Source organism: Marmota flaviventris, chromosome 6, assembly GCF_047511675.1.
Source record: "Marmota flaviventris isolate mMarFla1 chromosome 6, mMarFla1.hap1, whole genome shotgun sequence".
In the NCBI taxonomy this organism is placed as follows: Eukaryota; Metazoa; Chordata; class Mammalia; order Rodentia; family Sciuridae; genus Marmota; species Marmota flaviventris.
The window spans coordinates 99114775-99258953 of record NC_092503.1 but is presented as its reverse complement, the minus strand read 5'-3'; the positions used below and the strand labels follow the sequence as shown (position 1 = coordinate 99258953).

The 144179-nt window shown below is 33.7% G+C and overlaps 1 protein-coding gene and 1 pseudogene across 1 annotated transcript; both read left to right on the top strand.

Annotated features, from left to right (window-relative positions):
- Positions 1-45868: 45868 nt before the first annotated feature.
- Hcrtr2 (hypocretin receptor 2) lies at positions 45869-140779 on the top strand. The gene is made up of 8 exons (XM_027938267.2): positions 45869-46091; positions 109065-109243; positions 114394-114637; positions 120991-121106; positions 134594-134814; positions 136912-137033; positions 138467-138692; positions 140725-140779. Exons 1-8 carry the CDS (start codon positions 45869-45871, stop codon positions 140777-140779), a joined length of 1386 nt encoding a protein of 461 aa, XP_027794068.1.
- On the top strand, positions 76652-94325 carry LOC139706066 (lymphocyte cytosolic protein 2 pseudogene; annotated as a pseudogene).
- Positions 140780-144179: the final 3400 nt, after the last annotated feature.

Genomic DNA, 144179 nt, shown 5'->3' with positions numbered 1-144179 from the left:
GAGGCATAATGGCATCATCATATGTTCTTATTAGATTCTTTCTAATAATTTACATTACCTTTTAAATATAGCTCCAACTCTTGGGACATATCATTTTTATAGAGTAAGGGAGATTGCTCCTTATTTCGATACTCTCCCCCAAGTCTGGGACTGGTCAAACAGGAAGACAAGCACCAGTAATACTTCTGCCAGCAGCAGGGATTCTTAATCTTCTCCTTCAAGAGACATGAGACTATTGCTACTAGTGAAGAATGCATATTAATGAAAATTTCCTTGAAGTTTTAAATGTCATCACCAAACCTGGGATATCTTGTAATATATAATATAATATAATATAATATAATATAATATAATATAAGTACTTCATTATTAACAAATTATTGTCTTAAATTGTTTCCCATCAGAAAGAAAAAAGAGTTTTCTACCAATTTTAAGGGTTATAGAGTCAGATTTTTCGGGATTCACAGGGGTTAGAATAGGGAGTCAAACTTCCTGGACTCAAGTTTGATTTCACACTTACCACCTAGGGCAAGCTACTTTTTTAGTCAGAAATAAAAAGAGTATACCTTACCCAGGGTTATTCTTCTTACATAATTGGGAGCAAAGTAGCTTTACATTTACAAAACTACTCTAAGATTTCATCTCATTGCTCTTAAGTTTCACTGTAGTGTAACATGCAAAATACTTAGCATAATCCCTAGCAAAATATTGAACTCCCTGTAATAGGATCAGGCAAGATTTCATGCACACTTCAGGTAACTCAGCCACCATCAGGTATTATAAGCTGCCTCTTGGAAATTCCTCGTATCTGCCTTGGTATCATAATATGTTAAGAATTATGATGCCTGCATGTTGGATTTGGTCCTGACTTCCTTAACCAGACTCCTCAGTGCAAGAAATAAAATCAAGGATTAATAAATGAGATGGATTCAAACTAAAAAGCTTCTTCTCAGCAAAGGAAACGATCAATAATATGAAGTGAGAGCCCACAGAATGGGAGAACATCTTCACTGCATGCACATCAGATAGAGCACTAATTTCCAGAATATATAAAGAACTCAAAAAACACCAAAAAATAAATTCCCAATCAGTAAATGGGCCAAGGAACTGAACAGACACTTCTCAGAAGAAGATATACAGTTGATTAACAAATATATGAAAAAATGTTCAACTTCTCTAGTAATTAGAGAAATAAAATCAAAACTACTCTAAGATTTCATCTCATGCCAGTCAGAATGGCAGTTATCAAGAATACAAGCAATAATAAATGTTGGCGAGGATGTGGGGGAAAAGAAACATTCATTATTGACAGTGGCATTGCAAATTTGTGTAACCACTATAGAAAGCAGTGTGCAGAATCCTTAGAAAACTTGGAATGTACTCACCATTTGCCCTAACTATTCCACTCCTCAGTCTTTACCAAAAGGCTTAAAATCAGCATGCTATAGTAACACAGTCACACCAACTTTTATAGAAGCTGAATTCAAAAGAGCTAAACTGTGGAAGGAACCTAGATGTCCTTCAATAGATGGGCATATACACATACTGTGTTACATATACACAATGGAATACTACTCATCATTAAAAGAGAATAAGATTATGGCATAAATGGATAGAGTTAGAAAATATCAAGTTAAGTGAAATAAGCCAATCCCCCCAAAACCAAAGGTCAAATGTTCTCTCTGATAAGTGGATGCTGATCTATAATGGAGGTGGAGGGCATGGGAAGAAATGGAGGAATTTTGGTTGGGCAAAGGAGAAGGAGGGGAAGAGAGGGGGCATGGAGGCTGAAAAGATGATGGAATGAGATGAACACAATTGTCCTAGGTACACATATGACTGCACACATATGTGATGTGTGACTCTACATCCCATACAGAGAAATGAAAAGTTGTGCTCCATTTGGTACAATGAATCAAAATGCATTCTGCTGTCATATATAATTAATTAGAATAAATAAATAAATTTAAAAAAAAATTCTGATGCCTATAAATGCATAAATACAAATTATATTTTTCAATGATAAATGAATATAACAGTAAACATTACAGAGAAGTATTCATAATGGCATCTACCAAAGGATGGGTAAATCAATATTTTTAGGTTACTGTTGAAAAGTTCATTAAAAATATCTTCCCACTGATAGTGCACTCACACATACATGACATAGTAAAATGGTTTTTGAGCAGTCAAGAAATCTTTTCTTTTTTTTATTAGTTGCTCATGACATTACAATGATCTTGACATATCATACATTTGAATCGAATCTTTTCTATTGATCCAAGGAAATCACAAGCCAAATATATTCCTCAATCAAGTTAGATTACAAATTATGCTGGTGTTTATAATGTGTGAAATATAAACATTTATAAATATTTATATCATCACAAAGAACATTCTAGATATATCTAGACCTTTATTTTTATTAGAGTGATTTTATCAGGTGTAGTTTTAAAAAAATTATTATAATGCCTTGTAGGGCTAAGTAGAAAATATTTTGGAAAAATTCTACTGAATTTGTCCATTGTGGGCCACTTTTAATATTTAAAATGCTTAAGAGTTAGTCATTTCATACTGCTCTGACCCCTTTGTGCAAACTATTTTCCCATAAGAAAACAGATAATAATTCAACTTTGAGTTTTAAAACTTGCCAGCACCTTCCCCTGCTAACCCATCAAGTCAGAGTGAGACTTCAAGGTTACTCTTCACCTAATTACAAAGAGATCTCATTAAATATAATAAAAGTTAATGCTTAAAACATTTCTTTTGACTCAATGAAAAAAAAATAAGAGATGAACATACTGAATAAAGTACAGCATTCTCCATAAATGATACCATCTGAACATTTAGGGTACATACTTTCACTGATTTGCTTTGTTTTAATTCCTATTTATTTAAAAGTCAACTTCACAAATACTTATTGAGTCACTGTATTTTAGAAGTTATCTTAAGTAATATTTTGGTTTATTAAATATTTTGACACAACTTTAGAAATTTTTAACCAGCAAATATTTTGCAAGTTCAGTTTTCTCAGACTTCATCATGACAAAAAATCAAGCTAGATCTACAAAACCCTGGAGTAAATTCAGCCTATCTACTGTTATTTCACGCCATGTGGGCAGGTCTGGAAGCCCCCAGGTCTGGATGCCCCCTGGTATCCCTCATTAAGGCAACAAAGTTTCCTGCATTTAGTTTGGCTTTAGGAAAGATACCCAGCTTATTAATCTCAAGCAATATGACATTATCTGTAGTTTAGAGAGTTATCAAAGTACTTTCAATGATGAGAGGTTTTCCTTGCAAGGTGATTCAAAATAACTACAGAGGGCCCATAAGCAAATTGCTTCTTTATAGTTTGTTTTTACTTCTTTATAGTTTGCTTTTGGTACAAATGTTTTCTTTGTAAGAATACAAAATTTTCTTATAATTTTTTCTTCAAAATATATGTTGATAATTTGTTGATAATTTATGTGGTTGATTTCTTATCATTATTTGAAATTGGTATATTTGCAAATAATTTTTAAATATTATAAAAGCACATTTGGTAAAAAAAAAAAATCTTCTTCCTACCCTAAATTTTTGTAGCCCAGTTCTTTGCTCCCCAAACCAACTATTGCTACCAATTTCTTTATTTCAAAAATAATCAATATTATTATGAATTTATAGGTGTCTTTCTCCCTGCCTTAACTTATTTCTCTTTAAATATATAAAAGAATAGATATAAGTGGATAGATACACATACTCATAAATTACATGAATATATATTACTCCCTTTTCCCCAAGAGGTGCCATAGCTTATATACTATAATTTTTTTCCTTCTTGGAGTTTTTTCCTTATAAGTATATCTTAAAAGGCCTAATTTTAAAGTAAATGTATATATATTAATATTGTTTTTTTTTTTTTTTTTTTCCTATATTAATATTGTTGAGAGAAGGATAGTTTTGCAAAATGCTTTCTTTACTTCAGGTTTCTTTCTCAAGAAATCACATTTTATGTATATTTAAACTTCACAGAATTGAAGCCGATATTTTAAGTGTGCAGTCTGGTTTTTCATTAACTTTATAAACTTAACATTCATTTTTCAGCCATATACTACTTATTGTGGTCCAGTTAGTGATTCTCCCCCGCTTTTTTTTTTAAATTTTGCATAGGGTTGGCCTATGGAAAAATATCATGGCAGTTGAAATATTTCATGAGTTTTTCTAATTATCCCTCACAATTTTGTGCATTTTCATTGATCTCAAATATATGCTTATAATTTCTTCTTTTAAACCCCAACCTATACTTTTAGTTGCAAATATAATTTTAAACATTTTACCTGAGATGTAAATTCTAAAACACACTGAAACCAAAAGGGAAAATAAAGATCAATGTTGATATGTTATTATTATCAATAAATTAATGATAATGAAAGGTGAAACTAAATGTAATCACACTTTTAAAATGGTTTGAGAATAATTTGTACATGAAATCAGACTGCTTTATGATAGTAGTGTTTTATTCTGAAGGCAATATTTTTGTTGCTTCAGAAGGTGATGAACTTATTTTACATTTTAATAAATCGAGACAAAACAAAACAACTATGTGTGTTTCAAAGACACCCTCTATGATTTAGAAAGACTTTACTTTCTTCCTCATGACTTAGTTTTAGTCATGTTCACCAACACTCTTAACAGTAATCCTCCTCTAGTGCTCCTGTTTACTTTGACCTGATCACAGCTCAAATGACAGTGCTTCCACCAAACTCCAGTAATGGGAATTATTCAACCATTTAACTTATTCAAACATTTAAAGGTACTCAAACATTCTACTCTCTGAGCTGGGCAATATTACCACTCCTTAGGCAACCTGTGGTTGCCCACTCTTGGGAGATCACTGTGTTAATCCATAACTTGGTGCACACATCTTATTCATCAGCATAGTGCACATAGCCCGGAAATCCTGGGATCAAATAGTCCTCCTTCTCAGCCTCCCAAGCAGGTGAGACTACAGACTTGCACCACTGAGCCTGGCAATATTCTACACACTATCCTTGCAACATTCACCTCTCTAGTACAAAAAGAGAATATTGACATGGGAAAGGAAAAATGCTACTAGTTTTGTTATCCATAAAATAAAAATTTTAATTTCTTAAAAACTTATATTTCCATATCTTCAAATAACAATGATAAAGTGGTGATTCTATGAGGAATATTCCACATTTTTACAATGAGTGTTACCATCTTTACACTTTGACTTATAGAATATTTGGGCTGGTTGTCTAATACAGAATCACAGAGCCTACCCTAAGGGAGTGGAATATACTTATTCCAGAGGAAGAACAGAGAGCACTAAATTCAAGTTGATGATTAATGGGTAAATGGGGCAAGTCAGTCTATTTCTGCCCAAAGCCCTTCTTTTTCTAGAGGCAACTCTGCATTTCTCAGAGATGTGTAGACAGAGAAATTAGAAATGAGCAAACCAAGGTATTAGGATTGCAGCCAAGTGGCAGAGAGAAGAGCTGTGAGGGATAGTGCTCCCGTAGTATATGTAGAACTAAGGAGTTCTATACTAGTATAGCTAGTATTGTCCTTGGATTATTTCCTTCTCTCTTCTCTCTCTGTACTTTATCATAGAAACATTGTCATATTGCATTTGTCTATGAATATTCTATTGGTTTTATTGGTTATGAGTCCTTCCACCTTTCTGTTCAATTTTGACTGTGAGTGGCTTAAACTCATAATCTGGTTGCTTATCATTTCTATATTCTTAACTGCTAATATGAAATACTGGGATTTTGTTCAAAACAGTAATCAAATCAGTCAAATTCAAATCCCACAACTGCTTTAAGAGTTGTATAAAATTGGAAAATTTAATCAATTTATTTAAACTTCAGCTCAGTCACCTGTGGGATAAAAATATGTGTTGCTGAAAGTTGTGTGTATGTGTGTGTGTGTGTGTGTGTGTAGTACACAAAGTACTTGATATAGTGCCAGGAATGGTCTCTAAAATGGTAGCTACTATTTTGGTCATTATAATTATTCAATAATCTTTGTTAAATCAAATGGAAAAGAAGTGACATGTCAACCTACTTTCTATCTAGATTTAATGGATCTAGCATTATTATTATATTAATTATTATTATATATTATTATATTAATAATAGCACTAGCTATTATTAATCTGAAAATAATAATATCTGAGACAAGAGAAGATAGTCATAAAAATACATATATGTTGACTCAAAATATTACTCTAAATTCAGATATAAATATAAAATTTACATTTTTATGTCTCTATGTTTCTCCATGGGTGGGCAGTGTATTAAATTATCTATGCATGTGTTTTCATAAAGCTTCAAAATGTTTCAGAGATTGAAGAGTTTTCAATCTAAATCTATTTGTTAATGTAGCATATAATTTTATGCTGAGATCTTTTATAATTACTTTTTAACTTTCAGAAAATATTGTTGATATGTTTGTTTGTGTTGTGGTAATAGAAATTTACTGATTCCAAAGAGAAATGGGATTCTGTATGGTGTTTGGTAAATTGTCCTCCTCTATGATCTTTGGTTTGAATGCAGAGGTTCTTTATATAATGGCCAGCTAAACAAATGGAATATGTCACACAATTCACTAGTATATGTAAGATGCAATTATTTTATTAATTCAAATTATTTGTGAGTTTATTAATTTTGATTGCAAAATCTTGAAAATATTTTGATGTGTTCGGATTTAATTAGTTTTACACTCTATTATTTTTTTAAAAAATTAAGGGGCTGGGTATATAGCTGAGTGTAGAATACCTGGTTAATATGTGCAAGGGTCTAGGTTCAGATCACAGCAGACAGATGTAAAAGCCATGAACATTAAAAGAGGTTAAATACCTTTGGGAGCAGAGGTAAAAAAGGAGAGAGACATGGTGAAGGAAGATAAGAAAAAGTGAAGAGGAGGAGGAAGAGACAAGAGGAGGGAGAAAAGAGAAATGAAGAGAGAAAAGAACCACAGATTTTGGTTCTAATTGAAATTATTTCTTGAAATAACCAGAATACAATTGATATAAAAGGATCTGTAGTTGATGTATTCAGTTAAACATGGACATCATCTTCCAAATGATTGTATAAAATACGTAATTAGTCTGAATAGTACTGTAAAATGCGAGTCCATCTCTAAGGGCACCAACTCAGAAACTACTACTCTAATGCCATAATTATTAGAGGGACTAGCGGTGTAAATAATATGAGTTCCAAGTAATGAATTTGATTCACAAACCTCTCAGAAGTATAATAATATGGAAAAAGGAAAGTGTGAAGAAGTTAAAGGCCTCAGAGAGCACAATTCCATCATTGCTATATGGGTTTTCTTTGCTCAATAGATATTGAGCTTTAAATAAAACATCTAACAAAGTCTATGGAGTTGTATAGAAAGGATACGTAGAATCAAAGAAGACAACTATATTGGCAGCATGATGTCAGTTGACAGAATAATAATTTCACTAAATGTACTGAGAGAAGCTGAGCATGATAATTATCTGAGCTTTGACATTATTCCAATAAATCATGGGAGATGAATTCATTTTATAAAATTATGAAAGATTATAAACCAAGAGTAATGTAAATATGAGTAATACTTAAGCACAAATTTATGTTCTTTAAAATCAGGAAAGTATTATGGTAGACATTTCTTCCCACACACAGGATAAAGTAAATGCTCAAAGAGGTTGAGTTGAGCAGAACTCAAGTAATGAATGGAATTACAACCAGATCTCTGAATCTCGAATAAGTCTTATTTTTTAATGATAGAACAAATGAGCTTATTATAATTATTCTTCCCGAACTCTCCATCCACAGGAGGGTCACTTCCTGTTTCTTCAAAACTGGAGTTTCTTTTAAGAGTTCAGCCCCCAGGCTGCTCTGCCACTCTGACAAGCACCTGTCCTTGGAATAAAGCCTCAAAATAGTAGCACAGGAAAACTCCCTTGACAGTTGCTGCTTCAGATTTTGATTCCTTTGCACAATCTTTCTGTTTTTCACAGTGTTCAAATAGTTGGGGTTTAGAAATGTTTTCACATTAAAAAAATAAATAAATTGTAATCACCAAGACGGACAGTGTGTAGTTGGTTTACAATACTATAGCACACTAGAACTTCTTACTGTTGATTTAAGAGAATAATATTATTGTAAAATAATCGGAAATACCCCAAAATAACAGGAATAGATGCAAATGTCCCACACACCACACTTCCAAATCCAATGCTTATTTTCTGCTTCTAATACTGTAGAACTCTCATTTCCAGAAATTTTGGGTTTCCTATGGTTCTCTTCAACAATTATAATCTTTGGTTTATTTTATTTTTATTTTGACCATGTCTTTCTCAGTCTAAAGCTTAAAATGCATGTTTCCTAGTAAAATGTGTTTGGCCCACTACTTTGTTTAAGCTAATTACATGATTCTATCAATTTTTCTTCTTTTGACTGTTGCATACAAGTATGTATTTTGTGAGCTGAGCCTAATTTGCTCTCTCTCTGCTTTTTGATGCCATGTTCTCAGAGCTGCTTTCCTTCACCAAGTACGTCTTCCATGATATTCTGCTTCATCTCTACACCTGAGGAATGGAGTTGGCCATGTGTGGACCAAAACCTCTGAAACCGTGAGCCCCATAATTAACTTTTGCTTCTCTAAAATTGTTGTTGTCAGGTCTTTTGGTCACAGCAAAAAAAAAAAAAAAAAAAAAAAAAAAAACTGACAAAAACACACAATATCTTCATTTGATTAACTGTTTCTAAAATTCCAAGACCTATTTAGATATTTCATCTGGGTTAGACTTCCTCTGGTAAGTTAATCTTCTATTTGTCCATCCAGTACTTTTACCCTCATCCATGACTAAGACATCAATTGAAACCCAGTGGCTTACACATTTTGATCTCTAATCTAATATCACTCAAAGTTATAGACGTCTGTGTATTTCCTACGTGATCTAGTCACCTTTGAATCTCAAAGGCAGCACAGATTCACCGTGACCAACAGAGAAGTTGTGATCTTTGCTCTCACTGCTGCTCTTCTCCCATTGTTCCCCATGGGGTGAATGACATCACTATGTCGCAACTAGTACTAGCTGGAGAGCTGGGGATCTTCTCATTTTTCTCTATTTTATTCCCCAAAAGTAACCCTGCATCAGTCTCTATAAATTATACTTTCAATATATTTCTGGAATCATTTCTATATCTTTCAATGTAATGATCATTTGCCATGTGGGCATAGGGTCCTCTTCATCCTCTTCATCTTTATGCCCTTCTATTCATTTCCCAGGTTGCAGTCAAGGATGACACTTTGAAAATGAAGATAATGGTGTCAATCCTCTGCTTACAATATTTTTATAACACCTCATTAGTCTTAAAGACAACTGAGGTGTAATAAATATATTACCCTTTATTAGTATTTTTATTTTGACCATGTCTTTCTCCTCATAAAGCTTAAAATCCATGCCTCCTGTTACACTTTATTATTAACAGAGCCTGAAAAGCATAGTCTGGCTTTTAAATCCCAGGCTCATTTTGAAGACCCAGTATTTCCTCACACCCCAGGGCTTTCTTCTGTGCTCTGTGGTTTCCTTCTGTTTTATTGCTTCCCCTCCCAACAAACAGACACAGAAATGGCTTGTGAACGCCCATTTATCAGGCCAATTATTTCCTCAAAGACCACATGTCTGACTTGGACAAAACTTTGTGTACCAAAGGAAAGACCTTGGGTACGCAAGTCATTTATATATATATTTAAGAGTGGGCTAAACAATTTTACATTCATTATTAGTGATTGTAAATAAATGGTAATATTCCTTTTACAAGATTCTAACTTTTTGGACATTTCTTGTTGTGGAATTTATATAGACTATGAAGAGATTTGTGAATGTAATTTATCTTTAAAACCATTTATGTAAAAAAAAATTAAATTTCAGATGATTCTCCAAAGGTACAAGGAAGACTTGGTTTTTTTTGGAATGGATTTGAACTCCTTCAAAGATGTTTGCAAGTCAACAATTTTGTATGAGTATTAAAATCTTTAAAGTCTCCAAAATCCAGATAATTACTTTTATGACTTTAAGAATTATGAATATCAAAAAATTTCATCAATAGTGTTAAGAGTATAACACTTTGGTCAGTTAATTTCATACTTAAACAAGGAATAAAAGGGGGTATATATATATATACATATATATATATTTTTTTTCAGTTTAGGCAAAGTGTGATTTTATTTATTTTATTTTTTGGTTATTCAAAACATTACAAAACTCTTGACATATCATATTTCATACATTCGATTCAAGTGGGTTATGAACTCCCATTTTTCCCCAAATACAGATTGCAGAATCACATCAATTACACATCCACATTTTTACATAATGCCATATTAGTAACTGTTGTATTCTGCTACCTTTCCTATCCTCTACTATCCCCCCTCCCCTCCCCTCCCATCTTCTCTCTGTACCCCATCTGTTGTAATTTAATTCTTTCTCTTGTTTTTTTCCCTTCCCCCTCAAATTCTCTTATATGTAATTTTGTATATCAATGAGGGTCTCCTTCCATTTCCATGCAATTTCCCTTTTCTCTCCCTTTCCCTCCCACCTCATGTCTCTGTTTAAAGTTGATCTTTTCCTCCTGCTCTTCCTCCCTGCTCTGTTCTTAGTTGTTCTCATTATATCAAAGAAGACATTTGGCATTTGTTTTTTAGGGATTGGCTAGCTTCACTTAGCATAATCTGCTCTGATGCCATCCATTTCCCCGCAAATTCCATGATTTTGTCATTTTTTAGTGCTGTGTAATACTCCATTGTGTATAAATGCCACATTTTTTTTATCCATTCATCTATTGAAGGGCATCTGGGTTGGTTCCACAGTCTAGCTATTGTGAATTGTGCTGCTATGAACATCGTTGTGGCAGTATCCCTGTAGTACGCTCTTTTAAGATCTTCAGGGAATAGTCCGAGAAGGGCAATAGCTGGGTCAAATGGTGGTTCCATTCCCAGCTTTCCCAGGAATCTCCATACTGCTTTCCAAATTGGCTGCACCAATTTGCAGTCCCACCAGCAATGTACAAGTGTACCCTTTTCCCCACATCCTCTCCAGCACTTGTTGTTGTTTGCCTTCATAATGGCTGCTAATCTTACTGGAGTGAGATGGTATCTTAGAGTGGTTTTGATTTGCATTTCTCTGACTGCTAGAGATGGTGAGCATAAAAGGGTATATATTAAAGGACAAAATAAATGTAGAAATAGTCCTTATACAAAATTTAACTAGGAAAATACAATTAAAATGTTTTGGTAGCATTAAGAATAGAATTAATTCCATGAGAACAGAGTAATATAAGAGTGCTTGTTATAAAATAAAATATTTTATTTATGTGATGAGTTATTTATTCTATTAACAGTTGTCATGGATTACTATGTGAAGAATTCTGAATATGGTGCTAAGGATGCAAAGAGTAATTAGGCTTTCCCACTTCCACAAAGCTCGTAAATGAAACAAGCAATTACAAAAAGAAGATGTGGCAAGCATGATAATCAAATATTATAATCAAGTTATGGATCTTGGGAGCATAAAGAAAAGAATAATGCCTTAAATCTCTACTCTCAGAAAGATTTTATGTAGACTAGATAAATAACACAACTCACCCATGTGTTAGCGGCCAATTTAAAATACATTTAGATCTCTTTTTAATTAATATAATTAACAATCTTTGAATAATATCTTTGTTTCAGAGAAATTTTAGCAAAGATATATAAAAGTTAATGACTATAGCGAGGAAGCCTGTTACTATATACATGCATATATATTCATATTTAATTTAATAACAAGTAATCATAATAAAATAAAAGATCAATCCTGAATGTCTTTATTAAAATGCACAAATTCTAAATAAAAAAGTGTAAACTAGGTATGGCAAGTAGATTTTAGACTGAACTGACTCCTGAAGACTATCAAAAGTGCAATAGTGATAAAGATTCTAACGATGTCTTAACAAAGTAGAAAAAAATTCACTATTGATTATTATATGTGCTTTGGCCACAAGAGAGGAGAATATTGACACCCTGTGTTTGCCATCATTGGAATAAGTTGACAGCATAGATATTAAATGATTAGCCTCAAGAACAGGGAAATAGAAGGCTATAGAACATTAAAATTGAATGTTGTTGGCTGAAATAAAAATATGAACAAGTATTCAAAGATGGGCTAGTCCAGTAGGACACTCTTTTCAGACTAGAGACAGTTTTTAGGCTTAAAGTAAGGAAGAAATCATTAAGGGTCAATGGAAATGGACCATGGTGCCCTGCTACAGAACAGCTCTATCATTTACCTCTCATTTATATTCATCCTGCAAATGGTAAAAGGAAACAGAAAAACAAAATATTTGGAAGTGTTATTGCTTTCTGTTAGGTTGGGATTGATTTCCATGAGTCATTCTTTGGAAGCTGGGGGAGCAAGCAAATAACTTTTTACCTGGATACCTCAGATGCATGATGACCAGAGCTTTTAAGTTACAGGAGACTTTTTAATAAATAATAGGGGACAAAATAATGTTTCATGCAGTTATATTCACACAATCCTTTAAAACTGGCATATGTAATATTCACAGGTTAACAGACTTGAAATGCTGAGTTTCACTGAGAAACAATAGTTTTTGCTTGATAGAATATCAATCTAGACTTAATTACTGACGGACGTAACACATCCATGTTGAGTATAAAATCCAATTAATGTCAGTAGGTTTAATGGTAGGACTTTTTTAGAGTCATTTCCTCTCCTTGGCATAATCAATCCAGCTTGACATTGCTGTCTCTTTGCTCTGACATTTTCAGTCCCTTCTTTTCTCATGCCTTTTTATTTATACAGAATTGAAGCTGTCAGGCATATTTCTCCCACTGGTTTTCTTTCCATAAGAGTGTGTGTACTTGTGTGTGTGTGTGTGTGTACGTGCATGCGTACACACACAGTGTAAGTTTCTTATAAAATTCAGAAAGCATATGCATTGAGTTAGAAATAACAAATGCCCAAAGTAAAATTATGATATCCATTTCAAAGCTTTCCTCAATTACAGGATAGTGATCTGAGATTCAGGAATGAATTATTGGATCTGAATTCATGGCTAACATCCATTTTCATGCTAGTATGAATATCTACTGGTGATGATGAGTCATTGTATCTTCTAAGAAAGAAGGGATATCTATCTGTCTGTCAATTCTTTGAAACTCAAACCTAGCTTATTGTATTACAAATAAAACTACCACTTGGCTACTTCAAATATTTCCTTCCTAAATACTATAATAATTTTAGTGGGAGAAGTAGACCCAAATAGCTGTTTTCCCTTTTAAAAAATCTCCTTAATTTTATTCCCTTACCACAGACATAGCAGAAAATTCAGTGATTCCTTTATTCAGCAAACAAGAAAAATTCTAGTTTAGTTAATTGGCCTAAGGTCTCTGAGTAAATGTGATTATCCTAATGAAAATCTAAACCCCTTGTTTTGTTTCTAGGATCCTATCACTTTTTATACAATTCCTTATTTCTCTATCAGAATTACAGCAGAAAAAAATTATTTTATTTTGATAGGTATTCAATGAATTTCACAAGTTGGACAGCAGATATTTTGGAGTGAGATTGATTATACTGCTATTTTTTTTTCTTTTTTTTAAATATCCATCCTGTCCTTGTCAGTTCTGTGCAATATTAAGAAACACCATAGCAAGTATTTTATTTATTTTTTTTTTTGAGTTTATTGTGAATGGGAGTAGTTTTTCTAATTTCTCTTCCAGAGGATTCATCACTGATATATAGAAATGCATTTGATTTATGTGTGTTGATTTTATATCTTGATACTTTGTGGAATTCACTAATTATAGAAGTTTTCTGGTGGAATTTTTTGGATTCTTTAAGTATAGAATCATGTCATTAGCAAATAGTGATAGTTTGTGCTCTTCTTTTCCTATCCATATCCCTTTAATTTTTTTTTTTCATTTAATTGTTCTGGTTAGAGTTTCAAGAACTAGTTGAATAGAAGTAGCGAAAGAGGGCATCCCTGTATTGTTCCAGTTTTTAGAGAGAATGCTTCCATTTTTTTCTCCATTTACAATGATGTTGGCCTTGGGTTTAGCATAGATAGCTTTTACAAAGTTGAGGTATGTTCCTATTTTCCCAAGAACAGTAAAGAAAGAAATTAAAGAAGACTTTAGAAGATGGAAAGATCTCCCATGCTCTTGGATAGGTAAAATTAATATTGCCAAAATGGCCATACTACCCAAAGTGCTATACAGATGTAATGCAATTCGAATTAAAATCTCAATGTTATTCTTTAAGAAATAGAAAAAGCAATCATGAAATTCATTTGTAAAAGTAAGAGACCCAGAATAGCCAAAGCAATCCTTAGCAAGAACAGTGAAGCAGGAGGCAGACCTTAAACTATACTACAGAGCTATGTTAACCAAAATGGCATTGTGTTGGCACCAAATTAGACATGTAGACCAAGGGTACAGAATAGAAGACACAGAGACAAAACCACATAAATACAGTTATCTCATAATAAACAAGGGTGCCTAAAGCATACAGTGGAGAAAAGATAGTCTCTTCAACAAATGGTGCTGGGAAAACTGGAAATCCATGTGCAACAAAATGAAAATAAACCCCCATCGTTCACCATGCACAAAACTCAACACAAAGTGGATCAAGGATGTAGGAATTAGTCCAGAGACCCTGAACCTAATAGAGGAAAAAATAGGCCCAAATCTTCATCATGTCAGATTAGGCCCCAACTTCCTTAACAAGACTTCTAAAGCACAAGAAATAAAATCAAGAATTAATAAATGGGATGAACTGAAACTAAAAAGATTCTTCTCAGCAAAAGAAACAATCAATGAGGTGAACAAGGAGCCTACATTTTGGGAGCAAATTTTTGCCACACAGAAGACAGAAAAAGCACTAATCTCCAGGATATATAAAGAATTCAAAAAACTTTCACCTCAAAACAACCAACCCAATCAATAATGGCTAAGAAGCTGAACAGACACTTCTCAGAAGATATACATTTGATCAACAAATATATGAAAAAAAATGTTCAACTTCTCTGGTAATTAGAGAAATGCAAATCAAAACTACTCTAAGATTTTATCTCACACCAGTCAGAATGGCAGTTTTCAAGAATACAGACAACAATAAATGTTAGCGAGGATGTGGGGAGAAAAGGCACACTCATAAATTGCTGGTGGGACTGCAAATTAGTGCAACCACTATGGAAAGCAGAATAGAGATTCCTTAGAGAATTTGGAATGGAACCACCATTTGACCCTGCTATCCCACTCCTCAGTCTATACCCACAGGACTTAAAATCAGCGTGCTATAGTAATGCAGTCACATCAATGTTCATAGCAGTTCAATTCACAATAGCTAAACTGTGGAAGCAACCTAAATGCCTTTCAATAGATGAATGGATAAAGAAACTTTGGTATATATACATAATGGAATATTAATCAGTATTAAAAGAGAATATAATTATGGCATCTTCAGGTAAATGGATGGAGTTGGAGAATATCATGCTAAGTGAAGTAAGCTAATCCCCCCAAACCAAAGGCAAAATGTTTTCTCTGATAAGTGGATGCTGTTCCATAATGGGGAAGGAGGAGACATTAAAAAAATGGTGGAACTTTGAATAGGCAAAGAGGAGGGAGGGTACGGAGGGTGCATGGGGGCAGGAAAAATGGTAGAATGAGATGGACATCATTACATATTGTGTGATGGTACATAATGTACAACCATATAAACGTAAAGTTGTGCTGCAATTGTGTATAATGAATCAAGACGTCTTCTGCTGTCATATATACCTAATTAAAATATATTAATTAATTTAATAAACCACCATACCAGAAGTGGGGCTTTCCATATGTAGAAAGTATGTGTTTACAAAAAATATTTAAATCTCTTTGAAGACATTTGCGTATTTTGTATTTTAATTAATTTGACAACCAATTTATATGTCTCTAGTAGCCAATAGTTATCCTGTGGATCACAATTCCACATCCACACAATTTTCTTTCTTCACCTAATTGGAGCCAAATTCATTACTATCTTCAATGAAGGACATAAAGGTTCATCAATGTCAGTAATATAACTTATTTTTAATTTTCTGGTCATCAAAATATACTTCCTGTAACTAAGAAAGGTAATAGATTGCAAATACATGCAAAAAATTCTATTTTCTCCATCTCATGATAACTTTTTGATTGAAAATGATACCATGTGCCTTTTTGCCCATATATGAGAAATGAGAATTATAACTTATACTATGATACACATTTCACAGTTTCTGGATATAAATGCATGTTTTATGACATTTTAATTCAATTCACATAGTTTTCTGACAAAGTTTATCAAGCAAAACTTAACCAGATGTTACACAAATTTTGATAAAAGTTAGGATACTGCATTTTCAATGAAATATCAGTAGGACTTTGACAAGCAACCTTATGTTCGTCATTGTTTTTTAAAAACCTTTTACATACTTTTCCAGTTGCACTGAGTTGTAAAGATAAAAATTGTATATGTTAAGGTGTACATTGTGATGATTTGAAGTATATGTACACTGTGAAATGATTATCATGATAAAATTAACACATCACCTCACATAGTCACCATTTTTGTGTATGGGAAGAGCAATAACACAACAAATTTATATATTCTCAGCAAATTTCACAAAACAGAATGAAGTATTATTATTAACTCGTCATTATTTTGTATATTCAATCCTCAGAACTAATTTGTCTTATAACTGAAAGTTTGATTCTTTTGATCAACATCTCCATCCCCTGCAATCCTCCCCTGATCTAGACTCTAATAACCAATGTCTATGGATTCAATATTTTTAACTTCCAAAACATAAATGAAGTCATACAGTATTTGTATTTCTATGTCTAGCTTCTTTGACTTAGAATAATGTGTGCTAGCTTCCTCCAGCTATTGCAAAGGGCATATTTTTTCTTCTTTATGACTAATAGTCCATTGGGTGTGTATGTGTGTGAGGGGAGTTGTCATAGTTCAGATATGAGTTATTACCCAAAAGCCCATGTTTAAGACAATGTAAGAATGTTCAGAGGTGAAATGTTTAGATTATGAGAGTCATAACCTAATGAATGGATGAATCCATTGATATAGATTAACTGGTGGTAACTGGAGGCATAAGTGAGCCTCACTGGTAGGAAAGAATGTGAAGAACAATCCCAAAGCAATAAGACAGTAGGAAGATGAGGGATTTGTGAAATGGCCACAGAGAAGGAATGGCGAAAACTACTAAGAAAATTTGATTAGTTTTGGTCACTGGTTGAGTTTGAAAGATGGATGCATGCAGGAATAAAAATGGCACTGAGGTCTTATACTGCAATGGCCAAAAAAACACTTAAGAGTTTTGTCAAAAATACTAAGAGACAAGATTTTAGTTTAGTCATAAAACACATTTTTTTCTTCTAAATGTGGTCTTCACAAAACACACACACACGCAAGCACACAGAAATCTGGGCCCCAAAGCAATAAAGTCTTAAGATCTCTAGTCAGTAATAAAGTTAAGATCTTTACTCAGCTGCTATCACTTCAACATGTTCATGAAACCAGTTCAGCCACTCATTTCTCTTTCCTCCCACCAACTCCTCCATTTTATAGAGCACAAGTTCCCTCAGCTTTGTTATAATAGCTTGGAGTTTGATTAAAAGGAGAAAATACTAAGCCTAACAGTGCTTAATATATCTTAGTCCTTTGGAACATTTTATATGCTTGAATGCCTTTCTTTTCTAAAAAAAAAAAAAAAAACTGTTTTAAGTTATTTGCTATTATTGTACCTACTTATAGAAAGAAAACAGGCATAGAGAAATTTGATGCTTAAGGTAATTCAGTAAGTGGTGGGGCAGGAATTCATTTGGCCTTGAAGTGTCCACATTTAACCACTGATTGAGTGTCTCTCTAATGACTGCACTGTTTCTTCTTCAGTGGAGAGAGAATTTGCCTGTCAGCTTAAGGAATCACATCACATCCCCTGCATCTCTGGGTTGGAAGAAGATAAGACATGTTTACTTACCAAGACCCTAAAAGGTAGAATGTTAATTATATGTCTGTTTCCTTCATAGTTGTGCTGATTCAATTAACAATGGATATCCAGTGATTGCCCCAGCTTTGCTGGCCATTTTTTACCTGCTGAACTGGGGAATCCAGACTAAGAGTCCCAGAAGTAATAGAAAGGATGTCATGCTCTCTTAACACATAGTTAACTTTGTTCTTCACACTATATAGAAACAAATATAAGAAACGTCTTGATTCTCTGAGGCTCAAAGCCAGTAAGAGGAAAAATACATTGGTGAATTTGAAACAGCTGGTTGTCATGGAACCGAACTTGACTCTGGAAAGCCTGATCTAAGAAATCTTGAATTTAATTAATAGAGCCACAGTATGATCATAATAACGGGTCAAAACAAATGAACTAAGAACAAAATTCTGTGCGCTCACACAATCTAACTTCAGTATTAGTATCTATTTAGTCTGTGGAGATAGAGTTTAAGACATTGGGAAGAGGAATTCACTCAATCAGGAAGTCATAATTACAAAGAAATAAAAAAAATATGTCACCACATGAACAGATATAAATTGCAAGGTAACTCAGCTTACACTATGTAATTTGATTTTTATAATCACTTTTTTGAAAACAGAGAGATTATTTTAATCACCTCTATTCTAGAAAGGAAGAAATGAAACTCATCAAATAAGTGACTTACCCAAGTTGATGAACCTATTAAGTTGCAAATTATCCATATTTTCTAAACTTGATTCTTGTGTCCCTTAGGACTTTTAATTGGCATAGGCAGGAACAAAATAACTCCCAAATCTCAGTAGTTTATGCCAATAAAGCTCCTTTCTGATTCATGCTTACAGGGTTGGCAGGGTGTCCTACTCCACATGGGGACCCTATCTGATGAATCTTTTTCTCTTGCAGATACACCATCTGGAAGGTGATGTTTCCTCAGTTGCTGAGTCAGGGGAAGAGAGCACCAAAGGGTCTCATTCCAGTAATTGAATACTTCATCATTTCTTCTCACAAACCATTAGCCAGAGATAGTCACATAGTGGAAAATCTCACCCTTCTTTGAGCCCAGAATTGGAGGAAAATTGGATGTGGGTAATCAGTAGGTGAGTTTTCAGTCATTATGACCATGGATGACTAATAATCAAAGGTATACAAATGAGCACTAAAAACATTAAGTAATTCTCCATAGCTTGGCTTTCTGAAATTCATTTCTGTTCTGATTACAGAAATGACAGAAGGAATAATAAAAATAAAAATCCTTTAGATTAAATCCAAAACCCATCAAGCCACATTTAAAGTGCCAATGGCCTGAAAGGCAGTCAACAAAACCCTTACTTATACCCTGAAAATGTCAGCCTGTATTGCTGAGATGACTAAAAGGTCTTCTTTAGAGACTGAGCTTTTAGGTGCATCAGAGAGAAGAACTGATGTCCTTGATATGAGAACAGAGAGAAGGAATAAACATAGCAACAAATTTGCTTATTAATTAACTAATTAAGTATCTACTCTAAGAGTGAGGCATTAAAAAATTCCCAAGATCTATCATGATAATTTGGACAGGTAGAACAATGATTTTTAAAAGATTTTTTAAAAAATATTTTGTAATTAGAAATTGTCGACAAGGATAAGAAGGATTATCATTCAGTATTGCCCTGAATTCAGGAAACTTGACGGAGTAGCTAGTTAAATGGCCTAAACAATTTTATATCTTGGAAATCAATGAGACAGAATAATTTAATGGGAAAAGGCTGAGCTCCAGAGTCAAGTGTCCTTGATCTGGATCTTGATAAGCCTCAGGCAGATTAACTATGAAACAACACAAATATTAACACATGTTTTAGTGGGTAATCATGAAGAACCAATGGGATAATTTTTAGTGAAAGCACTCTTTAAACAGTAAAGCACCAATATTAAAAACATAGGGGTTATCATAAATTTTTTGGATTGATATGAAGGAAAAGATGGACCAAATCCTATAACATGTAAGAACCAGGGTATTACCATTAGAAATGTGATCAGAGGAACTTCTACCCTTAAGTTTCCTCATTTCCAGTGTCTTATTGATAGCATTTATTTTAAATGTGTTATATTCCATTCTTCCTTCCTTGATACAGGTACAAGAAACTTAAAAAGTTATTTTATGTCTAGGAGTTAATCACACTTAGAAATATTTTTCCTAAATGTATTTTCGATGATCAATGAAAATACCATGTATGAAGAAAAAAAAGGAAACAAAAAAGATGTTTTAGGTTTTCAATCATGCTGAAAAGGTGGAATGGTTATATATATATATATATATATATATATATATATATATATATATATTGGTCCTGAAAGATTTGTCTGTAAACACATTCCAAATGATCCATATGATGATAATTCATCCATTTTAAGGAAGAAGTAATTTATATATCCACCTCCAGCATGTGACATGAGCTCCTTTGTATAAAAGGCTGTGCTTTTGTGAGATTCTATAATTTTAACTGCTAAATTGAACTTGGTCAAATAAATAACTTATTAAAATAAATGAAGACTAATAGTTGTTGAATTTGTACCTGTATTACATACGTGGCCAGGGTTGCAAAACAGCATGCTTATGCTACCTGGTATGGAGCTGGACTTTCAGTTGAATTTATTCAGGGGGTTGAGAAACAGGTGTTGAAAAAACTCTTTTGGGAGGCAGGGGATGTTATCATGGCTGCTTTACGTGAACTAACTCCTTCTGGAATATAGCTTTCATCTTGTAATTATAGTTACAGCCAAAATTTTAACATGCGCCTATGAAAACCACAAATTTAGAAATTTCCTGGAAAGTCAGTGCTTGCAAAAGCAAGCAGTTACTCTCATCTCCACATTCCCATAAGGATAGACTCACATGGGGGAAAAAAAAAAAGAAACCAAACACTTTACTCGTTTTTTATTCTCAACTGGACTCATCCAATTATTTGTTTATGCAACATATATTTGTTGAGAACTACCTTTGCTAGGCATTTTTCTAGGAGCCAGGCATATGGTAGGGTAAGAAGACAGAATGTATGAGTTCAAAGGATTCTTTACATAGTGAGGGTCTCACTGAGTATTTGATAGCAAGCAGAGACCTATCTCAATCAGCCTTACAGAATTGGAAGCACATATTTGGTAATACAAATTGCATTTGCATATGGAGGAAGAATTTTCCAGTCACAAACCCAAATGCCCAAGGTAAGAGTGTTCTTGGTATGTGTGAGAAAGACGCAAATGTGGCTACCTTGGGATGAGAACATGAAAGAAACAGACTAGAAGGTAGCTCCTGGAGGGTTTCATAGGTCAGAATGAGAATTATGGATTCGCTTTTGTGATGGTAGCCATTGGAGATTTTGGAATTAGGGGAAAGAAACAGAGCTGAGCATTGCCCCGACTGAATGCTGGAGACTACAAAGAATTAGTATGCAAGCAGAGGCCAATTATGAGGTAAGTGCAGCTCGCCTCCATGCACTAAAGACATTCTGTGATTGTTATTTAAGGGGAAAATTAATATCCTAAAATAACTAAAGACTGGAACTTAAGAAGCCCATTTTATTTGACTGAACTTTGTGACTAAGTTTGGTTGTTTACTGCTTCTCCAAGAAGTTGATAAATTTCATAATCATTAAAAATCTCAGTTTTACTTGTCAGTGCAATCCTGACACCTGTTCTTTCCTTCCACATGTAATGGTGATGGGATCAAAGCTAGAAGGATTATACATTATAATGTGCAATAAAAGTACTGTGTAAACCATAAGCTTCAAATCATCGTGCTGTTCAAACGGAAGGCGTGATTATGCCTGATTATTGCTGATCTGGTTTTCAGCAAAAAGCTATTTTCTTTAGATTGGTCAAAAAAGAACCAAGCAACATTCCAAACCACAAGAAATCATGCCTGGTACTCCAAGTAAAGTAGGTAGAATCTGAAGATAAATCATTTATTCTTTAGAAAGGGATTTTTGCCTTGAAATTCAGGAAGCATAAAATTGACTAATTTGAAATACTTACAGATGTTGGAGTAACTTTAAAAAAATGTCTCCATAAAATATCACTGTTATAGTTATGAAAGTAAGCCATAGTGATTTGTCTGACTTCATTGAAGATTACAGTCATATTTCAGGACATTGACACACCTGTCTATGCCTGGTTACCTTGACCTCCTGTTGGGACAAACCAAAAAGTGAAATGAAATGGTGCTTCTGATTTTGTAGAATTTAATCTAATCCTATCTGAGTGAATAGAAAACCCAACAGGGTGCCTCCACTGATGTCCCCAACTTTACTTCTCACTGTTCGGTCTCTTCTTTTCCCCCTCTCGTTATATTGAAAACACAACAGCCTGTGGTTGACATGACTGGTTAGGGAGATCCAAACTGCTTTTGAAGAACTTTATCCCATTAAGGGTCCTCTGCTTTGTCATTAACTATTTTTTTCCTTAGTTCTTCAAGCTCCTTACTTAGTTGTTGTCAAGGTATCTTGAAGGTTAGTGCACAACATTTCTTTTTAAGAGCAGATAGAGGTGAGGAAGGCAGGAAAGAGAAAATAACTTTTAAAATTTTTCCCTTTGCTTGTTACAGTGGAAGGCACCTGCAGTTCCAGCTATTCTGGAAACTAAGGCAGAATGATCCTTGAGCCCAGGATTTTGAGACCAGCATGAACAAGGTAGCAAGGACCCTATTTAAAAAAAAAAAGTTGCTCATCAAATATTTTTGGCTAAAATTTTTAAAAAAACATTATTTATAATCCCAGAATTTATAGATATTTAAATTTTATAAAATTCTTTTTAATATTTATCTTTCAAAACATAGACATACACATACATATACACGCTGTGAAAGATCTCCCATTATTTTGTGATGCAGAAACAGAGATGTACAAAGGAAATTTGTTGACATTGAAATAACTTTTCAACTTTACTTTTATTTTCTTCTACAGATTCATAACTGCCTAGGAAAGTTTGTTAGACAGTCTTGTGAATGTATACTCATAAGTTATTTAATATTTTATATACAGGCATATCTTCCTGTAAGGAGATTAGGAACTTAGTGGAATGGGGAGTTTTAGAAGGTGGCTGTGCCTAGGTTGGAATTCCTGCTCTTTCACCTAATAACTTTTCAACAAGTGCCATTTATCCAAAAATATGTATTGATCACATATCAGGTGACAGATGCTGTGCTAGAAACTAGTACCAGCAATAGCTAAGATTCTCATTTTCTATATGAGAGAACCAGGAAAGAGAAGCAAATGACCTAATTTTATAGAGGAGTCAGAAGGTGAAGGAGGTCCTAAATCCCACTTAAAATACTCTCTCCATTGTCATGCTGTGCTCCTATGCCTAATGCATGCACTGTTTTTTATTGGTTTTAAGAACACTACTTTTACAAAATATTATTTATGGTGAGAAACTTTTAATTTCTTTAAAGGAAGTTGTATCTCAAATGGATAAAACTGGTCATAGAAGCTTTGAATCCAGCTGTTGGATGTTTAAGGATCCATAATATCAATTCCCAAAGAAGCATAGTGAACAAATATCCACGGGAAGACAAAATAGGTAGAAAATAACAAAATTTTTTAATGAATAACATATTAGTTATGACTCAATTTGCATGAACACATTCAGAACATTGTAACTATGAAATGTGTAAAAAGAAATTGGTACTAAAGAGAATAAAGGCTACTAAAGTTCATGTAAAATACATGTAAGATTTTTTTCCTAATTTAAAGGACACAGAACACCAAGAAATGGAGAATATACTGTAAAATTTATGTCAGTGAAATATTTCACATTAAAATCATAAAAGAAAGGCAGAAAAATCCAATATGGTTAATCAGATAGTAAAATCAAGATGTGATAGATGTCAAAAGAGTACATAAAGTAAATTAAATATTGAGATTTATCTTCACATAAATTTAAACAATTTAATAAAGAAAATTAACTAAAGAGTCCTTAACACAAATGATGGCATTTTGTAGAGTGCATTTCAATTGAACATTTCATATTTTAAAGTTATATTAATAGCATGTCTAGTTTCCTTGGATACACACCTGTGTGTTAAGTACTTTTAAACATTAATATGTAAGTACATATAATTAGTTTACAGAAAATGTTATTTTTCTGTTTTTATAGCATAGTTCTACAATTACTTGATTTAATATTTTTAAAACAAAGTATTAGAGATAAAATGCACACACCAAGATATAATAATAATGTAATATTTTCAAGCTGTGTATGTTACTAGGTCCATAATTCTGAGTCATTCACACTATTTCTATTGAAGGAAACGCCTACTACTCAAGTCCATTAAATGTGGTCAACAGATAGAATGAATACCTTGGGGCAAGGAGATGATATTTTTGAAATGCATGTACTTCTATTTACATCACATTTCAAAATTTAGGGATGATAAACAGATGGATAAACAGATGGACAGAGGTAGATTGTGATTGATAGAATGGCTCTTACAGTATACATAAATATTATTTGTAAAAATGACTATTTCTAGATAATTAAAAGCAGTTTTAAACTATTGGACAAATTATGACAATTATAAATATACAGATATTTTTAAGCTACTATAATGTCAGTTTCCAATATTTATAAGCTATCACATTGTTAAATATTATTCTGAGTACCTTGAAAGGTCAGTCCTCAAATTCTCTTGACTTTTACATATGTTCTAGATATTTGGCTTTTTAGTTTAGAGACTCTGTCACACTTATTTACAATGTCTTCTAATATTTTTCCCCTAGAAATCAGAATAAAATGCTTTCTTCCAATTATTTCAGTATAATAGACCCCACACCCACTATTTGGGTCTTGCTATGAAAAATTTTCATTCCAAATACCTCTCCTTTTCTTGAGGGAGGGCAGAGCAGGAGGTCAAACCTTGCACATCGTAAACAAGCATCTGCCACTGAGTTATGTCCCCATCTATTTTTAAGGCAAGTTTAAAAAAATAGTAGTTCTGAAGGAGAATTTTCCTAAGACCAGAAACTTGCTGACTTACTTAGAAAATGCTTCCTATTTCTTTTTTTAAGTGGTGTCTTATTGGAATTGTGGGTGTGACCCATATAACCTTACAGGATCTAAGCCAAATTAAAAAAATTATTATAATAATAGTTAACATTTATTTAGAGTTGTTCTTTGGGCCAACTGTTTCCAAACCTTTGACCTTTAGCATTTCATTTAATTCACACAATAATTCTATGGCAAGGGAATAACAGTGAGTTTCATTTAATACATGGTGAAACAAGATATACAGAAGAAAATTACCATGTTCAGGATCACTTATGTTCTGTGAGATGACAAAGAATCCAAGTAGCCTAGTGCCAGGATCTTCTTGCCTAACAGTCACACTCCAATTGTTTAGCAATAAGGGTTAAAGCCAAGTTTTAAGATGCATGGAGATAGTCATTATCAGCTTTTTTTCCTCATATCTAGGTTTTTGTATTGGTTTTAAGTAATCCTCAGACCATTCACAAAGCAATTAAATTTGCATATTAGTCATGTGTTACATTTGAGAAAACTGAACCACAATGGACATTTACAGGCACACATTTTATCTCAGTTCTCTTATAAAAATTGGCATAAATCACCACACTTTCTTGTCCTGCTTACACCCCACCACAGTTCTTTCTCAAAGTCATTTGCAGAGTTATCGTCCATGTACCTTTAAAACATTACTGGTCTACAGGATTTAAACTGAAAATCTTTCTCCAACAATTTCCAAGTGATGTGGATCACTTAGCCTCAACAACAACCTGTGTCCTTTCGGGACTTCAAATTTTTTTTTTGTCCAGACTGTGCTTATCTTGTCTGGATTAGAATATATCATTGTCTCTTTAAAAGCTATGCTACAGTCTTCCACAGGGATAGAATGACAGAATTATACTTACCAATGTTCTCCAAATTGCCTTTTCTCCCTATATCTTGGCCTCACCCTAGCATATTACCACAAAGAAAACTATCTGTATACTTTGTTGTCTCATTCTCCTGTGCCTGATATTTTTCAAGTCATCAAGCTCTATAGACTTTTTCTCCTTGTATTACTGATGTACTTTACCTTCTTGTATTCTGAAATGTAGACTATTGCAACAGATCCTTAATTGGTCTTTTTTTTTTTTTTTTTACATTTTCTTTCAACCTATTCTTTGTTCTACTTCAATATCAGCTGCCCCCTTCTGAAGCAATCAAACAAGCAAGTAAACAAACAAAAATGATTTTCCTGATGTTGCTTATATGTCACCATCTAACAACTCCACACACCCATGGAAAATGCTGTGGTTTTCTGATGTGGCATATAAAGTTATCTCATAATAATTTTGACCAAACTTTTTTCTCACCTTCTTTATCCTTTTCCTCCCATAAATACAGTAACCTTCTTTCTCTTGCAATGCCATAATGACATCACACATCTTTTTTGTTGTTGTTTGTTTTCATTTACCAGTGCGAGGATCAAATCTAATGCCTCAAAAAGTGCTAGGCAAGTGCTCCATCACTGAGCTTATTATATCCTCAACTTATTTTTTGTTTTATTAAAAACTTCTCTCTAATCTCTCAAAACACTCTTTTCATTTACTTAAAACAGAATCATCCTCTATTTTCATTCATCATATAAATCATAAACTCTTCACAGAAGAGTGGCCAGTACTAGGAAAATTATTCACTCTTTTTTTTTTTGTCTAATAGCATTTTGTTTTGTATCTACAATTGCTATTAGGAATTCCTAATTAATTAATTAATTAATTAATTAATTAATTTGTACTGGGGATTAAACTCAGGGGCACTGAACCACTGAGCCACACCCCAGCTCTATTTTGTATTTGATTTAGAGACAGGGTCTCACTGAGTTGCTTAGGGCTTCCCTAAGTTGCTGAGGCTGGTTTTGAATCCATGATCCTCCTGCCTCAGCCTCCCAAGCCTCCCTACTGGGATTACAGGCATGCACTACTGTGCCCTGCTCCAATTTTACTTTTAATTATTTATTTTTCCAACCCTTTATTAAAATTGAATGAGGTATGATATGAGTTGTACAGACTTTGTAAAACCTTCCTCTGTGAAACTGTTTTGTACATAGTGGATATGCAGCAAATATTACCACAGTCATAAATGGTCAAATAGTGGAGAATAGTTATTTGTATGGAATTGGCATATGTTCTATGTTGATCTAGTTTGAATTCCATAAAACCTGAATAAAGTACATTGGCACTAATGCAAAAGTAATAATCTATTCATATGATAGCATTGTTATAAAATTCTTATTACTGTACTGAAAAAGACTTGTGAACATTAATTTTCACAGTACCGATCTATAACAAAACTGACATTTCAAGGTCAAAAATGCTAATTGAGTCTTGGGAAATGCAAGATGCTTTACTGGAATGAAGCTAGAATAATTAACATTGCAGATAAAATACCTTATGTTTGATTAATAAAATCAGAAATCAGTTTAAGGCAAAGGTTAGTGGAAAACACAAAAGCTTTTCTTTTCTCTTTAATATTACTGTTAAGCCACTTTTGATGCCAATAGATTTGCCAAAACTAGTTTCTATATATTATTCTGTTTAGGGGTTTTGTTTAATTTCTCTTTCAGGTGTCAGACAAAGTTTTTATAACTTCATCATGAATATGAATCTGTTGGGAATCTTGCTAATAATATAGACTCAGATTTAGTAGTTCTGGGTTAGGCCACTGTTTCTGCATTTTTAGTTGCTCCCTGATGAATCCTGTGCTTTTGGTCTGTACACCACACATTGAATAAAGTGGGTTCAGAGAAATTATTCCTAATTCTGCTGAGTATTATAATAACTAGGGAATCTTTAAACAGACACTAATTTTACTGGCTCACACAGCCACACATTCTGATTTAACTGGTGTGGGATGTTGCTTGAGCATTAGCATTTTAAAAAACTCCCAGATGTTTCTAGTGTACAGAAAACTTAGGAAACTAAATGTTTAGGGGATACTTAAAACTAATATATTACAAACTGTTAATATTTTATTTTGTGCACTTTCCTAGCATGTGGGAAGTTCCAGATTTAATATCCATCGCTGAAACAAGGATAAGAAAAAAATATTTTATTTTGCTGATTTTCATTAGTTATATATGAATGAATAAAATATATACTTATTAGTTAAATCTGCAGTTAATCTGTGAATCAGTATTTGTGTAAAAGTATAGAATGTGAGGTTATTGATGAAATGTCACCAAAATCCATATATAATAGATAAAAATAAATATGTACTATATTGTGATTTTCTTTTAGTGAATATATAGGGGACATAAATGCCAGCAAAACAGAGGTTTAGTAAGACTCCCATAAGTTTGCATATACATACATACACTTACATATTTATTAATATATATATATATATATATATATATATATATATATATATACATACATGTATCAAGTAATGTGTTAAGTGCTTTACATATAAATTAATACAATCTTATGATATAGGTACTATTATTATCCCCATTTTTGAGATTGAAACAGGGACACAGAGAAGTTATTTACTTTTCCTGGGTGACATAATTAGCTAGAAGCAAAACTAAGATTTTTTAACCCAGGAGTCTCTCAGAGTAAATAGTCTCTATATTATGCTATTTTTTAATAATTCATTTTGAGACTCTGTCTAGTAAGTTTGATACTTTCTCACTTTAACAGAGCATCTCTCTGAAATTAGTGCCTAAAAATGATGATACACATTTATGTTGCAATAAGAAAAGAGCTGATTGTATTTTGCATGACTTTGTACCTGATCTGGTGGTAATCAGTTGAGCTTCTGGCAAAGGTGTTTGACTAAAACTATGAGGGTACTAGAATGAATCTATAGGTCATGGAAATGGCATTGTTAGACATCTTTGTTAGACAGCATTCACTTTTTAATGGAAATAAATCATTAATGTTTCCAACAGTGAGATAAACCACAGTTTATAGTATTTTTATTTAAAGTAGCAAAATCCTCTAATATTATAGAACTGATTTAAAATGGCAGCAAATGGTTTGATGTGTAGCTCAGTGGTAGATTGCTTACCTAGAATTTACCAGGCCCTGAGTTTAATCCCCCACACATAAATTTAGCAACAAAAGACAAAATTAACTTCAAATATGAAGGTACTCAAAAGAAAAATCTTTGTTTGGTCTTTTTAATGATTAGTCTTCTTTTGTATTTATCCATCTATCAATAATCATTTATTTTTTGAGGAATGCAAAATAAATCACTTTTAAACATAAATACTGACCGAAAGAATCCTGGGAGACCTGTTCTGGTGAACCATAAAAAATATTCTTAATTTCTGTCTTTCAAAACATAAAATGAAAGCAACCACTGAAGATCATAGAAATTTGCCATATCTTCAACTTCTATAGCACCTGTCTTCAGGAGAACTCATTCTTCCTACACTATTTATTCAAGGCTCTGAAATATCAGTTATTAATTGAAAATTATAGAGGTGGGCATTCTTTGCTTTTCTATGAATTCACTGTCAGGAAGTGACAGCCTCCCCTGTCCTTCATTCTCTTCTATGATTGCTTACTTCAAACTTGAATGTAATGTTTATTCCAAAAGCAAGTGGCCGGTATAATCTATAGGTTGCTGGAAAAACCACTCTGGGATATTATAAAAAGACAGTCCCCTCCTCTTATGAAATTTTATGAATTCTCCTTAATTTATGACACAAAAATCCTGTATCTCTGAGAGGCTTCTAATTGCATGTCTACAGACTGAAAATATGAAATTATGTTTTGAGCAACTAATAATAAATAAATAAATAAATACGTAAATAATTTTTCAAAAAAAAGTTTTTGGATATATTTCAAATAGAACATGCATTTGTTTATTTGAACATTTCAATGGGGATAGATTCCACTGCATTGCATTAAATGCCTGAACACATGTGGGAACTACCAAAGTTTAAGAACCACCACTTAGAGGAATAACTGAATTGCAATGCAATTTTACAAAGTACTTAAATGGTAAGAAAGTAAAATGGACACTGCTGGTAGATACATTTCTTTTCCCTGCTATTTTATGCTTTAATTGTAAATCTAGATATTTTCATGAAGTAGGGAAAGTTAATATCTTCCAATGAAAAAACTTGCATGGATACCTATAACCTTAGGGCAATTGTCTGGTTGATTACTCTAGTGTGATCATAGCCAGAGGACCTCATAAAGGAAATTTCACTATCAAATCTTTCATTCCTTGTCATTTTTTAGGTTTGTAATTCTTCTAAAATTATTATTTGTTTTATTTCAAACAAACACAATCTTATTTTGTGAGAAAAGTTTTATGTTAATGCTATTTCTTCAAAATTTGTTAGCTCATAATTGTTACTGTATTTAAAAGAAATCAGCAATGCTTGTAATATTTTGGACCAGGATGAACTCCCAACAGACTTTAATATTACACAGCAGGAATTTTCTCTGAGACAGTGCAGATGTGACCACTCATTTTCAAGATCTTATCACAAGTGCAAGTGGACAGAATTATGGGTAAATTGTGAGATGAGTAAATCGCTATTATGATTAAGTTAGCTGTGCTTTCTGTTCTCTTCGTTCTGTCAAGCACGAACACAAGAAAGGCCAATTGAGGATATATCAAAACATCTTGGCAAAGGCAAACAGGTTATCATCTAAAAAAGAACAGCAAATTAAAAGTAAAATGTAAGCTTTTTAATGCAGGATTTAAATAGTGTAACAAGTAACATTTATATCCTATACTAACATTCTGAAATCAGTGCTTCAACTATATAAAATTTTTAGATGTATTCCAATAATAAATTTTTAAGTATGTTTAACTTATGAATTTAAACATACTTAAATATGTTTTAAGTAAGGGGGAATATACCTATCTCCAATTTCTACTTATTCTTAATTCTATCTACATAAAATTCAGAGTCCTATTTTCAGAAAATGTTTGGAATATATTATTTAAACAAGACAGATGTGTTTGACTTTCAGAACTTCTGATTGGAAATCATTTAGAATATCTGATAAGGTTAAACAACATCAATGTTGCACTTCACTAAACTTAAAATTTGATTAACTTTAAAAAATTGTACATATATAATGTATTTTACTTGATGAGTTTGAAGATAAATATATATCTATAAAACCAACACCACAATCAATGCCATAAGCATAGCCATCAACTCCTAAACTTTCCACCTGATCTCTTTATCATTATGATCATTATTCTATGTGGTAAGAACATTTCCAAAAGAGCTAGCTTCTTGGCAAAATTTTAAGTATACAATACAATATTATTTATTTTTTATCAGTGCATTATAATTATTCATATTAGTGGGATTAATTTTGTCATGTATACACACACATTTCCCAGTATTGTTAACTTTAAGTACTATGCTATAAAGTATATCTTCAGAACTTTTTCTAACTAAAACTTTTTGCCCTTTAACTACACCTCCCATGTTTATCTCCCCCACAAACCAAACTCTCAGATTCTAGCATCCACAGTTCTTTTCTTTGCTTATGAGTCTTCCTATTTTTGAGTTGCTCATATTAATGCTATTATGTGGTATTTGTCCTTCTGTCTTTTCTGTCTTTCCAACTTATTTCACTTAGCATACTCCAGACTCATTCAGATCCATTCATTATAGCAAATGGCAGCATTTTGTTTTAAGGCTGAATAATATTCCATTGTATTTACAGACCACATTTTCTTTATCTATTCATCTGACGATGGACATATAGGTTCCTTCAATATCTTGGTTATTGTGAATAATGCTGCAATGAACATAGACTGCAGATGTCTCTGCAAGATCCTCATTTGAATTCCTTTGGATATATAGCCATAATTAGAATTGCTGGATCATAGTTTTATTTCAAATTTTTAATAGTATGGGAGAATTTATACTATTTTCCATAGTATAAATTCTATAATAATAACCACACTGGTTTATATTTCAAATGATAGTGTACAAAATATTTCTTTTCTCGACAGTCTCACCAACATTTGTTATCTTCTGGGTTTTTATTTGTCAGTTTTTTTGTTTGTTTTTGTTTTTGTTTAGAATAGCTGTCTTAACTGCACGAGGTGATATTTTATTGTGGTTTTGATTTGCATTTTCCTAGTTATTAGTGATATTAAACATCATTTCATATTCTTGTTTGTCACTTGTGTATCTTCTTGGCAAATTGTGTATTTAGGTCTTTTGTTCATTTTTTAATTAAACTTGTTTTGGGGGGAAGAAAGTTGTAATATTGCCATATATACTTTGAATAATAATTCCTTATCTAAAGTATGGTGTCTCAGTAAACATTTGTTGTTATAACAAAATACAATAGACTTGGTGGATTATAATCAACAGAGATGTGTCTTTCACAGTTCTGGCAGGAAACTTGGCATTAGAATGCCAATATAGGCAATTCTGATGAGGATACTCTTCTGGGTCATATCTTCACCATTAAGGAAAGGGTTGGTAAGATAACTCTTTGTGGACCCTTTCTAAACAAACTAATCAAATTCATGAGAACATCATCCATATGACCTATTACTTCCAAACGGCCTGTTTTCAATACTATTACTCTGTAGTACAGCATTTTAACAAGTTAATTTTGAGGACACATAAACATTTACATATGGCTTGAAAATATTTTCTTGTATTTCATAGGTTAGTTTTTCATTTCCTTGATTCTTTTCTTTGCTGTTTAGAGTTTTTGTTTTTTGGTGATACTGAAGATTGAATCCAGGGCCTCCTGTGTGCTAAGCAAGCACTGTTCCAATAAGCCACATTTCCAACCTATATATTTTAGTTCTATATAATCTTACTTGTCTGTTTTTATTCTTGTTACCTGTGCTTTTGGTCTTACATTCCAGAAATCATCTCCAAAGTCAATGCTAAGGTTTTTCCCTGTTTTCTTCTAGAAATTTGATGGTTTCCTGTCTTAAGTAGACTTAAGTCTGATCCATTTTGAGCTGAATTTTTTTGTATGGTTTAAGATTAGGATATAATTTAATTCTTTGCACTTGGATATCCTGTTTTTCTGACAGTATTTGTCAAAGGGATTCTCATTTCCCCTTGTCTAGTCTTTGCACCCCAGTTAAGGATCAGCTGACTATAAATGCACAAATTTATGTTTGGATTGTCTGTGTTGTTCCATTGGTTTGTATATCTTGTGCTTAACTGAAGTGCCATACTGTTTTGTTAGTATACCTTTGTGTATATTTAAAGTCAAGAAATGTGATGCTTCCAGCTTTATTCTTCCGACTCAAAATTTGCTTTAGTTATTGAGTATCCATTCTAATGGACTCTAGTGGCTCCATACTAGGAGAGTAAAAAGAAAAATAAATAAACTAAGGCCAAGTTAGCAGAAAAAAGGTAATAGTAAACATTAAAGAAAAATTTAATGGTATAGAGAACAAAAAAACACTGGAAATATTACAAAGCTGAAAGTTGTTTTTTTTTGAAATGATAAAATTAACAAACCTATAGCTTGACTAAGAAAAAGAGAAAAGACTAAAATAAATAAAGCCAGGAAAATAACTCATTGAAATGGATGCTTCAAAATTAAAAAAAATCATAAATTACTATAATGAACAATTATATACCAAAAATTAAACAACCTAGAAGTAGGCCAATTCAAAATATTTTAAACATGCCAGATTGAAACAAGAAGAAACATAAATCTTGAAGAAATCAGGAACAAGTAAGGAAATAGAATTAATAACCAAAAAAAAAAAAAAATTCCAACAGAGAAAACCCAGTGCAATATGGCTTCGTGGGTTTACTCTACCAAATATTTGAAAAATTAACAACAACCTTTCTTAAAATTTCAACAGTAGAAGAGGGAACACTTTCAAACTCATTTTAAAAGGCTAGCATTACCCTGATATTAAAAGAAAAGACACTAGTAGAAAAGAAAACCACAAACCAATACGTCTAATGAGTATACATGTAAAAATCCACAATAAGATACTAGCAAATTGGATTCAACAGCACATTTCAAGAATCATATCCAAGATGAAATAGAATTCATCACTGAGGTGCAAAGAAAGCTCACCATATCAAAATCAATGTGGCACCACACATCAAAAGAGCAAAGCAAAAAAAAAAAAAAAACAACATTTGATTTTCTCAACAAACACATAAAAATATTTGACAACAGTCAATATCATTTCAGGATATAAACTCTGAAAATTTAAGCCTAGAAGGAACTTACTTCAATGCCCTTAAATACACATATTTAAAGTCCACAGCTAAAGTCACTCTCAATGGGGGAAAACAGGTTTTTCTCTAAGGTCAATAACAATCTTGACATGTCTATCCAATAGTGTATCTGAAGTCCTAGACAGAGCAATTAGGCAAGAGGAAAAAAAATGTTAGCCAAATTGGAAAAGAAGAAATAAAACAACCTATTTACAGACAATAACATCTTATACGTAGAAAACTAAAGTCTCCACAAAAAAATTGATACAATTAAAAAAATAAATTCAATAAAGTTGCAGGATACAAAATCAACATGCAGAAATTAGTTGCATTCCTATATAATAAAAACAAACTGAAAAGATAATTAAGAAAACAATACCATCAAAAATAACAAAGTCTTTTCTTAAACAAGAATAGACTTTAGCAGAGTATGAAAGACTTGCCTACTGATGAAAGAAATTAAAGATGCACATAAACAGAAAGACATCCAAGTTCACAGATTGGAAGAACTAATATTGTTAAAATGTGTATACTTCCAAAAAAAGTCTTCCTATTCAATATAATTTCTATCAAAATACCAACAATTTTCATGCAAAAAAAAAGGATTTTTACAGAAATAGAAAACACAATCCTAACACTGTATGTTTAAACCAATTAAACCAATCCATGGTTTTACAGTCAGATTATAATGGGTTTCCTTTTATGTTTCTGAATTTGCCTCTGAGATCAAAAGTTGGTCCCTAATTGTGCTTTAAGTATCAACTACCAAAAGCAATTAATGAGTTCTTAGCTATTTACAAGAGCTAAATGTATTTAAGTAATACTTTGTGGGAGCACAGAAAATAGCCAAGGATTTCTAAATCAGCCCCCAATTCATATTCTTACTAGCAATCTAAACAATCAGATAAACTTTGTTTCTGTCTCTCAGGGAAGACATTCAGCCATTACTCATAATGTTTTTTATAAGTGCATGGTGCTTTATTCCAGAAACACTTGTCTGGATTGCCAAGGCCTGGGTGCTATTCATTGAAGAGGTATGCGGGGGTGGTGGTTAGACATTGTCAACATGCACACTGTTGATTCATTCAGGCATTAAAGGAAAAAAAGTTTTTTAAAGAAGTTAATTTCAAGGTGATAGAAAAAAGATATATTGATTCATTCTTATTTTAATTTAATTGCATTGATTATATAAGGAAATGTGGATGATTTCTGAAAAATATATGAACAAAGTTTGACTCATCTACATAAATATGTGAGGAATTTCTGGATATGAGTGAAAAATGACTAATTTTGTGAATATTACTATGTCATATAATTAGCTGGTTCTTTGAAACTTCTAAGTTGTGTAACCTGGGAAAAGTCACCCAAACTTCACTTGCCATCTTCACTTAGAAAATGCAGGATGATATCAGCACTTTCATTATAGTGCTGTGGACATAAAATAAGTTCATAGATATCAAGTGCTTGAGCCCTGTGCACTCAGTATATATAATATTGAAAATATCCATTATATCATAAAATTTGCATTATTACCAGAGTTATTGTAACACAACTGGAATGGTTGTGACTAATTTCATAGATGCTATAATGGGGAACAAGGAAAATTAAGTATAATAATTTGAGTGAAGGGACAGCTGTTTTTTCTCTTTGTTATTTGCTGCTGTTAGTACTTCCACCCACACCAATCCTTCTCATAATTTGATATAAATTCTGCAATTTAAAGTTGATGAAGCATACATGATAATATTATCTAATCATTAACACAATTTGTATGGAGATATTAATCCAGAAATGAAGAATATAAAGTTCTAACTTATTAAGTGACTGTTCCTTACTAAAATATCTAGTGAATAGTAAACTGTAATCAACGCCAGAGAGTCCTTCTATGAGGCTAGTGTTACCCTGATGCCAAAACCAAACAAAGGTATTATAAGAAAGGCAAACTACTGACCAACATCTCTTATGAATATAGATGCAAAACAAGTGAAAAAAGTTACTAGTAAACTGAATCTATCAGTATACTAAAAAGATTATACAGCAAGGACAAATGGAATTTATCTCAGGAAGACAAGACTGGTTAAAGTTAAAAAAAAAAAACAACTAACGTAGTATACCAAAATAAAGGGAGAAAAAAGCACCCAAGATTATTCCATGGAGAAAAATATTGACAAAGTTTAATACCTTTTTACAATAAAAACATTCCACAAACCAGGAATAGAAGGAAACTTTCTTGATATGACAAAAGACATTTACAAAAATCCCATAGCTAACATCATACTTTGTGATGAAAGCTTTCCCCTAAGATCAGGACAAGATAAGCAGGCCCACAAATAGCACTCAACACTACACAGGAGTTCAAGCCAATTAGGCATGATAAAGTAGTTTAAAAGGTATCCAGATGAGAAAGGAAGAAGTAAAATTATCTCTGGCAGATGCCATATTATATTTAAAAAACTAAAGATCACTCTCTCTCACACACACATACACACAAAAAAAACTATTGGAGTTGATAAATGAGTTCTGCACAGTTACACGATGTAAGATCAATACACAAAGACACTTGCATTTCTATATACTAGCAATGAACAATCTGAAAATAAAAATAGTAAAATAACACCATTTAAATAGTATGACAGACTAAAATGATTAATAATTCATTTAATCAAAATTTACACCTGTAGACTCTGAAAAATATATTGTTGAAATTCCCTGAATAAATCAAAAGCTTTCTTATGTTTGTGGATTAGAAGATTTATTGTTGTTAAGATAGAAATATGCTGCACATTGATCTACAAATTCAAAGCAATCCTTACAAAGTCTAGAGCTGCCTTTTTTTTGCAGATATGGACAAGCTGATCCTAGAATTCATATGGAATTGAAAGAAATTCTGAATAGCTAAAAAATCTTAAAAAGGAAAACTGAATTTGCAAACATTTGTACTGATCATAAAACAATCAACAAAGACACAATAATTAAAACATTGTGGTACTGACATAAAGACAGACAAGGGTCCACAGAATAGAATTTAAAGGACAGAAATAAACCCATACATCTTCAGTTAATTCATTTTCAACAAGGGTGCCAAGATCATTAATGAGAAATTCAGAGTTCTTTCCATAAATGGTGTTTGAACATCTTGACAAGAAAGTCAATGAATTTGAAACCCTTTCTCACACCATATGCAAATATTAACCCCAAATAAGTCAAATACCTAAAGAGTTGAAGCTATAAACTTTAGGAAAGAAACAGACATACATCTTTCTGACTTTATATTAAGTGGGAATTTATTAAAAATGACCCCAAAACAAAAAGCAATAGGTAACACGTGGAGATATGGACCTCATAAAAATGAAAAACTGATTTATCCCAGAGGATGTTATAAAGGGTATGGAAAGATAACCCACAGAATGGTAGACAATATTTGCAAATTATTTATTTAATAAGGAGGGCCAAGTGTTCAGATTATAGAAGAACTCTTAGAACTCAACAATAAAAAGGAAGATGAATAATCTGATTTTTTAAAACAGGCAAGGAATTTGGATAGTTATTTCTCCAACATGGATACACAAATGATAAATAAGCCTATGAAAAGATACAGTATCTATAGTCAGTAGGGAAGTGAAAATTAAAATCTCAACAAAACACTCCTTTACACTCACTAGGATAATTATAATAAAAGAGGAAAGTAACAAGTTTTGAAAAGAATGTAGAGAAATTCATATCTTCATACATTGCTTGTAAAAGCATATAACTAAACTACCACAAAGAGTAGTTCATTGAACATAGTTAAACATAGTTATTCCCTGACATAGTAAATCCAATCCTAGATATATACCCAAGCAAATTGAAAACATAAGTTTGCACAAAACTTGAATATGAATATCCATGTCAATATTATGTATACTAGACAAAAGTGGAAATATCTAAAAAGTTTGTTGAGCTATGAAAAAAGTGTGCTATACCAATGTGATGGAATATTATTCAGCCACAAAACTGAAATACTGATACATACTAAAACACGGATGAATCCTGAAAATGCTGTGCTAAGAGAAAGACACCTGGCACAAAACCCAACATGGGCTATATTCCTATTTATAAAAATTCCTCAGAGTAGTTAAGTCCATAGAAGCAGAATGAGAGGAGAAGGGAAAGAGCAGTTATGGGGTTTCTGGAACTAGATAGCTCCGACAGTGGCACAATGTTGTGAATACATACAAACTGTTAAATTGTACCCTTCAAAATGTACAAAAGTATACCTTATGTGAATGTTACCTAAATTAGAAAATAAAAAATAAAACAAACATAATCAACAACAGAGGTTCCCAGACAGCATGTGGTCCACAATGCATCCAAATGCAATTCAATTATTTCATTTGTATCTGAGTAACAACGTGTCACCTTGATTTTAATATTAGAATTCAATACATAATTCGTCTTCACTATAACTATTTGGAATACCCAGCATGTATACTTGTTAAAATAGAATTAAGGTGAATTTCATGGACACAATAAAATGGATTATTTTTAATATGAAAAATTGGAGCATGTGCCTTAATGTTTACACGCTGAACCTGCTGCTTGCCTAACAAGGCCAAATATTATTATTTTTAAGCAAGAGAAGGTCAGAGACATGACAAGAAAAAAACAATATATATTGAAAGAACATAGAAGTATTTCAAGGTGCAAGTCTCTGGCAGAGTCTCCTGGGTCCCAGGGATGGTACTTGGAAACGCAGGGCTCCTGCTCACAGTCCCACCATCACAGGAGCCCCACCTTCAGATTGCAGAGGTCCAGGGGGGCTGATTTAAGGGTGCTTCAAATGACTCCCCTGAAGGGAGTCTGCACTCCAGGAATACTTTAAAACACACTCTGTTTCTACTTGCTATTATAATTTTTAAATAATAATAATGTCATTAAAATGTTTTAAAATAAACATTTGTCACAGTAAATAGGAAGAACAAACTTTAAATTACTGCAAGAGAAAAGAAATTAATAGAGTAGCATTTAGAAGAGAAAGATGGCTAAGTCCTTTCAAGGGAGAAAATTCAACAACAGGCAGCAATACAGCAATTTCCTTGGCGTTATGTAAACCAAGGTTACACATTTGTAACGTCTTACGAAATATTTCCCTTTTGAAAAAGGGATTCCTCCCTTCAGTTTCAAGCCTGGTCAAAAAGAAGTGACTGAACAATAGCTTCTTGGAAAGTGCTGTTCTGAATTTGAGGATATAAAGATGAATGAGACAACATTTAAGACCTTCAGTATATAATGCTCTGAAAAATAAACATTCATATCCAAGTGAACATAGAAGAAGATTGATTTGCTTTAGGAGAGACATCATCTTAAAGAGTGTAACAATTTCCCCTACAATTCCATACTCCAATACTAAAGTGTAGGGGTATTTAAAAATATAAAAACATATAACTTTATAAATGTGTTTGGTAAGAATAAAAATCTTTTATTGTTGTTGTTGTTGTTATCATTATTATTATACTGGAAATAGTACTTATACTGAAAACCTTTTGGTTCTTTACTGTGGAAACTGAACAGGGTAATGGCAAAAAGCTGATTTCTGAAATTGGACCTTAACAAGTTTTCTCAAAAACTCTGCAACTTTCTAGTTGTGTGACTTTAAGCAAGTAACTTAATTTCTCTGTGTCTCAAAGTCTTCATCTGCAAACTTGGAATAAAAATTCATAAGATCTACCTCCTGGAGTTATGAAGGTCAATTGAGTTAATAGATATATTGTCCTTGGCACTGAACTTGGCCTGCATAGTGACTTGATGAACATTCACTCTTCTGGTTATTACAGACAACTCACTTCCTCCCATTTGGCACCCACAGCCTCCTCCCATCCCTTCCATAATCTGGTTACCACTACCCATTCTCAGTTTAACAATATGTCCTTCAGGTAGCCTTCTCCATCCCACAATGGAGGAATAGATGTCTCTTCCATTTGCATTTTCAGACTTTTTAGGGTGTACTTCTAAAGATATTAGTTTTGCTGAATGAAGTTATTTTCCTGTTCCTCTATGCTTTTCATACAATAAAGATTGAAAAACAGGAACAGTGTCTGTATGCTCAACATAGAAAGATAGTGGGATATTCATCAATCATGAGGGGAAATCATCAGGCCTGATAATGCAGAATCAGGATGTAGGAAAGAGAAGAGGGAAAATTGCTTGAGATGAGACACAATTAAAAGAGTGTGGGGGAAGAATGACAGACAGAAATGTTTTGTAGCAATTTGCAACAAGTGGCTTTGATGGTTTAAGGCCTCATCTTTTAAGGCATGCCTTAGTATAATTCTCAGTAACATACCAATAGTAACCCTTGGAATCAGGAGTCTGCTTCTCCCTCTACATTGCTTTCTAGACCTGCTGTAATTTAGGACTTTTCCAGAATGATTTAGCTCAAGGTCATCCTGTAAGAAAACATGGTGTTTGAAGCCTAGAGATGTCAGATAACTTCCTGTGAGAGGAATACAGTTATTTAGGAACACACACTGCCAGTACAGTCATTACCAAGAGTTCTCAGGCTTGGTTTTGTTTTCATTGCAACAGGGAACAAGGAAGGAAAGTGACTTCTTTGAATTTCCAGGAAGTCAACCTTTGGACACATCTCTGCTCCTTTCCTCAGAGTATAGCCTCACAGAAGTAGAGAGTAGAGGAGTGATTTCCAGAGGCTGGAGAGGGCAGAGGGCAGGAGAGGACAAGGAGAGATTGATTAAAAAGTTCCTGTGAGATAAGAGATAGGAGGAATGATTTCCAGGCTTCAAAGCACAGCACAGTGGCCATAGCTCACCAGAATCATTGTACATTTCAAAATAGCTAGAAAATGGGCGGGGTGGGGGCTGTGGCTCAGAGGTAGAGAGCTTGCCCAGCACATGTGAGGCACTGGGTTCTATCCTCGGCACCACATAAAATTAATTAATTAATTAATTAGGCATTAAAAAAAACCCTAGCTTAAAAAAATAGCTAGAAAAGAGGATTTCGAATTCTCTTGCCACAAAGATATGATGAATATTTGAGATGATGAATCTGCTCCTAATCCTGATGTGATCGTTAGAGATTATATACATTTATCAAAACCTCACAGTATAATTCATGAATAGGAAAAATTTCCATGTGTCAATTAAAAATTAAAACTGCAGTCATAAAAATTACAAAGAGAAAACAGAAACAAGCTTCAAGTACCCTATTACCATGAGGTCAGTCTTCCTTAAGGAAGTATTAATAAGACTCCTGTCTTCTGGAGGATGTCTGTCCAGATCCTTAGACTTGTGACTAAGGCCCAACTCCACCCTGTCCCCATAATCACAGCCATTCTTTTGACAGTAGGATCATTCTACTGGTTTCTCAGTGGTTATCTCACCTCCGTCTTGATATAATGCACTCTCCATGCTTCTGCTAGAGATTGTTCTAAAACTTGACCTTGCTTCACTGCACCTTGCTTTTTTTTTGCTCCATGTTTTCTCCTGCTGCCAAGTCTTCACAAAGTGCAGTTGCCTCTGATTGAATGCTTCCTCTCCTTAACCACTCAGGAACCTCCTTCTTCTCCCTGAGGAGTCAGCCTGAGCAACTCTCCCTGTCCATTCTCAATTTCTCCACACTGAATAAGAACTCATTCATGATTTCATGATACTTTGTGCATCTCTCAATCCTAAAGATTCGGATTTATTGGAAAATCATAACATTTCTAATTTACCAGAGGACTAAATTATCATTGAAGCTACACTTATTGATCTTTGTGTCCCCAGTTCCTACCTAAACTCCTGGGTATATAGTAGACACTCAGAAATATTTATTGAAATTGATCTAGAAAGTTATAAGAGATCCACAAAAAAGAATGATCTTTCACTAGGAATAAGAAAATAAAGTCTGGCATGGTATATGCTATCTGAGATCTCTGAACAACCTAACTACAACCCCTAAGAAAAGAAATTTGGATTTTGGTTGTTTATTCATTCTTTCTTTCTTTCTTCCTCCCCCCCCTTTTTATTTTGTTTTTCACTTCACACATGCACACTCATTTTTAATATATTCAGGTTAGTAGGAGAAATAAAAGTTAGAGGATTATTTTCCCCAGTACTTGAAATTGAACTTTATCACTGACTGATTTTTATTTTTATTTTTTTTTAATTTTGTGACAGGGTCTTCTTAAATTGCTCAAGCTGGCCTTGAACTGTGATCCTCCTGCCTCAGACTCCCAAGTAGCTGGGATTACTGGCATGCATCATTGTGCCTGACAGTTACAGGAAACAAGCTATGTAGTTCAACCAAATCATTCAGAATATTTAAGCTATTTTTTTAAAAAGTATTAACATAGAAACTTATCATGTATAGCAATAATGTTCATAAAACATGAATGTTAAAGCATTACTTATTAAAGATTTCAGATTACTTTCTATGTACAGGGAACTGTTTTAAAAATATCTATTCATTTATTTGTCATAACAACTTTAAGAGGAGATCATGGAGCAAATTTAAATCTCTCTTTAGTGTTTTGGGATAGTGGGTTGACTTCTTTTCCTTATATAATGCATAAAGATTTTGAATTAATAATACCTAATAACAACAAATTATTTTAAAATATTTTGAAAGATTAAAGTATTTAAGAAAGAACCTATTAGTGAAGAGTATTGCAGTATTTATCATCTCTATTGTGCTTGCAAAAAGAAAGAGACTAATTGAATATTTGGGGGGAATTTTGTCTGACATTGGAATATCGACATTAAGTAGAGCACCTGATTTATCATGGATAGATACTGTAATATTTTGTAGGCTCAAGATAAATCCAGGTTTGTCACAACATAAAGCAGATATCAGAATAAAATCTTGAAAATATTCTTATTTCTCCTCATTTGTAACTTTAATAAACAGTGATGATTAATTGCAGTAGGAGATTTCAAAAGAGAAGATTAAACTCTAGATAAGTTGAAATGTCAAAAGTGAAAGCTAATGCCACTGACTACTCAGAAAATAGCAGACTGGGTTCACATGTGGATCATTAATGACAAAAAAATCTGCAGACATTAATGAATACAGATCTAAACTAAGCTGCAACAAGCTTTCCTATTTTTAAAGAAATCATCAGTGTAAAAGAAAAATACAAGTATTCAAAAGTCAGGAGAAGACATAATACCACAGCAGAAAGCTATCAGGATTTTATCAATGAACAACATGTCTGGAGGAATGGCTAAGATCTCTGATAATGACATTAGCATCTAAGAATATCTGTTCAAATCTCAGATTAACAAAACCAAATTAATATATGCATATGTCAATTGAGTTTCCTGCTTATATGTCACCTCTCCATAGAGGCCTTTTGACGACTCATTTCTAATGTAACCTTTGGGATTCTCCATTTTCCATTACTTCATCCTGTTTGGTTTTTATCATAGCATTTATTCCATCCTAGTATTTTCTTTATATATATTTATTGGTTGATTTGTTTCTTCACTAGCTTCACAGTACAATAAAATACATGCAAATAGCAAACTATTTGATTTATATCACTGAGTGGGATAAAATCATTTGGTGAAAAATAAATGTTCATTTATGCCTTTCTCTTTAAAAATAAATTTCAACAGTACAGATTGAAAAAAAGTATTTCATGTGAAATATAATATATGTACATTATTTAATCACTGGGTCAGAATTTGCTGCTAGTCAATCACTTGATCTTTAGTAAATCACTTGTTTTTTTCAGAAACAGTTTCCTCATTTGTCAAGCACTCATAATCATAGTCCAACCTCTCAAGAATTTTAAAATAATTCATAGGAAAGAATTTTTAACTATAAAATACAAAACAATTATGAAAAATTATGACAGATAGTAGAACCAAGGGCAGTTGACCAAAACCTCAGTGTAAACTGTTAGTGTCTCATGATAACTTTAAAAAATAGATACAATGTTGCATCCAAAGAAAAGAATAATTTTTGTACTGGTTGGACTCAAACCAGGTTATTGTATTTCCTCCCAGTTGCATATTTCAAGATATTGTCAATTGTGTACAAGTAGACCAAATACTTCTACAAGTGTGGAAATAGTGAAATTTGAAAAACAGTGAAGAAATTTGAGGGGGGGTATGACCATAAGGAACATGGAAAGGAAAGTGGAGGCTGTGATGCTTATTTTGAAAATGTGAATAATTTTAATTAGAAGATATATTATGTATAGTACCAAGATGCAAATGAGGAGTTGGAGGGAAATTAAAAAGTCAAATAGAGGTTTGACTCTTTTAAGGTCTTACTTGGTGAATGTAAGGAACAACCTACTAACTATAGCAATTTTATAGTGGTGGAGGTAGAGAAATGGGTAATCACACCCAAGGTAAAAAGGGGACTTGTCAGCAATGTTACCAAGAGTTTCAACTAGCTGAAGTTGAGGCTAGGTGATTTCAAGGTTCTTCCCAATTCCCATATTGTAATTAAATGCCATATTCCTAACATAAGTATTAAGAATGAAAGGATCATGAACTAATGTGCTGAAAATAATCCAAGAATATTTATTCTTACAGATAAACCCAATTCATGAGAGAATGGCAGATGACATCAGCCCTAAATCAATAAGAAGACCAATGGGGTGTGGTACTCAGCCAGAGAGATCACTGCTGCTTGTATTGGTCATCCTACTGAGACTCTCTTTAATATCCTTTAGTATTGTTACAGTTGTTTGTTGACAACTGTAAATGGTCATATTTATGAAACTTGATATCCATCAAGGATTCAGCTGTTGTATTTTGTAGGAAACTTGCTGTTGCCAATACAGATTCCTGCTAAATATACCCTTCAATTAAAAAATGGTCTCTCTCATCCTCCAGTCTTGAGGATGAGGAGGAGGAGGGAGATGCCTTAAAGACTCAGCTAGTGCCAATTTGGCAAATGATAAGTGTTAAAATATGTTTTTATGAAATGTTAAAATATTTGCCTTAAATGACTTTTGAATTGTGGGGCTTGAGGACCACAGTGGCTCCTCCTCATTACTTTTATGTTTGCATTACAAAGACAAATCTATCAACACCTCCTGTATTAACCATGTGATGACCTTTTCCTCATGTCCCTGTACCTACATCTCTATTTTGAGAAAAAATGCATGAGAGAGAGAGAGAGAGAGAGAGAGAGAGAGAGAGAGAGAGAGAGAGAGAGAGAGAGAGAAAGGGTAGAAAACAAGGACATTTAACCCACAGAGAAGCAGGTTAAAATTTCATTACTTTTTTTTTTTTTTTTTCCTATTTCAGCTCAAAGCAGGAGGAGGCTGGAGGCTGCGGACTCAGTGCTGGAATGAGGAGTAATTGAGCTTGTGCTGAGCTGGAGGTAGCTTTCTCCTCCCGGTGTCATTGCTGCAGCCTCCACTCCCGGGTCCCTAGTTCTTCAGCTGCCTCTCTTCCTGGTGTAAAATCGCCTACAAAGACAGGAAAGCCGCCGCAGAAGTTGCCCGGCGTAAGACTACGGAGGTATTGGCTCAGTAACTTTTCACGTCATTTTCTGCTCTGGATCCCCTTCTCGCCTCTCCACGCAGCTTTTCCCACCGCAAATCACCAGTGCTCATGGGGCAGGCGAAGAGGAGCTTGCAGCACTGAGCTGAACCGGACTCGAGCCCGTGATGTCCGGCACCAAATTGGAGGACTCCCTCCCTCGTCGCAACTGGTCATCTGCTTCGGAACTGAATGAAACTCAAGAGCCGTTTTTAAATCCCACCGACTATGACGACGAGGAATTCCTGCGGTACCTGTGGAGGGAATACCTACACCCGAAAGAATATGAGTGGGTCCTGATCGCCGGGTACATCATCGTGTTTGTGGTGGCTCTCATTGGGAACGTCCTGGGTGAGTCTCCTCTAGGGCAGACCTCCAAAGGGCTGTCACCTCCCCCCCTGCCCCAGGCTGCAAAAGACTCTGAAGACCCCTCCCTTCCCTTGGGATGCAAACAAAGAGGTTGCTGCTCTCCGTGAGGTTTTTGATACAAAGAAAAAAATTTTAAAAGTTTTCTGATTTTACTAATCAGGACTAAGGGTGATTATTTCTCTTTCTGCAAGGGGAGAAAAGAAACCGTGGATTGTTTTTGTTTTCCTCTGAGCACCTAGGTTACAAATACAGGGAGAGGGACAGTGACAGGCATCTCCAGGTGGATTTTGTGGAGTGTAAGGGAATCAGTCATGCTTTTGTGTAACCTGGCTAGGTGTTTTAGGAGCTTTGGGGGCAGACAGAGCTTGCAGAATGCAATGCTTGCGACCCTAGGGAGTAAGCTCTCTTTGGCTGTTGAAGTCACAAAGCATATTGTGAGCTAGGTAGCATGCCCTCTGGCAAGGAGGCTTAGGCTCCGATCAAGAAATGGTAATGAAAGGGCCGAGAGCAGAGACAGAAGCAAAGCAGGGAAGCACACTCATTCTCCAAAACTGAATTAAACAGGAATCATGCAGGCAGCAAGGAGGAGCATCCAAGAAAAGTACCACGGAGACCTTAATCGTTCACCCATCCATTCACTCATTCATTCATTCATCCATTCAACCAATATGTTTTTTCTTTCCTCTCCAGAGGGCGCTTGTTGCCATGTTCATGAAAATATTTGTACGAACTGATTTTTTTTTTTTTCAAAGATGATGGTAAGCTTAATACTAGACTCCCCCTACTTGTCCCTAGGTAGGTTTGTATGCAAACACAAATTTTCTTGTTCCCCCCATCACCCTCCCCACTATAATTTATGAGGGATGTGGAGGGGGGTTAGGTGACCTTATGAGGCTGTGGTTATGCAGTTTGCTAGGGCAAGAGGGGAATCTACTTCAAGAAAAGGAGCTTTGAAAGGAAAGGGCGATTTAAAATAAATTGTGAATGGAAGGAGCATGCACCTTAATGAATGGAGGTGGGAGGCTAGGAGGCATTTCAAATGCAGAGGGCAGTGTGGAGGAAGTCTGGGCTGAAAAATCACAGGAGGAGGAGGGGGAGGCTAGGACAAAATACTCCTGATTTTCAGTTATAAAAAGGGGAGAAGGTGAGTGAGATGAAATGGGATGGGAGGCTTGGAAGTTAAAAGCAAAAGATCTGTGGCTGCAGCAGAGGAAGATAAGGAACTTATCAGGCTTTGAGCACTCACCTGATTTTTACCTTTTCTCCCAAGTGTGTTAGTATGGGTAGGAAGCATCGAAAATACTCTCTCACCAATTCAGCAGGCAGAGTAGCTGACAGTTTGAGACTGAGAAGGATTCTCTGGAGAGTTAGTAGGATATTATTTGATGAGATAAGAACACTCTGAGAACTTTAGTTTGCTCTTTCTATATAATTTTTGGACAGTTTTGCTTTTGTTGATTTCTGTTAAAGGTAAAATAAAGGGGATCATCTTGGGATTCAGACAAAGTGGATAAAAGTATAAATATGCAGAGTTAAGGATCTTTTATAAGGATTTCTTTAATAAAAATGCCTTTATTGCTTTTCTTCTTGTAATCCATCATTAGATTAAAATTATTAATACACATGGCTACCAGCATAGCAACATTTTACTGCATTATGCCAACACTTACTGAAAGGTGGGTAATCAAAAATGAACATATATTGAGTACCTACTGTGTGCCAGAGCCATTCACTTGTGCTGTCACTTAAAATGCAAAATAGCCCACATTAGAGGGAAAACCAAGACTTAGAGGTATTAAGTGACTTATTAAAGGTCATGATTGAGATTCAGTTCCATTTCTTCTGACCTCAGACTCAGAATTCTCCATTGTTATTCCATGCTAGATCTAGAAAGCATATAGAGAATGGAATCTGAATTCCTGATTGTCTGCAAGCTGATTGGATGGGTTTCTTCTCGACTTCATCTATGTCCTCAGCCAATAAAGTACCACAAGAGGTTAATGGCACTGTCATTCCTTCCACCAAAAACCTGTCTAGGAGGAATGTGATTTCTGTGCAGTACAAAATGACATTTTTTTCCCTGCAGGAATAACTACAAACCATAACCATTTCCCTTACTTATTTTTATTTCAGGCTTAATCTTTGTGATAAAATGAACTCTGCTTTGATGCTATTTCATTTTTTTTTTCATTGCACATACTTTGTATTCCATGGTCTTCATATCCTAATTGCATAGTTTAGGGATATATGTTTACTAGCCTGAGGAATTTTAATTTCTAAAAGGAAACACCTCTACAGTAAAAGCTACCTGTTTCATAACATCAAGGAAAAGAGCACTGTCCACAGCCCCAAGTGCTGAAAGAGCCAATTTCATTCAGCTTAAAAAGAAATATTTACTCAAAGCACTTTGCTCTGAAAATACTGACAGCTATTTTCCTCAGGATTGAGTAACGCTGAAACCCTCTGCAGCTGAACTGAAACTCATTCCTTACTGCCATATCCCTGAAAGTTGATGAGGTTCAGGTTTGACATTTACACAAATGAGCAGTGTCATTACTCACAGTCAACTTCTTGCTCTTTGATGTCACTGTCAAATATACAAAATGGATTAGATTTAGAAATGCCTTTTTGCCCCTCTGACATAACTAATTTTACAGAGAATACCAGGACAAGAAGTCACATTATTCATGCAAGATAAAGAGACAATGGGAGGTATGAAGGTGAAATAACAGTGTAGGCAGCAGATGTAAACACTGACCCATTGGGTCCACTCACTATTTGAGCTTTCATGTAACTGCTTGGAAAATATCAATCTTGTTGAACTTACACATATAATGCCACCAGTTAGAAGTAATTTCTCCCACTGTGTCCTTTGGTGAAATGACGTAACAAGATACTCTGTGCAGAATAATGAAGTCTTGGTCACCACCCTCCCCCCCACCACACACACACACACACACACACACACACACACACACACAGAGTCTCTCTCTATCCTTATGTCTACTCTTCATTATCAGATGCTAATTCCAGAGATAGAAAGCTGTTTCTGGGAAAAATGACCAAGTCATTCACATGAAGAAACAAATTACTGTAAATAGAATGGCATGAAAATTTGTATTTAGGAAAAAGCCATATGTGTGTCTAATTGCAGATTTTTAGGAAGGAGCATAGGTAAAAGCTCTTTGGGGAAGGAGTATTTTTCTGTTATCTGCAAACTGATGACACATAACCTATTCATAAATTTATCTGGTATGATGATCAAGTACATATACCCAATTATTTAATCAATATATTCTGGGCATTGTTATTTATTTATTTATTTATTTTTGTTTTGTTTTGATTTTTTGAGGCAGGGACTTGCTGAGCTGCTTAGGTCCTTGTTAAGTTGCTGAAATTGGCTTCAAATTGCTATCCTCCTGCCTTAGCCTCTCAAGCTGCTGGGATTATAGGTATGAGCCACTGTGCCCAGTTCAATGTTTGGTTTTTAAAATTAATGTGTATGTGAGTGAGGACTCCTGGGGAAACTTGAAGAAATATATTTGATATAAATTTTACCTCTAATTCCTTGAATGGAAATGAGGGGGATAGGGAGAGAGAAAGAGAGAAGAAAGGTTTCTAGTCATTTCAAACATTAAACACCTAGAGAAAATAATCAATATACTGCCTCTCTTTTGTATTCAGATATCCTAACATCCACGTGGTATGCTTCTATATTAGTTATTACTGTCTCCCATATGAAAAATGATAAAAAAATTCAAGAAATATAGACATCAGTCCAGTGATGTGTTTCTTGTTTCTTGTGTGACCATTAGCAAGTTTTAAATTGTTCAGGTCTATTTTTTTCTAATTAAAAATTAGAATTGATAATGCTTGCCTTATAGAAATTATATCAGAATATAATGTATAGATATCCTCTGTGGATGTATATAGAGGAATACACACTCACATACACACGCGCGCGCGCACACACACACACACACTTTCTTTGAAATATAGTAAACACTATTGATTTATGTCAATCTTTATCCCTTTTTTCCCACTACTGTAATCTCTCCTCAGTGTGGATTGTAGCCATCTTCTGCCTTTATGGCCAATCTGAATCTCTCTAGCTCTTTATGGCCTCTGCCCTCACCTTTTTCTCAATAATGTAAGTAAGCTGGAGTTGGCGCACTACTCTTCTTTTCCTTCCTAGCTCCATCCATCCACCCTCCTCTTACTGACTGCTCAATATTCCCTTCTCTCTCTCTCTGAAGGTCATTCCTAATGACTGGATTATTTTTCTTTTTCTCTCAGTTTAAGTTGCCAGCACTGGGTATCTTTCACTTAAAGTTCATTTGTTGCTGTTGTTGCTATCATTTTATCTATCACTACCAATGTTTTAAATAACATATATACAATATGTTGATTTAATTCAGTTTAAGTACATTGTAAATTAAAGAATTTATCAGGTAAAAGTTAGGATAATTTGTATATGTGGGGGGTGGGAATCTGTAATAGTGCTGTTTTCTACAGAATTTCTACAGAGTCAGGTTTATGCCCTGAAAGGGGAAGTAGCAGAGGTGACCACTGGCACTCCTAAGCCTAGGAGACAGTGCTCTTCTGCTTCTCTTCCTATCCAGTTCAGCAGCATGGATGTCTGTAAACCCATCCTTTCCTACACAAAAAGAAGAGGAGGATTAGGTACACTACTCAAGTTTGCCAAGAATCAGTAGAAATCAGGAATCATGAAGGTAAATGGTGATATAAGCCATTACATTCTAAACCTGTTGTGTGTTTTTAGTAATAGATTTTCAAAAAATGCTTATCTAAATAAGAGTTGAACCAACCCATACATCTGCGTTTTAGCTAAAACCATAGCCATTTAGTTTTAATTGGTAAAAATACATTATGTCTGACTTGAATAGAACTCAATGATAACTTTTCAAATGGCTACTTCATAGATAACAGGACATTTATCATGAGCAGATAATAATGAGAGTAACATGGTACTGATAATTTGAATGTAACAGATTCATTGCATATTTGAAAGTGAAATAATGGAAGAAAAAGCATTGTTAAAAGAGGAAAAATATGAAAATCAAATTCAAGTGTAATTCTTTAGTTTTTAAAATTTTGTTCTCATTTTAGTAGGGCGCACATACTACAATGCATCATGTATCTGTATGAGTTTTCATTATTTTGTATTGTATTTTAATTATATTTGAAAAATCTCATGTGCTGTGGCTATGTTATTATTCCAAAGTTTCTGAATTCTCATCGAACTCCTCAAATTTTAGAAATATCCATTGTTGATATTAGTTCACTAGTGAAAGAAGATCCCTCCACCTTCCTTCCTGTGGAATCTTGATGTTTCCCACAGGGAGGGATGCTCTCTTTGTTGATTAATGGCTCACTGGCATCATTCAGGCAGTGACAAGTGAGAGGTAAAACTGAGGGTGTTCAAATCCACTTCTTCTTCTCACTGCAAAAGAAAATAAAGAACTCAATAGAGTTCCATATGTCAAGTCCTATATGCCAGACTTCACTTATATGTGTTTAGTTGGTGTTTCACAGCAAACTTACTGTGAGATTACTAACTTTGTCTTATAAGTGAAAAAAATGAAATGCAAAGAATAATTTTAACATATTCCCAAGATCAGTCAGATAGTAAGTAGCAGCACTAAGATTCAAACACCCATTTATCAGATTCCATGTTCCATGCTTGCTTTATTACTTCATTCTTCCTCTTTCTCCAGCTTCTAACCCTAACTGGAGGCACACAGGAGAAAGGATGGAGAAAGTAATGCTCTGATGTGCCCTCTAGACGATTTACAGTTTTTCTGGCATGTTGCCCTGCTGTTTTTCTGGTAGACTACAGTTCAGCTCTGAGGATGAGCTCATTTGATAAGCTAATCAAGGTCATTCTAGGGTTATTGTACAAGAGAAAAATCTAAGGTAAAATAGGTGCTGCCAAAAATGCTTTTGCTTTTCTGGGGGTGGGGGTGACTCACTGGAAAAAAAAGAAAGACAGCTGTGGCCAGGAATTATTTTGTTATCAAAAGTGCTTTTGTTAGACATAAATGAAGACAAAGACCTAAGCACTTACAACCTCACATAATCTATAGATCTTTTTTTCTTGTGTTTAAAAAAATTATTAAATTGTCTTTAAATGTATTTGCTTAAATAAATCATAAGTTTATATTCCTTTTGTTAAATAGGTCAATCTTTATATCACATAATAGTGTTCCTAGACCAGAATGTTTTTTACATATGTACAAAGAGGTGTCACGTATTACACCATACATGAAATAAACTTAAGACACTGACTGTAGAAAGTCTGAGATGCAATGGAATGAAATGCCTGATGTGTATGGACAGTCCATCAAATAGCTGACTATGATGACTATATTTGTTCACTTTGTCTTTGTTCTCAAGGACAGGTGATTTTTTTTTAACCAAATAGATGTGTAGGATAGGTATTAAAATTACACTAAATCATTTGCCAGTGGAATTGTTTTCTCATAAAACTCCCAAAATGCTTAAAATAAGTGACTACTTTATTTCTAAAATGTATTCCTAATATATATTAGAAATTATTATCACTGTGTTTTTACTAGTAATTTACTTTCAACATTGGAAACATAGAAACGATGCTTAATATTTCTATAGTATTTTAACCTTCAGGTGATATTGTTGCGGGTTTTATTTTGGCGGGGGGTCTCAATTGTTCCTCACAATGACCTTATGAGGTGGACATTTATATATATATATATATATATATATATATATATATATATAATTTTTAGTTGTAGTTGGACACAATAATTTTATTTTATTTATTCATTATTATGTGGTGCTGATGGAACCCGGGGTCTCTCATATGTGCTAGGCGAGTGCTCTACTACTGAGCCACAACCTCAGGCAATGAAGCTGACGTTCTATGAAAACTCAAGTAGTTGAAGTGATTTAAAGTCACAATGAATGAAAAGCATGAGTACACAGAAATGTCAGGTGTTTAGTGTGGGAAATCTTGCTGATTTTCTTGTATTTCAAGAGCACAGGAAAAAGGGGATATAATGACCTTTGTCGCCTTCAGTTAGTTCATCTTTGCTACTTAATTTTATTAGTATTCAGGGAATGATTCACATTAATCAAAGTCACTAACTTGTCAAAATAAAACAAACTAATGATTCTAATAATTAAATTTATGGTAAAAAGTAACTTATAATCCCAGGTTTCTCAATGTCCTTTTAGCCATCAGTCTTTTTCTGTACAGAAGCTGCATATCTCCCAGATTCAATTGCAGTTAGGTTGATATGACATGATTGGATTTGACCAAATGATTATCAGCATGACTGACACATGTGTCACATGTCATATGTGTCACTGATATATGAAGACTATTGGTCTGAAGAGCTAGGCTGTTCTATTGTAGCATTAACCCTGAATTGTCATCAGGTTAATACCACAGAGGTTTATTGCTTGCTCATTTAACATTTAGTGTGAGCTGGAGTCTGTTTCACCTAATGATGTATGTGGACCATTCTGCATGTTTTATGTACCCCTTCACCACATGAACTCTGGTAACCAGCTTCCAAGAAAACTTTTAGTGATACCCCTTGCAGGCTTTCTGATATTCATACCATTGTTTGTTGCCTTTCTATATTATTTCAGAATTGGTCTGGGTGACAACAGCGTACAGAAAATGTAAGAGGATTTCTTTTCCAAGAATACATTATAAAAGATCATAACATCTGGCTTTAGTGTCCACTCTTTGTCTTGCTCTTAAATGTATTCCTCTAGACAAGGTATTGAACTCTTCAGCCAAAGTCATAGAGGAAATGCAGTCTGTTAACAACTTCATGTGTGAGTTTACAAGCAAATTCCACAGTTCAGGTTGAGTCTTGAGATGACTACAAGAGCACCCCCAACCTCACTAATCCCTAGATTGAGAGCAACTTAATGGCAGACTGTGAGTCAAAGCATCCAGCTAAGCTTCTCGTAGTTTCTTGACCATTCTCTCAGTGCATTTTTTGTTGTTTTAAGCTGTTAAATTTTGGAATAAGTTGATGTACAGATTCTAAAGTTGTCATTGCAGAGGAGTGAACTGGAATACATATTGGCTCTTAACTAATTTTTTCCAAAATATAATGTGTCAGTAATGCTCATAAAAAAAAAAAAAAAAAAAAAACAGATGTCAGTCATGCTCATTTCATTTGGCCAAACCCAATCATATTATATCAACCTAACAGGAAGGGAAGCTGGGAGACGTGCAATCTCTATCACAGAAATCAAAAGAGTTAAAAGTATTCTTAATTTTCATAAACTCAGAACAAGGAATCAAGGAATTCCATACCTTATGGTATACCACTAAGATAAACTGATGGATACTTCATTCACATTTTGGATCTCTGAAAATAGAAATAACTGATAACATTGAGGGATTTTGTCCTTTTAGCCATCAGTCTTTTTCTGTACAGAAGCTGCATATCTCTTAGATTCCCTTGCAGTAAGGTTGATATGACATGATTGGATTTGGCCAGATGATTATCAGCATGACTGACACATAGGTCACATGACATACATGTCACTGACACATGAAGACCATTGGTCTGAAGAGCCAGGCTGCGCCATAGTAGCATTAACCCTGAATTGTCATCAGCCAATTGTGCCAATTACTGTGCTGATCTGAGAATGCTAGCTAATAGAATCCAAGGGACCTGCTGTCCAGTTGAAGAGACAATCATGTAAACAGATAATCTCAATATAATGTGTCCTTTGCTGTGATAGAGGGGCCCCACAAAATGTAGTGGAAGCATATAAGGACACTTAGCTCCATCTGGGGGATTAGAGAAAATACAGGAAGAAATGACACCTAAACTGAGTTTTAATGGATGCATTCAAGTTCCCCAAGTGAAGAAAATTGGGTAAGGATGTTCTAAGCAGAGGAAACAACATGAGCAAAATCAAAAAGGCATGAAATTGCAGGAACTATAAAGAGAATATTAAACAATTGGGTAACTCCAGTGTGAGTAGAGAAGAGGAAAGTCTGGAGATAAGTTTGGACCATGAATAGTCTTGTGTACCATGCTCAAAACAGAGACTTGGACACTGGCTTAAGAGGAAGCCATTAAAGGATTTTAAAGAAAGTGAGTTCATTAGTTTGCATTTCCCATGAGAGCATTCTGAAGAAGATGTAGAGAATAAATCCAAATAAAGAAAGACAAGTGAAAGTTTTCATACTGAGATTTGTGTCTTATTTTGGCTCCTCTAATTAATCAAGAGAGCTTTAATGACAAAGAAAAGAAAAAAAAAAAAACACCTGACAGTAGTGGTCATAATATAAATTCCCTAGATAATTATTTCTGGGAGGCCTTCTACATGATTCATAAGGAATAAAGAAAGGAGATAGAAAATGGAATAAGAATAAGAAATACAGAAGGAAAGAAAAAATGTAATTTTGAAAAGTAATTTATCTATGAAATAATTATCTATAATTTATTTTTGAATATATGCTTATGAATCTTACATGGCATAGCTTTATTAATACTTTTCAATATTTTATATAGGTTCTCACTAACACATTTTGTAATAACTTAACTCTTTGGGTTGTTGTGTGTTACTATACTCTTAGCAATTCCTTATTTTGGCCTTTAATTCAAGTTTGGGCCTCACACTGAAAGATAAAAGATTAAAATATTGAAATCCAATCAATATTTTTTCACACTTTTTATCAATTAAATTTCAGGGTTTTTTTCTTCATTACCTACAACTTTCTAGGGGCTGTGGATATGGTTACTTGTAGAATGCTTACTAAGTTTGGGCAACTCCCTGGTTTTGATTCCCAGGACCACAAGGAAAATTTTCATTTGAAAATTGATTTTAATTGATATTTATACCATTTAAATTATAATTAAAGATGTTTAATTGATCCCAATCAATTGTTAAGGAATTTCAGTGAATTCCTTAAGAATTGGCATGAGAACATGCTTCAAAAATTTTAAAAATAGTTTAAAAACTTTCATTTGTTATTCCTCATTCACAATGAGAAGACAACAGTGATTAAAAGCTGTAGTATCCTTTTCTAGATTCTCAATGGTCTTTTAACCCTACTTAGTGACTCTAAAATGAAATTATAAAGCACATGGTTTGTAACCTTGTGAGGACTTGAGCTTACTACACTACTACAAATGGGGTCAGTAAAAACACTGGCAATAATAGTTTATTTCATCAATTTGGAAAGAATTTGATGAGTCATCCACTTTGGTGGGCAACTAAAATGCTTACAAATACCATTTTGAAGGAAATCCATCTTTCTGGAAAAGGAAAGATTGTGCTAATCTTTCTGGAACAGGAGTAAGGATGTAGGGCTAAGTGCTTATGCAAGCATATTATTATTATGCGAGACTGAGTCAGCTTTTCATTATGAAAAAATAGCTAAAAATGTAATATTTTCAATTATAGTATTTTATACAAAAGTTATCAATGGTGGAAAGCCTGGAAGCAAACGTATTTATAAATTTTATAAGCCAATATAGAAAAACATCTTAATGATTAGAATAATTATGTGCATGGGCTTGATTTATACTTTGGACAAAAGAAAGCCTAGAAAGTCATTGTTCTTTGAAGTCATTGGAAAGGATTTTGGTGACTCAGAGATTTCTGAAATATTACTAGATTACTTTACATTGCCTTTATTTTATAAATTTATGTTTTTTCCCCAAGACATAGTAAAATTTGTGACTAGTCACTGACAGGAAACCAAACCATTTTAGAGAAAAGGGGAAATTAAAAATTTAAGAATTTAAAAATGCAAACACAAAAAATATGTTCACACATCTTACACATAAATACAAATTTGGGAGATTTAATAATATGAATAATATGATTAATAGGCTCTAGTATTTTTTCAATGCAGGATTAAGAAGCTATTTTTCAAATATTAAATATGCCAAAAACTGGACTTAAAGCCTTGATCTTCCCAAAATCAAAGGGAACTATCCACTGTGTAAATGAACTATAGACTTTAGGGTAGTAGAAAAGTTAAATACACTGGAGATGAATAAGTCCTTGAATTAATATTCAAAGAAGGAGCATTCCCTGAGTGATTAGTCATTGTAACATCATTTCTTCTCCTCAACAGACTCCATATATTTGTGCTTTAGGGTCTTCTCAGCTGCTACCCACTCTGATGCTCCCACGCTGCCTTCCTTTCATGTGTCACATTTTCACAGAAAGTCTCTCAGACTTCAAAGTCTGCATCGCTACCCCTTCCTGTACAAGAAGAGTTGAAGACACCCCCCCACCTTTTTTTTTCAATAAAAGGACTTATTACTTTTTAAAATTATATTGTTGTTTTGTTTGTTCTTTTTTTTTTGCCATCTCACTTAAGTAAAGGGTATGTTCCTTAAAAGTGGTTTCTTTAATTTCCTCGTTTGCAGATATGTCCTTGGGGCCTAGAACAGTGCCAGGAATACAGAACGTTTTAAAACTACCAAATTAATGGCTAGACTTCCACTAGGAGAAATATCTTAGACGTAAATATATTTTTAAAATTAGGTATTGTGGGCTTTAAGATTCTGTATAAATATTTAAAATAAACTTTCAATGATTTGCATTATATTGGTGATTATCTTGGTCTATATCTTTATTTAGTTATTTATTTATTGGTCCTGTGGATTGAATTTAGGGACTTTTACATATTAGGCCCATGCTCTCTCGCTGAGCTATATTTGAGACCCATTTTGGTCTGTTTTTTAAGGACCAACCATGTATGTTAAAATAAGAGTTTTAAGTTATTAAAATAATGATTGTGAGATATGACTTCCAAAATTCCTCAACAGTTCTGTGATCTCTTTGACATTACTTAGTGACTTACAGCATGAAACTATTTGCTTTTCATGGAAAGCAAATGTGATTTATAAACTGTAATAGTATTGCTTTTTGTTTTTTCAAGGAAAGTACACCAAGAACCTTCCAAATAATGTACTGTATTTCTGCCATAATGGAGAAGAACACGTAATGTGCAAAAACTTCTACTTTAACTGTTTGTTTCAAAATAATCCCCAGCCACTTTCATAAAAGTCTAAGGAAACACTTGACCATTAATGTCCTAAATGATGTAAGAGCTGTGACCAAGTGTCACCACGATTCTATGTATTTTTTTCAGTAAAAAGAGTTGCATAGGGATCAGGCATGCCCCCAAAAGGCTCCGATTAAGGATTCCTCTGTCATTTTCTTACTTTACCAGTGATTTATACCAATTCTTTGACTCTGGCTCTGGACTGTGTAGACAGTTGAAAAAAAAAATAAGGCTGGGAATATAATATAGTTCAGTGTTAGAGTACTTGCCTAGCATGGACAAGGTCCTACATTTTTTTTTTTTGATCCCCAGCACTGTCGAGAAAAATAAATAAAATAATCATACTTCAGGCAGAGTTCAAGAGCAATGTAGATCAAAGCTGAATAATTGTAAAAATTTATGTTAATAGTGAATAAAGAAAACAATAACCCTCTGACTGACTCTGGCCCTCAGTTTCCTGAAATGTCAATCAAATTATAAATTTTTAAAAATCCAAAGAGCAATCGTACTCAGAGAAGGGTGGCACTGAGAATTTTGGCAGACCTTGGAACAATCAAACCAAGATTATCAGTATTTGTTGTTACTATAAGTCAGTGAATTGCAGTAGAATTTACAGAGTAAACACATCAACAAAAGTCTTCATCATAGGCTGTATTAGTTAATTCTCCCGTCACTATTATTTACTCCTTTTCGCAGGTAGTGAAATTTTATATTAATAGAGAGTTGCTATTGTGTTGGTTGTCTGTATCGCTTTACTTGTATCAGTTGGCATTACTATTCTTTTATTATTATTATTATTATTATCATTATTATTGAATTATAGATATACATGGAAGGTAGGTCCATTTTGAAAAGATAAGACATGGAATTTGATTTCAATCCTGGTTGCCTACCCTTTTCCACCACTCTTCCTCCCCTTATTATCCTTCCTCTACTAATCTTCCTTTTGCTCTTCTATTTATTTTTCATTGATACTTTGTACATATACATAAAAGTTAAATTTATAAATGCATATAACATAATTTTGTTAAATTCATAAAATATTTCCTCCTCTTTCCCATCCCTCCTTTTTCCACCTCAATCTTCGGATTCTACTACAATAATTTTCCCTATATCTTTATAATATCTGATCCCCCGATCTTCTTTTATTTTGAGCTAGCTTACACATTGGAGAGAAAACATTCAATCCTTGATTTCCTGCACCTGGTTTATTTCACTTCCCATGATATTCTCAATTTCCATTCATTCACAGGCAAATGCTAGTATTTCATTTTTCTTTATGGATGAGTAAAAAAACTCCATTGTGTATATATACCATATTTTCTTGATCCATTCATCTTTTGGTGGGAAACTGGGCTGATTCCACAATTTTGCTATTGTGAATTGTGCTGCTAGAAACATTGAAAAGGTTGTATCACTATAGTATGCTGACTTTTCTCCATTTGGATAAATATCAGAGTGAGATAGCTGGGTCATAGAGTTGTTCCTTTTTTTTTTTTTCTTTTTTCTTTGAGGAATCTACATACTGCTTTCCAAAGTGATTGTACTAAATTGCAGTCCCATCAAAATTGTATGAATGTACCTTTTCCCCACATCCTCGCCAACATGTATTCTTTGTGTTCTTGATAATTGCCATTCTGACCAGATGAAATGAAATCTTAGTGTAGTTTTGAATTCCATTTCCTTGATGGTGAGAGATGTTGAACATTTTTCATATATTTATGAGCCGTTTATGTTTATTCTTGGGAGAGATATCTGCTTAGTTCTTTTGCCCACTTACTGATTGGGTAATTTACTTTTTTGGTGTTTTTCAAGTTCTTTATATATTCTGGACATTAATCCCCTGTCAGAGTAGCAGCTGACAAAAGATTTCTCTCCCATCCTTAGGCTCTCTCTCCATGTTCTTAATCATTCCCTTTCCTGTGCTGAAGCTTTTTAATTTGATGGCATTTCACTTCATTTATTCCTGGTATTATTTCTTGAACTTCTGGGGTCTCATTGAGGAAGTTGGTACAGGAGTAATGGAGGGGTAACATTTTTTTTCTTCTAGCAGTTACTACAATTTTTAATTCCTAAGTATTTGATTCATTTTGCTTTGATTTTTATGAAGGGTGAGAAAGAGGGATCTAGTTTCATTCTTCTACATAGAGACATTCATTTTTCTCAGCACCTTTTGTTAAAAAGACTATCTTTTCTCCAACATATATTTTTGGCACCTTTGTCACATAACAAATGGCTATAAGTATGTGAGTTTGTATCTGTGTGAACTGTTCTATTCTTTGGTCTTCATGTCTATTTTGATGCCATGCTGTTTTGGTTACTATAGATATATTGTGTAATTTGAGATATTGTGATGACTCTAGCATTGCTTTTCTTGCTCAGGAATGCTTTGGCTATTCTAGGTAATTTTTGTTGTTGTTGTTCTTCTTCTTAGATATACATGAAAGTAGAGTGTATTTTGACATATTATATTTATATGGAGTATAACTTATTCTAATTAGAATCCCATTCTTATAGATGTACATGATATGGAGTTTCACTTATATGAACATAACAAAGTTATGTCTGACTCATCCCACTTTTTTTTTATTCCTATCTGATCTCCCTTCCCTTCATTCTCCATTGTCTAATCCACTGAACTTCTGTCTTCCCCTCCCCTCCCTTGTTGTGTGTTAGCATCCACATATCAGAATATTTGACCTTTGGTTTGGGAGGATTGGCTTATTTTGCTTATAATTAGAGTCTCCAGATCCATGCATTTACTGGAAAAAGTCATAAAGTCATTCTTTTTTGTAGTTGAGTAATATTCCATTGTGTGTATATATCACAATTTCTTTATTCACTCATCTGTTGAAGAGCACCTAGTTTGGTTCATAGCTTAGCTATTATGAATTGAGCTGTTATAAACATTGGATGGGTCTGTGTCACTGTAGTATGTTGATTTTAAGTCCTTTAAGAATATACTGAGGAGTGGGATAAGTGGGTCAAATGGTGATTCCACTCCAAGTTTTCTGAGGAACCTCCATACTGCTTTCCAGAGTGATTGTGCCAATTTACAGTCCCACCAGCAATACATGGGTATACTTTTCCCCTACATCTTCCACATTTATTATTACTTGTATTCTTGATAATTGCTATTCTGACTGTAATGATAGGGAACCTCAATGTAGTTTTAATTTGCATTTCTCTAGTTGCTAGAGATGTTGAAATTTTTTCATATATTTGTTGACCATTTGTATTTCTTCTTCTGTGAAGTACCTGCTCAGTTCTTTTGCCCACTTATAAAAACTATATGTGTTAAACCCAATGCTAACATCATTCTAAATGGAGAAAAATTGAAAGTGTTCCCTCTAAAAACTGGAACAAGACAGGGCTGCCCTCTTTCACCACTCCTATTCAAATTAGTCCTCAAAAAAAAAAAACCCTAGTCAGAGCAATCAGACAGAAAAAAAAATTCAAATACAAAAGAAGAGCTCAAACTATTCCTATTTGCTGACAACATGATTTATATTTAGAAGACCCCAAAAAAATCCACCAGAAAACTTCTAGAACTCATAAATGAATTGAACAGAATAGCAGGATATACAGTAAACACTGATAAATCAATTGTATTCCTATACATTCATGATGAATCAGCTGAAAGAGAAATTAGGAAAATTATCTCATTCACAATAGCCTAAAAATAAATAAATAAAATATTTGGGAATCAACCTAACAAAAGAGGTCAGAAACCTCTACAATGGTAACTACAGAACTGTAAAGAAAGTAATTGAAAAAGACATTAGAAGATGGCAAGGTCACCCATGCTCTTGAATAGGCAGAATAAATATTATCAATAAATATTGGCCATAAATATTGTCAATAAATATTGGCCACACTACCAAAAAATGCTGTACAAACCTAATGCAATTCCTATAGGATCCCAATAATGCTATTCATAGAAATTTTTAAAAAGCAGTCATGAAATTCATTTGAAAAAGCAAAATGCCCAGAATAGCCAAAGCAATCCTCAGCAAGAAAAGTGAAGCAGTAGGCATCACAATACAAGACCTTAAATAATACTACAGATCTATTGTATTAAAAAACAGCATGGTATTGAAAGAAAAACAGACATGAAGATCAATGGTACAGAATAAAAGATATATATATATATATATATATATATATATATATATATAGAGAGAGAGAGAGAGAGAGAGAGAGAGAGAGAGAGAGAGAGAGATTATACTAGACAAAGCTGCCATAAATATCTATCATTATTCTAATAAATGGTGCTGGGAAAATTGGAAATCTGTATGTAGTAGAATGAAATTTAACCCCTATCTGCACAAAACTCAAAAGGGATTAAGAACCTAGACATTAGATCTGAGACCCTGCACCTATTAAAAGGAAATGTATGCCCAACTTTTATCATATCAGCTTGAGAACCAACTTCCTCATAATACTTCTAAAGTGCAAGAAGTAAAATCGAGAATCAGTAAATGGAATGGTATCAAACTAAAAAGCTTCTTCACAGCAAAGGAAACAATCAAGAATGTGAAGAGAGGGGAAAAAATCTTTGCCACCTACTTCTCAACTAGAACATTTATCTATAGGATATACAAAGGACTCAAAAAACTTAACACCCCACCCCCCCCAAAAAAAAAACCCCAAAACAAATAATACAATCAATAAATGAGAAAAGGAACTGAGCAGGCACTTCACAGAAGAAGAAATACTCCAGGTCTTTTAATCTTTCAAGTGAATTTAAGGACTGTTTTTTCTAGTTCTGTGAAGAATATCATTGATATTTTGATGGGAATTGCATTGAATGAATATATTGCTTTTGGTATATGACCGTTTTGACAATATTAATTCTGCCTATCCAAGAACATGGGGATCTTTCCATTTTTTAAGTGTCATCTTCAATTTCTTTCTTCAGCGTTCTATAATTTTCATTTTAGAGATCTTTCACCTCCTTAGATTAATTCCCAAATACTTTAATTTTTTGAGGTTATTATTAAAGGGATGGTTTGCCTCATTTCTTTCTCAGAAGATTTGCTGTTGGAGTTTAGGAAAGCTATTGATTTATGAGTGTTGATCTTGTATCCTGCTACTTTGCTGAAATCATTTATCAGCTTTCGAAATCTTCTGGTGGAGTTTTTTGCATCTTCTAGTTTTGGATCCTGTCATCAGCAAGCAGAGGCTGACTTATTCTTTTCCTATTTGTATTCCTTTAATTTTCTTCTCTTGCCTGACTGCTCTGACCAGATTTTTAATAATAAATACAAGTAGTAGTAATGGATATCTTTGTTTTATTCCTGATTTTTAAAAAAACAATCTTTCAGTTTTTCTCCATTTAGTATGATGTTGGCTTTAGGTTTGTCATATAAAACCTTTATAATTTTGAATTGGGTTCCTTTTAACACTAGTTTCTCCAATATTTTTAACATGAATGGCTGCTGGATTATATCAAAGGCCTTTTCTGCATCTATTAAGATGATGATATGATTTTTGTTCTTAATTATATTCAAGTGGTGAATTACATTTATTGATTTGCTTATGCTTAACTAACTTTGTATCCCTTGGATAAAACCTATTTGATCATGCTGTACTATCTTCTTGAGGTGTTTTTGAATGTGGTTTGCTAATTTATTACGGATTTTTACATCTATGTTCATTAGGGATATTGGTGTGTTGTTCTCTTTCCTTGAGGTATCTTTTTCGTCATTTTGGAGTCAGGATTATACTGAACTCATAGAATGTATTTAAGAGTGTTTTCTCTCTTTCAATTTCATGAAATAATTTGAGAAAGACTGCTGCTAATTCTTCTTTAAGTATCTGGCAGAACTGAGCTGAAAATCCATCTAATCCTGAGCTTTTCTTTGTTGGAAGACTTTTATTTTATTTTATTTTTTTTTATTGGTTGTTCAAAACATTATAAAGCTCTTGACATATCATATTTCATACATTAATTGCTGTTTCAATTTCATTATTTGATATTGATCTGTTTATATTTTCTATATATCATCCTGGTTTATTTGGGGGCAGGTCATCTGTATATATAAATTTGTCAATGTCTTCTAGATTTTCTAATTTATAGAAGTGTAAACTTTCAACATAGTTTCTAATGATTCTCTGAATTTTGGAAGTCTCTGTAGCGATACCTCCTTTTTCATCTCTAATTTTATGTATTTATGTTCTCTCTCTCTCTCTCTTTCTCTTACACACACACACATACACACACACACACACACACACAAACACACCCTCTCTCTCCCTCCCCCACTTTGGTTAGTTTGGCTAAGGGTTTATTTATCTTATTTATCTTTTCAAAGAACCAAATCTTTGTTGCATTGATCCTGTGTATTGTATTTTTATTCTTAATTTATTAAATTCAACTCTGATCTTAACTGTCTCTCATACTAATTTTGGAATCAGTTTGTTGTTCCTTTTCTATAGCCTTGAGGTGGATCAAAAGCTTATTTATTTATCAGTTTTACCATTCTTAAACAGTGGAAAATTTAATGCTCTGTTTCCCATTTCCATTCTTCTTTTGATGGTATATCTATGCTAGTCTGTATAACGAGTTAAAAATATAACCTGGGAAATTGTAGGAAAACACAAATTCTCCTGCATATTTTCCAGTAAACTCAACTGAAAGTCACTTGAGTTCCCTGATTAATCACCACTGCCTCAGTGATCTATGTATCTCATTGCAGGTAGCTGGTCACAGGTATTAGAAGCAGTGAAGAGTGAGGAATTCAAGAGCAAGGGTCAAGTCAAGCACAGATGTTTTTCACTTGGTAAATAGGACTTAATAATATTGGCTCTGATTGCTTAGTTACCTTCAGCAACAATGGATCTATGTGAAAATTGTGGTTTGAAGGTATGCAAACTCCTCTTTCTCATATAAATGGAGGCAAAAGCAACAGAATCACAGAGGGCACAGTTTTGCTATAACAGTAAAAGAAATGAGGAGAAATAAAACATCTTGAGCCAACACATTGACTTTCTTGGGCTTATCCAATTTGGAGCCATTTCCTTTTCTTATTTCATTCAGAAAATATTTATTGAACACCCACAACATGTAATCTGTTCTATTGCATTCTGTGGAGGAAATACAGAAGTGAATGAGACATGGTCCTTACCTACAAGGAATTTCTAATCTTGTGAGGGTGACTAACATGTGAACAATAGGCAATGGTATAGAGGTTATTGAAGAGGCATATGTTAAGTACTAGAACATCAAATTATGAGCTAGATCTGACATGGGGTAAGAAGTATTCCTTCATTGAGGAAGTAACATTTGAGGTTGCATTTGCTGACATGTGAATATAATTTTGAAAAGTTCCAGAGAGTGAAAATAGTTTCCACCAAAGTTGATGAAGTATCAAATTTATGATAGCTTGAAAATATAGAAATAGTTGTCTATATACCATACCAAAATAATTTCTCAGGAAATTTCAGTAAAACATAGGCTTTTATGTTTATTTTAAGATAGAAATGTAAAGTTCCCATTTTCATTCCAATAAGATTTTCTGAGGAATTTCAAGAAAGAGCAACTTAGGCTTTTCTGGGATTTGCATCCCTTCTACAGCCTCCTAATTATGTGGGTGTCCGGCCCAGTCATCTCTGTTGTGTTGTTTTATGGTGAATTGAAATTAACAAAATTTAAAATTTCTGGAGTTGTTTCTAAATAACTTTATTCTAATCTTTCAGAACTTTCTAAGGGAAGACTAGTCTGGGGCAATTAATGGTGGGAATGGGTTGAAGGTATGAGACCAAACACTTAAAAATATAGAAGTTCATTGAGACTCTTCAGGACAATGATAGGTAAAGTCAGTAATAGAACTGAATATGGGTAAAAATTAAACAAATAGAATGGAAACTCTGGAAATGGAGGTTGGCAATGCCACAGAGGTGGGAAATTAAAAGGAACAAATAGCACCTGATGGTCAATAGAAGTTTTGAGCCAAAGAAACGACAATGATTTCTTATTTGTCTTTTCCTTAACATTGACAGGGAATATGAAAAGAAAATCAAGTATAGTTAGAGGGATCACAGTGAATTTAGCAAAGATGGGTTGAACTGGAATAGCTGCAGGAATATTCGTGTCCAACAGGAAATGGGGCTTGCTCCCCACATCCCTCCCTCATGCCATTCAAAGTTAATTTGCTTCTCTAAGATGTTTGGTTTTTTTTTTCCATCTGTGATTATGCATATACACTTTGTTATTGTATTAAGCAACCAATATGTTTTATTATTATTATTATTTAGTTATTGATAGACATTTATTTATTTATTTATTTATTTATTTATTTATTTATTGTACTGAGAATCAAACCCAGTGCTTCACCTATGCCAGGCAAGTGTGCTACCACTGAGTCACAGACACAGCCCAACCAATATGCTTTTAATAATACATCTTAAGCACCCCCCCCCCCCCAAAAAAGAACATCTCAGAAGTCTGGTATGATATATAGGACTGACTACACAATAGATTTAATAAAGCAAAATCTCGTTCTATGTTTTCTAGCTCACGATTTTCCATATAAGAAGTCAGTCGTTCACGATTAAAATGAAATCACTTCCTTTTACTTTGTGTTCCTTGAACCATTAAACAAAGTCCATACACTCACTTCTATACATTATAAATGCAGTTAATTATGTTAGGGAGAGAAATGAAGGATTGGTATTAAAATTAAAGGCATTTCACCACCACTCAAAAGCACTGTGAAAATCTCACTCTGATTCAGACCTAGCAATTCTGGTTTATTAAATGAGAGACGTCAGAAGTTGTTGGTCACAGCGTAGATACTAAGATTACATAAAAGATGAAAAACATCAAAAACTTCAGCAATAATATGGGAGACATGAAAATACTGGAAGAATAAGGTTACAACAAGGAATAAAACTCTCCTCTAAGGACTTGTCTATACTGATATTAGAGATGCAATTTTCACTGAAATATCTTTAATCCGCTGTGTGGAAAAAAAGGGGAGAAAAATAAGATTCTAGAAAGCTTCATCTAATCCACTGCAGACAGATGGTTATCTACCTTTCTTCTTCAGTACTCTGGAGTTTGTAAATATTTGAACCCCAACGTGTAGGTATTACCAAAATATTGTACCGGATTTATAAAACTTGAGATGTATTTAGCTATAGCAGATTAAAGAAGAGACATTTTCATTTCGAAGTAAAAGTAATTTCAGAATTTAAATGTGTAAGCCTATTTTTTGTATACATTGCATAAGTGGTGTGTGTGCGCGCGCGCGTGTGTATAACCTTGTGTATATTCACGTATATTATAAGGCTCTATCAGTGGATTTGTAGTAGATAATCTGGATCCCTTTAGGTTTATTTCAAGCTATTATAATATAAACCTCCTATTTTCATTCCAATAAAAATATTTTGGGTCTGTTTTGGCTTTTATTAAGAAAGCCATTATTTTAAACACTGGGAATATGCATTTTTCTATACATATATCCCAGTTACTGCTTTGTGTTTACTTAACTGTATTGATAAGTGAGATAACTGCTGATTTGTAAAACATTTTAAACACATTCTTCACTAAATCTAATTGCCTTCTTCATATGTTACTCTACATACTCAGAATACAACACAGTCATTTGATACATATTTTATTTTTAATGTCCATTTTTTGTTCAATATTATGATTAATACTTAAAGTTCATCTTTAGCACTGAGCATTAATACGAGCAAACATGTTCTGTGCTCGGATTTAAGAAGTGCTGATAATGACTGCAGATCACAGAGACCAATTTTTTTCAGAAACTTGGAGACCATTTTCTCAAGAGAAAAAGTCTACATCCTCATGTTCTGCTCAGATCTAATGTGGGTAGTGTGCCACTGTTGACTAGGTATAATTTAAATTTAGATAATAAGAGAACATTCATTCATTCATTCATGAAACAAATATGGAGAATCTATTAATTGCCAAGCACTCTCCCCTGACCAGGAAGGATCATAGATCACAAATATTTCATCCTTGACCTCAAGGAGTTAGCAGTCTTATTCAAAGGTCAGAAATACAATGTACTAAAGTACAACTCAACATGATGTCTACTATTAAAGAGATATGAACAAAGAACTGAGAAGTGGGATCAGATTCATGCATATGGGTATGTATATATATCTAAAATTTATTCAATGGATGACAAGGAAACATTAACACAGGAGATTGGTACATTAATAAATGAATGACAAGAGAAGGCAAAAGGTTTGAAAAGGCAAAAGGTTTTGTAAAAGCAGGACATTAAGAAGCCAAACTTTTGCTACTTTAGAGAATGACAAAATACATTTGTATTTGAGAGTTTTTTCTCCCGTCACTCCAATTTGCAAATTATGGGATATATTCACCTCTGGGATGTATATAATACTATTAGGAACATTGGTTATTTGCAAGTTCTATCTATTTAAAATTCTATTAGGGGAAAATATTTTATGTTGCTAAGTAACCATTCATTTCCTTTAAAAGACCATAATGCTTTACTCTGAATAATAGTAAAAGAACAGAGTTCATTTTAAACATATATTTTCATACTATAGCTCATTCTGTTTTAAAAACAACAAATTACATCATCTAGAAATTCTGATAATTTAGTGAAATTTTGAAAATAGAATAAAATATTAATATGAGAGTTTAATTTTCTAATAAACATGATAAACAGATTCATACAAAAATTTGAGATGTATTTTGGGAGGTTGTGTTCTGTTTGGTTTCATAATATTTGGCTCCTACAAGGTTGATATTTAATTACGTGTCTGTGTTACTGAGTGGGCTGGAGGTATGGCTCCTGTGGAACATCAAAACAATGGGACATAAGTGACAGCTCTTTATCACTGAATCTGGTACAGCTCATAAGAGCTGTGAACCTCTTGGATTTCTATAATATAAAAAAGAATGACTTTTAAATAAAATTTAATCATATGAAAAGACAAAATTAGATTAAAAGACAAACATGGAGTGATTCATATAAAATATTTTAGAAACTGAAAATATAGAGGCATATTACTTCCTCTACACACCATGTTTTCCAGTCAAATTAATACCAAAACCACTGCGATATTGAAAATTGTCAAATCATTCGCTATCAGAATAAAGGGCAGCAAGAGGAAAGAATGAATGAAGAGGAAACTCAGTAACAATGGAGAACAGAAAAAGTGAATAAAGATATAATGATAGGATATCGACTTTTTAAAAAAAGACAGAAACATTACAATATAAAATACCTCTGGGAGAGAAACATCAAAAATAACAAAATTAAAGGGAAAGCATATCAGAATGACTTGAGGTTGACTTGAACTTTTAAACTGCATTTCAAAAGAGAGGTAACATAAGAAACATAATACATCGTTTTGTCCTAGGCAACCCCTAAAGATAAAACCAGAGGAAATCGATTAAAATCAGAGAGAGAGAGAGAGAGAGAGAGAGAGAGATTTTTTTCTAGTCATAGAAAAAAGACAGATGATGAATTGAAACACAATCCTGTGTACCTCAACATTAACTAAAATGTCAATCATTAAAAATGTCACTGTAGCATAGGGATCTGTAATTGATGTTCCTTATCTACAACCCCTTTCTTCATATCCCCTCTTTGTTTTAGTCAGCTTTTTTATTGTTGGAACCAAAAGTCCCAAAAAGAGAAATTAGAAGAGGAATGTTTATTTCTGGGTTCATGGTTTCAGAGGTCTCAGTCCATCAATGGCCAACTCCATTCCTCAGGTCCTGAGATGAGGCAAAAAATTACTGCACAAGTATATGGTGGAAGAAAGCAGCTGGGAACATGGTACCAGGAAGCAGAGCCAGAGAGCTTTGCTTAAGAAGGACAAAATATAATCCCCAAAGGCACACCCTCAGGGACCCACCTCCTCCAGCCACACCTTACCTGTTTATGATCACCACCCAGTTAATCCCTATCTGGGGTTTACATGCACTGATTAGGGTAAGACTCTCATGACCCGAACATTTCACCTCTACACTTTCTTGCATCATCTCACACAGGAGTTTTGGGGGACATCTCAAATCTAAACCATGACACCCTTCTTCTAACAGCACATCTTCTTCCTTTAGGAGACTTTTCATTTGCCATTCAATGTAGACGGAAGGAGAAGAGAAGTTTTGAATCACAATACTCCAGTTGTTGGGACCAGATACAGAAATGCCTGGTCATCTCCTATCTAAGGGGTAATAATCTAAGGAAACACTTAGTTTGCTTGTTGGATTTTCAGCTATTTTATGACAGACAAATGAATGTTTTCCCAAGATTTTACCATTTGAACTGACTACACCTAGAGATAATTAAGATCTTTCTCTTTCCCACATTGAAAACAATCTACAGTTGTCCTTCCTGTATCTGCAGGGGTTGTTTCAAGACCCCCATAGATGCCAGAAACCACAGAGAGATAAACAGTATCAGATATGTATGTATATATCATTTATATAGATATGAATAGATAGGTACATACTGTTTCTTCCTATACATACAGATATGTGATAAAATTAAAAAAATAGGCAGGAGTTTGACAATGATAACTTATCACAGGTCTTGGCAACCTCAGCATAGGATTCATTTTTCTTTCCTTATTACATCAAGAACTTTCATCTATTTACATAAAGCAAGCACTCTGTGACTTCTGTTTGGCATATCCTAATTGCCACATAAGTACTATTGCATCTTGGGGCCATAATTAAGTAATGGTTACTTGACTATGAGTGCTGAGATACCACCACAATTTCTCTGATAACCGAGATGGCTATTAAGTGACCAATGAGTGGGTAATATCTACAACCTAGGTACACTGGACCAAGGGGCAATTCATGTCCCAGGTGGAACAGAGCAGATGGTGTGAGATTACACCATGCTACTCAGAATGAGACAATTTAAAATTTACAAATTGTGTATTTCTGGAATTTCCCATTTAAAACTTTTGAATGGCAGTTGACTTCAGGTAAGTGAAATCTGAAAATTAAAACACTGGATGAGAGGGAACTATTGTAAAGTAGGTGCATTTTAGACCAACTTACAGACTATAGAGAAAGAGATGGAGAGAACCCTAATGATATTGTTTGAATTCCTAGATTAAGAAGACCAAAAAATTTCTTCACCTTTTCCCCAGTTGCATGTGCCTTGTGTTGTTTAAATTTATTAGATTCAAAGGGTTGTATTTCAAAACTAAATAAAACAAGATCCAGCCTGTATTTTGTAAGTAGTGAGAAGGAAGTGGGCAAGGGAGAAAAAAACAAGGTTAAAGGGGAAAAAAAGAAAGGAGAAGGTAGATAAGAAGCTCTCACTCACTACCACTCACTATTCTTTCCTGATGTAGTTTATACTCCTTTGAGATTGTTTTCTCTGCTGATGTAGAGATGAGTATAATATATATATACTGGTGGCTTGGCTGGTCTTCCATAGACCTCCAACTAAATGATTCCTGGAATGTGTTACTGTCTCAGTAACCTCTAATCTACCTTCAATCCAATCAAAACTGTAACAATAACACTAAACCCCACCCTACTTATAACCTTAACCACACCCTAACATTAGCAACTCTGTCTTTAAACTTAACCCTGTACCTAACTTTACCCCCCAAACTCTAATGCTAATTTTAATCCTAAAAACCCTGAAAGCAGCCCTTTCTCTAAACCTAATCCTAAAATGAACCACAATCCTCTCTCTATACCCAACCACAAATCTAATGCCAAACCTCACTCTAACCCTGTCTCTAACCCTAATATTAACATTAATTCCTAAACTACCTCTAATATTAACTCTAATCCTAACTTTAAACTTAACTTCAAACTAACTTTAATTCTAATTATAACCCCAGTTCCAGTCATTTCTTTAAAGGAGATATGTCACAAAGTTGGAGATGTCTCTGTATTTTGTCTTTGAAACTTTAGAGATGACTTAATAAAGATGTCTACAAAAGGCAGGACTGGATAATTTGGAGGATGTAAACAGTGAGGCTTTTGACTCAGGCAATGTAGGTGGCTTGCTAGAAAAAAAAAAAAAAAAAACTTACAACATTATTTTCTTTCTAATTCATTGATCTGAATTACCGAAATTTGCAAAGTTACATTCTGTCTTTTCCTAGATGATCCATCCAGAGTACAAATACACAATTCATGTATTTTGCTGATTTTTGTAACAATGCATTCTATGTATTTAAAAAATAGCAATGGGAAGGTAAATACACAATAGAATTATGCATTTAGGGATAATAGTGTTCAACTTTCCTCATATGAATTTCAAAATAATTGCATTTGTTTTATTTAAAAAAAAATAACAAGTGATGCAATTTGGGGTTAATTTAAAGCTTGAGGGAAAAATATTCTTCACTATAATGGATGAATTGAGAATGATATTATATTAAAATTTGACATTTCTCCCCTGTTTGCATGAATGAAATGAAAAATTCATAAGGGAAGGATTTAATCAGTCAGTCAAAAATCTAAATCCATCAAAACATTATTCACTGCACACTATCAATGTGCTCAGTACCTGAATACATACATTAAAGAAATCTACCTCTTGTGTTCTGAACGTGATTGAGTAAGAACACAGTGAGTAAGGGTTGGTCTAGAGTGTCCCATGGTCTGATCTGGGCTCTGCCACACCCTGTTTAAGGGAATTTTCCCATCCAGTAGATTTCTCTCCCTGGAAGGCAATACATATTGTATCAATCAAGGTGAAAATGCACATCATTTTAAAATCTTAAAAAAATTTCCTAGATGAATCTAGATTTTTGACTATATATTTCCTCAGTCCTTAAAATGACCTTTTAAATTTTTATTATATACTATATACTATATATATATATATATATATATATATATATATATACACACATACTTTTACTATTACAGATTATTAACAGTGAAATTATATATATATATATATATATTATATATACACATTATATATATGTATAATATATATATATATAGTTACATATAGAGTGCCCATTTTCTTATATATTTCAAAGCACTTTGTTGTGATTTGGAAGATAGGACTCACATGTTTATTTCTACTAATTATTGCCTTGAAGTCTATTAATTTCCCAGTGAGAACATCTACTGCTGTTTCTCTTTTGGCCTTGCTTATAATTTTCCATGATTCTATATTCTTCTTTATAATTTCCTTGATCTTTATCCTGAAAATTTAAAACTACATTTACTGATTTTTACTATTCATGATGAGATATTGAGTATAATTTTATCTTATTTTTAACAATACATTTTATACAATATTTTGTTACATATTCTGTAAATGTTATTTTGTACAACAGCTTTTAGCATTTCCTTTGAATTCTTTATAAATATTTACCAATTATTTTGTTATTCTTTAATATAATTGGTTCTGATTTCCAAATGCAGTTCATTCATATTTTGTTTCCCACTGTTGTCTTTGATTTTGATTGATGCGTTGATTTTTTTGGATCCAAATTGTCCTTTCCTAACAGATAATGGAATTCACTAGTTTTGCAACTGAACTTAAGGTTGATTAGACATGAAATTCTTTGTTCATAAAAAATTTAAATCTTATTCTATACACATTTGTCCCAAATTGTTTGCACTTTAGTACAGTCAGGAGATAATTTTAATCAAACCTGGTTCTTTTGCTCTTAGAGAAGCAATCTGTTTTTTTCACTCCATAATCACTTTTAGTATCTGAATTATATGCATCCATTTTATCTGATTTGAGTCTTACATTTTAAAGATATTTCTATTCTTTGCATAGGGCTGGAATTTCTTCAGTATTACATATAATTCTTACACTGTTTTTATTTTATTTTGGTCTGGTCTATTTATTCATCTCTGACATAGTTATATTTCATTCTCTCTTCTGAATTCTGGATTGCTTCCTGCACACTATTGGCTCCAGGACATGTCGCCTGTAGTGTCTCTTTTAATTCCTACCTTGAATTGAAAGCCTCATGGTACTGCTTTATTTTTAATTCACTTACCTTTTGTGCTCTGCTTTTATCTTAGCTCATTCATGAATGAGACTATAAGACCCTCTCATTTTTGAGAAACTTAAGCAAAATCCCAATATTTTCTCTGTTTCTTAGAATAATTTTTGACTAAACAATATCTTTGTCTTCAGCCCAGTTTTTTTTAATCATGTATCTTCCCCTTGCCTCATCATTCATTTTTAATTGGAAAGAATGATATGCATACTAAGCATTTAACTGATTAAGACAGGCAATTCAGGCTGGTATAAGAAAATGCTATAAGACTGGGTGGCTTATAAACAACAGAAATTTATTTATGACTATTCTAGAAGCTGAGAAGTATAAGATTAAATTTGGCATCTTGTGAGAGCCATCTCCTCGTTCAGAGAGGGGTCTTCTTAGTGTGTCCTCAAATTACACAACTCCTTGAGATCCTGCAACTGAGGGGTGCACCCTATGACCTAATGAAAGTGTCTATCTTCAATTGCTCTCATTTTGAGAATATGTCAACATGAATTTTGGGAATAATATAATTTCAGTGTAGAGCAGGGCCTAACATCAGGATCTGACCTGTGGAATTAATTTACTCAATATAGGATTTGTGAAAAGTATGGCAGGGATAAATGTTGTAGGACAGAAGAAAGTGACATATATGCACACACACACACACAAACATATTCGTCAGTGGCTCAGTTTTCTCAGTGTGTGTGTGTGTGTGTGTGTGTGTGAAACCTAGGGCCTTGCACACTCCAGACAAGTACTTCACCAATGAGCTATAACCCCAACCTAGCACTACATCCAGCATTACATGACATTTAATTTTACATCAAAGTTGTTAAATATATTTCCAGTGCCTTAAAGATGTGAAAAACTCTGATTCAGAAAGAATATTCACAGTTCATTATTGAAAGTTTTTCCAATTTTTTGTTATATTAAAATTAGAACCAAAAACAACCACATAATTAGGACCCCCGCTCTCTAAATTCAAGCATGTGCCCTAAACTTCGTTAAAACCCAGTTAAAAATAACTATATATGCATATCTACAATAAAATTCTCTGAGTACAGGAATTTGTCTTTAGTCTTACACAAAAGTTTCATTTGAAAAATAACATATGTAATTTAAAGCTCAAGAAATAGTTTAATTTTTTTCCTCATTATTGTATACCTTTCATATTAAACAATGATATTCATCATTATAGTCATGGTTTGAGGTTCTTGGATTTTTTTATTGTTCATTTTTTATAGTGTGGGCCTATTATATATCCAGTTGTGTTAAGAGTATAAGGGAGAGCTGGGCATGGGGGGTACATGCCTGTAATCCTAGTAACTCGGGAGGCTCAGGTAGGAGGATTGTCAGTTCAAGACCAGTCTCAGCAATTAGTGAGGCCTTAAGCAACTCAGGAGACCTTGTTTCTAAGAAAAATACAAAAAAGGGCTGGGATGTGGCTCGGTGGTTTAGCGCCCCTGAGTTTAAACCCTGATGCAAAAATAAAATAAAAATACAGAAACAAATCCCTACACTTTTGGAGCTAATTTCTGTTGAAGGAAGAGGGACAGTGAGCACAAACAATGGTAAAAATATAGTCATTGTAATTTTACATGAAGTTAGGTTCTATGTCAATGGGACAGGCACTTTGGATTCCTGGTGAAACATGAGTCTACCTTACAAGTAGATGGCCACAGGAATTCTGAGGTGGTGGCATTTGAATAAAGACCTTCAGAAGGAAAGAAGAACTCCAGGCAGCTATTTTAAGGAAGAACATTCCCAACCCAGGAAACAACCAGTGCAGCAGCTCTGGGTCCACAAGGACAGGGAGGAATTAGTGGCATGCAGAACAGACATAGGAACCTAACAGCACATCTATGGGAACCTGTGAGCCATTGTAAGGACTTAAGACTTTTTTCTCCAACTGAGACATGGATCTGTTTGAAGCATCTGAGCAAAAATGTGGCCTGATCTAGTTTATAGTTCACAGGACTACTCTGTTATTGGGTAAAAAATGGAGCAAAAGGTGTGAATCAGATCCTATGATGACCCTAACCGTATCTGCTCAGTGTTTTACAGGACAGCCTAACTTATCATTGTCAAATCCTATGGCTTTTTGCACAAAAATTCTCTCTATACCCTCTCATGAACACCATGAGAGCCTAAACACACGTTTAGCAGACTATTAGGCCCAGAGGGCTCACCAGGAGCACCCACAATGATGTGATTCGGGGAAGTTAGTGGATAAATACTCCAGATCTCACACTCCTCAGGTGGGATAGCTGTGAGTATGAGTTCTATGCTGTCACCTAGAAGGGTTTCTCTGAGCTATTATTAATTTTCTCTCCCCTTGACCTCACTTCTCGATTTCCCAGCAGATATTCCTTCCCAAATAAACTACATTTGCTTGAATTTTTTTTTACCTGAAATTGGCTTCTATAGGAACCAGAGCTAAGACCAAGGCAATGAATAGAAACGTGGAAGTACTTTGTAGACTATTGCAGTAGTAAAGTAAAGGAAAGAGTCTGGTAGCATGGACCAAGATGATAGCAATGAAGATCACGAGAACTATCATGATCTGGACATATTGAAGGTAAAGCTAACATGATTTATTGAAAATCAGATTCTGATTGTGATGAGAGGGAGAGAGGTCAAGGATGTCCCCAAAACTATTTTCCTGAGCAAGCAAGTGGAAACTTGAATTTGAGAGAATTCAAATCCAAGAATATAAAAATTATATTTCTAAATATTTGAGTTTGATGAGTTTATTATATATACAAGTGAAAAATACAAACAAACACCTTAATATGTGAGTGGGGTCTGATAGAGAAATCCAGGTTGGAGATACATACTGGGGAAATGTCAACATGTACTTGATATTTGAAGTAATGAGTTGGTTGAGACCCCTACATATGTGAATACAGGTACAAAAGAGAAAACACCCAACTACTGAGATAAGGAGTATGCCAATAAATGTTACAGAGAGGGTGAAACATGAGAAAAGACTAACAATGGCCAGAGCAGAAAAAATCTGAGGGAGCTGAGAAATTGAAATGATGCAAGAAAGAGAGAGTAATCAGTTCAATTGCTACTAATAAGTTCAATAAGATGAAGAATGAGAAGAGACCATGGAACTTAGCATTTTGGAGATCATCATAACTCTAAGGAGAGGTTTCTTGTGTGTGTGTAGAAATGGTGGGGGTGGGTATAAATATAGACAGGATTCTAAGAGGAGGCACAGAGCAATGGGGAGGTAATGGATAATTTTTCAATTATTTCCAGTAGTTTTGCAATTAAAAAAAAATGGGGAGTGTTTGGAAGGCAAAATAGACTCAAGAGTGATTTCTTGAGATTTGTTGTTTTATGGTTATATATCTTTTGTATTTTTACTTAGGTTTGCACTCTTGTCCTGGCTGCATAACATAATACCTTTCCATATTGCTCAGCTAATAAATTTTTGCTAGCCTTTGTTAATCTCACACACTTTTATTATATTAGTACTTATATTTATTTATTTATTTATTTTTGGTAACAGGGATTGAATCCAGGGGTGCTTAACCACTTAATTATATCCCCAGCACTTTTTTTTGTTCGTTTGTTTTTGAGACAGGGTCTCACTAACTTTAAACAAAAAATGAACCCTAAATTGCTGAGACTGGCTTTGAACTTGTAATCCTCTGCCTCAGCCTCCCAAGATGCTGGGATTACAGGTTTACACCACTGCACCTATTTTTAAAATTTTTAATAATCTTTAATAAACAACAATGTGTTTAATAATGTTGACTACCTCTTTGACTTAATAAAGGCATGTTTCATTTATTGGAAACTAAGGTCTAAATAAATATTTAGGAAGGTTTTGAGAAGTATTTAATGATACTAATAAATAGCAAGTTGTTGATCAGAGAAACTTTCATATATTTTATTAATGAAAAAACAAGTTTTTGCTAACTCAGTATTTTAAATAAGTATGCATGGAGTTATACAAATTACAAGCTAGATTACTTTGTAAAAAATTGACACACTAAAATTGTGCATGTTTATGGAACACCTATTTGAATTCATAATCTTTGAAACAACTTAAAAGGTAAGGAGTAACAATAATTTTTAAAATGTAAAACTGAAAAACAACTTTAAACAAAAAATGAACCCATGATTGATCTTGCACCTTTGAGTTTTCTTCATCCCCTTTGAAAGAAAAGTCTTTGTTCTATTTATCTTTATTTTATTAAACTAGCCAAGATAAAGAACAGGGGAAGTACGCAGATATTCAAACCCAAACTAAAGTTAATGGAAACTGCTTGAGGCAATTAAGAGTTTAATAAGAATCTGATTTCTTTTACAAAAAGTAAGTGCAAGAAGTGTATTGAAAGACAGCATCTATCTACTGGCATTTGAAAAGCCAAATTTGTAAACAATAGTAGCATACCACAAGTGAAGGTCTCATATCCTTAGTTCATCCTAACTGGATCAAAACAATGGAGGCAAAATGAAGACATGACATTCATTAAAAGCACAAGAGATTTTAGATGTATTAATGTTGAGAGAAATTTTTTATCATTTAATTAGAAACTTCCTAATATAATCTGTTCCTTTTGAAAAGATCACATCAGACAAAAATATTCAAATGACTATTATAGAATAATTTTTGTGATTATTATTATTGACTTACTATTGATTTTAAATAGGTAAACCACAAATATGCACAATTTTAATGTGTTATTTTTTCAGTTTATAAAACCAGCCAGGTGCAGTGGTGCATGCCTATAATCTTAGCTGCTCCAGAGGCTAAGCAATGGTGAGGTGCTTAGCAACTCAGTAAGATGTTGTCTCTAAATAAAATACAAAATAGGGCTGGGGAGGTGGCTCAGTGATTGAGTGCTGCTGAGTTCAATCCCTGGTACCAAAACAAACAAACAAACAAATGAAAAAAAACACTTGTTGAGAGGACCAGAGACTTCATGATAGTCCTGCCTTTACAATTAATTGATGTGTGACCATATAAAATAAGCTTAACCCTTTGGCTTGGTTTACTTTTCTATAAAGTGGGAGGATTGAGATAACTTTCAAATGCATTTTTCCAATAAGGTAAAGGACATTTATTTTATATAAATGCATTCCTAGTTTGTAAAATAAAGACATTGAATAATAAAAGCATTTGCTGGAATTCTAAATGGAATATGTAACATGTGAAACAGAATGTTTTCTTTGCCATGAACTCAGTCAAACATAAAAATGGATAGGTTGAAGAATTCATCTTTTCTGCGCACTTAGTAATTAGTGTATCTCTTTTCAATAGTGTTTATAGCAAGTCTGAAATACAGATGTGATTGATTTGTTTTAAACCTTGGCATTTGAGATGAGCATAAAATTTTAATTTGATTATGAGCATACAGGATACAAGAACCACATTCATACTTTTGTAGGATTGCATTAGGATAAAAGGGTTGAAATAATATGGAGAAATTGAAGTTTACAATAGGGAAGAACTTCTAAGAATTATGGTAAAGTGATAAAACAGATTGAAATAATGATGCAAGCTCCTAAAAATGCAAATGTTCAAGCAATTCACTGTACAACATGCCATTACACCATAGATTTTCTTCCTATAGTTTTACGGTTTCTTCTGATAGGAAAATAGCAACAACTCACCTTTTCCTATCTTTTAAGAGGATATATTATCAAAAAACAACATGCAATTATCTAGTGTCACATGTCAAAATATAATCAGAATCCACTAAAAAACCTGCTGTATTGACAGATACTGAAAACAGTTTGTAATATCTGTGATCCTAAAAGAAATTTAGCTGTTTTTTTTTTTTTGTACTTTAATGACATTATCATGTGATATGGCTTTATACTTATGTTTGGATAGGCTTTGAACAAGCATGAATTTCCACCCTAATAAGAACATAGTCAACCTTTTTTAACAAGAACTATTTTTTTTGTTTAATAAAATAAGCAGAATTCCAAGTTTTACCTGCAGTGAAGAACAAATTACTCTTAAATTTGTCTTATTTATGTTTAAATCTAATCATTCAATGACATATATTTTGAGGAATGTTTATCCAGGGTGTCACCCCAGTCATCTATTGATTTCTGCTCTGATTCATATGGATGAAGTTGAACCTCACTCTGAGCTGGAAGAACCTCCTTCTTCCCATTTTCTGATGCGATGACATTCAAGACCTCCTTCAGATTAAATCTGTAATGGCATGCAGCCATGATGAGTATTTTAGGTACATTTAGATTGACTCCATGATGAGTTATGTTTTAATCAGCATCAGACTTAGATACACTACATAAATAAAGAAACATGCATTGAAATGACATTTGCTTAAAAGCATTATTTATTAGAGTTCACACAGGGCTAGGCAGAGGACTTGAAATCAAGCACTATTTTGAATTGCATTGTAGTTTAATCACGTCTTCAGGGCCTTAAATCAAGGTCTAGATGTGGATACTGCTGCTGAGGCAGCTCTTAGTAAGGAGATGTGAAGTACTGAAAATATGCACAAATTTAAAAATTACTTTTTTTTTACTCATAATGTTTCTTTATAGATGTATTTTCTCATTTAACTACTGGATACCACTGTAGGTTATGATAGTATAATTTCAAAGTAAACCAGAGTTTTCTAAATCCATTATAGTAGGCACCTCGAGGAAGTTGTAAATAATTATATTCTACCTACTGTACATTATCAGCATGCTTCAGAAAACATGACTGAATCTCTAGGCTATCTGAACACTAGTGAGTTACACAATAATGGAAGCTTTATCAGGCTACTTAAGTATCACAGAAAAAGTTAACTGATTAAAAAAATAACTTGGTAAAAATTATAGAGAGTCTCATTGAACAGAACAGTTCTCCCACAAGATGTCCTCTGATTTCTCTTTCAAAGTATTACCATTCAGAAACGAATTCACTGAACATAGCCTCTCTTACATTAATGATATACTGCAAATATAAAATGGATTATTAGAAATGTGTTAATTTTAAGGCAGGTATAATGAGATAAAATATTTGAAATTACTAAAAACATAATTACTAGCATTACTTTTTAGTTTGTTAATAACGTAATGGAATTTTTGGGATTTTCTTGCCTCAGATTGACACTTTTGGAGCTGGGAGTCTGCTCTCTGAATACAAAGAACTGGCTAGCCAGACTGTGTATGGCTGTAATTTTGATCCTTACTGACTATAGCAGGGATGGACATCTGCTCTGGGGTTACTCCAATTTTTTCTTAAAATTTATACTATGAACTTAGAAGCTGCAGCACTTTTCTGCCATAACTGAGATTAAAATAGGATGGATATTCATACTCCACTGCTGTAGTGGGAATGTGAGAAGATCAGTCCCCAGAAGAACAAATGCGGAGAATAAAATAAATAATCAAGGGGTCAGGAAAAAGATCAAGACACACAGAGATGGCCTTGATGGTTTTTTATTTCCTGCTTACAGTCTCTTCCGGTGGACAAATATAGTCCTATCTTGGCTCAATAAAATATGCCAGCATCCTTACAAAGTATTTCTATATCTTTTCATAAGTTAGAATTGGTTTCTTTTACTGCAACAAAATAAAACTATTGGGTACAACCTAATTTTGTGACCTTCCCCTGTATTTAAATTCCTATCTGAACATGATTGACATTGACTCTAGTTCAGAAAAGTATATTATCAAGTCGATTTATTCTGTATCACTAGATAATAAGATATATAAAAATAAATAAAATTCTTACAAGTATAGTAAATTTCAAATCATGAGTATCCTGGACCCTCTGTTTTAAGTATGTCACATGTATTTTACAAAACATCAAATGGTATAATTCAAATCACCATTTAAAAATCTACAATTAATACACTTCTTAGTTCTGGAAAAGGCAGTTGGTCTAAATATTGATGGGACAACACAGACTTTTTCACTATTCTTATAATTCCCATTGTACTCAGTATGTCATTTAGTCAATGGATTTTTTGCCGTCTATCCCTATTTGTGTGGAATAGATACATTTGGTAATGATAAAAGCCTCTCATGATCTGGCCCATCTTTTATGACTTCTTTTTTTTTTTTTTTTTTTTAATTTTTTTATTGGTTGTTCAAAACATTACACAGCTCATGACATATCATCTTCCATACATTTGATTCAAGTGGGTTATGAACTCCCATTTTTTACCCCAAATACAAGTTGCAGAATCACATCGGTTACACATCCACATTTTTACATAATACCATATTAGTGACTGTTGTATTCTGCTACCTTTCCTATCCCCTACTATCCCCCCTCCCCTTCCCTCTCATCTTCCCTCTCTACCCCATCTGCTGTTGTTTGATTCTCTCCCTTGTTTTTTTTTTTTTTCCCCTTTCCCCTCACAAACTCTTATATGTAATTTTGTGTAACAATGAGGGTCTCCTTCCATTTCCATAGTTTCCCTTCTCTCTCCCTTTCTCTCCCCCCACTCGTCTCTGTTTAATGTTAATCTTTTCCTCATGCTCTTCTTCCCTGTTCGGATCTTAGTTGCTCTCTTTATATCAAGGAAGACATTTGGCATTTGTTTTTTAAGGATTGGCTAGCTTCACTTAGCATAATCTGCTCTAATGCCATCCATTTCCCTGCAAAATCCATGATTTTGTCATTTTTTAGTGCTGCGTAATACTCCATTGTGTATAAATGCCACAGTTTTTTAATCCATTCATCTATTGAAGGGCATCTGGGTTGATTCCAAAGTCTAGTTATTGTGAATTGTGCTGCCATGATCATTGATGTGGCAGTATCCCTATAGTATGCTCTTTTAAGGTCCTCAGGGAATAGACCGAGAAGGGCGATAGCTGGGTCAAATGGTGGTTCCATTCCCAGCTTTCCTAGGAATCTCCATACTGCTTTCCATATTGGCCGCACCAGTTTGCAGTTCCACCAGCAATGTACAAGTGTACCCTTTTCCCCACATCCTCGCCAGCACTTATTGTTGCTTGACTTCATAATGGCTGCCAATCTTACTGGAGTGAGATGGTATCTTAGGGTGGTTTTGATTTGCATTTCTCTGACTGCTAGAGATGGTGAGCATTTTTTCATGTACTTATTGATAGATTGTATGCTTCTGAAATGGAAATGAGGAAAACCACCCCATTCACAATATCCTCAAAAAAAATAAAATACTTGGGAATCAACCTAACAAAAGAGGTGAAAGATTTATACAATGAAAACTACAGAACCCTAAAGAGAGAGATAGAAGAAGATCTTAGAAGATGGAAAAATGTACCCTGTTCATGGATAGGCAGAACCAACATCATCAAAATGGCGATATTACCCAAAGTTCTCTATAGGTTCAATGCAATGCCAATCAAAATCCCAACGGCATTTCTGGTAGAAATAGATAAAGCTATCATGAAATTCATATGGAAAAACAAAAGACCCAGAATAGCAAAAGCAATTCTAAGCAGGAAGTGTGAATCGGGAGGTATAGCGATACCAGATTTCAAACTGTACTACAGAGCAATAGTAACAAAAACAGCATGGTACTGGTACCAAAACAGGAAGGTGGATCAATGGTACAGAATAGAGGACACAGAGACCAATCCACAAAATTACAACTTTCTTATATTTGATAAAGGCGCTAAAAGCATGCAATGGAGAAAGGATAGCATCTTCAACAAATGGTGCTGGGAAAACTGGAAATCCATATGCAACAAAATGAAGCTGAACCCCTTTCTCTCGCCATGCACAAAAGTAAATTCAAAATGGATCAAGGACCTAGATATCAAATCAGAGACTCTGCACCTGATAGAAGAAAAAGTTGGCTTCAATCTACACATTGTGGGGTCGGGCTCCAAATTCCTTAATAGGACGCCCATAGCACAAAAGTTAATAACTAGAATCAACAAATGGGACTTACTCAAACTAAAAAGTTTTTTCTCAGCAAGAGAAACAATAAGAGAGGTAAATAGGGAACCTACATCCTGGGAACAAATCTTTACTCCTCACACTTCAGATAGAGCCCTAATATCCAGAATATACAAAGAACTCAAAAAATTAAACAACAAGATAACAAACAACCCTATCAACAAATGGGCGAAGGACCTGAACAGACACTTCTCAGAGGAGGACATACAATCTTTTATGACTTCTTTTCTAACTCTGCCTTTGGGTGCTATCGGTTTTCTCTTGTATCTCTAAACAGAGCACATATCTGAGCTTGAAGCATTGGCATGCACTGTTCCCAATATGGAATTGCCTGCTTGACCGCTTCAGATTTCCATTTGAGCACCATTTCCTCCAGGAGGCTTTCTATCATTCCCAATGTACTAGGTAGGATGTGTTCTCCCACAACTTGCTGAACTATATGCCACAGTGATACCTCCCTTTATTTTTATTTGTTCAATGGCATCTTTCCAGGTATCCCATGAGCATTATATAAACAAAAGTCATGGCAGTCTTGTCCTCTGTTTTAACACTGTTACTCTCTATAAGTAAGTGCTCAACAACAACAAAAGCATTACATTAAAAGACATGCACACAAGCACACACATACAGAGAAATACATGTCTTGATTCATAACCCAAAAATATGCTGAATGCCCAGAATTCATTCATAAATTCCTGGACCAGAACTGAGGATACAAACAAATATTGTGCTTCCTAAGAACCCTATGATGGTTGCATTTTTTTTCTGAGTACGATACCTGCTGCTGGTATGAACTGAAGAGTTGGGCTCCTTGAGACTCCACCCATTTGGAAATGACTCTAAAGCAGATGCATTTTGATAACTACACAAGTGGTTTCTCCCTGTCTCCTTACTATAGGAATCCCAATTTCTTTCAGGTTGAAACATGCCCAGATTCAAGGATAAGACATAATTACTCTACAGAAACCATATCAATCGTCCACTCTTTTCCAAATGTCTGGTTTGGAAGAAGACATGTCAACAAGTTCTAGACAAAGGGATTTAAGGAGAATCCAGTTTGGGAGCCTTAGAGAAATTTTTTTCTCTAATGTAAAGCAAAAGCAATACCAGGTGGAGATCCCTTTAGGACTCTTTCCTCTCTTCCTGGCTTCAATGCAGTTATGAAAGAGTATGGTACCTGGAGTTGAGGAGACATTTTGTAATCACATGATGTAAAAGGGAGGATGAGGGGCCATGTGGAAGAGTGGAGAGAGACCCTTTACTTCATAAAATGCTGAACCAACCCTAAGAAAGCATTCATCTGGATTCTTGTTACATAATAAGAACCTTTTTATCTTAACCTGTTCTCCACAGATGAATACCTCATGAGTAATGTAATCTTTCTTTGATCTAATAAAAATACACCTGATCAATGGCCACTTAGTTTAAACATCTAACTATCTACACTTCCTAAAGTAAGAAGAGGGTATAAAAGACCTGATTTGTTCAACAGGGAGAGCTTCCTAGGCTATTACATTGGCACTGTAGCTGTGATTCTTGATTTCCATTCTGGTATGTACCAGATAGTGGCAGAGTGACTCTTAAGGGAGAAAAGGAAATTAAAGTATAAGATATAAAAGAGAAGTAGGGTAAGAGAAGGAAGATAAGAGAGAAAAATAACAAGAAAAGGTCAAATCCTGAATGGGAGTAAGCATTACAGAAAGTAGATGCTTGAGGTTTTGAAAAAAAAGGTACAACCGAATAGAATGAAAAGAGAATACCAAATGACAATAAGTAGCAATCTTAGGGGTGCATAAAACTCTTAGTGTTTACAAAAAACAAGTTTCAATAAGTGACAATCCACTTTGTGACATCTTAAAATAACCAACATAAAGTGTAAATAATTACTATTGAATTATTTGTTATGAATCCTTCCAATTATTAAAAATTTGGGGGAGAACTAAAAATTAGGTATTAGTAATATGGAGAAATAAGAAGCCCAAGAATCTCTGTCCATGGAGACACTGATTCAAAAATAATAAATGAATAAACTCTTTGTGTAAGAATTTAAGAGGCCAGTGAAGAGGGTCTTGTACACTTGGTAAGTATAGCATTAGCTGCATTGAAGTCAGAAGGAAGCTTGGGGCACTTGCTCAGCAGTCACTCATCCAGGTATAGCAAAGTGACATCTGGAAAAATAAAATCTTCCAGCCACTGCTCCTCCCTGGGGAAGAAAAGAGAATACTATACATATGACCAATAATATGACATTTCTGGGGAATACACAAGGGAATATCATTGGCCTTGCCTGAATGTAAATGTTGGCAGAAAAGGGAGCCAGTTCTTGGGCTAAGAAAACAAAGACATCAGTGTAAATTAGCATGCATTCATTTTCCATAGTTCCTTCCCCAGCTCAGCACAGAATAAGCAGGAGGAAACTCTCAACTTCTATCTTCTCTTGTGGAGACAAAGAACCTGAGCACAGACTTACAGGTTTTAGAGAGGCTACTGGAGGGACAGTTTCCTATCTCATCTATCTCAGAGTACTTGTGGAACTCAGAACACTGAAGAGGGAGTATTTCTAAACCACTGTATGAGGCCATCATTACCCTGATATCAAAATCAAATAGTCACTGCAAGAAAGGAAAACTATAAGCCAATATTTTTGATGAACATGGATGCAAAATTTCTCAACAAAATAATAGCAAACTGAATTCAATAAAACATTAAAAGGATCATACATCATGGCCAAGTGGAATGCAAGGATGGTTTCACATAGGCTAATCAACCCATATGATACACTGCATCAACAGAGTGAAAGGTAAAAATTACATGGTGATCTCTATTGATGTGGATAAAGCACCTGACAAAATTTAACACTCTCATGATGAAACACTTAACAAACAATCAAACAAGACCTGTACCTCAAAATAATAAAAGCCATAATTGTAGAGTCCACAGCTAACCTCATTTTAAATAGTAAAAACCTGAAAACTCTTCAACTAAGTTAAAGGACCAGGTAAGGGCTCTTGCTCTTGCCACTTCAACAAAATATACTACTCAAAGTCCCTGCTAGAGAAACCTGATAAGCAAAAAAATAAGAGTCACTGAAATCAGGAAAGAAGTAAAAGTGCCTATGTCTGAGATGACATTATTTTACATGCAAAAAGGCCTAAAAATTACACAAGGAAACTCTTAGAACTAGTACACTCAGCAAAGTTTTCAGAATATAAAATCAACAGAAAAATCTATATAATAATAACAAACTATTTAGAAAACAATTCCCCATCACAAATTTTTATAAAGAATGGTGAGGAATAAAATCAAATAAGAAGGTAAAGGGTTTATATACTAAAATCTATAAAACATTGCTGGAAGACACAAATATATGGAAAGGCATCCTATTCATGAAGTGGAAGACTGAAGGCTGTGAAAAGGCTCAAATTACCCAAAGCAATCTGTGGATTATGTGGAATCCTTATCAGAATCCTAATGGCAATTTTTTATTGAAGAAATTGACTTTAAAAAACCTAAAACTCATACGGAATGACAAAGTGCACATAATACCAATACAATCTTGAGACCAAAATACAAAGCAAGGGATCTCACAAGTTCTGATTTTAAAACATATCCCAATGCTATAGTAATCAAAACTGTATAGAATGGCAGAAAAACAGATGTGTACACACACACACACACACACACACACAGTGGAATATTATTCAGCCTTTAAAAGGAAGAAAACCCTGTCTTTTGCAACAACATGGTGAACCTGGAACACATTAGTTTAAGTGGACTGAACCAGACCCCAAAAGAGGAATACTTCGTGATCTCGCTCTCATATGAAATTTTAAAAAGTCAAACTCACAATAGAGAATACAATAGTGGTTACAGGCTGAGGAATGTGGGTTATATGGCATTGGGGAGAGGCTTTCAAAGGATATGGATTTGCTGCTATATCTGGGGAACAGATTCAAGAGAGGTATTGTAACATGGTGACAGTACTTAACAATAGCAGACAATGGTTAAAGCAATGCATTGTATTCTTGAAAATTTCTAAGAATAAATTGTACGTGTTCTCTCTCCTAAAACATAAGTATAACAGGTCCTGCATATGTTAACTAGCTCAATTAAACCATTTCACTGTGTATGAGTGTATATATATATATACACATGTGTAGTTCGTATGTATATGATTTTATATATATAGTTCAAAACATCATGGTGTACACAATAATTACATAAAATTTTTGCATTAATTAAAAATAAATACAAATAATACAATTTTTAATATGTGTGGTGAAATAAAATTAGGAATTAGTGTATGAAATTTTATTCATAGTTTGTATTATTGGCCTATGTTCACAGAAATGTTTCTTTCCATGATGACATTACTCAAATATCTAATAAATGGCTTCAGGAATGGTGTGTAAGGACATTTTTACCTACCTACTTATGATTTTTATCCCCATCAGTTTTTGGAAAACAAAGTATGTTCTGCTTATGCATGCCCTTTCTTCTGGGAGTTGGATTATCGACTGTTCTAGAATAATGATGTAGAGCTCTGGTGCCAAGTGGTGTGGGGAAGGCATATGCTTTGCTGCACACAAGGAATGTGTGGGCCAAGTCAATAGCCCCCTAATTGATTCTTGAATATTCTACTACAATCTATGTGTAAGGCAAATGTGAACACAGAGAGGCACCCCTGATTCTTTTATTCAGCAATGTTCAAGCACATGATAATAGTAATTCCACAGGCACAGGCTAATAATTTAAACACATAAAAAACAGTGTTGTAATTAATAAATCATAAATGCATTTCAAAGATTGACTCTGATCAAATTGAGATTGTAATTTAGTATTATCTGCTATTAAATGTCTTTGATACTCTTTGCTTTATATAAGGATTTTCATTCTTAAATGTTTGGTAAGGCCTATTTCATATGCTTATTACTGACAAGACATTTTCAAAATCTTTTTATTTGGTCCTCATCACAACTCTGTAGGAAAGACAGTCTACGCTGGTTGGGGCATCTTTCCCATTTGGGCATCCCTATGTTATGAGAAAGGCAAAAAGTTTAGTAACATCGAGTTGTATAATTTTGGGGAGATTTATAAGAGCAGCTGGCATTAAATGTCACCAGCGAAAATTCCTATCCTAATTTTCTGTGACATGTAAAACATTAATATTTTAAGATGTTTGTTTTACTAGAGAATTCTGTACTGCATAAAAAATTGTTTCTGTACATCATGCACAATTAAATATTTGACAATTGGCAGTCTTTATCTGTTCTAACATTTTTCTTTCCCCATAAAAATATCTGTATTATTGCAAGTGTAAGTACAGTATCAGATGCATCTCTGTTTTCTACATGGTACATTGTACTTCATTTAAAGTAGATGCTCTTGGTTACACTTGGTGAGGAGAATAGGGACCGCCAAACCTGGAGAGTCAATTTCTATTGCAAACAAATAGAAAAAGAAAAGATAAATGGAATTAAAATGAAATTCAGATTTGAGAATATAGAAAAATCTATGTAATGAAGGTACTGATATCCTGGGACAGACTTATCTGAGAAGACAAATGAAGGTGGGCATAAATTATTATTTATCCAAATAACTGCTATCTTGGTAGTTAGGAAACAGATTATTTTAGGACCTGATCAGAGTCTGGAAGATGATTCAATAAGTTGGTTTATTTGGCCCTAAAGCACGGAGACAGACCGTGAGGGAGGAGTTAATTAAGACTTGAACAAATGCAGGAGTCTTGGTTGAGGTGCTGAGAGAATTTCCAGGACAGTGATGGGGAATAGAATCTCAATAGAAAGAGCATGAGGACTTAGAGCATAGCAGGAATAATGGCTGGACAGAGAACCAATAAGTCAGGCAGAATCCAGGCAGAGAAAAGGTTTGAATTTTGTGTGTCAGAGTTGATCAAAGAAAGTGAAATTGTGGAGAACAGAGAATGTTTAGTTGTAACTTCAAAAGAAAATAAGAGTTTAATAAGATATCAAAACATTAAAGTTTAATATGTAATACCATAGAGTTTGGCCTCCAAAGCCTGTGAATTCAGTGTGTGATGCTGCTTCACAGCCTCTTTGGCCGGAAATGTAGACTGGAGTGTAAGAATCTCTGCATCTTACAGGCCAGGACTCCTGGTAAGTTTGGGCCATGGGGCTTCTTCAGAGAGCATGTTGACAAACATTATAAATAAACCCAAAATTTCCAAAAACATGCACTAATATTTTTCATTAATCAAACAAATAGTCTCTAAGATCTCAACACATTCATTTTGCTTTAGAGTTCTCATTTGACTTTCTATATCAAGTGGAAACAAATTTCTTAGACAATTAGTAAGCTCACTTCTATTCTTATAACTTTTTAGATTGAACAATTTAATTTTTCTACCTTGTTTTTCCTTAAACGTCTCCCCAAGACATTTAAGGAAGGACATTTTCAAGTTACCTCTAATTTTTTATTTGGACAAAATATTTTAATGACAGTAAGCTGAGAACACAGAAATAATTTACTAAAACTCAAATTTTTAGCATTTGTTTGGGATGCACTCAGAAATAAACTACATATTCACATTCATTTGCCATGCAGGCCTACTGCACAGTTTTGGTCACCGTGCATGTGATGAGGCTGATTTTCATGATGGAGTGTTTAGGCATAGAGTTTTTGCAAATCAAAACCACAATGAGATATCACTGCACACCTATCAGTATTGCTATGATTAAAATAAAGAACACAACCCCAAAAATAACAAATGATAGCAAAGAACGTAGAGAAATTAGAACTTTAGTACACTGTTGTAGAAATATAAAATGATGAATCCATTGTAGAAAATTTTAATTTCTTGAGGAATTTTTTTTTCCTCAAAAAATCAAAAATACACATATCATATGATCTAGCAAATCTGTTTTAGGGATATGTATCCAAAAGAATTGAAATCAGAATCTCAAAGAGATATCTGTACTTCTATTTTTTATTATACCGTTATTTATAAAACAATCTAAATGTCCATGTCTGGATAAATGGATAAAGAAAATATTGTGTGTATTCACAACCGAATATTACTCAGCCTTGAGAAAAGAAAAAAAATCCTACTATGTACAGTAACATGGATGAACCTGAAGGACATTATTCTTAGTGAAACAAGCCAGACACAGAAAGACAGGTATTGATTTTATCTTACTTTAAAGTGGAATCTAAAATAATTCAACTCTCATAGAAACAAAGAATAGAATATTGGTTACCAGAACACAAGGGGAGAAATGGGATTTACTATCCAGTGAGTATATGGTTTCAATCATACAAAAATGAGTATGTTCTAGGTATCTTTTCTACCACATTGTACTTAAAATGATACTACAGTATGTGTTTAAAATTCATCTCGAGGGTAGATACAATGTTATGTATATTACCATAATAAAAATAAAATAAAATACAGCAGTACTTACATATGCTGCTTCAAAGAGGTCAGCTGAGTGGGAATAGAAGTGGAAGTCTTTTAGAGTCCTATGAGGGAAGTGGGGTGTCCTAGGGAGTCAAATGACAGTAACTGTAGTTCTCTGACTTGGAAGGCGCCAACCCAAACAACACTTGTGTTCCTTAATTATAATTTAGTGGAGACACCATTAGAAGGAAGAGTGTATATCTCCTAACCAGGATATGGCTGAACCAAGAATATAAATAACTTTCTTTTAATCCCACCAAAAACTTATTTGTTCTGTTTTAAATTATGAATTGTAGACCTACATATGATAAAGTACTAATATTTGCCTATGTGCTTAATAATTCTTTATTTAAAGGGTAGTATGATACTAAACTCTGTAATAATAATAATGTCAACAGTAAAGCAAATAAACAAAATGTTTAATATGACAGACCCCTTAGAGATTTGTTGTGCAAAATATATTTCATGAAGCAGCCATAGCCATCACCTGCCTGAGAAACTTCAGTCCTTTCGATACCGTACTTTAAAATATTTAACAGGAATTAAAAAAAAAAAAAAAAACATGAGAAGAAATACTGTCCTCCTGAATTAAACAATTCTAGGATGTATTTTAAAAATACACCAAAACATTTTTCACTGTGATCTAGCCTAATGAGTGACATGTATTAGTTACTATATAAATTTCCATTTCATGTGCATTAATGCCTGAATACTGAAATACCAGATCAGAATTATTCAAGCCACAGTGCAGTTTATACTTTTCACACAAAAAGTTTTTGTATATTCAAAGCTTGCTTGATTGTAAGCTTGAAATACTATCTTCAGTAACTATCTTTTGAAAGAATGGATTGAAGAATAAGAATTAGGTGAAAACTCAAGAAGTGTACTCAGTCATCTGAATGTTATTATCCAAGGAAATAGTTCAAAATTCCTTTTCCAGTTTGTTTCTAACTAACAAGGCCAAGACCCATTCACCTTATCTCTGCGTGGAGTACTTTACTGGGAACTATGAGACAGTGAGACAGATAATTCATTTAATCATTTCCATACTTAGCCCAGGTAATTACTGTTCCCCATAGCTCCTAGGTCCTGGGGCTCTTGCCACTTTTAGACCAGTGTGTCATTCAAAGATATGGTTTGGGCAAGCACTAGGAAATAGATGCTGTATTTCTAAAAAATATGATACAAATAATACCAAACTCATATTAGTCATCTGCAGACATTTCAGTAATTAAGCAAAAATGAATGAAATTTGTAAATAACACTCACATATTTATAATGGGCATAGACTTAGATTCTATTAAGGGTACTTTTTAACTTTAAACCACAAATATTTCAATACCGATTTCCATTATTTCTTAAGTTATAGTTACAAAAGTTGATATGCATGGGGAGAATCATAGTCTCTCTTAAGAGGAGCAATGATAAAATATCCATATATTATCATACACTAAAGGGCCACCAGTGGGGCAAGGGGACTTGTTGGGGGCAAGAATTAAATTAAGTAAAGATATGAACAAGTATGAGAGCAGGAGCATTTTCAAGCCAACCCCAAGTCCATCAGCTTCCTGAAGATAGAACACCATGAAGTAACCTGGGCTGGGCATCTTTTGAAGAAGATCACTATGCGAGTCCCAGTGACAGGATAGGGAGGATGATGGAGAATGTGAGTCTCCCAACCTGGACTAGTGGAGGCCATATAAGTTGTTGATTGCTAACCACCATCCTCCAAAAATGATGAGGCTCTGCAGAACTCCATCCTACCTGCCCAGCCTTGTCCCAACCAAATCATGTTCTATATAAGTTTCCATTTTTTATATAAATTTTCATTTAATGTGCATGCTCCAAAAATGTCCCCCAGCCTTCTGGTTCCTCAAAGATGCATGGCTGCCCTCTTTGTCCCAAAAGCCAGAATCACGACTTCTACTCACTCAGTGCCACCACAAAGAGCCTAGCAAAAGTAAAACCCAGAAACAACAAAGCTCCCTGCTTCTTCAGTAGAGAGAAGTATACCACCTCCCCCTCTGTCATTCATTAGCCCACATGACAGAAAGCCCACACCTTTCATAGTAAAAAAAAAAAAAAAAAAAAAAATCAGTGTTTTCTGACAGGCCCTGCCCTCCAGCAAGAAGGTCTCTCATGAAGCATTTATCCAAGATACAAAAACCTCCTTAACCTCCAATCACAGGCATTAAAGAAATAGCGCCCTTCCCGGGAAGCCATCAGTGTTGAAGCATGGATGAGGGACAAGAAAGAAGAGAGAATGATGGAGATGATGTGCATTAAGAGACTCTTGACCCAGCCATTGTTACTTTCTATGAGCTCCCATACTTTTCCCTTCAAGTCAAATCCCGAGTGCTTTCTCCCATCATTTCACAGGGCCAGCGCATTCTCAAAAACTCAAAGTCCCCCACAGTACCCAACTGTTTCTCAAGGCCCTAGCAACAGACTACCTCTCAGAGCCAAAGGGAAATAATTTCCCTTACTTCTGCCAAACAAACCTTAGCTGTCATTCTCTGGAGATGAAGATAATTCATTAAACAAGAGAGCTACATTTCTTACTTTACCTGATCAGAGGCAGCAATTGCTCTTTGAAACATAAATGAGAATGGCACTTTCCTAGCTAGAGACAGCTCTACAAAACGATACCAATTTGTACATCTCTTGAGGTTGAATGAAGTTTGCAACATTCACATATGTTATCAAGAGGAAAGTCAAATACACTTGTTGGGCACTAGACTCCAAAGGAAAGAAGACTTTGGGTGCATATCAGACACTGACATTTCAAGAAAATTTCACTTCTGCTCATTGATGGGGAAAACTGAGCTTCCAGATGCCAGTGCATTCACACATGCTGCAGGGTACCCATAGCCAGTTGGTCAAACAGGCAAACCATCCTCCTGCCTCTTTTGCCAACATAGAGAGTTCAATCAGCCTTGGCAAGCTGGCAAACATTTCAGACTGAATCAGACACCTCCATGTGGATACAAGAGTTTGTACTTTCCTTTAAGTGCAGCCTTTGAAATAAAGACCGTCAAATACCTCACAATTTATTCTTTAATGTTTATAAAGCTCATGCATAATAAAACTGAGTCTTTAAATGTAGTGGTGCACTGTAATAATTCACTTAATAAAAAAAGGATTTTTGGATACCCATTTCAAAGTACAGTTTACACAGCTACAGAAATAATTTGGGGCAATTTTTAAGATACTTTGAAACAGTAGTAGTTTTGGGTAACACACACAAAAAACTAATGTTTAAAAATAGCCAAAGCTTTGTCAGTTAATGGTAATCATCTGTTTTATTACACAAATTTGAAAATGACTGAAATTCATTTTCTCAGCAGCAATATTTTAAGAGGTTTCAAAAAAATATAATTTTTGGCTTTCTTAGTGTACTTTTTAACAAAAAGATAAATGCATGTTGAAATAACTTACTAGCATTAAAATTGTCTTTTGCTTTAAAAAAATTACACATTTGATCATTCTCTTTGTTTTAATGGAGAAAAGAATTAAAAAGAATAACTCACTTTATTTAACTGAACAAGGAAAAGTGCCCAGGTTGTTAATTTCTGAATTAAAACTATGGTAGTTACACATTTTTTTTTTTTTTTAGGAAAAACAAGCAAGGATTTTTTAAAAAAATAAATTTCTACTTTATTGTCTTTTCAAATTAGAAATGAATTACTTAAATGTGGAAGATTCAGTTGGTATAAAAATGTGTTCAATCCTTGAAAAATGAATGAAAGAAAAGAATGAAGGAAAAAGATTTGCAAAACTGTGAAGTGCTAGGCTACTTTTACGATCCTTGCTTGAATAAATGCTCTATCACCCATGTAGAGTCTCTTTCATCATATATTTCATTGTTGCTCTAAATTTGACTACACCTCACTATGTATCCTCATGGATGTTCTGTAAGTAAATCAAATTTAACATGTTCAAAATAAAACTCATAATCTCTTCACCTCCATCCTTCCCCTCCCACTGTGATCAATTTCTCCATTTTGGTTAATTGTCCACCATCTTCCATGGAACAGATGTGTCCTAACCCATTTTCCTAAATGCATTTTTGTACACAAAATGCTTCCTTTTTTTATTTCAAATATCTATTCTGACAAAAAACATTTGGCCTGAACATATAATTAAAAACTTAACAATACTAATAGTTGCTTCAAAGAGCATCCTGTCTTTGTCAATGTGCAACTATTTACATTAATTTGCATGTAATTCACTTTCATGCCCATTCACTGGGGTATGGATATTACTGAGTCAGATGGGCAATTAATTAATATAATCTTTACATATTCACTTATTAAAATGCATCACACAGTTCCTAATTCCTTGGGAGTTCTCACTGAATCCATGGGATGTAAATTTGAAGCAGCTGTGGCTGTTTATGCCATTGCTCTTGCTGTTTAATGGAGCCAGGTGGACACACTCGTTATGGTTTTTTTCCTTGCTTAGAGTTGAAATTGAAACTCAGTGCAAACTCTAACACCAGGAAGAGTTTGTTGGTGTCTGATTGCAGGTCAAGTTTTTACACTGAATAAAGATTAGCTTCTTCAGTAAAATTTAAAAAATATTCATTAATAGGAATCTTACTTATTGTGTGGCATAGGTCACTTTTAATAAATTTTATTGAGTTTTCTCTTTTGAAAAATATGTGGTTTAGTTCATATTTATGTCCCAAGCATGGCAAGAGTTCTATGTGAGAGATACAGGAATCTCAATCTTATTCATATCTATATTAAGAGAGAGAATAAATAACTTGCCCAAAGTTAACAGAATATTGAATGTGGAATATGAATTCTGATTTTTACTTCCTAAGTACATGAATTTAACTTTTATGAAACAAAAAACAGTTTGAAGAGAATGATTTTAATACAAATGGAATGATGATTGAAAGACTACATCCTTTTATTTTTTATAGTTATGTTATAAGTATATATGATTAGGGCCTATCAAGAACACCAATAATAATAAATGCTGATGACCACGTGGGGGAAAAGGCATACTGATACTTTGTTGGTGGACAGCAAATTAGTACAACTACTCTGGAAGGCAATATGGAGGTTTCTCAAAAAGCTAGTAGTAGAACGGACCATATGACCCAGATATCCCACTCCTTAGTTCTTATCCAAAAGAACTTAAATCAGCATACTATATAGCATTTAGATATAGCATTTCAGTTTTATAGCAGCACAATTCACGGTAGCCAAATTATAAAATCAGTTAGATGCGTATCAACAGATGAACGGATCAAGAAAATCTGGTATATATACACAATGGAGTTTTACTTAATCATAAAGAAGAATGAAATAATGGAATTTGGTAGAAAATGGATGGAAATGAAGAAGTAATGCTCAGTAAAATAAGTCAGACACAGGAAATCAAGGGTTGATTGTTTCGTCTCATATGTGGAAGCTAGAGCAAAATATGGGAAAGAAGTTTGGGGGGATTGAATGTCACAAGCCATGGGGAAGGGATGGAGTTGTAGCTCAGCGGTAAAGTGATTACCTAGCATGTGTGAAGCACTGGGTTCGATTCTCAGCACCACACACAAATAAATAAATAAAATTAAGGTCTATCAACAACTAAAAATATATATTTTTAAAAAACGACAAGGGAAGATGAGTGGAGGAGAAGAAAAAGAATGATAGGGAGCAAGGAAGGATAGTAAAAAGGAGGAAAATGGGACGAATTTAACAAAACCATGTTGTATGCATATATAAATGTACCAAATTTATTTATGTGTATGTAGAAAGTGCCAAACAAAAATCAATAAATACATGAACAAAAGGGAAATCAGTAGAGGAAGGAGAATAGAGTACAGCAGGGGGAAGGAAAAGTCAGGAAAATGTGATTGAAATCAAAGTCCTTGAATGTATGATTTTGTCAAAATGTATCCAACTACTATGGATAGCTACAGTGCGCTAATAAAAAGTATGTTATAAGCATGTATGAATATGGCATAATCAATCCCAGTATTATGCATTATTATATCAATAAAATCTTATTAAAAATATAAGGTAGGGCTGGGGATGTGGCTCAAGCGGTAGCAGGCTCGCCTGGCATGCATGTGGCCCGGGTTGGATTCTCAGCACCACATACAAAATAAAGATGTTGTGTCCACCAAAAACTAAAGGAAATAAATATTAAAAAATTCTCTCTCTCTCTTTAAAAAAAAATTAAGGTATTTTTATACCATTCCAGGATCTTAACAATTGTTTGGAGAAAAGAATGTTTTATGATCCAGGAAAAGTGAAATATGTATTATAAAATCAAATGAGAGATAAAGACAGATTTTTGAAAATCAATAAGGTTGTTTTTTTAAAAGAAGCCATTGCATATTATTATCAAATTTCAATTGACTATCATAATCCTGGACAAGCTTAAAATTAGTAATATTTGAAAGAGATGCAAATAGTCTTTGTTTTCCATTATTTACTCAGTCTTTGCAACTATATTCAAAGGCAGCACGCCAAACATGATTTTAAATTATTTAGTAAAATTAAACATGTAGTAATTGAGTAGTAGATCCACTTACATTCATTAAATATAAATTTCTATAACATAGAAATCAGTATGATGTGTGGCAGAGATGGAATTTTTATGATTGCAGTGTATCTATACCCTGACAGAAAAGTTTCCTCTTAGTCTTTAGATTCGGTGAAAAGATTTCATGTGGTGTATCTTATTATTTAAAAGTTATTCTGTTATTTTGGGCCTTCATCTGAGACATTTCATCTGAGACTATTTTAGGACCTCATGTGAACAAAATGATATAAGGTACAAAATCCAGTGTAGCTTCTATGCTTTACTTATAGTGAATAGTTTTTCTATTCAGGATTAAATATTTGTGATTAAGTCCCTAATGTCCAAAGTAAAATTTCAGGCATGTAAATGTCTTTCTTTGTGTAATGTGAATCACTCAGCAATCATTTATTGGGCATCTACTATATTCAGAAGAAAATAAATGTTTAAAGATTTAATGTATAAAATAATGATCAAATTTAAGAAAAGATAGACTATGTGAGATAGGAAAAAATATATAAGTGTGCCAAATACTATAGGAAGAAGGAAGATAAATGACTAGATAAATTTAAAGCATGCTTAGTTTTAAAATAGATCCAAATTTAAGCCAAAAAAATGTTAATTCTGAAAGAACCAAATACTAAACTAGTCCTCAATTTGTCTGGTGTATATATTTTTAATATTTATTTTTTAGTTGTAGATGGACACAATACCTTTATTTTATTTTTATGTGGTGCTGAGGATCAAACCCAGTACTTCACTCATGTTAGGTGAGCATTCTAGTTCTGAGACACAACCCCAGCCCAAAATGGATCCAAATTTAAACAAAATAACACATGTTAATTCTGAAAGAATCACATCCTAAAGTAGTCCTCAAATTGTCTGATGTATTTTTTAATAATACTTCTGGAAAATAACAAAAGTCCTAGAGAGTAATGGTCTATTTAATTTTAAATAGTCAATAAATATATAAAATATGTTAAACTTAACATAAAAGAGTATCTAATATGGGAAAAGAAGTCCCCTGACAGTACTAAGTGTTGGCAAAAAATGTAGAGCAACCAGTACAGTCCTACCTGTTGATAAGAGTAAAAGCTGGTACTGCAACAAGTACTTTGGAAACCTCATTGGCTATTATGTAGTATTGGGGGTCATATTCATATTATATGATATAAATTTTACTCTTAGATTTATAACTAATAGAAATCCACACATAATGTGTGTCAAAGACATATACAAGAATGTGAATAGTAGCCTGTTCACCATATCCCAAGTTAGAATAAACCAAAATGTTCGTGAATCATAGAGCAGATCAATGGTAATCTAATTGTACATTGGAAAACTGTACAGCAATGAAAATGATGGGCCTTCAGCTACGCAAGCAAAAAGAACATTGATGATCTTGCAAACATAATCATGAATGAAATTAGTCAGATACACAATTAAACAAACATTTGATTCCATTAAAAATAGGTGAATATTAATCTATGGTGATATAAATCAGTATGTAGGTTTTATCTTGGCCATAGTGAGAATATTGGTAGAGAGGAAATACTGGGAATCTTCTGGGTGCAAATCATGTAGTATTTCTTGGTCTGAAGTGTATTTACAAGGGTATGTTCACTCCATGAAACCAGTGATATATTTATAGTCTGTATGTATTTATACATGTGCCATCCCACAATAAAAACTATCTTAAAAGCATCATCAACAGTGTGTGTGTGGGGGGAGCTCATTAGCTACAAGAAGAAATTATGCAAATTGACCTGTTTCAAATAAATGTACCCTAATTAACTTCTCTCATTCTGTGGCATGTATTTTCATGCTCTCTGGATGTACTATAATTTTAGGGTTGTTTAGTTTGTTGAACATTTTCTTTATGTTTAATATTTTTGAGGCAATCTGTTCAAGATATGCTGATGTACCACAAAGTCATAGCAAAGGGAAATTTATTTCTTTATTTTTGTAAAAAAAAAATTTATAACTTTATTTATTTACTTTTTATGTGGTGCTAAGGATCAAACCCAGTGCCTTACCCGTGCTAGGCAAACACTGTACCACTGAGTTATAGCCCCAGGCCTGGAAATTTATTGTTTATATTTTATATTTAGATATACAATTGACCTAAAATTAATATTTGTATAAGATGTGATAAAGAAATCAGAGGTGGGGATCAATCACCAAAAAAATCATAGGGAGATCAGTAGATGAAAGGGACCAAGGGGTAATAGGTGGGGAGAGATGGGGGAAGTGCTGGGGAGTGATATTGGTTAAATTATATTTTTATATTGTGTGCACATATGAATATGTAACAATGAATCCCATCAATATGAGCAACTAAAATGTATCAATAAAAATTGTGGGGGAAAATAGGAGATGATGATGTTTCGGGATTGATTGCTTATTTATGTAGTAAATATTATCACAGCAATGGTGCCCCCCCCAAAAAAGAAATTAAATTTCAGTTTTGTCCTGTAGAATTAGTTTACTAGATATTGTTTATATAACAGCCATTACATTCGTCTTGGTACATTAGTCTAGTCAACAAGGGAGGCATTTGAACCTAAGCTTCCTCTTCAGGAGAGTTCATATGTTTCAGGTTTATCCCTACCAGAGATGGAATTTCAACTGAAACCTGCTGGGTAGGCTTAAACTCAAAGGTTCTCTTCTCAGTTTTGGACTACTCAGATTTCTGCTTGACTCAGTTTCTGCTCTGTCTTCTAAGTCATTAACTAGTGCTTGCAAACTGCCAAAGCCTTCAGAATAAAAGAGGTACTGAAGGCTAGAACATCTTTCCTGTTACATTTCCTTCAGGATATTGGCCCTTGAACTTTTTTCCTGCCTTTTTTTGGCTTTCCCATGTCTTAAAGAAATGTACAATGTTCTGGTTGTTTTAGGTCAGACTTTTCTTCTGCAACAATGTTATCTGCCACTATCAGAAGTATAAATTATTTTGTAATAGTAAAACATATGTATGCTTCAATATTGGAGCAGGACAATTGGAACTTCTGGTATTCCCAGTCTGAAATATATATTTGAAATTTCCCAGATTTATGGAGATGACTTAGGTCCCTTCTTACTTTCATTCTATCCCTGGTTGATATTAGTCACTCAACTGGTTTTAATCTCTATCTCTATTCTGATGAACCTCAAGTATTTACCTATAAATGAAATATATCTCCTGAAATATAAGCCATAAATCTAAATACCAACTGAATTTTTCACTCGGATAATTCACAATTGCTTCAAACACATGTACACATAATTGAATTACTCATCTTCTATCCCTTCTTTCAAACAAAGCCAGATCCTTCTCCTTTATTTGCTACCTCAGTGAGTATTAGGAACTTCTCCCAGCCATATACTTGCTAATTAGCCTCAGTTCCTTACTCTCATATCTAATCCCTCTCTGAATCCTCATATTTCAACCTCATTATTATATTTCTTTGAATCTTTTCATTTTCTGACTCCATAAAATGTGAGCTCTTTCTGACATCTTGATGATAGTTAGAAATTACGATATGGAAATTGAGAGAGGGCCAAGAACTAGAGTTAAAACTGTCGGTTAAAGCTGTGAGTTAGACTCCTACAGATTAGGGTTGAAGTTTTGAGAGTTAATAACAACTAAGGAAAGAACATGGAAGAAAAAAAGACAAGTAGGTAGAAGATTTATATGTGGTGAAAAGAGAAAGCATCTCTTCCCAAAGACCCCAAAATAAATTCACACTAAGATGAACAAGCATCAAATATCATGGGAAGGATCCATTGCTTGTGTGGGCTAATTGTATTAATGAATGCAAAGTGGTCAAAAATGAGGACTGACCATCTGCTCCCAAAGAGTTCTGAGGGTAGGGTAGAAATTCAGGTGCAATTCTGAGAGGCTGCATTAAGAACAGGGACTTGTAGTGATTTACTTGCAAAGAGTCAAAAGGTATGGGTAAACAGGAAGTTGACATTTCCTCAAAAACAAATTCCATTGAAGCATAATTATAACTATGTACTACATACAACCATTAATTAACTGAGAATGCTCAGACCATGGAGCATTTCACCTTCTTAACCTTTCCTTCAGGACAGCAGTATGGATACCTATTAATAGCCATGCTTTTTGTTCTCAGGCAGGTCCTGCATAAAAGGTTGAGCCAGCCCTCCCTGTGAGGAATCATGCCACTCAGAGGCCGTTGATAAGCTTATTTTCCCACTTTATTTGCTGTATTTTTTCCTCTCTAAAGAATTTGGTTTTGGACTTGATTCCTATAGATTATTATCTCCCTTGAGTTTCTGTTTTATAGTGTTCCTTTATGCATCTCTTCCCTGAATTTTTGCATGTGTAAAAGTATTGTCTTTCTAAATCTCTTCCCAGGAAAATTATTAGTTGTGAAATCTTAATTACTCCCCATACTGCCTCACTGATTTCAATACCACAATGACACTATTAGACTCTAAGAGAATTTCTGCCCACTTTCACATAATGGGTGGTGCTCATGAGAGACATTTATCAAATTACAGACTTTTATATTTTCTTAAGCAAATGAAAATTCAAACAGGTCTTAAACATATACAATAATAACTTGTTTTTAAAGGTTTTTTTTTTTTTTTCTGCCAGTTAGTAATGAATTTTGAGTGGGTCATTTCAGGACACAGAAGTATTTCTTTGCAGTGTCCCACTTGTCAGCCTGTAGTGGCCCATTCATGGGCCATGCTTCCAAGACAGAGAGATTCATAGAAAACTTCACCAAGATGTGGAGATGGAAAATGGAAGATTGAGAGAGGCATGTTGATCTGGGAAAAGAAGGGAGTAAAACCAATGGTAGAAATAAGGATGCCATAATACCAATGCCATAATGGGGTGGCATGAAGATGAGACAAAGGAAAATGCTTTGTTAATGTGAGGGAAATTCCTTCAACTCTTTCAGGACTATACTGATGGCGAACTTCTAAGGGACTGAAGTCTGTATCCACAATATTTCTAGATTTCTCCAGTATATGATCTGTTTCAAGACAGATTTTTTTTTTTTTAAATTTTAAGGAGTTAACTATAGGCTCTCTTCTGAATGTATTCATTTTTTCCTCTTTTTTTCCCCATTCATTCATTCATTTGCACTTAATTTAGAAGGCATTGGCAATTTTATCTTTTCTTGATCATTGTTTTTGGTCTATAAAATCCAATTTGAAGTAAATATATCAACTTCCACATTATAAAGAGTACTTCCATTTATTTAATGCTTAAAACGTCCTTGACAAGACAAGGTAAATGGTTTCAAAGTCTTTCACTGACACTTTGTGGCAAATGGTGGAACTACAGGTTATTTTGGAAAATTTTCTGAAATGACTATTATTTTATATGTGCACAATATAACAAATATCTATAAATTGTTACTTCACCTATTTGTATACATATGGATAGATATAAATAGGTAGGTAAATTAAATAAACAACCAAGAAATTGCAAAATATTTCAATAGCATGCTAGCACATGAATAACTAAACTTCTGTGGGAAAATCAGATGACTGCTTTCCTTGATACTGCATTAATATATTGAAACTACTGAATTTTGAAATTTTTTATCTTTTACTTTAGATGTTAGTAGACTTAAAATATATACATTCATAAAATTAGCTATTAAGATCACTCCTGGGCATTTCCATTCAGTGTTAAAGATTTTTTAAGGAACATTCTTACCCATTAGAAGAGTGACTATCATCAAAAATATGAAAAATTAAAAAGTGCTGAGATATCTAGAACAAAGCATTGAAAACATGCAGTAATACACTAGTTATATACCATTCACAGTCACATCTCAAAATCATGTTTTATGGAAAATTATTACATGATATTTCAAGGACCAAATAGATGTTTAATAAGATATGCAATCTTAGTCATGCAGTTTATATGTTGTTAATTAATTCAGAATAGAAGTAGACTAATAGTATCACCATAGTTTCAGTTTTTTCTACATATAACTATTGGTTTTGAAAAATTAACTCTGTCCATATGTGATCTGAAAGATTTTAAAAACCAATTTATTATAAAGCAAATTTATCATAAATGTAGACAATAGTGGCAAAAAACTTTTATAAATTCATATTTTGCTTTCCTGTTTCAATGTCAGTTTAGTCTCTAGTTTTAGGTCCACACAGTCACAAGCAAATAGATCAGTTCATTTCTAAAGATTATATTTGTGTGCTCTTTTAAAAATCCCTCTGAATCATAGCCTGTGGAGGTTCTTATGCAGCTTGAGCCACCTCCATCTGTTTGTCGTACAGACAAAAAGCAAGAGCTATACATCATCATATTCTTTAAAAAAAAAAAAGACATGATAAGACAAGGGAAAGTAGATTTTTATCTTCTTGGCACATCTGCATTTCAGAAATCTCTATTCAACAAAGTCCTTGTTAAAGGCAGATCTTCATGCAATCTGCATTCTGGTCTTCTATTATCTTCTTTCACCTCTTCATGCTCAATTTCTTTCCCCTGTTCCTGGTTGAGAGTGCAGGTTTTTAATTGTAGAAACTACAAACAGACCTTAATATTTATATATGATGTCATTCACAGAACTGATGTCAAATGTACTATCCAATTCAGGTCTTGGGACTTGCCCAAGTTCTCCAGAAGGCAGTGTATAGAGAATGACAAAAAGTAGCTTACTATGTCAAGAGAACATTGAGAAGCAATTGAGTTCTCAGCTCTCAGATTTCATTCAAAAGAAATGGAGAAAGTAAATACTCCTTTCTGTCATTTGGGTTTTCCTTTCCTTTTAAAGACTTTTCATTTGGGAGAATGTGCCATACCAAAGTACCAAACTATAATTTTATGAAAGTCAATTTAATTAATAGTTATTGCAAAGTTTTGTTCTAGGAAGCATTGGGGGTTGGAGATGGGGGTTGTAAAAAACAAAACAAAACAAAAAACAGTAAGGAAAAGCGAATGGACACCTTATAATGATAAAGAGCCTCTGTGACGGTAGGTAGACAAAAAAAAAAAGATACCAAAAGGGTCCATAATGATCTGCAATTTTAGAATATAATTCGTGACCATGAAAGGTGAAAAAGTGTTGTAAAGAAGAAAGAAACCATGGTGAGTTAGGCTAATTAGGCCATGGTTCGTGAATCAGAAATTTCTTTGTTCTGTTGGTTTTGGATAGTTCTGGGAAGCACTAACTTAGTTGAAAAGGAGATTTAAATCAACTGTGGGCAATGCCAGACAGAAGAAGGACATGAGAAATGACCTGTACATAGAATATGTTTGATTAACAGTGAGATATCAAACTTATCCAGGTAGTCTGAATATTATATGGGGAGCCTTGCCAGATACAAGGGGAAGACCCCCAAAGGTAGAATGGTAACCTGAGAGTTTTATACTTAGTTGAGAAGAAAAGAGACATCCTATCAAAATAATATAATTTTAGTGAATAGCATTATTAGATAAGATACACAGGAATAAAGACAGATATACTGTAGAGGAAAATATTAGGTGGTCTGCACTATTGTAGCTAATGGTTCCATGGATATGACATTGGGTATTTGCAATAGGAAAAGAAAGATTGTGATAGAGCTTGGAGATATTTTGGAGATTTCAAACATTGGCCAGTAGAAAGAAAAAGGAAAGAAATTAAATTTCCAATTTCAGGAAAAGGTGAATTTAATTTTGTATCAATTTGGTATGCTATCAGAAGAAGAAGGTATTCACTTTGTGAATTTTGTACTTGAATGGGTGGGTTAACAAATGAATGTTAGCTTAACAAAAATTTAGGATATTTGCACCTGGAGATGTGTGTACAGTTTTGAATATGTCATTTAGAAGAAGATACTCATAATCTGGAATGTGTCATAGATCAGCAAAACTCTGTATATGAAAAACTACAATTCCTTTTCCCAGCAAAACAAAGCCCTGGGAAGTAAGCATAGCCACAATATATAAATATTCAAATGAACATAATATAAATACTACACCTAAGCTATTTTAAAATAGTATAGTTGTAATCTAGCATAAAATCTAAATTCAGTTTTTTCTAATTGTCCCAGTAATATTCTTTATAGATTTTCCCCCTTTTTACCTCCTGAGGATTCAAAGGTAAAGACAGTGTAACATTTACACAAGAAAACCAGTTTCTAGTCATTAGATACATATATGATCCAAAGAAGTGTGACTTTATTCTTAAGAAAGCTTACAAGATTTGTAGTGTCTTAATAGAGAGCAACCCAAGAAATCATCCTGCTCCTTGCTGCTTCGGATAGATCTCACCTGGAAACGTGTGTGCAGTTACAGATGGTTCATTCAGAGCCATTACTGATCCTCTAGAGTGTGTTCAGAACAAAAGGACCATGGTGATGTGGGATACAGAGCCCCTCAGGTGCACATAATGATTCTGGAGATCTTTAAAAGGGTGAAGCAAAGGCTAGGGAATGAAAAAAAAAAAAACTGGTCTTTAAATATTTGAATAAATACTGTTGTAGTTTGAAATCTGCCCCCTCCACCACCATATAAATGATGAAATCCTAACTTCATTAGCTCAGAAGGTGACCTGATTTGAAAATGGGGTCATTATAGATATAATTTTTAAAGATGAAGTCATATAGGGTGAGCCTCTCCAGCCTGATGGTTATTATTCTAAGACGGCCACGTGATGACAGAAACCAGGATGACCCACACCTGATGATCAGAGCAGAGACTTCATTTACGCAGCTGCCCAAAATGTCAAAATCACCCAAGTAACCAGAAAACCTTAAGAATCTGGGGAGAGGCAAAGAAAGATTTCCCTGCAGATTTTGGAGGGAGCATAGCCCTGCTAATACCTTGGTATCTGATTTATGATCTCCGAAACTGTGAGACAATAAATTTCTTTAGCTTTAAGATGCTCAGTTTTTGAAGTAGCCCTAGAAGACGAATGCAGGTACAAGTTTAATAATTAGGTAAAGTTTATTCCTTGGGTTCTAAGAAAGAATTAAAAATGAGTAAGCAGAAATAAAGCGAAGCAGGTTTCAACTCAACAAGAAAAATAACTTGTATGTAAGTATGTAAGAAGGACTGGGGATGTGGCTCAATGGTTGAGTGACCCTGAGTTCAGTCCCCAGTACCTGCCTCACAAAAAGGAGTATGTAAGGATGACCAAGTTGGGGGGATGAGATTTAAATAGAAGCTCTCGTGCATATAGTTGTTGTTGTTGTTTTTTTTTCTAAGTTAGGTTAACTTCTCTATTCTTTTTTCTCATGTTGAAAAGAATGCTTATAGTATTCACTTCATGGTGTTATTGCTGTTAAACTAGTTAATAATTTAAAGTACCTTATACAGGCATGGCATGCAATAAGTACTAAAGGAGTGTTTGTGGAACATAGACTTCCTTTAATGTCAGTTAGATGTAGTGCATTAACAGTCTTCCCATCTCTGCTTTTCCTCATCTCCAAAATATGAAGAGCTGAAAGTCAAACCAGAACTAATTGCATTTTTCAAGGCCTATGTTCTTTTCTAGATCCAAGTTTCCATGATTTAGGCCATATGTTGAACAAATATCAGAAATATGATGTTTTTTTGCCAATTTTCTCCTTACAAACTGTGACAATGTGTTTGTCAGTTGCCTAGGGTGTGTGTGTGTGTGTGTGTGTGTGTGTGTGTTTCAAGTGTTTATGAGAAATAAATCATGCTACAGCATCATTTTAAAATAATAAAGTATCATTTACCTAGTTAAGGCTCACCTGAGTTTCTGGGTATTATGTGCAGGTGTTAGAGGAAGAGGTGAAATATTAAAAATTAAATCATCAGAAAACTAAGTAGTTTATTAAATTGACATCAACTGGTAGCTGATGGCCAATTTCAGCCTTAGAATCTGATAAAAGCATATCCTACCATATAAGACTCTTAATAAATGGCACATGATAATCAAAAAGAAAAATCTTACTCCGTAATGTAAGTTTAACAAAATGTACTTTTATTTCTACCCTCTATAAGGTTACTAATCACTGTATCATTTGGGTGCATGGGTGACATCTCTGACAGGTTAATAATACCCCAGACACAATCACAGCTACTCTCAGTAAAGCAAACCCATCAATAGACATGGACACCTATATAATTTTGGAACCAGTGATTTTGTAAACTTTGCACACACCAGACAAGCGGAAGACCATGAATAGGGGAACTGGATGTTCTTTTAGGAAAGAGCAACTGAATGAGATAGCACAGCTTTTAAACTGGGGATGTTCTACAAGGCAATGAGGGAGGCCCGCTGTGAGAGTACTGAAAAACAGGTTTGATTTGAGGGTGATGTTTGGAGACCATCAAGAATAAAAAGGAGGGAGGATAGAGTTTCCAAAAGTTATGTGTGTTTTGTTACAGCTCCCTCATTTTCATGAAAGAAGGCAGCCTGTGTGGTGAAAAAGCCAGCTTTTCACTTGGAACTAAATCCCAGTCACTGTAGTTTTCTATTTCATGAGCCATGTGTTCTTAGACAAGTCTCATGAATTCCCTATGTCTCAGTTACCTCACATTTGCATGTGGGTGACGTCTTCCCTTAGGATTGTTGTGAGGATTAAACAACTTAAGTATATGAGCATTCCAGCTCAGTATTTGGCAATAGTAGGGGCTGAATAATTGTTGGCTCTTGACTTTTAAAGATACGACTTTTTTCTCTGTTAGAAGTTCCAAATGCAGTTTAACAGATTTGGGTAAAGATCATGGATGTTGCAAACCATAACAGTTGGTTGAAAACCACTGGCTGCTAATTCATCTTAACTATCAAATATTTTTTGAGGCCCTTCTGCATTGCTGAGTGCTGGCAAAATAGAGGCTAAATAGAAGATTATTATTTAAGTTCTGATAGTTGCAACTCAAACTCCAGTGGAGAAAAACACAGCCTTATGATTGATCGAAAATTATTTAGCAAGGCAAATGAACAGATTTTTGAGCATGTAACTCAGCCATCCACACAGATTGACTAGTTCAGTTTAAAACAGTACAGGTTTCATGACCTTGCCTTTTCACTGTAGGGACTTTAAGAAGTGTTAGCCAGATAGACAGCATTACCCTATCCATCCCTGCTTCTTTTGCTTGCTTACTGTTCCCTTTCCTTCTCACATTAGTTTGTGTGGCTGTGTGGAAGAACCACCACATGAGGACAGTGACCAACTACTTCATCGTCAACCTCTCTCTGGCTGACGTGCTGGTGACCATCACCTGCCTTCCAGCCACGCTGGTTGTCGATATCACAGAGACCTGGTTCTTCGGACAGTCCCTCTGTAAAGTGATCCCTTACTTACAGGTAATTCTTTTATTTTATTTTCAATTCAAACACAGACACTACCAAAAAAATATTTTCAATAGTAGCTAACTGTGGCCTTGGGTAAACTAATGAATAGAGAAAGAATTATACTTTGCTAGGAACTGGCAGACTTAAGGAAGATAATACTTGAGATTTTTCTGGAAAAACAAGTTAAGGTCTGAGTACAAAACAGAGACACAAAGCTGTTAAATTATCTTTATAGTGTTACACAACTATTTGGCTTCTTTGATTTCTAATCTCACCATTGTTAAATAAGGAATTTGAAAAAAATTAATGATTAAGTTTCTTCCAGTACAAATAATAGGATATCTGTTTTTACAATGGTTTCTTTTCACATGGAGGAATTAAGAGCTGTGGGGTCAAGCACTACAGTGAACAGGTTTTGGTGTTGTTCTGGGGCTAACTGGTTTGGAAATTGTTTTGCTGTTCACAAATGGCATGCTATCAAGTCAAATACTCAGACTGTTTGCAATTCACTTATTTTACAAGGATGAAATCTTTAATGAGATCTATCTCATATGTTGTTGTGACAGTTTGCTTAGATAATTTACATAAATGCCTTTGCAGAGTGATTACCCTCTGATGATCTTGTAAACATAATATGTTCTCAATAAACCTCAGTTATCAACATCGTTATTGCATGTTTTATTAGTCAACAGCAAGGGCAGGTTTTCTATATTTAATTGCCATATAAGACCTTAAAAACAAATACTTTAAGAGAGTAATCTTCTAATTCATCTTGTAGTTCTGAGACCTTTGGGGGAAAAATTTCCCATGATAGTGGCCACAGCCATACTATTTAAACATAGATTCCCTTTTAGGAACTGGACAGTAAGTGAAATGGTGGCTATTCAACCTGTCTTCCATAGTCTTCCTCCACCTCTTATCTTATTCTCTCCAGTTTCCCAGGCAGGGATAATAATATTTACAGGAAGAGAAAATGGCTTCTGATAACAGAAAGTCGGGGGAGACCACAAATAGCTCATTACTGGAAATTATATTGTTTGGTCTTTTAGAACTGAAATGTTATATGGGATTTTCAGCTCAATAGTTCTTCAGTGACCTCTTATAAAGAGAAGTGATAATTTTTAAGGTCAGACATCATTTGCAGAGTAATGGAAAATGCCCTAGAAGTTGTAAGCATCATGCACATATGTTTAACTGTAAGGTTAGTTTGGGTCAGCCTGCTGCAAACCATGATGAACTGTAGCAAAATTTTTTTCAAGAGATAGTAAAAGGAACAACAGACAGATGAATACCTTTGACAGTGTTTGCATAGAGGCACTGGGAATATTCTAAGGAGCAAAGAATTCTAATATTCTACTGCCTGTGGTACTTCCAGAAAACTTTTATTCTTTTTGGTGCCAATAACCACCAGGAGGAAATGATGGGGCTCTTGTAATTTTCAGAATGGCTCCAGTTACCCAGATTCTTCAGCTAGCTAAGAGTGTCTTTGTGTTTTCTCTGTGAACCAGAAGCTTTAGTGGGGAATGGAGTGATGAGGAGCGGTTCATCACTTTATAGCAGGTGCAGCCCTATTCTGATGCATAGCAATATCCTGCTATGGAGCAGGTATTTCAGATGTCCTGTGAGCACTAAAGGACACACAGGGGGAGCAGCAAGGAACCAGTAAGTGATGCAAGCAGGCATCTCTCCTGAATTCACTGACAGTGGTCATCCATACCGCATGCTTAACTGCAAGTCCTGCAATTAAAGGAGCATCCTCAGTTCTACTTCTGTATAAACAGTGTCCAGTTAGTTGATTCCACAGTTGATTCTCTTCTCCACAAGTCATGGAGGAAACAAATGAGTAGTCACAGAATGGAAATGACTACGTCTCTCCATTCACTCATTCAACATCACTTCTTAACATACAAAGAGTTTCATGCACTGACAAAACTTATGTCTAAATTCTCAATATTTATTGCTTCCTTTCCATAGAAGTTTTCCAAATGTCACAAATAGTGCCAATGGATAATAAGCCTTGAGTAGTTTTCCCCTAGATGTGATATTCTGAAGCTAATGAATTTTATCTCTGAAGTGATATTTATGTCCTATTTAATATTTTAAAACATTACATAATTTCCAGCCACATTTTAAGGTTATTTGGTTCGACTTAAGATTTGTAGGGCATTTACTAATTTTCTATGATTTATATGTTCTTTTTCTTCTAAATACAATACAACCTTTAGATTTATGAGTGATATACTATTACACTTTGGCAAAGACTCAAACAACTTAATAATCTCACAAACGTAATAAAGCTTAGCTGAATAATTAAAATGACCCTTTTATATTTTTAATAATTTTATAATTCCAAGACCATTAACATTTAGTAGAATATTGACTGAAAATAATCATGCATTTCACTCAATGACAGGAACAGATGATTATTTTTCAGAGTGAATTTATTTTTTAAAATACACTGTATAACGGGCTCTGCATAGGAACTGCCAGAAAAAGAACAAAATCCAAGTGAGATGTAGGTGGTGCATGTAGGGTGGTAAGACAGGCTTTCTTACTCCCTCAGTTGTTATATTTTGCTACTTTCTAATCTATGAGTGCCTATCATCCAAATTTATGATTTGACAAGATTTCTATTCCTACCTGTCATGGACCTTTGAGATTCTTTTGGCATACCTTTATGCTAGCACAAAAAAAAAAATCCTTTTCTACCAAAGGAAGTCCTCAAGCATTGCCCTCTGCATTGGTGCCTCTAGGATGAGTGACACCAAGAACCTGAAGGCAGAACCTGCTCCCATCATCTCACGTTCAACAACATTCATAATTCATACTAGACTCATTTCTCAAATGACTTACTATCAGGATAACACAAGCTAATATCAGCATGTAAATGAAAAAGGCACCAAGAAGTAAACTCCTAGAAGTGAAAATCAGCAACAAAGCTCTCATTTATAATCACTTAAGGTAAGATGAAATTTTATATCCCCTCAAGAAAATCTTGTAAATTGGATGTTAATTGCATACTGGTGTGCCTTATACACCTGCAAATATGGATGTAGCAAGAGTGAATATTAAATCACTGATTGTCAAGGGTGCATTCAATGGATTCTGCTGTGAGGATCACACCAGCATATTCTCTCCCTTCACTATACAAAACAGATGGCGCTGCACCCTGGGTACCTCTTTGGCACTGGACATCAGTCTTTCAAGTTAGCTGGTATGAATTGATTATTAGTATATAATAGTAGTGGTAAATACTAGAAATGACATTCAAGTTTGAAGTATGCTACTTCTATCTCATTCATCCAGGTTGATTAAAATTCATGAATAATAAATTACTAAGCCTTGATGAACACTTTATACTTCTAATTGCTAGGGAGGATAAATATAGCCCTGACCCAGTAGATATGAAAAAAAATCAACTGCAGATCAAGACTGCCATAGTGGATTTCCTGGGTTAGCAATGGAATTAAGAGGTTCTAGGTACTTGATTCATTTTTAATAGGTCAAGGGAGGAGTGGGATTTAGAGAGGAGAGGAGAGGAGAGGAGAGAGAGAGAGAGAGAGAGAGAGAGAAAGTAAGTTAGTTGAAGGCACTCTAACATAGCACAAAAAATTCTCAAGAATCATAAGCCTGTCACTTATGTGACGGTCTTGAGCTCATATTTTGATCTCAACTAACTCTCTCTACAATTCTATTTTGTGTGCTATTATCATCCACATTTTATAGAGGAATAAAGCGGTTAGTAACTTACCCAATACTACCAGATGTGCTTCTTGCCTAGGAAACCTAGTTTTAGAATTGATCCAATTACAACTTTCTGTCTCTCCCAAAGAGATTCAAAAGAATCAGAGTTGATAGAAATCTCATCTTGCTGATTTTTTTTCCATTTAACAGATGTACACATACACACATAGTCCAAAGCTGTAAAATATTGTCTGACCCAATATTTTGTAGTCCACTGGTGGAAGAGTAAGAATAGACTAGTCACCCTAACAGTTAACCCAAAGCCCTTTCTTCTCTTCTGCACTGAATCTTAGCTCCCTTTCATTTATTTATACCTGTAGTAAATGCATTAACAATGAGCATCCTTATGTATGAAGTAATTATACCTATCCTTGCTGCACACTATGGGATCAATACAATTAAGACAGAAAAGAAGAGGAAAATGATTGGATTATATCTATTACTTTACATTGAGGCTTTCCCCTATTAATTGAGTAAAAAAAATATGCGTTAATTACATAAAGCACTTTAAATGCTGTGCTAGGTTTTCAGGACACAGTTGTGGAAAAAAAATAACTCTTTCTGCCATAGGGTTTTGTTGCAATAGAGCATACACACAAATGAACAAATTAAATAAGTAATCCATCATATGACTAGTACTAAGAAGAAAATAAGAAGGACCCTCTATTTTTAAGGGTGAATTTTGAGACTAATATCAGGATCAATGTTTCATTCAGTATAGAAGAATCCATTAAACATATTACATTTTGTGTGGAAATAAGATTAAATGCTTATTATTTCCTTAAAGCTCCAAGACAAAGAATCATTTGTGGTGGTAGTATTTAGAAATCTGGACTGCTGGACTGGGTGAACCTAATCTGATTGTTAAGAGGCAAATTGTTTATTCTAACAGTAAGCAAACTATGGTAAGGAGATCCATATATAGAATTCTCTTGTCACATGACTCATGCCTTTATTTGGATGAAACATATTAGATATCAAAGTACAAATATCCCTTATTATCTGAAAATATGAAATGAGGTACCCAGAATTCAAGTATGAAAATTGAATATAATTTCAATCAAATCCTACATGATGATTTAGAGGAAAGACATGTTATGTTATTGTCTTTAAGTGAAAGAGAATTTTTCAGTTCATATCACTCATATAAGTTTTATTTCTGTCCATCCAAGGATATGATTTCCCCTGTCAATGGCTAAGTGGGTAAACAGAATCATGATAGTAATCGTCATAGTAATGTTAGTAACAGACTTCTATTTTTGTTTCTTCTTTTTTACATAGCTTTCTTTAAATAGAAATCACTTGCATGATTGCTTTTTGGCAATCTTGGTTGTGCTACCTTTGTAATATGGTAAATATGCTATAATCAATGATTTTGACACTTGATGCTTCTCCTGTACTTTGTTCTCTTCCTCTAGACTGTGTCTGTGTCTGTGTCTGTCCTAACACTGAGCTGCATTGCCTTGGATCGATGGTATGCAATCTGTCACCCTTTGATGTTCAAGAGCACAGCCAAGCGGGCCCGGAATAGCATCGTCATCATCTGGATTGTCTCCTGCATCATAATGATTCCTCAGGCCATAGTCATGGAGTGCAGTACCATGCTCCCCGGCTTAGCTAATAAAACCACTCTATTTACAGTATGTGATGAGCGCTGGGGAGGTAAGCACATTATGGCCCATGAGCTGACATTAACATTACACCTGAAAACCAAAAATAGTCATTATAAAGCTGGGCTTATATATCTCACTGGTATTTGTTAATTTGGTTTTGCACAAGTGTGAAAACCAAGTTGAAACCCAAAACAATTTTATAGAATAATTCCACCTTAGTCCTTTGAAAATGTTATATGCACTATTATCCAGTGTCCAAATTTTTCAGAAAGGAAATGAAAGAAGAAGCTTATTCTATAGTCCAAATTTTGTTATTTTCATTTTTCTTAAATTCTATTAAAAAGCAGTCAAATAATACAAATAAAAATATATTCTAGAATAATTAGCATCTTCTAAAATGGTTGAACCTCATGTTGTCTCAAGTTTCAAATCCTCTGATGAACCTCAAATGCAACTGCTGTCTATTTTAAAACCACATCCTGGAAACATGTCCTTAGAACAAGACCAGAGGTGACTATGTGGACTTGTATTGTTCTGAGTGGTATTATTCAAATTTGCTTTCTCTCTTTTCAACACATCAGTTGATGAGTTTTATCACTGGAATAAATGTTATCTGATCAAGGAGTTATGTTAATTAGGAATCATTTCTGTTTTTCCATCTGACATGTACAATAGCAAAATTTAAATAAGCAGAAGTGCTCCTTTGGTTCAAAACTAGTAAGAATGGGAACATTTTTGTCTATACCTGGTGCTGGCACAATCCTAGATATAACAAACAATGATAGAAAGTAATCCTGCATTTCACATAGCATACAGCATTAACAAAACTATCACATGAAGGAAGAAAACAATGTGATTTCTTTCAGATAAGTGTATTGCCTGCCTCATATTTAGGCAACTTAAACATAGTAGAGTGCTTGTTTGTGAGAAAAAGGCACAGTTATGCTTATTAAAAAGATGGGTTAAAAGGCAGTGTACCCCAAGAATTGTTTATAGATATGTTATTTTCAAATGTTTGAATATTTGAATTTCTGATAATTCTGACTTTGGTGCTTTTTTTGAACACAAAAAAGGAGAAAAATCAGTAATTGAGAAATATGCTTTCATTATAGCAATATAAAATTAAAAAGACACTGGGATTATCTTATATTGTCATAAGACCTGCCAAAAACAGCAATTTCCTCCAAATTTTATTACCCCAAATATTAAGTAATCTTTGAAAAAATGTAGATTTACACTTCCTTTATAAAATCAGAATTGGTTTTCCATATTTATTTTCTGAATCATCTTCAATCTTATAATTTTTTCCTTTAATAATATAGACCAAAAAAATGAATGGAAAGTTCCAATATTGTAGGTATGTTTCATAAGTGCCTTGTGTCCCACTTATTTAATGTTCAAACAACATTATGAATATTTAGAGTGTGCCATGAATTTTGCCAGCCTGAAGAGAAATAGACTCTCCCTAAATGAGCATATTCATTATAGTGAGGCTGAAAAGCAAATAAACAAATATTTATAGTGTGATCACTATATTAATCTAATCTAGTCAAAGTGTTAGGAACACAAATGAGAGAACAAACTTAGTCCTAGCCATTTGGACAAAAGTTTACAGAGGAGTTATGAACATTTCAGCAAAGCATTAAAAATAAGTGGGAATTCTGGAAGAGGAAAGGGGTGTACCAGGAACTAGAAAACCCACCTAATGGGAACCCAACTAATGGGAATTTATCACTTCTGGAACACAGAGCAGATAGGCTAAAAAATAAAATTTGAAAAAAAGGTATGTTGAGGACAGATTGTGACATTGTGTTTCTTATACAGTTCCTTAACAATATTTGAAAAACAGCTTAAAGTTTGTTGCTCAGAATCTTTTAGTTAATGTATGACTAAATTGAGTGCTGGAGAGATAAAACTATTTGTTCAAGATTATAAAATCACATCTGCATGTAAATCTAAAGCTTCCAACTCAAAATCTGGTATCCTTGAAGATTATAAATTATGATAAAATACTCAGTTATTATTCAACATGTGTCAGGAGTATCTTCTCTATTTTGCTATTAGTTTCATTACATATTTATGGACTATCACATAAAGTTCTTATGTATTCCTAAGTAATTAAGGAGCATTAATTCCTACTAACAAAAAAGTTATAAAGCTATGAATCCTGTCCATTATTGTTATTGTTATCAATTTACTATTAATATGACAAAATGGGCACATTATTTTTTCTTGCCTTTTAGCAATAAACATAAATACAAAAAGTTCATTTCTCCCTCTGTATTATATTGCCTAACTCTTGCATGGATATTTTCTTTCATAAAAGACATTATTGAATATCTAAAAATATATACTCAGTCTTCAGAGTCACTTAAAAAAATATTTGAAATTGATTTTTAAAGAGTCCAACATTTATTTAAAATGCTTATAAAGGTCAAAATTAAGTGATATTAAATTTAGTTGAACACCCACAATATTGAACTTACTTAAAGCTGTAAATTAGCTTTTTAAATATTTAATGAAGTTACTAATCACTTAATGTTTTTAGAGGAATACAAAATAATTCCAACCAGGTGCTAATCTTATTGTTCTATAGATATATCATTTATTAAAATGATTTTATATTTCATGAGTCCTTTCAAGTAGAATATTTATAATTCCATATCCAAGTAAAGATGTTAAAATTTGGGATATGTCTTATAGTCAAAACCTAAAAACATCATAGGAAAGTACACTTTATAATGTTACTTTTCTAAATTCAAGTATCTCTAAAAGCCCAATACATTTGAACTCAATTTTAAAACTTTTGCTGTAAAATACACTATCTTATTTGAGATTAATTCACAATCTGTTTTTTTCTCGTCTTTCTCCTAAATTCAACAAATAATACAATTATAAAAGTAAACAGTGATATTTAATTTTCCTACAACCAATATCACAGTGGAGAAAAAGTCAGGAAAACCATGTGGCCAGTTGATTTATCTCTATCAAATTTCTTCTGAGAAAGTCCAGCAAATCCTGTTTTACATGTGGTAAAAAATAACTTGGAATCATGTCTCAATGGAAATATTATCCAGAACATATAACTGTTATGGATAAATGATTTCTGAAACAAATAATAGTCATCATGCCAATATTTTGTTTGTTTGTTTTTTAAAAATTGACTGTAAACCACATATTCTGATAGACACATGTATACTTAAGGAAATATGAAGTATATTCATACTACTGATTTTAAGGATCTTGGTGAATAGCTCTTCTCTTTGTATGTGTTCACTGCTCCACTGACATCAACTCATACTCCTAAGGTTTAAAAAAATTGTTTCAGAATTATATTCCTACTTTCTCGAATGCTTGGTTTGTAAATTCATGGTTCCACATGATAAAAATCTATTGAGAAGGAAGTAATTTCTTTTTGCACAGTCAGAAAAATAATCACTTCACTACTCATTTAGCAAATCTTTAATGAACCTGTACTGTTAGTCAAACATGGTTCTAAACACTAGGGATTGATGAAAAGCTCTTCTCTTGAATATTACAAGTTATTCTTTGATGGTCTGAAAAAAAAATAGTGGCACTCTTCTATAAGAGTGGCTTATTATGAGGCTTTCAAAGCATTTAAATATGTATTTGTGTGTATTAATTGGAACATTTATTAAAAACATTTGTTAGAGGAGAAGATAATAAAGCATATTAAAGATTCAGGTACATTAAATGGACCCATGAGCTTTGAAACAATGGTCAAATTTAGTAATATGACAGGAATCTATAATCTCTGATTTCAAAGATGGCTTTAAGAACTTCATTTGTTCCTTATTTTTTAGATATGTATATGTGTGTATAAACATATATGTGAAACATACACACCTATACAAAATATTTATTTAGATTGTAGCTGCCACCAAGTGAATAGAGACAAAGATTTTTTAATGGTTGTCCATCTTTGAAATGCTGGTTTCTAATTAGAATAGTCCTCCAGTGAAACACATTTTATACAGCTCCATTGTAGGTTATATATAAGTGTCATATAATGTTTAGAAGACATTGCTTATCTACTGCAGAAAGGTTTCAGAGATATTTTCAATGTACATTTTAAATTTTCAGTGGCATATGTGGGTTTCCTATTGGCCTGTGCTCTCAGCACAAAATGAGGAATTTAAGACTATCATGTTTCCCCAATTATCTATTATAACCTCCTTATTAAAACAATCTATCCTTGCCTGGAAATATAATTTTGCTTGATCAACTGATCTCCATCTCAGTGTTCATTATCATAATATGCATTTACTAGCCAATTACATATTTTTCCAACTATTCATAAGTACACTAAGCTGCAGAATAAGCTTTTGCACCCATCTGTTCAAAACCCAAAACTGTTATCACAGTGATGATATTTTTAAAAAGTTAGCTATAAAATCTACTTTCCTTCCCTCAGTCAATTTAGTCTAATGCAGACATCAGGGCTTCACAGGTATGTAAGCTTCAAAGATAAATTTTTGTTTTCTAATGTGGAAAGCTCATGTGACACTTTCTTCAAAACAAATAAAAGTTCAAAGACACTTAGGTGCCTGAAAAGTGCTGAGGTCACCTCCCAATTCCTTTGAAATTGGCCCACCAAATGCATCTCAGGCTGTAGCACTTCAAAGGGAAATACTATTTGTTATTCCTCCAGTCAGGCTGCTTGAATTCTATCACTTTTTATGTCACTGGCCGGTTTTACAGGATAAACTTGAAAGGAAGTTAGAAACTGATGAGGTAGGTGAGTGCCTTCTGCGCCAGGCAGAGCTAAAAATGACAGCTCAAATTGGTCTCTTAGACCTCCTAGCAGCACATGCATCCTGCTGTCCCTTCAGAAGATTACAGTGAAGAAAAAAACAGAGAAATAAGATATTTTTAGAAGAGAGAATACAGAGAATATTAGACTCAAGTTCAACCAACTCAGGACAACAAACTATGGAATAGAGAATATGGAGAATATTAAATGCATAGAAAGGTTTAAAATATTTTCAGTAAGGATAAAATGGATGATTGCCACATAAATGTTATCCATTATTATGGTCATTATCAGACTTAATGTTGGCAAATCCTGACAATAAATTTCCCTTATCAGAATTTTGATCACATAATTAATCTTTCATCATTCATACCCTTTCTGAAGTAATAAAGAAAATATTTCATGAAGGGGGTAGCATTACCTCTCTGTAATAGTATGGAACTAACCCTTTTGCCGATATCAAGGTCAAAATAAGGCATGTGGTTTTAGAAGGAAATGATAATAACTTTGTTTTGTTAGCATCCACTTACAATTTTATTGAGGTTTTAGGTTTAATATGAATCTTATCTGTGTAATATATACTGTTTTATTTTACATTACAGTTAAAATAGGTATATTTGTGATATATCCAAATACTAGCATAGGGAAAACATTTTCTATAGCATTTAAAAAGTCAGTGGTAGGGCAGAGTGCTTGTGCAGCATGTGCATGTCCTTCATTTGATCCCCAGCACCACAAAACAACAACAAAATAAAAGGTCAGTGATAGAAGTATTTTAGAAATGGTATAATGTTAACAGTAAGCCACAATGCCATTAAGTAACTAATTAATCAACTCTTCAGTGAAATGTCTAATTAGTAATAAACATCATTGGTGTATTTAGATTAAGGATAAATTTTTAAAACCACTACAAGCCTAAAGGAACTCATTCCTAAAAAGTGATATGCTTATAATAAAGAAAAATCCCATGTTGGATTAAAAATTAACTTTAAAAAGCTCTAAAATTCTCATTTTCATTGAAAGTGCATTCATATATTCTTCTACACATACACACACACACACACACATGTTCTTTGTTTTAAGAGAAGTTTTGTATGTGTTACAGTAAGTCAACAAAAAGAATCATCAAATGTTTATTGTATTTATTTTTCCAAAAGTTTTAGACATTTCATTCAAGACAATGGGAAACAACCTCCCAATTTCTCAGGGAATTTATATTCTAATGAGAAGGAATCAATTGAGCTTTTATTCTCTTCCCACTTTAACCAAAGATTTCCTTATTAGGCTTTGATCAAGTCAAGTCCCTTTTTGTAAATAGAAACATAACAATCCCAATTAATGTTTAGTACTTAGCGAAATAAAGGCCTTTCAATAAAGGAATATTTGATTTTGGATAGATTATGGTAGTACAAATTAGGAATGGCTAATAAGTACACAAAGTGAAATCACAACTTCACATTTGGTGTATGTATACATGTATATGTATACACATATACTGAGTAAATTTAAGTAGTTCAATATTGTCAATTATTTTTTATATCTATATGTAATGTGCTGATAAAACCATAAGAAGACTAAATGCAGACTCTGAAGGAAAAATGATTTTATTATTTTAACTTTCATCCCAGGTGAAATTTACCCCAAGATGTATCACATCTGTTTCTTTCTTGTGACATACATGGCACCCCTGTGTCTTATGGTGTTGGCTTATCTGCAAATATTCCGGAAACTCTGGTGCCGACAGGTATGTAATGCCAAATAATTTGCATGTGTTTTCTTTAGGATGTGCTTAAAATTTAAGAATGCATTGTGCCCCATACCATGCTCAGCAAAGGATCATAAAATAATGAGGCCCTAGCCATGGAAATATATGTCTTGACATTTTTTTTTAGAGTGATATGTAGGGAATACCTTAAGTCTTGTCTTAAGGAATTTAAATTTATGGCCAAAATTTAACTTCAGTGATTGGGTTGATTTTTGTCTAGGAATAACATTATTAATTTTGTTCTTTGTGAGAAGAAGCAAATAAAAATTTCTTTAACTTTTCGAAGACTATATCTAGAAGGTAATATTTTAAAATAAGATTTACATTTTAACTAATGGGTTAAATCTCCAACTTCAGAGATCTCATTTTTAGAAGGGTAGAAGAATCAAGTCTCATTTAGATTTTTAAAAACTTTAATAATTCCCAGTTGAGTTATTGCAATCTGTTAGATAATTAGGCTGTGTCGGCGAAGGCTTGTATTGCTTCACTCAAATTATTCACTTACCAAACATTCATCACGGAATGATGCTTTCGAGAAGCTAAAAGCTTCATTTTATGTCACCGAGTAACACATACAAAGGAGCAGAGTCAGATGCAGGATGAAAATCACCTTAATTATATAAGTACAGGGAACCAGAATAAGACATAGTGAAGGGGTATGGAATCTAAGACCTACAACATGTAAGTACTGAAGTATTAAGTTGATGATTTGAATGAAATCACTAACACATACTCGCAGTGGTTTATAAAGGCACAGAAAAAGAATATGGGTCAGCCTTCTATATTTTGTAAGTTGTATCTTAAAATGACACACTTCTTAAAGATGTATTTTTTAAAATGTATTTTTGTCCTTATTTAAAATTATTGTCATTACATTGAGTTTATCAGGTTAGTGAAAAGCCATGCTGCTATTCTGTTTTCTTTGACATATTTTACTGAACTGAAAGAACTTATCAGGACCACCTTAATTTGTTAAAAGGATTTCACAAACCTATTATTTGGTCATTGGGGTTGGGTCTTCATTCATGTCTAATTCGACTCTTGTCATTCAAAGCATTTTTTTTTTTAAGATCCTGTATATACTGATTGGATATGAGCAATACTTGCATCTTCCAAATATGTTGTATAATTTCCAATTTTCTCAATTTTTTGCTAAGAGGCCATTTCTTTTATGACATTTAAGTGCAACCAATAGCAAAGTTTATTAGCATTCCATTCCCCAACCTTTTTATCTAAAAAATCCCAAAATGTGAACCATTGTAAAACATGAGTGGTGATTTTCTTGATCCCAGTGAGTTTCCTCAACATTTTCCACCTACCCATGAAGCCAAGGCCACATATTTTATGGTGTTTTGTTAATGTAGCATCCCACTTCCTGGGGTGTATAATTGTGTTGGTAAGTTTTCACTGATTATTGTGCTATAAAAAGGTGGATGTGGTTTGCAGCAACAGTTCTGTGTCACTCTGTGTTTCATGTCAGGGCTGGGGATTTGCCATGGCTGTGCTCCCATTTGAGTAAACAGTGCTTCCTTAGACATGGCATGTTGGGGCTGAGAGAAGGAGCAGAAAGCTGGAAGAAATGAATAATGTGGCTTAAAATTTCTGTTGTGAGGTGGCATATGTTATGCCTCCTTACTTTTCAATAGCCGAAATGTGTCGTATGTATAATCTTTTTTTTTCAAGTTTTTGCTCTTTATTTTTTTTTAATTGGTTGTTCAAAACATTACACAGCTCATGACATATCATCTTCCATACATTTGATTCAAGTGGGTTATGAACTCCCATTTTTTACCCCAAATACAAGTTGCAGAATCACATCGGTTACACATCCACATTTTTACATAATACCATATTAGTGACTGTTGTATTCTGCTACCTTTCCTATCCCCTACTATCCCCCCTCCCCTTCCCTCTCATCTTCCCTCTCTACCCCATCTGCTGTTGTTTAATTCTCTCCCTTGTTTTTTTTTCCCCTTTCCCCTCACAAACTCTTATATGTAATTTTGTGTAACAATGAGGGTCTCCTTCCATTTCCATAGTTTCCCTTCTCTCTCCCTTTCTCTCCCCCCACTCGTCTCTGTTTAATGCTAATCTTTTCCTCATGCTCTTCTTCCCTGTTCTGATCTTAGTTGCTCTCTTTATATCAAAGAAGACATTTGGCATTTGTTTTTTAAGGATTGGCTAGCTTCACTTAGCATAATCTGCTCTAATGCCATCCATTTCCCTGCAAAATCCATGATTTTGTCATTTTTTAGTGCTGTGTAATACTCCATTGTGTATAAATGCCACAGTTTTTTAATCCATTCCTCTATTGAAGGGCATCTGGTGTATGTATAATCTTGACCATGAAGAAGGGAAGCATTCCTTATTAAATACACAGAAGGTCACAGGGCTATGGGGATCTTTTTTGCAAGCTGAGGGGTGGATAATCTGGAATACTATAGTATAAAGAAGTAAAAATGACAGACCCAAAGGCCAAACAACATGAATTTTACACCCTGACAATGTCACTTAGTAGTTACATAATCTTGTCAATGGCTTAATTTTTTTTTGTGCCTCACTTTCATCTTTAGAGTGGGGTTGTATAGCATCCACCTCACAGATTGGTTACATACATTAGACTAATTAAGGACCTAAAGCATAGAGACTGCTCATTAAATAAAATACCTTAATAGTATATGCTGTTATTTGGCTTTTAAACCAATTCTGCTTATATTTCTGAAATAATGTGTTGAATTGTTGAATAGGACTGCCTTTTTATAAATGAACCTCTTTCATAGCACTTGTAAATTACCTTATAATGACTCTTTTACTGTATTAAATTAAGATAATACACTATAGCCTTCATGTTTGTATCACTACAATTAACAATGCTCAATACATATCTGTTGCTCAATAAATGCTTTAGTTAAAAAATGAGAAGATATGAGAAAGTATTTAGGGTTTAAGTGAAGGGGGACATGGAAGAATACATTGCCCAGTTAACTCAGAGATGTTTTAAGAAAACCTAGAAAAAATTACTGTGGAAGAAAAAATATTCAGTGAGCACAGAGTAATGAAGATATTTTTATTTAGATTGAGATGCTGAAACTGCTCAGTGTTAAGAGCATCCCCTTCCACATTTTTACTCATTAGTGCATTATGCATAATAGAAACTCATATTTCCTTATTTATTTATAAATTAACATTCATTTAAAACACCTTAAGGGTGGTACCTGCCTTGTTACCATTGTATCCCCATTCCTTACGAGATGCCTCACATAGAAAGTATTCCAAAACCATTTTTGAATAAATGAATGACTACCAAGCTCCAAACAATTTATGTCTTCATAACTTAATTAAGCTTATAGTTCACAATTGCATGAACTCTAAAATACTTCAAAATTGTATTAGAGGTTCAGAAATAATCCACATTCTTGTTGATGAACTGTCCTGGTTAGTGCAAACCACATGATTCAGAAGATTGCAGTAAAATGCCTGGGCTGTGAAAGTAAAAACATTTACAAAACAGATTGGAATGGAAAATGGCAAATTCAGCTGAGCTCACTTTAGCAGCCACAATAAAGTAAATTAACCCCAAATGGGTAATTATGTAGAATTCTGCTTGAGCAACTCTCAATTTCCAACTGCTAGTGACTATAAACAGAGTTGTAAGGCATTATGTGTGCCATAGGCTACATCAAGTGAGCCATCAAATGAAGGCCTGTCCTATTTGTTTAAAATTACGGAGATGGAGGGAATCTGTTATATACTTTTGAATTGGTAAGCATAAGATTATTAGTAAGTGAACTGTGTGCCCTTGTTCAACTTTCTCAAGAACTTTAAGCCTCATTAAAAGAATTAGCTATTGCTTTGCTGAAATCAATTACTTACTTTTTTTTTTTTTTTGACAATATGACTTAGAAAACTCAACAGACTGTTCTCTAAAATCTTCTGTTTAAGAACTTCTTAACGTTGGCTTGCTTGGCCCTGTGTGCATAGTGTCAGCATTATTTCCAGTTCTGATCCTTCAGAGAGTTTAACAACACTTCAATCTTCAAGACTGCATGAACTTTTGTTAATTCATCTCATAAATATTTATTAAGCACATACTGTTTCTGGTACTGCAAGAGGCATTTGGGATGAACTATAGTGTATACTTGGGTCTGAGACTATATTTCTACTTTCAGAAGAGTTTGAAAGACCTTCTACTTCCCAGCTCTTTCCTTACCCTCTTATGTCTATTTTTATTTTTTAATATTCTTCTTGGAGAACTTAAAATTAACACAGTAATGTTAAGTGATAACAAATAAGTCTAGTGTGAGAAATAGTCAATCACAATTGCAAGGCAGAATCATGAAGGCAGTAATTCAAGTCCACACCAAGAAATAAAGAGCACCAGTAAAGGTGAATACATAGGTAAATATAAAAATAGTGTACATGTATTTTATCTGTAATTATTTCTTATATCTAAATTAAAAGACACTTGCATAAAATAATAAAGATTCAGTTTATGATGTATAAAGATACAATTGAAAAGAAGGAAGAGGATGAATGTAGCTATATTGGAGCAAACATTTTGTATATTATTGAAATTAAATTGGCATCAATGCAAATTAAAACCACACTGAGATTTCATCTCACTCCAGTCAGAATGGCAATCATCCAAGAATACAAGTAACAGTAAATGTTGATGAGAATGTGGGGGAAAATGTGCACTCATATATTGCTGGTGGGACTGCAAATTGGTGCAACCACACTAGAAAGCACTATGGAGATCCTTCAGAAAACTTGAAATGGAACCACCATTTGAACCAGTTATCCCACTCCTAGTTTTATAATCAAAGGACTTAAAATCAGCATACAACTGTGATTCAGCCACATCAATATTTATAGCAGTTCAATGAACAATAGCTCAACTATGGAACCAACCTAGGAAACCTTCAACCTATGAATGGATAAAGAAATTTGTTATATATAAACAATGGAATACTACTCAGCCATAAAGAAAGATGAAATTATGGAATTTGCCAGTAAATGGATGGAATTGGAGACTATCATGCTAAATGAAATAAGCCAATTCCCCAAAGCCAAAGGCCAAATGTTGTCTGTGATATGTGGATACTATCTCACAATGAGGGAGTTAGGTAGGGAAGAATCAAAGTAACTTGGATTAGACAAAGGGGGAAGTAGGGAATGGAGGGCTAATGGGAATAGGAAAGATAGTAGAATGGATCAGACTTTTACTTTCCCATGTGCATATATTATTACATGACCAATGCAATTCTACATCATGTACAACCAGAAGAATGAGAAGTGATACTCCATATATGTATAACATGTCAAAATACATTCTACTATTATGTATAAGTAATTGGAACAAATAAAAAGAATTTTAAAATCCTTCTTTAGGAAGTATATCAGTTAATTAGCTTACTAAGTTCTACTTTGAAAGTAAAATTATCTAATTGTGCCAACCATAAGGTGATCCAATAAATTTGCCAATGAAAGGCTCAAAATAAAACCAGATTGCATATTCTCAATAATTATATTAAATATAAATAGGTGAAATGTTTTAATCAAAAGGCATAGAATATTAGAGTAGACCAAACCAACCAACCAACAAACAACTTTCTCTGTCTACAAGAGATACTCCTTATGTTTAAAAATACAAATAGGTAAAAAGTAAAATAGTGGAAAAACAATGTACCATGTAAAAAGGACTCAAAAATGAACTGAAGTGGTTATACTAATATTAGCCAAAATAAGTTATAAAAAAACATTACTGGTAAAGAGAAATAATTCATGATGATGAAAGAATCAATTCATCCAGAAGATACAAAAATTATTTATACAAATGGACCTAATAACTGAAACTCAAACAGACCAAGCAAAAACTAACAGTTTTTGTGAAATAAATAAGTAGTTCAACAATTTCAATTGAAAACTCCACTATTCCAGTAACTCTAATGAATAGAAAAAGTAGGCAGAAGATCAAAATGGAATTAGAAGATTGGAATAAGAATATCAATCACTAGACTTAACAAATATCTGCCAAATGTCACCAAAAAGAGTAGAATATACATTTGTCCCAGATGCATATAATGCATGTTTCAAGCAAATCATACGATAGGGCTTCATAAAACAAGCACTGGTACATGTTAACTGACTATAATAATAAAAAGTACAAGTTCCTATCACAATAGAATTATATTATAAAATAACCATGAAAAGTAATTTGGGAGCTAAAGATGTCGCTCAATGGTTAGAGCACTTGCTTAGCATATGAAAGGCTCTGGGTTCAATCCCCAGTTCTACCACACATATACACACAAAAAATGGAAAATTTACATATGTAAGAAAATTAAAATTAAATACTTTGAAATAACCAATAGTTAAGAGAAGAAATTATACAAGGAAAACAAGTATTTTGAAATCAATGACAATTAAAACACAATATACCAAATATGTATATAGAGTTTAGTAAAATATGAACTGAGAGGAAAATTTATATCTATAAGCATCTATTGACTTTCTCACTGAATTCTGCCAAACATTTAAATATTAATACAAATACTTCAAATACTTCACGAACTTTTGAAAATAGAAGACAAGAGAACTCATTCCTTAAGGTCAAGAGAAAGCATACCCTTCCACTAAAACCAAAGAAAACTATATTCTAATTAAATATTAACAGAGATGTCAAGTACTCAGCAAAATATTATCAAACTAAATCCAATAATGTATAAAAGGGGTTGCACATGATGACCAAGTGTGATTTAACCTAAAAATGTAAAGTGGGTCTAATAAATGAAAATCAATCAATGTAATGCATAATATTAATAGGATAAAGGGAAAAACTCACAGGATCATTTCAACAGATACAGTAAAAGCATTTCACAAAATACAACGTTCATGATCAGAGCTCTCAAAAAACTAGGCTAAAAAGAAGTTCTTCAATTTGATAAAGAACAAAAAAGGCTGAATATTGGTATGGCAGAAATTATTACCAAATTGACTTATGGAGTCAATACAATCCCTATAAATTTCTAGGTGTCTGTTTTTTTTTTTTTTTTCCTTTATGAAATAGACAAGTAATTAATACTAAAAATTAATATGTAAATATAATGAACAGAAAATAGCCAAAATGATCTTGTCTAAGAAAAACAAGTTGGAAAACTTACTTCACAATGTAAAATCCTAAGATAGCACTGTAGTAATCAAGACAGTAATATACTACTTACATACAGACAGCCAGATAGCTCCGTAGAATAGAATTCACAGTCTACAAGTAAACCTGAGTATTTATGGTCAATTTATTTTTGTCAAGGGTTACAACATAACTCACTGAGGGGAATCAGTTTTGTCAGCAAGTGGTGCTAGGACAACTGTATAACCACTCACAAAAAAATGGAGTTGGAATCCCCTCACACCATATACAAAATTTAACTTAAATAGAATCATAGGTTGAAATGTATGAGTAACACTAAAATACTTCTAGGAAAAAAAAACAAACAAACATAGGTTTCCACCATGCAGTGGCTCAGGCAAGGAATTCTTAAATATGACTCTAAAACCACAAGCATAAAATGACAAATAAATTAGACATCATCAAAATTAAAACTTTTCCGCTTCAAAGTACATCATTAGAAAATCCACAGAATGTCAGAAAATATCTGCAAATCATTTATCTGTTAAGAGACTTGTCTCTAGAATTTATAAAGAATTCTTATGAATGAACAATAAGGAAAAAAAGTGTGCATAAATTTAAATACAAATTTCTTCTATTCAAAGGTTTTAATAAAAGATATATGAATGGCTAATAAACCCATGGAAAACTTTTCAACTTTATTAATTATTAGAGAAATTCAAACCAAACCACAATATCTATGTTTTCATAATCAATGGGACAGCCTCCCAAATTTTAAAGGATAATTTTGGTTGTAAAAATGTGGAGAGATCAGATTCTTGTACATTGCCATTGCGAATGCAAAATAGGTAGCTACTTAGGAAAACATATTGATAGTTCTCCAAAATTTTAAAGAACTACTATATGACCCACCATTTCAATCCTAGGTACATGGCCAAAAGAACTGAAAACATGTCCCCACAAATACTTACACAACACTGTTCACAGCAGTATAAATAATAGTAGCCAAAAGCGGAAATAACCCAAATGTTCATCAATGAATGACTGGATAAACTAATTGTGGTCTATACTCACCACAGAGTATTATTCAGCTATGAAAAGATATGAAGTTCTGACACAAAACCACAGCATAAGTGATTTTTGAAACATGATACTAAATGAAAGAAGCCAGGTACAAAGATCACATACAATAAAGCTCTTTTCATTTATGTGAAGTATTGAGAGTAGACAAATTTATAAAGACAAAATGATTTGTGCTTACCAAGTGTGGCAGAAAGGGACAATGAGGAATGATTACTGATGAGTTTAGAGCTGTGTTTCAGAATGATGAAAATGTTTTGGAATTAGGTAGTGATGGTGTTGTGGTTGTACAACTCTGTAAGTATAGTAAAAACTACTTATTTCTACTCCTTAAAACCATAAATTTATGGTATGTTCAACCTGTTTCTAAAAAAGAAAGGAAAATTGATTTTTTAAATAAAAAATTAAAAAGATGGAGATTTCTCTTTGAAAATTCTGCTAAATATGTAAGAAGGGAAAAAGAGTTAAATGCAATTTGATAGGTCCATGTAATGAAAGAGTATAATTAAAAACTACCCAAGGTTTGTCTATGAGTGGAGGCTATATCCCTAGAAGTGCAGGAGGTGAGAGAGCCTAGTCAATGGACAATAAATATTAGTTGTCTGAAAGGAGAAAGGAAGTATATTTCTACAAGGAAGAACTAGTACCCTGAATGACAGATAAGGTTGGACCAATGGATCTGGAGATGGTCAGGGAACCCAAAAAAAGGTTTGGGGTTAGCTGAGAAGATCAGTTATAGCAGTGGCAATCCATAAGGCTATTGGCTCTTAAAGTGGGTATTCACTGTGAGAATGAAGTTAACAGAGAAGGGACAACAAACATTGTTATAATCCTTGTTGTTAGAACTTAGCATGTGGATCTTAATTCTAACACAGTAGTGCCAAGTTTTTTATTTTATTTTTTATTGTTTTTGTTTCTTTTCTTTTTTTTAATTACAAAAAGTCATAGAGTTTAATGAGAAAAAGTCACTGGGGTGTTGGAACACAATCATCCTCAAATGTTGTTGAGTGTGGGGAAAAAGAAAAAGTCCCACTTTCCCTGCCAAACAGAGAAATGTGTGGTTATTGTTTCATGTAAGACAGCCAGCACCTGTCAAGTGTCTGCTGCACTCTGTACTGATGAAATGGGTAATGAATCAAGGAACAGGGTAAGGACAAAGGAGACTTGAGACTCCTCCTCCTGGTGCAGTCATTTGTTACATGGTAAGAAAAAGTGTCATCCAAATTCTCAAGACCATCCTAGATACCAGTTTCACTCTTTGCTTCTTTTTTTTTTTTTTTTCACTTGTCTTCTTTTTCTCTCAACAACACTGATTTCTCAGGACCTTTGTTCATGTTTCAAGTTCTGTCACTGTAGTGAAACAGCTTTCACTATAGTCACCAATGATTCTTAAAGAATAATTTCCTAAAATTTTTCTTGCTTGATACTTTTACAAAATTAAACAATGGTGTTCACGGTTTCACTGTCCATATACTCCCTACCCTGACCCTTCTGTATGTCTTTCTGCATCTCTTTCCTTTAAATGGTTATCCTCTCCTTTCTGGCCATTGAATGATTCTGTATTTGGTCTCATGACAATTCTTTGCACTTTTTTAGATGTCTCTTTCCCTAGACACCTTCTTAAAGTGGTAATTGAAAATGTGAAAATCAGACTAGTCCTCTGAATACACACAATTAATACATACACATAAGCACACACTGTTTTGAAATCAGATGATATCAGTTCTCCAACTTCGTTCTTTTAACAAAAATGTTTTGTATTACAGGTCCTTTACATTTTACACACACAAAAACTTAAAAACTGTGTTTCAATTGCTACAAAAATACAAAAGAGTTTGTGGTTTTGAATGGAATTTTTGCATTAAATATATGGATCAATTTTTGAAAAATTAGCATATTAACAATACTAAATCTTCTAGAACATGAATATCTTCATTAATTAGGTCTTCAAACCACATTTAATAGTTTTCAGTGCACATATTTTGTCTGAATTTTATGTATGAATGAAATGTCTATATTATAATTTAATTTTCCATTTGTTTATTACCAGTATAGAGATATAACAATTGATTTTGTGTTCTTCATCTTGCTAAATTCATTTATTAGTTCTGGCATGATTGTGTCCAGATTTTCTTTGTAAGCAATGATTTCTTCTCAATAGAATCAATATGTTTGCCTCTTATTTATTTTTCTTGTCTTCTTATACTGGTCGAAAACTCTTATACAATGTTGATTAGAAATAGTATAGGAAAACTTCATTACTCCCAGATTTATAAAAATGTACTTATCTTTCATCATTTAGTAGGGTGATAGAAGATTGAGAAAGTTTCCTTTTATTGGTTACTGAGAGTTTTTTAAATCATGAATGGGAAATTTTCAAATTCCCATGTTGAATTTTTCAAGTGCTTTTATCTATTGAATTTATCATTTCTATACCATTAATATGATAAATTTTATTAACTGATATTTCAAAGTAAAGTCAAAACTACTGATGGAAACATTCCAAGTGAGCAAACTGAATCATCGTATTTACACATTGCTGATTTGATTTGAAAATATGTTTTTAAGGATATTTTTTTTCTCTATTAATGAGGGATATTTGATTAGTAGTTTTCCTCTGTTATCATTTCTTTGATTATCAAGGTAAGTGCAACCTCATAAAATTTTCTGCACAGTATTGTCTATGAATTTTGTAAGGAATCCCAAAACATATATGTTATTTATTTTTTTCTTGTTGCATAGGATTAATCAATGAATCTATATAGACTTGCAGATTTTTTTCAGCAAGGTTTGTTAAATACTGCACAATCTCAGCTTTGGGTAATCCTTTTTGGGGTACTTTGCCCATTTCATGTAAGTTGGCAAACTTACTGGTTGTTCATAAAAGTCCTTATTCTCTTTTTAATGTTTGTAGCATGTTTTCCCTTTTCATGTAGCTTCATTCTGGTCACAAATACTTTTTCTGACAGTGTAGTTTCCAAAGTCCATCATTTACATGATATTTCAAATTCATAATGGTGGTAATTCCTCTTTTAGGACATAGTTTCTTGTGAAAGATGATTCATAATGTTTAAAATAGTGCTATAAAAGTGTTGTGTCTGTGAATGTGCTCTCCACAGTTAAAGATTATGGAGCCCTGACCAACATGGCAAGGAAAAGACCTTCCCACAAAAGCAGCCTCTCAAGATTAACCTTTCATGTCTTTTGTATCATTATTACTGTTTCCATGTAACTAAACATGTATTCAAAATTTTACTGACTCCCATCCCAAATCACTTTGCACAAGTTTACAAATGAAAAACTTGCATCACAATAGAAAAACATGAGTTTTGATGATCTGACTGCAAATTCTGGTTTCACACATTAAAGATAGGGACTTTGATATAATCCTTCTCAGTACCTACATGATCAAAACCTATAAAATGAGATTATAATCTGATTTAGTTATGAGTTAAGAATCACTCACAATTATTCATTATTCCTAAAATTTAGTTAATGTCAGTAACTCCTAATTAATTTTATGCCAGTTTTCTCTGGATATTCAATTTCTTTGTTCAGCTTGTCAGTGGAGAACAGTTATGTGTCCTCAAAATAAGTTGCAAGATTGAGCATCTTTTCTGTCCTTTGTTTAGGTTATGATCTGAAAAGGGGCATCACTGAATTTTTTTTTAATGACTGCTGGGACCATAACTGTGCTCCCTGTGGTAGATTCTCTTCATGGGAACTGTTTCGGATGGTTTCTATAATCATCAGATGCAGATTGTTGGTTCTCTCCTTCAGGGAAACACTCAATAATAGAATCACAAAAGTTTAAATGATCTCTCTGAGATCATTTAGAAAATAGTTCAAGACCATTTAGCAGGCACTTTGGGGGCTTTCATGCTAGAGTTCTGGAACTTTCCAGCATCCATTGCTGCTTCATCTCAATTGCTTAAAAAAAAACAATGCTTAAAGAGTCACAAAAGAGGAAGGGCTTCTCAGCTCCTATCTTCCCTTAACCACTACATGAGAAGACTGAACTGTACCACCACTGTGTGAAAAGGGTAGTCAACATAACAGGACATACAGAGGGAGGAGGAAAATCATTTATTAGATGTTTTCTATTAAAGTTCAGGTTTTCATTAGCATCATGGACTATTCTTCAAGAGAGAAGATGGTCAAAAGGAGCATCTTTTATTTCTGCTGTGTAGACATCAAAGTAAAATTTTGTTCTCAAATTAAAGATTATCTAACAGACTTTGATCTTGTGGTGTAAAAGCAACAGAATCCATCTAACGTTCATTCTGAGAGACCACAGGGACACATTGGTCTGTCCTGGCGTGCAGCACAGAGATAAAAGCAACAGCTGAATAATCTTAATAGAAGTTAGACAGCCGTATGGTGTGCTTGTTGGCACATTTTCCTCTTAAAAAAAATTAGGCATGCTGAATTTTATTGTTTTGCTCACTAAACCCTATCAATCTTCATGAGCTTATAATTAAGAAAATATTATACTTGGCAGGACTCCCTGCTATTATCAAATAACTTTGAAAAGAAATGGAAAAGTACAAGTTGTATAACTGTTGTTTCAAATTCTAGCTATTTGAAATGTTAATGTAAGACCACAAAGGATTCTCAGTATTTTTGCATGTGTGCATTTTAAAAGGCTGAACTGAAAAATTGGTTTTAAACAATTCCATTACTAAAAATTGTAAACAACAGAGAATATTTGTCTCCTCCGGCCCCCACCCCAAAGATTTGCTTTGTCCAAATCTGCGAAACACAAAACCTTAACAAAAAGCAGTTGATTCTTAAGTCCTCTCTCTTCTTCTGACAGCAGATGGCAGTATTGATGCATGAAAAAAAATCCCTTCACGTTACTTTTTCCTTTACCTGCTAGGGTTTTCTCTGTAAATTTAGTCAAGGGATCTGAATCTAGAATTCCTTGTGGGATGATATGGTTGCCCTTTTCTTAGCATTCTTTCCCCCCACGTTTTGCTTTTCTTTATATGAGAAGATATATTTTCCATTTGCTGTTCTCGGTATGCCTCGACAAAATTATTTTTAATTATTATTATTTTTTCCCTCCAACACCCATTTGGCATTCGAGTAAATGAATGCCAGGAACATACTCAACCTAGCAAATGCTCTGGAGAAACAGGTGCTCAAACTTCCCAGACAGCCAGAGTCTGAGACCCTTTCCTGTGTCTTCTAATGACTTCTCCAAAGTGGAACTTTCCTAAACCAAGTACCAATAAAGAATTCCCTTTCCTTTCAGATTCCTGGAACATCATCTGTAGTTCAGAGAAAATGGAAGCCCCTGCAGCCGGTTTCACAGCCCCGAGGACCAGGGCAGCCTACCAAGTCCCGGATTAGTGCTGTGGCGGCTGAAATCAAGCAGATCCGAGCCAGAAGGAAAACAGCCAGGATGTTGATGGTGGTGCTTTTGGTGTTTGCAATTTGTTATCTGCCGATTAGCATCCTCAATGTACTAAAGAGGTAAAGGACATCAACTATTTGAAAATAAAGTGACTTGACATTTTAATTAAGAACTTTTGTTGTTGTTGTTGGCAAAACCCAAAATCTCCACTTTCTGCCTTGATAGCTTGTCAGGCCAGATAACTCAGTTATGCTGTTGTTACCAGCAGGTAAGGTGAATATCCTTTGAGAGTACATTGACATGTGCTCTTGTTCATGCAGATTCTCAGTTGAATGGCAGACATAAAACAGACCTTTCCTCTAACCTCCTCAAGCTAATTGCTAAGCCTAAGATGCAGAAAAAGTTCTAATGCCAACAAAACAAAACAAAAACAAACAAACAAAAAAACACCTCATTTACAGCTTACAGAGTTCTTTTTTGATGGGAACAAATGGTTTTTGCAAAACTTTGTTCTCAAAGAGTAGCCAATCATGAAAAACTTCTCTCCAAAGGATAAAAAGAGATAAGCTTTTGTTTGAAGCACTAAACAACAACAAAAAAGTAATCAAAACAGATATTATGTGCTGAATGTCTAACCTTAGAAGAGAAAATCCCTTTAAATTACTGAAATAATCTCAAATTGAAGGTTAATAAAAATTAGCACAACATTTTTCAATGGGGGAAAGTATAGAATTTGTTATGCTGCAGACATGACTACTATTAAGTTCAGATAATGGGTCAATATGACAGTAAAAGTGATTGCAAAGGCAGTGGTCTACTCTGAACTTCAGGACCAGTCAACTTTATTGGGAATTAGCAAAAATATTGCAAATAGACAGGTCCCAGGGCTATACTAATTCTGTTTATAATAGACTTCAAACTGAACCTTGAATTGCTGCTTTTCTTTCCTGCTTCAGAGTCAATATCATATTCCTCACAGCTGGGGACTCTGGAGAGCAGCAGCTTTGGCTGGAAACTGACTAAAGGTGGTAGAACCAGCTCCAAAAATTTCTCATTCTCTTTGGCCCTTGTTTTTGATTGCCTAATTGATTTTTCAATAGAGAAAAAAAAGTGGAAAATAAACTTTTGTTCAATAATATTATTTACTGCCATCCCAACCTTAAAGGTATAAGATTTTTGGGTGGCTTTTCCTTGAGCCATATGCTAGATCATGAAAATTGTTTTGCCTTCATATCTTTCCATAATCACCCCTTCTTATTTTTCTTGCTCAGAGAAATCCCATACAAATTTATTCTGAACTTTTGCTAGATGTTGTGTTCTGTTCTTAAGAATGTTATAAGAAAATATGCTATGTTCATGGGTGGGTTTCTTACTCTCTATCTCTCTCTCCTTTATTACCAGTCAAAATTCAACAAAAAGTGGATTTACTGCTCTCTTGGTTGTTCATTTGAATTTCCTATATCTCAGCACTTGTACCTTTTCCTTTCATTATTTCCAAATACTTACTTGTCAGTAATATTTATCTTATACTTCTGAGTTAAATATCATCCTATCCAAGGAAAACAAATAGCTTTCTAAGGAAAAAGTCCAAGTTCAATTTAAAATATTTTCAAGCTTTTGAGTGTTTTCTTTCCCACAAAGTTAAAATGTTTTAAAAAGAATCTTGAAAATCGTTCTTCTCTTTACCACATACATTTTCTTAAAATACTTAGCTCTAGGTTTGCCCTGAATATTAAATGCTTTTTTCTTTCTCTGTCACATACAAAAATATCCTAGCTTCTTTTTCTTGAAACTTAACTTTTTGCGTGATCAGTCAAATACAACAAATAAGAAGTATTACTTAAAAGAAGTGCTTTTTAAATCACAATAGTATGTGAATATCAACAAAACATTGTACAATTGTATTTAGAAACAAAATGAAATAAGAAGGATATATATTCGATTTCTGTATTTTTTTTTTTACCATAAAACATTGCATTTGCCGCCCCTCTGATTTTACTCAGTTTTTGACTTACTGATTGAACCATGGTGTCTCTGTTCAGGTACTGAAGCTATTCTAAAGGGACTCTGCTGTCATGAAATTATCAGTGATAGATACCTGCTCAGAGGACTAGGGGTTAGGCCTACCAAGGGCCCTGCTCACCTTTGAATTGATTATTTAAAATGTGCCTCCCAGAATCACTCTGGATTTTCTGTTTTTGTTTCTTTTCCTACAGAGTATTTGGAATGTTTGCCCACACTGAAGACAGAGAGACTGTATATGCTTGGTTTACATTTTCCCACTGGCTTGTATATGCCAATAGTGCTGCAAACCCCATTATTTACAATTTTCTCAGTGGTAAGTTTTCAACTATTTTTTCTATAAACCATAATTCTAAAAGAGGCTGAGGGATCGATAACCAAAAGTTTGGAACAATCTTGAAGTATGTGAAGAGCTTTGTTGCTACTTGAAACAAATTTTCCTCTGACCTGATTTGCTTGAGTGTCTTCTTTTCTGAGAAGAAACACATTACCTCACTCGTCAGAGAAAATTATCTAAGTGTTTTTTTTTTGTTGTTGTTTTGTTTTGTTTTCTGGTAAATTTAGAAAAAGTGTTGAAATAGGAAGAAAGTGAAATTTGTAAGAAATGAATAACATAGAATCTTGTGTGTCCTACTTTAAACTTAATGATTCACAATTGTATAAAATAATTTTTATCTGTTTATTGTTCCTTTTCCAAATTGTGTGGTCTCACTGACCACAAAAACTATTGTTAATAAATTATACATAAGGTAAGCAACATGTACATACACACATCTATAAATTATTCACTCTACCTATGTGATGCTCATTGTTTGTTTCATTGAAGTCTATGGAAAAAAATATGATTTTAAACATTATTTTAAATAACTATTGTTTTCTTTCTATTTTACCTGCCTGACTTTTATAATTGCATTTTCATTGACTACATCTTTGATTATCTTCTTCTCTAACCTATAAGCTTAATATATGATATTTTTATATGTAAAAATAACAATTCATTTTATTGCCAAGTCAAAGTTCTGGTATGGGTTTAAGAATGAGTTAGGGAAAACAGCCAATAATTGCTGAAACTTGGGGTATCCTGATGCTTTAACATTCATATTCTTATGTAAATACTTGGTAACCCAGCAAAGTTAACTGAGGCACAAAGAAAAGAAGTGATGATTTCCAGCACTGTCATTAGCTCTAATAAAGGTGATTGTTTCATTTCACAACTTTCTAGTTGTCCATCAATAATTTTGATCCAGACTTCTAAAGATTTCCCCCCTTCTGTATTTTCTTCTGATATAAGTTATAATGCTTATAAATGGTTTGATATATTTTCTAGATATTTTGTTGAACTTTTGTGTGCCATTAGTATCTTTTTTAGAATGAAATTGAGGGAGTCATTTCTGTACAATTTGGGCAATGCATAACATGGCTTTCATTATTTTTGAATAAAAATAATGTATCTGAGTATGCCTCTATAGATGATCATTTTTATTGTAATTATATAGTTAAATACAATTAAATTCATAAATACATGGGGTATGATCTAAAAGGAATGAAACAAACAATGAGCATCACATAGAAGAAGTCTCATTGTTACAAGAATCTACCAATAACATTAATTTCCTTTTCCCATTTTTTCCATCTTTGTAAAACATTGCTCCTCATTGGTAATTTGGCTCAGGGGAGTTCCTCAGTTGTACCTTAAGCAGTATTTGTTGAAACGTTTATGCATAATTCCTTTCTCTTTCATTCTCCCAGGAAAATTTCGGGAGGAATTTAAAGCTGCATTTTCTTGCTGTTGCCTTGGAGCTCACCATCGCCAGGAGGATCGTCTCACCCGGGGAAGGACAAGCACAGAGAGCAGGAAGTCTCTGACCACCCAGATCAGCAACTTTGATAATGTTTCAAAACTCTCAGAGCAAGTTGTGCTCACCAGCATAAGCACACTCCCAGCAGCCAACGGGGCAGGACCACTGCAAAACTGGTAGAATATTTATTCATATGACGAGGATACCTGAGTCAAACTATTCTTTTTAAAAATATCTGTAAAAGAAATTTTATTACCCTAATGATCTGAAGCTAAAATTATTCATTGATTTTTTTTAAATAACTTATTGCTCTTTGAAAATAAAAAAAAAAAAGTGAGTTTAAACTAATCTCAACTTTTGACTTGAACATGTTAGAAGTTTAACATTACTGAACTTATTTCAGGCTATTTGACTTTTAGCTTCATGTATTTAAACGTGTGTCAATTAAATGTTTGAACATTTCTAATCCTTTTTATAATCCCTTGTTATTTTAATCTCACACATTCAAATTGGCTGTTAAAAATCACCAAGTATTATTCAGTGATTTTCTTTTGGTTACTAAAAGAGATAGCAATTACTAACTCTTGATTAACAACTACCATATATTAACAACTTCACATTTAAAAAAAAAACTCACAAAATACTATCAATACAATGTGACATCTGAAAGAATATATATAAAATAAAATATTACATTAGAAAATTTATAAACTACCTTTCAAAACCACATAAAATAAGGACTATTCAACTTATTTTCCACTAGTTTACCACTCATTGATGGCAATTTTCTCAGGTTTATAACTTTACTGTTGCAAATATTTCTTCCCCAACATATGACCAGTAAGACAGTATATTAAAATTTTAAAATTGTAGTAACTCCTAATATGTAATAATTTCTGTCTCTTAGGAAAAACTTTAACATTTAAAAGTAAGATAAAATCAAGGTTACAGGGAATAAGGAAGAGGTGAGTGCCTTCAAGAGAGCTGTAATCTAGGCAGGGAGACATGTTGAAGAGCACAAGAGGACACACAACTCAAGGGATGCTACCTGATGTGGCAGTGCTGTGGCACAACTAAGGAGGATGGTCCTCACCAGAAAATGGGCCATACATTTAATTACACTCTCTATGCCAGTGATTTCCAATGGGCTTGTGCTGAGATTCAGGTGGTTAGGAGGAAAGAGAGCCTTGCTGTCAACTCACACATGAACTAAAGGAGTAGAGCATGTGTAGCATAAACAATAGATCTACAACTCAAAGCACTGAGTACTTTAGATTTGTTCTTCTTCAAAAATCTTCTGATTCAAATATTCACCTTGAAATTACATTAAAAGTAGAAGAAGGGTTCATGAAAACGATGCTCTTCATCTCATAGTATATCAGCAAGTCTTCTGATTGTATTAAAACAAGATAGGGACACAATATTTGAGAAAGATTTGGACAGAATATTTTTAGAAGATAATTAATATTTTATTATCTCTTTTTTGCCCTACTCATCATTTTCGGAGAAAAGTAATGCATCCAGATTTATTTTATAATCTTTTGAATTTAGGATTCTGTTACCTTGTGCCTTTTCCTACTCAAAGCAAAAACAACCCTTTTATACAGGTTTATGGAACTACATTGCTAAATATCTCCACTATTATCAGTGCAAATAGTGTATTTTGTACATGTGATAATTTTTTGTCTTATGTGTGTTGCATGAAAGGAGAGTTTTAATTTTCAGATTGGGATAAAAGTTAGCACTTTAAATAGTTTGAGAAAAATCTCAGATATTTTGGTAACATGCCTTAATAGACAAGTAAAGCTCAGAATAAGAGTGAGTATTTTAAAAACTATTAAACCTAGTTCTTACCATTTAAAGGAGAGAGAGAGATTTAAGAGTGAATGGGGGGGGGAGAGAGAGAGAAGAAAACTCAGAGAGGTGGCATTTGTATAACTGATCTGAAATCAGACTTTCTTTGCTCTAAATCAGTGATTCTCAAAGTGTGGTTCCTGAATCAGCATCAGCATCTCCGGGGAACTTACTAAACATGCAAAACCAAAACCTACTGAACCAGAAACCTTGGGGTGGTACCCAGGAATCTATGTGTTAACAAGACCTACAGGTGATTTTCAAGCACCTTAAGATTTGAGAAACACTGCTAAAAATGATACCATTTGGCATCAATTTATTAGCCCTTGTGAAATAAAGTCTCTTACTGCACAGGTATCTACAACAGGGACCACCATCATCACTACTGTCAACCTGGTTGGAGGTCTGAAAGAAGAGGCTGAGTGTCAATGCTGAACCTCACAAGTGTCATCTCACTCAAAGAGATAATGGCTTATAAAACAAGTGCCACTGTGTTATAAGTGCAGTGTGAAAGAAGACCCGTGTCCAGGCACTCATATGCTTATAGTAACCTGAATGACTTGTGTTTTTAACTAAGACTTTCAAATTCTCAGTTTTATTTATTAAAATTTAAGTTTTGTGAAAGCAGATTGTTTTTAAGAATGATCATTGCCTGGAAGGAAAATCATAAAATAAAGCCAGTATTTAAACTCTGGGAAAGGAAATAATGGACCATGTATGTATCTCTCAACATGTGGACCCTGGAACTTCCTAAGAGAGCTGGACTTGTATGGGTACCTTAATAGGACAAATGGTAAAGACACAAGTTTGTAAGCCCTATGAATGTGATGGAATAAAGGGTCAACTACTTACCTCATTATGTGCTAATGACACAAATGAGAAGATTTGTTATGAAGATTGTGTTGGGCCATTTTATGCTATACAATTGAATATGTATCTCTGTTTTTTGTTACATTTTAAAAACTTAATGTAGTAAGATGTCATTGTCACTGAAATTTTATTTTCAATAGGGATAATAATTTTACCTAATATATATTATGTTTGAGCTTTATTATTTCTGAATTACTACAAAACCAGGAAAATCCAGATATTTGAGTCATTCATTCTTGACAATAGATTATAGCAAGTTTGTGAGAAAAATTACTTTCAAATTTCACAAAACATGAAGAATTTCTGGATACTAAATACCTGTCACAAATTGTTGGTAAGTTCATTGCTGTGTTCACCACAATGATATCAAGTTTCACTCCCAGTGTACATTGTTGTAAAGATGATCAAGAAAATCCACATAAAATGTACTCTGAATATGCTTAAATCTGAAACTTCAGAATGGCAAAAACCCCAAAGTTGTTTGATCCAAATTACAAGGAGGGCTATTAGTATTTTGATACTAGTGTAATAATACCATGTTTTGCATTTGGTGTATATCATAATAATATTCAATTGCTTTTCAAAAATATCTGGCTAGTTGTTACAATTTAGAAAGCTTTTTATGAAAGTTAATTTCACAACTGATGACTTTTCTACTTCCTACAAGTCACAAGTCACAACTCAAAAAAATAATAATAATTCCAGCAGCTTATGTTCAAATGGTTCTCAAGTTGCATGAAGCAAAATAATAGTGTTTTTAAGAGCCATTATATAAACAGGAGAAATATTGCTAATTTGTCAATTTTATTACTTTATTTACCACAGAAAATGAAGTACAAAGGCATGAAAAACACTTACTCAAAGTTCAAAGGGACTTGTCTTCTAGATAACTACTGCTACTAATAGGGGGCAAAAGATGCCCCCTGATTTGCCACGTATTCTTATTCTTTAAATTTTCTTTATAAATTTTGAAGTTTGAAGGTCTTTTAAGTTTTCCATGAAATGTGTTTCTCTAGTTATGGTGTTCCATGTGTGTAACATCATGTCAATTGTTCAACAATTATACTTTTAAAAGTTATTTATGCCTGAGTGTACTATCTTCATAGGAAATTTCTTATCAAACCCAAGGTGATTACACATCCGTTGCTGTGAAGAGTACTCATGATGCAGTTTTTTTTTTTTTTTTTCATGATGCAGTTTTTAAGTAAAAACAAATCATATTGAGAATTCTATAATCACATCATACTGCCCTCTCTATTGTAAGAAAAATTTTGTTGTTGTTGATTAGATAAATTGAATATTCACTCATAATTAGTGTCAAATCTTTGCAGTTAAGGATCAGATTAAGCCCTCTGGTGCAGTACTTAATGACCAAAATATTTTTCCCAATAAGTTTATATAACCAGGGATAATCATGTTATAAAAGATCTTTAATATTGTTTCTAAGAGCCGTATTACAATAAAGGTTAAGATTAATACAGAAATATTTCTTAAAAGTTACATAAAGTTATGTACATAAAGCATTAAATGTTGGAGCTTTCGTTCTGAGTCAGAGGTTCAATGTACTTTTGACTTAGAGAAAAACAACCTCATGATTTTGAATTTATTATCATATTATGTAAAGCATCCATTTACATAACTAATTGTTCTAAGCCATTATGTGTAAGACTGTTTAAACTCAATGGTGAATTCTGAAAATATATATTTTTCTGCTTTAAAAGATTCTGTTAAATTTCAGAATCAAGTGCCAAGGATTTTAATGTTCAAGATCCTTTTTTATTCAGCACTTTTAATTTTAACCTTTATCAAAGATAAAGTAGTCAGGCAAGATAAATACTTGACTCCTAGGGATATGTGATTAGAGTCTAGGGGTATTCCTCAGGAGTACGTGAACTTTTTATAGTGAAAGATAATCTATTTCAGTGGTGAGAATGTTTTGCTCTGAGCAATCTATGATCACTGAGTAGGTACTAATCACCTCCCCCTTGAACTAACCCTGAAGAGGGATCAGAGCATCTGCACCTTGATCCAGGCCAATGCCATGAAGGAGAAGTGGGTAACAGAAGGAGTTTCTTGGAGCACCTCTTTGGTCCCATCTTCCTTTCACTGCTTTCTCACTCATTGCCCATAGGGCTCATCCCCAACCTCAGCACTGACAGATCTCTTACGAGTTTCTCTTGCCTTACAGAGCTCCTGGACCTTCCTTCAGTTCAGCACCATCCAACGACCTCAGGCTCTTTCTCCTTTTTTTCAAATATTCCTTAGTTGTCAATTGACATTTATTTTATGGGTTTATATGTGGTGCTGAGGATCAAACACATGCCAAGCAAGTGCTCTGCAGCCCAACCCTAGGCTCTATTTCTTAAGAACAATTGGCAAGTAGTAAATTTGGAGAAAAAAATGAAGCAGAATTCAAGGAAAAGGGAAAAAATGTGCTTTACAACAAAAACCTTATCAATTTTACATTTTTTAAAAGGTCAGTTATTTCATTTCCAGAATATCAGTGATTGCCAGAATAATGTTCACCATGGACTTCTGGATGTATCAGCTCCTTTTCCAAGGCCTAGCTAAGCTTGCTGTCTCAAACTGGAAAGGATCCAAGTTTTGAGATCCAAAGCCAAGGTAGATCAGTGGGTATATGTGCTCATGGAGTAGCCTATGGCACCTTCAGAAGCAAAACATCGATTGCATTACCTTTTGTAGGTCAAACCCCCAAAAGGTAATACAGATAATAATAATAAATACAGATAATAATTTTTTAAATGTTGTTTTTACATAATAAATTCAAAATGAATTTCAAATTGCTTAAGGCAATATGTTAATTACTAGGGAAGTGTGAAATAACCAAAATGTTTGTGGAACTGGGAAAACCCTGATAGTGCCTGGTAACCTGGAGCTCCATTTCCTACTAATGTGACACAGAGGATATCTTCAGAAAT

Bases quoted from the DNA above. Each gene is read 5' to 3' on its own strand.
- Hcrtr2 (XM_027938267.2), top strand. From the start codon at position 45,869: ATGTCCGGCACCAAATTGGAGGACTCCCTCCCTCGTCGCAACTGGTCA. The intron at 114,638-120,990 runs GTAAGCACATTA...CTTTCATCCCAG, and splicing joins ATGTGATGAGCGCTGGGGAG to GTGAAATTTACCCCAAGATG. The intron at 138,693-140,724 runs GTAGAATATTTA...CTTACTGCACAG, and splicing joins GCAGGACCACTGCAAAACTG to GTATCTACAACAGGGACCAC.